This window comes from Zootoca vivipara, chromosome 13 (genome assembly GCF_963506605.1).
Source record: "Zootoca vivipara chromosome 13, rZooViv1.1, whole genome shotgun sequence".
Lineage (NCBI taxonomy): Eukaryota > Metazoa > Chordata > Lepidosauria > Squamata > Lacertidae > Zootoca > Zootoca vivipara.
In genome coordinates, this window is record NC_083288.1 from 29,684,402 (window position 1) to 29,828,010 (window position 143,609).

General features: G+C 41.4%; 18 protein-coding genes and 1 pseudogene across 18 annotated transcripts; 6 read left to right on the top strand and 13 right to left on the bottom strand.

Moving 5' to 3' along the window:
• The first annotated feature begins 3,289 nt into the window (after positions 1-3,289).
• Positions 3,290-4,282, top strand: LOC118078463 (olfactory receptor 14A16-like). The gene has a single exon (XM_035102341.1). It carries the CDS (start codon positions 3,290-3,292, stop codon positions 4,280-4,282), a length of 993 nt encoding a protein of 330 aa, XP_034958232.1.
• Positions 4,283-8,883: 4,601 nt separating this feature from the next.
• LOC118078466 (olfactory receptor 14A16-like) lies at positions 8,884-12,517 on the top strand (annotated as a pseudogene).
• A 5,750-nt stretch (positions 12,518-18,267) lies between these two features.
• Positions 18,268-19,305, top strand: LOC118078467 (olfactory receptor 14A16-like). The gene has a single exon (XM_035102345.2). The coding sequence runs from the start codon at positions 18,268-18,270 to the stop codon at positions 19,303-19,305; it is 1,038 nt and encodes a 345-aa protein (XP_034958236.2).
• Positions 19,306-24,920: 5,615 nt separating this feature from the next.
• LOC118079104 (olfactory receptor 14A16-like) lies at positions 24,921-25,892 on the top strand. Its single transcript, XM_035103138.2, has one exon. It carries the CDS (start codon positions 24,921-24,923, stop codon positions 25,890-25,892), a length of 972 nt encoding a protein of 323 aa, XP_034959029.2.
• Positions 25,893-30,209: 4,317 nt separating this feature from the next.
• Positions 30,210-31,245, top strand: LOC118079105 (olfactory receptor 14A16-like). The gene is made up of 2 exons (XM_035103139.2): positions 30,210-30,645; positions 30,695-31,245. The coding sequence occupies exons 1-2, from the start codon at positions 30,210-30,212 to the stop codon at positions 31,243-31,245; spliced, it is 987 nt and encodes a 328-aa protein (XP_034959030.2).
• Positions 31,246-35,817: 4,572 nt separating this feature from the next.
• LOC118078470 (olfactory receptor 14A16-like) lies at positions 35,818-36,771 on the bottom strand. Its single transcript, XM_035102348.2, has one exon. It carries the CDS (start codon positions 36,769-36,771, stop codon positions 35,818-35,820), a length of 954 nt encoding a protein of 317 aa, XP_034958239.2.
• Positions 36,772-43,420: 6,649 nt separating this feature from the next.
• On the bottom strand, positions 43,421-44,374 carry LOC118078471 (olfactory receptor 14A16-like). Its single transcript, XM_035102349.2, has one exon. The coding sequence runs from the start codon at positions 44,372-44,374 to the stop codon at positions 43,421-43,423; it is 954 nt and encodes a 317-aa protein (XP_034958240.2).
• Positions 44,375-53,938: 9,564 nt separating this feature from the next.
• Positions 53,939-54,592, bottom strand: LOC132592929 (olfactory receptor 14C36-like). Its single transcript, XM_060281173.1, has one exon. It carries the CDS (start codon positions 54,590-54,592, stop codon positions 53,939-53,941), a length of 654 nt encoding a protein of 217 aa, XP_060137156.1.
• Positions 54,593-59,463: 4,871 nt separating this feature from the next.
• On the bottom strand, positions 59,464-60,393 carry LOC118078472 (olfactory receptor 14A16-like). The gene has a single exon (XM_060281174.1). It carries the CDS (start codon positions 60,391-60,393, stop codon positions 59,464-59,466), a length of 930 nt encoding a protein of 309 aa, XP_060137157.1.
• A 3,038-nt stretch (positions 60,394-63,431) lies between these two features.
• LOC118078473 (olfactory receptor 14C36-like) lies at positions 63,432-64,448 on the bottom strand. The gene has a single exon (XM_035102351.2). It carries the CDS (start codon positions 64,446-64,448, stop codon positions 63,432-63,434), a length of 1,017 nt encoding a protein of 338 aa, XP_034958242.2.
• Positions 64,449-68,625: 4,177 nt separating this feature from the next.
• Positions 68,626-69,642, bottom strand: LOC132592930 (olfactory receptor 14I1-like). The gene has a single exon (XM_060281175.1). The coding sequence runs from the start codon at positions 69,640-69,642 to the stop codon at positions 68,626-68,628; it is 1,017 nt and encodes a 338-aa protein (XP_060137158.1).
• A 3,114-nt stretch (positions 69,643-72,756) lies between these two features.
• Positions 72,757-73,674, bottom strand: LOC118077428 (olfactory receptor 14C36-like). The gene has a single exon (XM_035101046.2). It carries the CDS (start codon positions 73,672-73,674, stop codon positions 72,757-72,759), a length of 918 nt encoding a protein of 305 aa, XP_034956937.2.
• An 8,545-nt stretch (positions 73,675-82,219) lies between these two features.
• Positions 82,220-83,137, bottom strand: LOC118078475 (olfactory receptor 14C36-like). The gene has a single exon (XM_035102354.2). It carries the CDS (start codon positions 83,135-83,137, stop codon positions 82,220-82,222), a length of 918 nt encoding a protein of 305 aa, XP_034958245.2.
• Positions 83,138-91,222: 8,085 nt separating this feature from the next.
• LOC118077470 (olfactory receptor 14C36-like) lies at positions 91,223-92,140 on the bottom strand. The gene has a single exon (XM_035101081.2). It carries the CDS (start codon positions 92,138-92,140, stop codon positions 91,223-91,225), a length of 918 nt encoding a protein of 305 aa, XP_034956972.2.
• Positions 92,141-105,713: 13,573 nt separating this feature from the next.
• LOC118078458 (olfactory receptor 14J1-like) lies at positions 105,714-106,631 on the bottom strand. The gene has a single exon (XM_035102335.2). The coding sequence runs from the start codon at positions 106,629-106,631 to the stop codon at positions 105,714-105,716; it is 918 nt and encodes a 305-aa protein (XP_034958226.2).
• A 7,453-nt stretch (positions 106,632-114,084) lies between these two features.
• On the top strand, positions 114,085-115,017 carry LOC118078460 (olfactory receptor 14A16-like). The gene has a single exon (XM_035102337.2). The coding sequence runs from the start codon at positions 114,085-114,087 to the stop codon at positions 115,015-115,017; it is 933 nt and encodes a 310-aa protein (XP_034958228.1).
• Positions 115,018-127,187: 12,170 nt separating this feature from the next.
• Positions 127,188-128,111, bottom strand: LOC132592931 (olfactory receptor 14I1-like). Its single transcript, XM_060281176.1, has one exon. It carries the CDS (start codon positions 128,109-128,111, stop codon positions 127,188-127,190), a length of 924 nt encoding a protein of 307 aa, XP_060137159.1.
• Positions 128,112-133,913: 5,802 nt separating this feature from the next.
• LOC118078461 (olfactory receptor 14A16-like) lies at positions 133,914-134,906 on the bottom strand. The gene has a single exon (XM_035102339.2). It carries the CDS (start codon positions 134,904-134,906, stop codon positions 133,914-133,916), a length of 993 nt encoding a protein of 330 aa, XP_034958230.2.
• A 5,270-nt stretch (positions 134,907-140,176) lies between these two features.
• On the bottom strand, positions 140,177-141,142 carry LOC132592932 (olfactory receptor 14I1-like). The gene has a single exon (XM_060281177.1). The coding sequence runs from the start codon at positions 141,140-141,142 to the stop codon at positions 140,177-140,179; it is 966 nt and encodes a 321-aa protein (XP_060137160.1).
• Positions 141,143-143,609: the final 2,467 nt, after the last annotated feature.

A 143,609-nucleotide genomic window follows, 5' to 3' on the forward strand; every position in this document is an offset into this window, starting at 1 on the left:
ACTTGCTTGCTGTAAGGTTTGAAACTCTGTGAGTAAATATCTTCACATATTTGCCAAGCTAAGTGTCTATGATTTGTTCTAGCTGAAGTATGTTTACAGGGAATCCAGCTAACTTTTAATGTGCTTGGAGAAATAACCATTGTGCTAATCAGGGGTCAGCAAACTTTTTCAGCAGGGGGCCGGTCCACTGTCCTTCAGACCTTGTGGGGGGCCGGACTATATTTTGAAAAAATATATGAACGAATTCCTATGCCCCACAAATAACCAAGAGATGCATTTTAAATAAAAGGACACATTCTAATCATGTAAAAACATGATGATTCCTGTCTGCGGGCCTTATTTAGAAGGTGATTGGGCCGCATCCGGCCCCCGGGCCTTAGTTTGGGGTCACTGTGCTAACTCAATCAAAAGTATCCTGAAATAGTCACACTTGAGGGCTATTTTTTCCCCAGGCATGGGCCGTAAGTTTGCATCACAGGTACTTGAGAAAATTCTTTTCATGTTACTTCTAGTTTCAAAAAGTCCTGCTAGTGGGCTGGCAGAAAGTGAAGTGAAAATTACATGGTATTTGCTGGCGGGACTCAATACAGATCCTTATTTGACATTACAAAGTTACAGGGCCACATCTATGGAGCAGGGATGCTCCCCTGATGAGCTCCTGTTTCATAGTAAACTCAGGACCAGGCTACCATGTGTGTTAACACCTTAACTCTGATTTAACACAAGGTGTCAAGTCCCAGATACATCAGCTACTGAGACAAAAGTGATATTATGGCACAGGGTTATGAACGTAGATTCCTCTGCAGCCAAAGGTGAGGGTTGGATAAATGATGGTGTTTCAGGGACACATAGGATGTTGTTAATGAAGAACTAGTTCTCAGACCATATAAAATACAGACCTCAGATGAACAATGCAATAAACACCATCACCTCCAGATTTCCTAAATGGGAGAACACAGTGGGGAACACTGAGCTAGTTATATCTCACACAACTATCAGAAATGAGTCTGTGAAGGTCCAGTTGAAACAAGAAGGTTCCAGAAAGACTTATATGTCATTAACATCATCACTATTAATCATACTTGCCATGTTCCTGCCAGAAAAATAAGGGATCGGACCGGAAGTAGCAGACTGGAAGAAGCGCTGCCGCCATTTTGGAACTGGGCGGAGCATGCTCAGAAGCGACTTTTGGTGCTGCTCTGCTCAGTTCCAAAATGTCCGCCGCGCTGCAGCCATTTTGGAACTAGGCAGAGCAGCATCAAAAGTCACTCCTGAGCATGCTCCGCCCAGTTCCAAAATGGCCACCGCGCCAGAAAACGTTTATGTGCATGTCCAGAGACTCCAGACATGCGCAGAAGGAGCCTCCCCCGGCCAGTAAGTAAACCGGGAAAAAAACAAAAAAATCATTTTTTTCAGCTTGGAACAGCTGGAAAAAGGGCGGTTTCCTGGGGAATACGGGAGTCTGGGCAGCTATGCTATTAATAGTATTAAATAATATGGGTTTTTTAAAGAAACAGGAATATAAACAAATCTACGTGTCGGTGGTTTATTCTAGCTTAAATATTTTCATGAGCAATGTTTGTTTAAAGGTGGAAGTTTCCATACTTTGGTGGATTTGTGTTGGACTCCTGGGACCAAGGCTTAACAAACCCCACTGCTGCTTTTTGTGGGACTCCTGAGTCCAAGCAACAAAGGAACACAATTGCTGATTTGTTTGAGGCTCTTGAGACCAAACTCCCAGGAACATAACTATAACAATAATAATAAATTTCCACACCATGGTAAAATCTTCATTCTACAAGAGTGTAGAAACATGTTAACTTTCACAGAAGACAATGCAGGTGATTGATTTATCTATATCATCATCATCATCATCATCATCATCATCATCATCATCATCATCATTATATTTTATTTTTACAAAAGGTCCATGAGTGGCTAGAAGAATCCAGAACATCTTAAAGAGAGAAAGAAATTGCATCTGGAAATGTATTTAAAGGGAAAGAGTAAGATGTTTATATTTTGTATAACTTTAGTGATACCTGTGTAGTTTTTGGAGGGTTAAATACAAACAATACTACTATTGTGTATTGTGTAGAATGTGAAATCCTGCTTGTTATGTGGTCTCTCCTGAAACCTACACTGCACATGGAAAACCCAAGGACCTGTTTTCCATGACAAGCTAAGCCAAAGCTTAACTCAGTGAGACGGGACAAATGTTCAACCTCCTGGAAAGAAGATTACAGTAGCCTTGCTCCTCCATGCACCTTTTTACTCTCATCTTAAGCTATACCAGGATTTGACTGAGCACATCATCCAAACCAGGACTAATGGTTAGCCTCTGTCCTCACCAACCAAGAGCCTATGCATTTGTACATTCATAAGACTGTGGTCTATGCACAGTGTACATTAAGGTTGAAAGCATACAGCAAAGATGAAAACCGTTGAAACCTCCGTGATCCCAACTAGGAAGGAGTTGCAAAGCATTGGGCCCAGAATAGTGAATGCATGTCTGCTGGTGAGTATGAGCTATTTGTCTGAGACGTGTGGAACCACTACCAGTGACTCAGTCAAAGACCTCACTGATAAAACAGGGATATGGGGAATCAAGCTGTTAAGGTATCCTGGACCTAAGTTGTGATGGGCACTGCAATATAAATTAACCCCCCCCCCAAATGATCTACTTCACTCCTCTAATTTAATTATATACTTATGAAACGACAGTTTATGACAGTAAATCCTGTTTACAATTTGTTTATAAATATTCAATAAAGCGTTTCCATTATTTAAAATAAAATGTTTGTTACCTTGATTTCTCCCCCCTCCCCCCCCCCCAGTAAATTTCACAACTTCTGCATATTCCATAAGTTTTTGTATCCATTCTTCTTTCGTCGATTCTTCTTCTGCTTTCCATTTCTGGGCAAAGGAATTTCTTGGCACTGTAGTAGCATACATGAATAAATTTCTATACTGTTTGGGTATTTCTACCCCTATAATTCTCAGAAGAAAAAGGACTACTTAGCAGTCAGACCAACACGACTACCTACCTGTACTTAGCAGTAGTTTATCATATGATAATGGTGCATTATGAATCTGGAGTTGAAAGCTAACATCTCCTTTAGATGAATATTTATTATTACACCATTTTGTTTACTACTTTCTTTTAATTCTACATACCACAAACACCACATCCAAGGCAGGATTGGATACCAAATATAAGTTATCAGAAAAGGACATAAACCTATGCTTATCTTCCTGTTTTCCTCTAGAAGCAGCAATCATTTTAATGATGAATGCAAAGACAGGCAATGAATCCTCTGTCTCTGAATTTCTACTCCTGGAATTTTCAGCTGTACGGGAACTGCAGATTCTACACTTCTTTCTGTTTCTGGTATTGTACCTGGCAACTGTATTTGGGAATCTTCTCATCATCTCTGCTGTAGCCTTTGACCATCACCTTCACACTCCTATGTACTTCTTTCTGATGAACCTGGCCATACAGGACATAGGGGCTGTTTCAGTCACCATCCCCAAATCCATGGCCAATTCTCTCATGAATATCAGACACATATCTTATGCTGGATGTGTTGCTCAAGTGCTTTCATTATTTTTCTTTGGATCATCTGATGTCGCCCTTCTTACAGTCATGGCGTACGATCGCTATGTTGCCATTTGCAATCCCTTACAATATGAAATGGTGATGAACAGGGCAGCCTGCAAACAAATGGTTGCTGGTGTGTGGGTTGCTGGAATTTTCAATGCAGTCATGCACACGAGTGCAACTTTTGCAACCCCTTTCTGCTCAAACATTGTCAATCAGTTTTTCTGTGAGATCCCACAGTTACTTACACTTGCCTGCTCAAACTTCTACCTAATGGAAATCGGAGCTATATTGGCGAGTATAACAATTGTATCTGGATGTTTTGTCTTCATTGTTTTCACTTATGTGCACATCTTTACTGCAGTTGTGAAACTCCCTTCTGTTCAGGGAAGGAAAAAGGCCTTCTCCACTTGCATCCCTCACCTTGTTGTCTTCTCCGTATTTTGTTTCACAGCATGCTTTGCTTACCTTAGGCCTCCCTCTAAAACTCCATCTGACCTGGACTTTGCATTAACTGTGATGTATACCATTGTACCACCCATGTTCAATCCAATAATTTACAGCATGAGGAATAAGGAGATTAAAAATGCTTTATCAAAACTCTTGGGTGTGAATCATGCTTCTATGAATATCTTTTCCAGACTTATCCTGAAAAGGTTACATTTCTCTTCGCTGGTCTAAGCATAGGGAACTGTGGAGATATCGCAACCAGTTACAGCTTCTAGATAAATTTTGATATGCAAACTCAAAATCTGCCAGGTGTCACAAAGACATCTTGTGTTCCTCCCCCTTAGATGTACCATTAATAATTTTGCATCTCTGATCACAAATCATACATTTAGAGAGGGACTGTTTGTCATTTAGTGCATGTCTAATCCTTTCTCTCGTGCCACTGCTTTCATCAGGCAATCAGCTTTTTTGTTGATTGTCATTTCTTTTTATTTAAAGCTAAAGAGTGGGTTTTCCTGGGGAAAGGAGCATGGAAAGGAGGGAAAAAACCATTCACATCATTGGTTTCTAGCTATGGGAAAGGCAAAAGTTGTGGATTAGCCTTGTTTAGGAACTTCGGTTGAGAAGGACCTGTTCTGATTTGATTTAGGGATTAGCTTTAGAGGGCAACCCATTTTGCCTTCATAAGGCTAAGGAAAACACCCTAGATGGGGCTGTGAGATTCTTGCTAGGCAGTGACACAAATACCTATTTTAGGCGAAAATAGTCTATCCTAAACTAGTTTTAAACAAGAGTTTTGACTGTGGTTTAAAAGTTCTTTGTAGAGAGTTTTTGCCTGAAACTATTGTGCCCCAAATAAGTAAAGTTTCTAAAATGAAGTGTTGTGTTTTAAGAGAGTGAATATTAATCTGGAATCCTCATTGAATGTAAATATATAAAATTCTATCTTTGTTCCAGAAGTGCCTCCTCATTACTTTGAACCTTTGGTGGGAGATAATTGGACACAAGGCATCCTTCACATAAGTAGAACACCTGGCTTTTCTACTTAACAGATGTTTGCAGTGTTGATACTAGGGAGCGTTGCATCTTTTAAAAACCCCAGGAAACTGGTCATGTTACCCAACTCCCATCATTAGTGAGGGAATGTGACACAGGGGCCACTGACACTATTTCTCAAAATCTTAAAAAGCAAAACAAAATCACATCCTTTCGAAAAATATGACTGGAGTTTCACAGAGGGGAAGTAATTCCACACAGGGATTAAGGGTCAGCTTCATAAAACTGATAAGTGTTCATCCCGTTTGTTACCGCTATATTGTTTGGGAATACAGACCATTCCTTGGAGAAAAAACCTGTCATGCTCTGGAATTCATTAAAAGATGACACACAATATGTCAAACAAAACAACTTCACATTGAACAGATGTACTCTTATGTTTTTTGAGGAATGCGCAAAGTGAACGATGTATATAAAATCTAAATAATAGAGCCAAAAAGACCAGTGACACATGTTCCTTGTTACATTCCTTTGGACCTCAGGAAAAAACTTGAAGTACTCAAATGTATGGAATCTTTATGAATAAATGAAAGGAACTTCATGTTCTGTAGGAAATGTATCCTAACATATTCTAAAGATTTGAACACAATATTCTGATTATGAACTTCATATAGTCTCCAGAGAAGGCATGGGAACTGCTTTGATATAGTTTTTTTTTTAAACAAACAAACAAACACCTGCTAATTTGTTAATTTATTCATTAGATTGTCAGTCACTATATTTTGCCCAGGGCAACCCAAGACAATATTGATGCACGTTAAATCCCACATAGATATGGAAACTCTGGAGACAAGTGGTATGTGCTACAAGGCCTCTCATCAACCCCAAAAGTAACCATACACAAATAGAAAAATAGCTGCTGGTCCTTGTATTTGAATGTCAAAAAAATCCACACATTTATATATGGGAGACCAGTATTAGCAGAAGCAAATCACAAATACCTTGCCTGCATTGCAAATGGTGGCTTCTAGGATGCCCGACCAACTTTTTTTTCAGGTGGAACACTAGGGTATTTCCTTAAAGTTATTATTATTATTTTACTATTTGTTGGATTTAAATACCACCCTTCATCACAAGCTATCATGGCAGTTCACAAGATAAACACTTTGGTGAAATTTAGAGCACTGACCAAAACACAGGAAGGGGGGAAATGGAGCGGGGAACACCTCACACAACTCTCTGCAGTGGCGAAGGTGCACACTCCAAAACCGGGGGTGGAGAGCAGTTGGGGGCATGGCTGGTGCACATTCTGGGGGCGTGGCATGCTGCCCACGGGGGTGTGGCACACGTCCAGTAGGCGTGGCATGCCACCCACGAGGGCGTGGCCATGTCCTGGGGGCCTGGTGCCCTGCGTGACGTGGGGTGCGTGGCATGTATACAGGGGTGCAGCCCCAATGGTCCCCCCTCCCTGATGGTGCGGGGTCAGTGCACTCCCCCCTTTCATCCGCCAGTGACTCTCTGTATCATGAAAATAAATAAAAGCATTATTTATAAAGAATGAATGAGTGAAACAAGTCTGAGAAAGTCAAGTTGAAACCAGAAGGTTCCAGACAGACTTATGTAGCATTATTATTATTATTTTAAGCATTATATAGTGTGCTGTTTAGAAATGGGAAGGTTTTGTTTTGTTTTGTTTTCTACACATCTTAATTATTTGTATTAGACTACTGGGGCCAAGTATTTAGAAACACTACTTTTATCTCCTGAGTCCAAGCTTCCAGAGACACAATGGCTAATTTCAATCAATCAATATACTTTATTCGACCGCTAGTCAGAACAAAAACATTTCTCAATACAAAGATAAACATATAAAACTGAAGGCATCAGGGGGATATATAAAATATAAAAATATAAAAACTGAAGACATCAGTGGGATACATAAAAATATAAAAATATAAAACTGAGGGCATCAGCGGGATACATAAATGGGGTATGACCGCACTACTAAACCTCCTACAGGTAACCCACATCAAGACATTCGATTATACGTTTCCGACACTTGAGCGCCAGGAAAAGAAATTTAGCCACTGAGAAGGTTATTTTCCCAGTGGGCTTGTTTAACAATGGCTAATTTGTGTTGGGCTCTTGAGACCAAACTCTGAGGAGTGCATAGAAACAAACAAACACACACACACACACACACACACACACACACACACACACACACTATAATTTTCCACTCCATGTTAAAAGATTCATTTGGGAAGAGTAGACAGATATGTACTCTGCTACAGAAGAAAAGGAAGGGGTGGTTTCTTAAAATACAGATGAAAATGAAGTGATGAAGAAATTACATCTGGAAATCTACTTTCTATTAATGAAAAGTGTAAGATATTTATATTTTTATAACTTTAGTGATACCTGAGTAGTTTTCAGAGGACTAAACGCAGACAATACTTCTACCGGTATAGTGGATTGTGTAGAATGGGGAAACCTGCTTGTTGCGGTCTCCTGAAACTTATTGAGACTCACATAGAATACCCAATGACCTGGTTTCCATGACATGCTAAAGCAAATTTTATCTTAGGAAGACTGCAGAAATGTTGAACCTCATGGAGAGAAGAATACTGTAGCTTTGATCCTCCATGATCCTTTTTACGGTCAGCTCAAGCTTCACCAAGTTTTTTTTTAGCATGTCATCCAAGCTAAGGCTAGTGGTTAGCCTCTCTCCTCACCAACCATGAACTTCAACCAAGAACAAACCTTCATTGCAGCTCCAAGTGAGTGAGGAGGGAGCTGAAGCACCTTGTCTTGGCTTAGCATAATGTGTCAGCAAAAAGATCTGGGGAAGAGCAAAGCAGCTGTGACCCTCTACATTATACATGAATAACAATGTGGATTGTACACAGTATGCATTAAGGTTAAAAACATATAACAAAGCTAAGAACAGTTGAAACCTGTGTGATCTTAAGTAGGAAGCAGTTCAAAAGCATTAGGCGCACAATACAGAAAACAGAAGACAGGTGAGTATGTGCCAAGTGTGTGAACTATTATCAGTGGCTCTTGCCTAATGAGAGAGAGAGAGAGAGAGAGAGAGAGTCTAGTAGCACCTTGGAAACCAACATGAAGAATTGTGCATGCACACAAAAGCTCATGCCAAGAACAAACTTAGTTGGTCTCTAAAGTGCTACTGGACAATTTATTTATTTATTTAATGCATTTTTACTGCGTCAGACCAACACGGCTACCTACCTGAATCTTGCCGAGGACTCACTGAGTGAATAGGGATATTAGGAATCAAGCTTTTATCATATCCATGACTAAATTGTTATGGACATTGGAATTTAATAGAAACTTGATTTTGAATTTGCATCATAAAGGCAGCAAGTTATCCCGCTATATTAAAGAGTGTCTTCAGTTTTGATACTGAATTACGATATCAAAATATGTTTTGTCAATATGGGGATTCTCTCAAGCTGCATCTGCCCTCTGCAAATTTCCACATACTAAGCAAGTATGGCAATGATGGCAGTGGGACTCCCGTGTTCCTCCTCTAGCAGTGGCAGCATTCGACTTCAAGAGCCTCTGAACAGCACAACCCACTAGTTTTGAAACACTGGTAGCTTATTTTAAAATAGTGATATATAATCTATATCGAGCTGAAAGCTAAGTTCTAATTTACATAAAGATTTGTTTTTTCTCCTTTTTAGTTCACTTATTTCTTTTACCTTCAACATCCAACAAAACCTCTTCCAAAGTAGTAAATATTTGTTATCACAAGAGGACTTAAACCAATATATATCTGTTTTCTTCCAGAGGCAGGAAGAATTTTAGTGATGAATGAGAGAATAAATAATGAATCCTCTGTCTCTGAATTTCTGCTCCTGGAGTTCTCAGCAATACGAGAACTGCAGATTCTACACTTCTCTCTGTTCCTGGCATTGTACCTGGCAACTGTATTTGGGAATCTTCTCATCATCTCTGCCGTAGCTTTTGACCACCACCTTCACACTCCCATGTACTTTTTTCTGATGAATTTGGCCATACAGGACCTAGGGGCTGTTTCAGTCACCATCCCCAAATCCATCATGAATTCTCTCATGAATACCAGACACATTTCTTACACTGGATGTATTGCTCAAGTTCTTTTCTTTGTTTTCTTCTTGGCCTCTGATATTTCCCTTCTTACAGTCATGGCATATGATCGCTATGTTGCCATCTGCAATCCATTACAATATGAAATGGTGATGAACAGGGCAGTCTGCAAACAAATGGTTGCTGGTGTTTGGTTTGCTGGCCTTCTGTATGCAATCATGCACACGAGTGCAACTTTTGCAACCCCTTTCTGCTCAAACATTGTCAATCAGTTTTTCTGTGAGATCCCACAATTACTTACACTAGCTTGCTCAAACTTCTACCTAATGGAAATCGGAGCTATAGTGGTGAGTATAATACTTGTGTCTGGGTGTTTTGTCTTCATTGTTGTCACTTATGTTCATATCTTTACTGCAGTTCTGAAAATCCCTTCTGTTCAAGGAAGGAAAAAGGCCTTCTCCACTTGCATACCTCACCTTGTTGTCTTCTCCGTATTTTGTTTCACAGTATGTTTTGCTTACCTTAGGCCTCCCTCTAAGACTTTGCATTAACTGTGATGTATAGTCTTGTACCACCCATGTTCAATCCAATAATCTACAGCATGAGGAATAAGGAGATTAAAAATGCTTTATCAAGACTGTTGGGTTTGAGGCAATCTCCTCTGGATATATCTTCCAGGCTTGTTCTGAAAAGGTATAATTAAAGGGCACTCCTGGAACAGAGCATAATTTCAAGTTAAATCTTCCTGATAGATTCAGATATTCAAACTCAACATCTGCTCTGTTTCCCATGGCCATCTTGCATTCTTTCAGCTCAGCTGTATTTTTCCCCCTTTCCTTGTCAGATCCCATGGCATGTTGATAATAATTTACGTATGTATGTTGAAGTTTTTACCCCGTTGTTCACTTGCATGGTTGTCAAAGTGGCCTACAGTAGGCTGAACATATCTCAGAAGCTCTTAATCCAGTGGTTTATGGATAGTAAAAAGTTCATGTTTCCCGTCTTCTGTGTCACTCCACATCATGCAAACAGCAATTTTAACAGAGTATTCGGGTTTTCAATGCACTGATAGCACCTAGAGGAATTGATTTATGCGGTGCCTGGATTTCACAGATTTACTGGTATGTCACATGCACACATATCTAAATTAACATCTCAGCAAAAAGTACATGCATCTTGGAGGCAGTCAGAAACACAAACACTGCCCTGTGATAGGGAAGTTTCAGAATGCATGGGAAATACCGTGTTTCTCCAAAAATAAGACACCGTCTTATATTTATTTTTCTCTTTAAAAAACCCCACTATGGCTTATTTTCAGGGGATGTCTTATTTTTTTTCCTCCTCCTCCTGCCGTGGCTGGCATTGCTGCTGCACCTATCACTTTGTCTTATTTTCGGGGTATGGCTTATATTCCTTGAATGCTTAAAAATCCTGCTATGGGCCAATGCTGCCAAAACGTGCAGAGTTCAAATGTGATACAACACAGGCAGAACACGAAGGCACAGAAATATCCAAAGTCTAAATGTATTGACAGGAAATAAGGTGAACGCAAAGTACATGTGATACAGGGTGGGTCAGCAACGACGCGACAGACAGGTTGCTGGCGTTTAGGACCTGTTTCGCCCAGTATTGGGCTTCTTCTTTTTTTAAATGATTTTTATTGAAGATTTTCAACTTAAACATTTTTCATATCATCATAACATAAGCAATTATCCTAATTATTTTTAAAAAGAAAAAAGAGAAAAGGCACAAAAAAGAAAAAAGAAAGAATAGAAAAAAAACCCAGCAAATATTGAATCTTATCTAATATTCCTTAACATAATTTCGTCTTCCCCGTCCCTCCCCTCCCGAGTCCATTTTAAACCCAGCTTCAGCAGTTTGATCTAAATGATCTAAATTATTACAAAATCAATTATATTCACATTCTTTAGAATTCCCTCAAAATAATCAATCAAATATCTAAATTAAATCCCTTAGCCTATGATTTCCCTAAAAAATATTCCCAATTATTTATTTAATAAATTTGCTATTAATTAATAACCATATCTTTTTTTAAAAAAAACCCTCCTTCCCCTGATTGGCAATTCCCTGCAAACTTCAACCAGCTCCTTGTGACAGTCGAATTTTAAACCGTTTAATCCATCCCCTATTTAGAATTCATTTTATTTTTCACCCCACTCCATCTCTTGCCCACTCCATACCCCCTCCCTCTAAACCAAACATATCAGAAATTAATACTTACACATCTTGTGTTCTTTATATTCTCAATTAGAGTAGAATATGGTGGCCTAAGCAAGATTATTCTGTTTGAGTCACACTTATATATACACACACAGCAGAATGTGCACAGCATTTCTAGAATGAGTTAATACTCTGGATCCCCATTTAAAATTTACGTGTCAGCATCATGACAAAGAAATTCCTTTTTTGGACGTAATTGTTTATGTTTCCGACAAAACTCCCTGGCATTTAAACCCTACAAAAAGCCAACAGATCGCTACTCCCTACTCCATTATTCTTCCAGCCATCCATCACATTTGAGAAGGAATCTACCATATGGACAATTAATCAGGCTCAAAAGGAATGCTACTGTCGAGAAAGACTACCAAAATGCAGCTTATAAGCTAGGAGAAGCCCTTACTAATTGGGGCTACCCTGATTACATTATACAAGACGCATACAAATGCGTCAATAGTCGTAATAGGGAATAGTTACTTGCAACACCATCTGACAACACCAACAGAAAATCCCCCCGTTTAGTTATGGGGATGGATTTCACTCCCCTAGCCCATCATATCAGAAACATAATATACAAACACTGGCACATTGTGGAAGACATTCCTGGCTGTAAAGATCCCCCGCTCTTAGGGTTTAGAAAGAAAGGGACCCTACGCAATCAATTGGTAAAAGCAGATTGCCTAGAACCGTCATCCATTATTACCAAAGACCACTATAGGTGCGGCTCCTGCAATTTATGTCCTTACAGTTTGCCAGTTAAGGAGATCAGGAGTGAACACACTCGGTTCACCTTCAAAATTAACTCGATGACAACCTGCAATTCTAAGAACGTTGTGTACTGCATTCGGTGTCCCTGTAATAAACTGTACATAGGAAGCACTACGTGACCCCTCAAGGTTCGCATAGGGGAACATAGATCACACTTCCGTAACCAAGTTATGGAAGCCCCCCTCACACCTCACTTTATACAAAAGAAGCATAGTGATTCCGACTTCATGTTTTTTGGCATCTGGCAGTATAACCCTAAATAATACTTTAGAGATTCTCAGGCAACAAGAAACCAAATTGATTTTCATGCTTAAAACTTTACAACCGCATGGCCTCAATTCAGAGCTTGATCTTTCAGTATTCATTTAATCATACACCAACTCTGTAAGTCTGTTCAGTATTTGAATTCTGCCTCTCCCTCCCTAATTGCTTATCTCCCGGGAAGGAGTTTCCTGTGTGTATATATAAGTGTGACTCAAACAGAATAATCTTGCTTAGGCCACCATATTCTACTCTAATTAAGAATATAAAGGGCACAAGATGTGTAAGTATTAATTTCTGATATGTTTGGTTTAGATATCTCTTCTTAACAATGTGTATAACCGAAATCAGTATAGCGCTTTATATCATCCAATATAAAGTGGATTGTGGTAGGGCTGCTAGGAAATTTAATATAGGGTTTGTGTTCTTGTATAGGCCACAGGTCATGCTGAGTAATGGGGAGTGGGTATGCAAATATGGAAGTTTTAATTGGTTGAAGGGTCCCCCTTTTAAAGATCTTGCCCTCCATTTTGGAATCACTTTGCCTTGGCGTTTGAATCCCCTCCCACCCGCCCTTTTTTCTTGCAGGGTAGCACGACATTTCTATTGCCTTCGGGGCCGCCTGTATTCAGGGGCCAGTAGGAATTTTTCCAATTGGCTGATTGGCTTTGCCTCTTGGTTTTTCGCCTACTGCGTTAGCAAATTGTCACAACTTGTTAGGTTGGCGGTTAGGCTTTTGGTTGGTCAAGCGGTTGGTAGAGGGGTGTGGCATCCAGATGCCTACCCCCTCCACCGTTTGCTCCATATAGAAGTATTCCGTTAAAGGAATCTCGGGGCTTACGCTCTTGTCCTTACCATCCCGCCATTGGCGGGGATGGTGGGCCCAATTATAAGAGTAAGAGCCTTGGGGAACATTCTTGGGCAAAGAGAGGAGGGAATGTCTGGGCTCAGCCACCTCCTCTCCCAGGTATGTTCACTTGACTTCCCTTCAGGAAGTCGGAGCGGGTACTGTCCAAGCGGACAGTGGTGAGTCCTGTCCCATGGTGACAGCTGAAGTGAGTCCTGCCCCAAGGTGGGCAGATGAGGTGAGTCCTGTCCGAAGGGGGCAGCTGATTGAGTCCTGTCCCAAGTGGACAGATGAGTTGAGTCCTGTCCTCAGTGGACAGATGGTGATAGTCCTTCTTAAGAAAGGACGAGTGGATAACCAAAAGCCTAAGCCAACACTCGGATTAATTGGTGTAATTAAATAAAGTTGTGGCCTAAATTAATTGCCAAAAACCAAACCATAATTCTGGTGTCAGTTGTGAGTTATTTCAGGTAAATTTCTGGTAAGCCTCGACACACAATCTATTTTTGCTGTTACTGAATTTGAAAAATTAACTAGAAAACACTGTAAGTACTAATTTCTGATATGTTTGGTTTAGATATCTGTTCTTAATAATGTGTATAACTGAAATCAGTATTCTATTTTTGTTGTTAGTGAATCTGAAAAATTAACAAGAAAACACTGTGGCCTAAGCCTAAATAAGAAACTGTACTTTCACTGTAAGTATTGCTTGTACAAATTTGTTTGTCCAAACACCATTTTAGATATTTTGTTTAAATACTAAAGAACTTAACTTGAATGTATTAAAATAACATAAAGAAGAAGATACCACTGAAGAAGCCCAATACTGGGCGAAACAGGTCCTAAACGCCGGCAACCTGTCTGTTGCGTCATTGCTGACCCACCCTGTATCGCATGTACTTTGTGTTCACCTTATTTCCTGTCAATACATTTAGACTTTGGATATTTCTGTGCCTTCGTGTTCTGCCTGTGTTGTATCACATTTGAACTCTGCACGTTCTTTCAGAGTCCCCAGTTAATGGAAAAACTCTTCTCCCACACCGTTCAAAGTACCAAAGTGTTTATTGTCTCCAGACACAAGAGATTCCTAAACACTACTATATGTACAGTTCTTCTGGATTTTGAAGTAAAGATACATACGTACAGAGATCTGCTAACACTATCACCATGCTAGCTAACACTGCTTTGTAAAAACCTACAACCTCTTCTCCTTTCTCTCACAGATTCAGACCCTGACACCCAAGCAGGACAGCAACAGGACATGCACAGCAAATCCATAATGAAAGCAAAGCCCTAGAGATTATTATACATTTGTCTATGTGTAGACATGTTTCCTGAACCAATGGCTCAGTAAGTCATACACTGGACCTCGTTGGTGTTGCCGTGGTAACAAAGTGCACCTGGTACCCTTATCTCAGAACATTCAGACATGGGGTATTTATACCTTAAGACAGGAGCCCAAGCACTGTGTAATTTAACCTATTGTTCATATTACACCCACAAGATGGTGTATCACATTTCTAAAGGAATTCATGGCACACACACACACACACACACACACACACACACACACACACACACATATATATATATATATATATATATATATATATATATAATCCTTACAGAACGTCATGAATGACTACAGCAGGTTTTTGAAAAAGATCAGGTCACAAATAGAAACAGAGACTAGGCTAGTCCCCTAAATGTTCCCCTGGTGCCTCCTTTCCAAAGCCCAGGAAGCTTCTGCCCAGCTTAGGGATTGAGGCGCGGTGCTCACATGCCCGACATCAGGACGTCACAACATCACACACATGACATCGACCCCCCCATGCCCTTTGGAAGTTAGCGCCTCTGGCCCTAGCTGTTCCCCTATGGGAAATTTCACCGCATGCCACTGGAATAGTGGGCTCGATGAAAGCAAAATAAAAATTATAAAGGATTTGCTGAAAAAAGCCTTTGACTTGAAACAGATCTTTATTTGGCATTACAAAATGACTGGACCATGTAACTAGAAAAAGGAAGATCCCCTGCTGAGCTCTTGTTTAATAGAAAACATAGGACCAGACTACAATGTGCCGAACACCTGCACTCCGACTTTACACAAGGTGTTCAGTCTCAGATACAAAAGAGACTGAGACAAAAATGTGTGATGGCACAGGGTTATGAGCACAAATCCCACCACAACCAAAGGTGATGGTCAAAAGGCATGATGGTATCATATGGACACGTAGGGCTCTTAACAAAAAGTAACTTCCAGATCATATCAAATACAGACCTCAGATTGTCAAGTATTCAAATGCAAGAGAAAGCATCTACCATATTTTTCACTCCATAAGACAAACTTTTCCCGCCTAAAAAGGAGCGTAGGGTAGGCCCGCTCGCAAGAGCAGGCTTGGTAGCCGCCGCCACTTGCAAGTGCGGGGGTTAGCCGTGGTTGCCCTTGCGAGACCCGGCGGTAGGATCAGAGCCTCGATAGGGCTCCTTTCGGAGCGCTGATCCTGCCACCGCAACTCGCAAGTTGCCCCTGTGAGAGCCGGCGGCGGGATCAGCTCCTTTGGGGCACTGATCCCACCGCCACTTCTCGCAAGAGCAGGCTTGGTAGGTAGCCTTCCCCCCCCCTCTCTCACCCCTTCCTTCCTTCCTTCCTTCCTTCCTTCCTTCCTTCCTTCCTGTGACTGTCCTCAAGGTCTGCTTGCTTTACAGCGAGGCGAGAGGAGGGACAGACGGGAGCCCCTCTGCCCCTCCTCCCAGCTCACTGTAAAGCAAGCAAATGGAGAGCCGCTTACACACTCTGCAGGGCTCTCGCTAGAAAAGAATTTTTTTTCTTGTTTTCCTCCTCTAAAAATCAGGTGCGTCTTATGGTCAGGTGCATCTTATGGAGCGAAAAATATGGCATTTCAGATATCATAAAAGGGAGGGCATAATAGCAGAAGTAGGAGGAACACAGAAGGAGAGAGAGATACTGAGCTGGTCATATCTCACACAAGTATTTTGAATATTATATAATGAGCTGTTTTGAAACAGGAAGATATGTAAATACATATCTTCAATATTTGTGTTATACCCATGGGGCATTTTTTTTTAAAAAAAGAAAATGCTATGGTTGTTTTGTATGGGACTCCTGAGTCGAAGAATCCAGGAAAGCAATTGTTAATTTGTTTGGGGCTCTTGAGACCAAACTCCCAAGAACATAAATATAATAATAGTACTAATTTTTCACCCCATAGTAAAATCATCATTCTGCAAGTATATAAAAACATTTTCACTGTCTCAGAAGAAAAAGAGGGAGAGATTTTTCTTTAAAAAGAAAAAAAGATCCATGAGTGGCTAGAAGAATACAGAACATCTTAAAGTGATGAAGAAATCGCATTTGGAAATCTATTTTTTATTAAGAAAATAGTAAGATATTTATATTTTTATAACATTGGTTATACCTGGATAGCTTTCAGAGAGCAAAATGCAAACAATGTTACCATAGGATATTGTGCAGAATGGGAAATCATGCTTGTTTTAAGTTTTTCCTGAAACGTGACATAGACTGCACATAGAAAAACCAGTGACATGGTTTGCATGACAAGCTAAGCCAAATTTCTTGCTGCTATAGTCACATACATGAATAAATTTCTATACAATTAGGGTAGTTCTGCCCCTATAATTACCAGAAGAAAAAGGACTACTTAGCAGTAGTTTATTTTAGGATAATGGTGCATTATCAACATGGAGCTGAAAGCTAAGTTCTCCTTCAGATGAAGATTTATTATTACACTATTTTGTTATCTTCTTTCTTATTTATAATTTTTATTGATTTTATAACAAAATACAGAAAAGAAAACATAAAAAGAAAAAAAAATCAATCTCCATTATCCAATTCTAATTCTTAACATTATGGACTTCCCCACATCCCACTTCTTGAGTTCATCTTGATAACTAAATTTGCAGTATTCATATATCTTAATTTTACATCACAATTTATCACTTAATCCTAATCTTAAACATTTATCCTTACTAATCATAAGCATTTGTCATCTTTTAATTCCCATTCCTATATTACATCATTCTCTTCACTTTTATACAATTCAAAGCCATTATTCGCTACCCAAAAATATCCATAAATCCTTTTCTATATCTTCTTCTATAATCCCATTTTTAGCCTAATTCAACCCCCCTTCCCTTGGAATTGGGTCTCCAGAGATTTCAGCTAGCTCCTTAAAACTTTCCAGGTTCAGACCGTCTTTATCCACTCCATGATCATTTAAACAATATTCTACCTTCACCCCACTCCCACTCTGTCCCACTCCAATCCTTGCTCTGTCCTCACCCCCTGCCGCTTTCCCATCTCCTTATCTTCTTTCTCCCTTTCCTTCTGTCCCCCACGTACATCCTTTCCCCCCTCTCTCACTGGGGTGACAACCTTTCTAATTTTCCCTTTTTCGGGGACTTTTGAATCGAAAACAACTCCTGTTCCCCCCCTCCCACCAGTGGAACAGTGGTCTCTCTCTCTCTCTCTCTCTCTCTTGTTCTTCTTCTTCTTCCTTTTCTTCCTGATCACCATATTTTCCAAGGTTCAAAATTACAGATTCCCTGTTCGTTTCTGATGGTTCAGCAGTCTTCTCCTCTAAAATTGATATTTTCCTGTTAGGGGTGGGCATCCCATCCTTCAAGCACATCTCCTCTTACATTTCCGAGATTTTTCCCAAGATTAAGTCCCAAAGAATATTTAACTCTTCGGAATCCAGAAACTTCTCCACGATTTTGCTATTGTGCTCCTTTTCCGTAGCTACGACAGAGCCGGAAACAGTATTGTTGCTGTCTTAATTTTTTTATTTTCCAAGCTTAAAGGATAAAGATCCATCCAAACTGGTTTCAACATCTATTTCTTTAATCATCCTCTTAATTATTATCTTCTTTCTTTGGAATCTATATCCCACAAAAACCACATCCAAAGCAGTATTGGATAACAAAAAATGTTTATCAGTAGAGAACTTAAACCTATGCTTTTCTTCTAGTGATGAATGCAACGATTGGCAATGAATCCTCTGTCTCTGAATTTCTACTCCTGGAGTTTTCAGCTGTACGGGAACTGCAGATTCTACACTTCTTTCTGTTCCTGGTATTGTACCTGGCAATTGTATTTGGGAATCTTCTCATCATCTCTGCTGTAGCCTTTGACCACCACCTTCACACTCCCATGTACTTCTTTCTGATGAACCTGGCCATACAGGACATAGGGGCTGTTTCAGTCACCATCCCCAAATCTATGGCCAATTCTTTCATGAATACCAGACACATATCTTATGCTGGATGCGTTGCTCAAGTTTTTTTCTTTTTCTTTTTCTTATCATGTGATATTGCCCTTCTTACGGTTATGGCATATGATCGCTATGCTGCCATCTGCAATCCCTTACAATATGAAATGGTGATGAACACGGCAGCCTGCAAACAAATGGTTGCTGGTGTGTGGGTTGCTGGAATTTTAAATGCAGTCATGCACACGAGTGCAATTTTTGCAACCCCTTTCTGCTCAAACATTGTCAATCAGTTTTTCTGTGAGATCCCACAGTTACTTAAACTTTCCTGCTCTAATTTATACCTTACAGAAATTGGAGTCTTGCTGGTGAGCATAACATTTGTGTTTGGTTGTTTTGTCTTCATCATTGTCACTTATGTACACATCTTTACTGTGGTTCTGAAAGTTCCTTCTCTTCAGGGAAGGAAAAAGGCTTTCTCTACTTGCATACCTCACCTTGTTGTCTTCTCCCTATTTTGTGTTACAGAATGTTTTGCTTACCTTAGGCCTCCCTCAAAAACTCCATCTAATGGGGACTTTGCAATAACTGTGATGTATACCATTGTACCACCCATGTTCAACCCAATAATTTACAGCATAAGAAATAAAGAGATTAAAAATGCTGTATCAAAGCTCTTGGGTGTGAAGCACCCTTCTATGAATATCTTTTTCAGGTTTTTTTCTGAAAAGGTTACATTTCCCTTGGTAGGTCTAAGCATAGGGAACTGTGGAGATATCACAACCAGTTCCAGCTTCTAGATAAATTTTGATATGCAGACTCAAAATCTGCCAGGTGTCACAATGACATCTTGGGTTCCTCCACCTTAAATGTACTATTAATAATTTTGCATCTTTGATCACACGGCCTATAAATCATACATTTAGTTTTTCATTTAGTGCATGCCTACCCTTTCTCTTGTCCCACTGCTTTCATCAGGCAATCAGCTTTTCTGTGGATTGTAATTTCTTTCTATTTGAAGCCAAAGAGTGGGTTTTCCTGGGGAAAGGAGCAGAGAAAGAAGAAAAAAACCACTCACATCCTTGGTTTCTAGCCATGGGAGTAGTAAAATTCTGGATGAACCCTTCTTTAGGAATCCCTTAGGCAAAGGTAAAAACCCTAGAACTTCATCACTCTGATACCTAAACCACAAAAGTTCATACAATCATTATACAGCAGAGCTCATGGAAAGTAATGAAGTTGTATTAAAGGAGACACTCTTGCAGGACCCAAAACAATGAAGGCACAAATGCTTATAAAATACAGAGCATACTGGGACAGGGAAATTCAAGAAAGGAGCCAGAGAAATTTATGATGGCCTCAAGTGAATGAGGGTATAGATAAAAAGGTTAGAGGCTACCATATAAATCAGATATATCATGCAGGATGACATTAAGAATCTATGGATATTGAACAAGCAACAGTATGATTTGGGTCCAAGCTGGGAATACATTTGTTTACATGCTGGGGATGTGACTACTTGCTAGTCAGAGATTCTTACTCAAATTTGCTATGAAATACATTTACTGATTCACACTTCTGTGAATGAAATGGTTAATCTGAGCCCTGAAGTCAAGTTAGCAGGCTCCCAGCTGCTATTGCCCCTTCCCTCTTCTTTCTCTATGTGCTGTTTCCTGGAACAGGCTCAAGCTGCAGCACAGCTCCCAGCTGTAAAAGAAACCAAGAGACCTAAAGCTATTCAAAAAAGGATTTTACAGTACAATGGTACCTTGGTTTAAGAACAATTTGGTTTAGAAACTCCGCAAAACAGGAAACAAGTGTCCTGGTTTGAGAACTTTACCTTGGTCTAAGAATGGAATCTTAACGGTGGAAGGGCACCGGCGGTGGGAGGCCTCATTAGGGAAAGGACGTCTCAGTTTAAGAATGGTTTCTGTTTAAGAACAAACGTCCGGAACGGATTAAGTTCGTAAACCAAGGTACTACTGTATACATCTTTGCTAACCAAAATATTGCATGTTCCTTTTTGCAAGGAAATGAAGCTCTTTTATTTTCAAGTCATTTAGAACACTTTTACTTCTTTAATTTTTGTACTGCCGATGGATAAAGACTTGCTTGTTGTAAGGTTTGAAACTTTGTGAGTAAATATCTTCACATATTTGCCAAGCTAAGTGTCTATGATTTCTTCTAGCTGAAGGATTTTCACAGGGAATCCAGGCATGTTTTAATGTGCTTGGAGAAATTGTAGAGAGTGATTTGCAAATTGTATTATTGAGCTAGATCGGATCCTATAGTTTGCATTGCCTGCATTGTATGAATTCTGACTGTATAGGCTGTAGCCCTGGGATGTCTTGTGTAAAATGCATTTTCCTTTGCCTCTCTCTGTGTGCCAAAGGGTAATGTAAACAAAACAGGATGCCCAGCTAAGCTATCAAGACCAAATGATTGTCTTGTCTGATGCTAGCAGTCTGATGCAAAGAGCAGCAAGATAGTCAAGGCTGTTGAGCCAGCATGTGTTTAGAGTCTACACCCAGAGATATGAATTCAACAGTAATTGACAATATGCATAGACGATGTGAAGGGGGGGGGGAGAGATGCGCAAATCACCATTGTTCCCTATAGTCCTGTTTATGTTACCATTGCCTAAGCCAGCATATGTTTACGCACAGAACATGTACTAGTGACCCCCTTGCGTGCGTGAACCCCTTGCGTGCGCACAGTTACAGGGAGGGGGAAAGAGCCCAAAAGAAGGGTATAAGAGAGCTTTGCAATTTGTGTTGCTTTACTCATGTCGTGGAACTAGCCACCTTGAGTCTCTTATTAATAAGAAATAAAATTCTTTCTCTGGAAGAACTCAACCCCGGTGTCATTTTGACTATCTTTTGTCCTTGCCTGGGTGCAACTAAGGACCCTTATCAGCAAATAAGGCTACAAAATAAGCATTGTGCTAACTCAACCAAAAGTATCCTGAAATAGTTACACTTGAGGAAAACAATTGAGAGCTATCTTTTCACATGTACTTAAGAAGTATAGTATGATTTTTTTTCCCATGTTACTTCTTGTCTCCGAAGGTTCCAGTCTAGTGGCCTGGCAGAAAGTGCAATGAAAATTATAAATTATTTGCTGGAAAAAAGGGCCTTGGACTCAAAACGGATCCTTATTTGGCATTACAAAATTACAGGGCCACATAGTTAGAACACAGGGAAGCTCCCCTGATAAGCTCTTGTTTCATAGAAAACTCAGGACTAGGATACCATGTGTGTTATCAAAAATTAGTCCGAGGAGGTCCGGTTGAAACAAGAAGGTTCCAGAAAGTCTTACCGTATATGGCATTGCATGGACAGGCGGAGTCCCCCAATCCCCCCCCCCCCGGTGACCCGCTGAGTGGGATAAAGACGCATAACAACGTGCTATGGGATTAAAATTGGCCACAACTTTATTAAGATTCAGATGTAGGGAGACCTTGGCTCAGGCATTGGGCGTTATCCCTCCCAGTCCCCCGCCAGGGTTCTGGAAGGCTTCGGGGTTATCTACATGTATAGGGGTTGGGGCTGGGGCTGGAGAACATATGTTCAAGCAGCGAGAGCCTGCCACCTGTTCGCCGCCGCTGGAAGGGGGAAGTGATGATGCCTTTTGCCATGGTCAAGGCTTCACCCAATACCCCGCTCTTGTTGCCGCAAAGGGGGTGAGGTCTCCGCGTCATACCCCTCCCTCTAGGAAAATCGCCAAAGAATTCCGCCCAAGGCCTGACACCGCCAAAGTTGTGACGTATTGCTACGGGAAAGGCGAAACCTGCCAATGCAGGAAAATTCCTTTCCGACCCTTCAACAGCGACCCTGACGTAGCAGCGCCTGTGAAGCTGTAGAGAAAAGGTTAACCTGCAAAAGAACATGAATGAAGGGTGTGGAGGGTGGGCTAAGCTCTGGAACCAACTGGTGCTTGGAGGTAAGATTCAAATTCTCTTGTGTGAGCCGGAGAGTCCCTCCCCTTACCTGGCCATCCCCTGGCAACACCTCCCCAGGCAGGATTGGACGCTGGGCTTGGGTAGGCGGAGACCCCTGGCATCCTACCTGGGAAGGTGATGCCACCCCAAACTACCAGGGAGTCACCCTCTGGGAGCAGGGGGCTGCGTGCGTCCATGCAAAAGTCGCCCCCCATTCATTTGTGGAGTGGTCATTAACATTACCATTTTTAAGAATATCACATCGTATGTTCTTTAGAAACAGCAATGTAAGCAAAGATTAATATCGGTGGTTTATTCTAGTTTGAGTATTTTCATGAGCAATGTTTGTTTAAAGGTGGAAGTTTACATACTTTGATGGATTTGTGTTAGACTCCTGGGACCAAGGCTTAACAAACACTACTGATGCTTTTTGTGGGACTCCTGAGTCCAAGCAACAAAGGAACACAATTGGTGATTTGTTTGAGGCTCTTGAGACCAAACTCCCAGGAACATAACTATATCAATAGTAATAAATTTCCACCCCAAGGTAAAATCTCCATTCTGCAAGGGTATAGAAAGATTTTAACTTTCACAGAAGAAAATGAGCAGGTGATTTATTTATTTATTTGAAAAAAAAGGTCCATGAGTGGCTAGAAGACTACAGAACATGTCAAAGTGATGAAGAAATTGCACCTGGAAATCTATTTTCTATAAAGGGAAAGAGTAAGATGCTTATTTTTTTATATAACTTTAGTGAAACCTGGGTAGTTTTCGGAGAATTAAATGCAGACAATACTGCTATCGTATATTGTGTAGAATGAGAAATCCTGCTTGTTATGTGGTCTCTCCTGAAACCTATATAGACTGCACATAGAATACCCATTGACCTGGTTTCCATGACAAGCTAAATCAAATCTTAACTTAATGAGACTGCACAAATGTGCCACCTCCTAGATTACAGTAGCTTTCCTCCTCCGTAGTCTTTTTTACTGTCACCTTAAGCTATACCAGGATTTGACTGAGCACATCATCCAAACCATGACTAGTGGTTAGTCTCTCTCCTCACTAGCAATGGTCTATCAACCAAGAACAAACCTTCACTGCAGCTCCTAGTGAGTGAGGAGAGAGCTTTAGCACTTTGCTAGGTTTAGCATTCTGTGATAGCAAAAAGATCTGGGAAGAAGTGAAGCAGCTGTAAGCTTCTCTCCAAGAGCCTATACATTTGTACATTCATAAGACTGAGGTCTGTGCACAGTCCACATTAAGGTTAAAAACATACAACAAAGATTAAAACAATTTAAACCTATGTGATCTCAACTAGGAAGGAGTTACAAAGCATTGGGCTCAGAATACTGAATACATGCCTCCTGGGAAGTATGAGCTATATTTCTGAGTCATGTGGAACCACTACTCAGTCAAAGACCTCGCTGATCAAACAGGGATATTAGGAATCAAGCTGTTACGGTATCCTGAACACAAGTTGTGATACAAAAAAATAATAATCCTTCCAGTAGCACCTTAGAGACCAACTAGGTTTGTCATTGGTATGAGCTTTCGTGTGCATGCACACTTCTTCAGATACACTAAAACAGAAGTCACCAGACCCTTATGTGTAGTCAGAGGGTGGGGTGGGGGTGATGGGAATGGGTGATGGGCTGATAGGTGTGGTAAACCTGAAACAAGTTGTGATAGGCATTGCACTAGAAATTAACACAAAAATTGAATTTGAGTCTGCATTATATGGGCATAATATGGGCAACTGATCATCCTCCTATATTTAAGTGTATACTTATACCCCAGCCAGATGGGCAGGGTATAAATAATAAATTATAATTATTATATTATTATAATTAAGTATCAAAATTGAAGAAACTATCAAATTACGTTTTGTAAATATGTAGATGATAGTGAGACGCATCTGCCCTCTGCATACAGGGCTGCCATATGCCTGGACATTACCAGAATTTCAAAGGCGGAATTGATGTCCGAGGGGAATTTCCGAAAGGCGGTGCGAAGGCAATTGAAAAATCGTGGGTCTTTGGCTGAACAATTTTGGAGGTGTCCAGGTTTTTACTTTCTGAAATATGGCAACCTTAAGAAAGTATGGCAAGGATTGTGGTAGGACTCTGGTGTTACACCTCCAGGAGTGGCATCATTCATTTTCAAGAGATTGAGGGCAGCACCATCTTCCAGTTTTGAAACAACAGTATTTAATTTTGAAATATTGTTGTATTATTTTTAAAGAATTAAAAACTAAATCCTCCTTTGATGAGGATTTATTCTTACATTCTTTTGTTCAAGTCCTTCTCTTGCCTTCTATATCTCACAAAAGCTTTTCCAAAGTATTAAATATTTCTTATCAGAAGAGGATTTAAACCAATGTTTAAATGTTTATGCCAATAAAGGTCAATAACAACAACCAATGTTGATCTTCCTGTTGTGTTTTTCCCCCCAAAGGCAGCAAGCATCATAGTAATGAATGCAAGAATAGGTAATGAATCCTCTGTCTCTGAATTTATACTCCAGGAGTTCTCAGCAATACGAGAAATGCAGATTCTACACTTCTTCCTCTTCCTGGTATTGTATCTGGCAACTGTATTTGGGAATCTTCTCATCATCTCTGCAGTAGCCTTTGACCATCACCTTCACACTCCCATGTACTTCTTTCTGATGAACCTGGCCATACAGGACCTAGTTGCTGTTTCAGTCACTATCCCCAAATCCATAGCCAATTCTCTCATGAATACAAGACACATTTCTTATGCTGGATGTGTTGCTCAGGTCCTCTTATTTGTTTTCTTTCTATCATCTGATACCGCCCTGCTTACAGTCATGGCATATGATCGCTATGTTGCCATTTGCAATCCATTCCAATATGAAATGGTGATAAATAGGGCAGCCTGTATAAAAATGGTTGCTGGTGTGTGGGTCACTGGATTTCTTAATGCAGTCATGCACACTAGTGCAACTTTTGCAACCCCTTTCTGTTCAAACATTGTCAATCAGTTCTTTTGTGAGATCCCACATTTACTTACACTTGCCTGCTCAAGCTTATACCTGACAGAAATTGGAGTGTTGGTGGTGAGTGTAATCATGGTGACTGGCTGCTTTGTCTTCATTGTTGTCACTTATGTACACATCTTCACTGTCGTCCTGAAAATTCCTTCTGTTCAGGGAAGGAAAAAGGCCTTCTCCACTTGCATACCCCACCTTGTTGTCTTCTCCATATTTTGTTTCACAGGATGTTTTGCTTACCTTAGGCCTCCATCTAAAACTCCATCTGACCTGGACTTTGCGTTAACTTTGATGTATACTTTTGTTCCACCCATGTTCAATCCAATAATCTACAGTATGAGAAACACAGAGATTAAAAATGCTTTATCAAAGTTGCTGGGTTTCAGGCAATCTTCTGTTAATATCTCTTTCTGGCTTATTCTGAAAAGGTGAAATCTATTGTTCTAGATCTGTGGTACTAAATGCTTAGGTTCAATAAATAATAGGATTTACAACCTGAAAATAGCCAGTCCAAATGTGTATTAGGACTAGGAAGAAGTGTATTGGACTCAATGGTAAGCCTCCGTATTAAACACATGTAAAGCCGGTTAAGGGGGCACACTTCCTGGGTCATGTAGTAGAGTAATTTTTGTGTGAGGTGTCCACCTGGAGGGCATTATTCCTTAGCAGTTCAAAGCATCAAAGGGCAAAGTGTGAATAAGCGTGAAATGCTAAACTCTTTGAGGTAATAAACTTTAGGATGTCAAAGGAGAGCCCTTCTCCTGGGTTACAAAATGAGACCAGAACTTAGGTGAACTGTAAGGAAGAAGTGGGAAAGGACAACATCTTGAATATGCCTGACAAGGTAGGCTGCAGAAGACAAGGATAGCTTGTCAGGCACATAGATTAAGCTTGCATGTTATGGGTTGCTGCTGCTGTATGCTACTCCATTGAAGGCTAAAGGTTGTATATATGTATAAAATAAACCAAATATCATAAAGACATTAGAGACTCCATTGTGCCTCATTTTCTGCAAAGGAACACAGACCCTGGGTGACCATCGTGAACCCTTTGGAGTATTGTTACCACTCATCCAGAGATTGGGGGTGGCAGACAACCTTTGTAACAGTACAGTGGTGCTTCGACTTACGAATTTAATCTGTTCCAAAGGCATCTTCGTAGGTCGAAAAATTCGTAAGTCGAAAAACGCCATTGGAAACGTGATTTCCCATAGGAATGCATTGGAAATGGAAAAATTCGTAAGTCGAAGCAACCCTATCTAAAAATTCGTAAGTTGAAAAATCCCTATCTAAAACCGCCGCAGTTTCCTTTCGGATGTCGAGACATTCATAAGTTTTATGAATGACTAGAAGAATATAAAAGACCCTGAAGTGGTGAAGAAATTGCATCTGGAAATTTACTTTCTGTTAAGAAAAAGAGTAAGTTATTTACATATTTTTAATTTTAGTAATCATTTGGGTAGTTCTTTTAAAAGCTGAATGAAGAAAATACTACTAGTGTATTGTGTAGAATAGGACATTCTGCTTGGTAGAGGGTGCTTCATAAAGCTTATATAGACCACTTAGCTTACAAAATGGCCTGTGGTTTGTATGACACACTAAGCCAAACCTTAGCTTAGTGATGTTGTTAGGAAAATACCCACCCAGTGTTTCCTGAGTCCCATTATTCAACACCACTGAGGAATGAGGCCACACAAACACCAGAATTGATCAATCAAACAGACAGACTGTTGTTACAGGGAAATTGGGCGGGAGAGGCTGACACACACCCACACACACACACACACACACCCACACACACACACCTTGCCTCTCACCATGAGGCAAGGACAGAGCGTCTTCGCTGCACATTACCAAAACGTCATTCATTTGGGTTCACAGCTCCATTCACAAAGTGCCTGTCTGCTCAGAGGCTCCAGGTCCATGACAGCAGCCCTTAATGTCAAGAAAATGAATAACAGCAACATATCTGCAAAGGCATTGCATCTGCCAGAGAAGCTCAGCTCAGTTTGCAGAAGGAGCCCATGACTCCATGTTGAGCCCCACACCTCCAGCAAAGGGAAACAGGGAAAGTCTCAATACCAAATGTAGCAATTCACTGATAAAAGTATCTATGTACTGGCTCAATGGGGAAACTTTACAAATTCATAAGAAATCACTCGTTGTATCAATCTTCTCAGTTCCAATGGCATTTAGGACCCAGGGAAGTGAGGTATAAGGGGAAGGGTTAGTGAGCCCACCATAATCCCCAATATGTGCAGTCATGTCTGCAGGGCCTTCCCAAGGAGACATGACCGGTGATATCCTGCCCCAAGAGTGTCAGACAAATAACCATCTCAATCACAATGCCTACCCACCCTATAGTGCAGGCATGTCAAACCTGCGGCCCTCCAGATGTTTTGGCCTACAACTCCCATGATCCCTAGCTAGCAGGACCAGTGGTTGGGGAAGATGGGAATTGTAGTCCAAAACATCTGGAGGGCCGCAGGTTTGACATGCCTGCTATAGTGGGATGAAGCCCGGACAAGAAAAAGGGGTGTATTTGTCTTTATTCTGAGACAAAGGAACTGGAAATAGTTCCGTTTGTACTGTGATGAACTAAGTGTGAAAGACTATATTTGATTAACAGGGACATGCCTGGATCTCAGGTTGTACCTGAAACCACACCTTTTCTGTGACATATCTATAATGTCTTGATGATGCTTCTGGAAATGTACTATGGGAAACTTTGGAAACTTAAAAAAACTGATGTAACCAGTGTTCGGGGCTTCTGGCTTTGTCTTTGTGGCAGGGGAAGTTTTGCTGCAACAATAAAGATCAGGTCTGCTGGCTACTGTTTTGCTTCTATCTCTTGTCTGAAGTCTCTTGCTTGTGACCTCCGACTTGAAGCTATGGGAGTCAAGGTTAGGTGATTGTGGGGTACTCCAAGGACTCCCTGTTACACCATTCAACAGAATGAAAGGGTTATTAGTCCTGCAAACAAGAATGCAAATGTGGGGAATTTCTCATCAATCCACAACTCTCTTCTTCAAGGTCAGAGAGATAGATAAAAGACAACTCATCTAACTACAAGCCCTTTACTCCCCTTTCTAAGTATTGGAGCTTATCTATTTCCTGCTGGTTTGGCAGGCAGAGTACAAACCAATTACTTTTTTATTGTGTCTTCAGCATGGGTTCCCTGCACGATCACCTCAAAACTGAGTCTCTGCTTTTTGCTTATAACAGTGAGAATGCGCAAATGTGCAGCAATATTACTATTGTGTATTGTGTAGAATGTGAAATCCTGCTTGCTTTGTGGTCTCTCTTGAAACCTATATAGACTGCATGTAGAATACCCAATGAATGATGTGGTTTCCATGACATGCTAAATCTTATCTTAGTGAGACTTCACAAATGTGCAACCTCCTGGAAAGAAGATTATAGTTGCTTTGCTTCTGTGTGGTTCCTTTTACTGCCACCTTAAAATACAGCCAGTTTTGTCATAGCACATCATTCAAACCAGGACTAGTGGTTAAGCTTTGTCCTCACTAACCATGAGCTGTAACCAGGAGCTAACCTTGATTTCAGCTCCCAGTGAGTGAGGAGAAAGCTTAAGCACTTTGTCTTAGCTTAGTACAGTGTGGCAGCAAAATGATCTGGGCAGGAGTAAAGGAGCTGTGAGCTTCTCTCCATGCCACATTTGTACATTCATGTCACCATGCAGCAGCATTGCATGAGCAAATGGGCACCCTAGCCCTTGTTGCTGACACTGCCAGTGCAATCCACCCCACACTGGAGTCAACCAAAGGCACACGGTGCTGCCTGCCTGCATGGAGGGGGGGGGGTGCGGCGGCAAGAACAATAAAACAATGAACAGGGTGGTGATACAATGACTACCGCAATCGATACTATCACAATATGCAGAGCGCAGGTGCCCCTCACTAATATCTCCATATTTACAAAGCATATTTTGATCCTGTAATTCAGTATCAAAACTGAAGTAACTAACTCGTAAACATAGGGGGATGACCAGCCACTGGAATGATACAGGGTCGAATTCAATGTTCGTGTTTTAACTTCCAGTAATGACCACAACTTGGGCTGAGGATAGCCTGATTCCGAATATTCTGGTTTTATCAGTGAGGTCTTTGAAGGAATAGCTCTTAGGGGTTCTACATGTCTCAAACACATGGCTTATATTCAGCAAGAGGCATGTATTCAGTATTCTGGACCCAATTATTGCAGCAGGTTTTAACTGTTTTTATCTTTATTGTATATTTTAAAACTCAATGTACACTGCGCACAGACAATGGTGTCAGGGGCATAGTGGGGGTGTTGCCAGAGGGGCCATGGCCCCAGGCATGTTTTTTTTGGGGGGGGGGTTGAAACAAGAATATCTGTGTCCCTCTCTAAGCATTGGTGGAGGGGCACGTGGTTTTCACCCGCCAAGTGCCTTTTTGGCTGGCCGGGCTCCCCTGGAGGAGAGAGCTTAACCACTAGTCCTGGTTTGAATGATGTGCTATGACAAAACTGGTTGTAACGAGCAGCACCATCTACTACAATAGTAGTTTATTTTAAGAGAATGGTGCATTATCTATAGAGAGTTGAGAGTTAAGTTCTTCTTTAGAAGAGTCACATTTTCACATTTTGTTCACTTCCTCCTTTTCTCCCCTCCTTCCTGCAAGAACCGCTTCCAAAATAGTCAATATTTGTTTTCAAAATTTAATCTAATGTTTATCTCTTTTTTTCAGATTCAGCAAGCATGTTAGTCATGAATGCCAAAAAAGACAACAAATCTTTTGTCTCTGACTTTCTACTCCTTGAGTTCTCATCAATAGGGGAACTGCAGATTCTACACTTCCTGCTGTTCCTGGTATTGTACCTGGCAATTGCATTAGGGAATCTTCTCATCATCTCTGCAGTCACCTTTGACCAGAAACTTCACACTCCCATGTATTTCTTTCTGATGAACTTGGCCATCCAGGACCTAGGTACTGTTTCAGTCACTATTCCTAATTCCATGGCCAATTCTCTCATGAATAACAGACACATTTCTTCTGCAGGATGTGTTGTTCAAGTCCTCTCACTTCTATTCTTTCTATCATCTGATATTGCTCTTCTTACAGTCATGGCATATGATCGATATGTCGCCATTTGCAATCCATTACAATACGAAATGGTGATGAATAGGACATTCTGCACCCAAATTATTGCTGGTGTGTCAAATAAACTATCTTGTTTTATTTAAAAAAAAATTTATTGCTGGTGTGTGGGTCGCTGGCCTTCTCTATGCAGTCATGCACACTAGTGCAACGTTTGCAACTCCATTCTGCTCAAATATTGTCAACCAGTTTTTCTGTGAGGTCCCACAGTTACTTAAAATTGCATGTTCTAATTTATACCTAATTGAAATTGGAGTTTTGGTGGCAAGTACAATTCTGGTGGCTGGCTGCTTTGTCTTCATTGTCGTCACTTATGTACACATCTTCACGGCAGTTCTGAAAATTCCTTCTGTTCAGGGAAGGAAAAAGGCCTTCTCCACTTGCATTCCCCACCTTGTGGTCTTCTTCATATTTTGTTTCACAGGATGTTTTGCTTACTTCAGGCCTCCCCCTAAAACCCAATCTTTTCTGGACATTGCCTTAACTTTGATGTATACCATTGTACCACCCATGTTCAATCCAATAATATACAGCATGAGAAATAAGGAGATTAAAAATGCTTTATCAAAGCTCTTGGGTTTTACACCCTCTTCTATGAATCCCTTCTTCAGGCCTATTCTGAAAACAGGAAATATCTCACTGTGAGTAGAATCATAGAAAGCTCCTAAAATGTATCATCCTTGTTAGTGGCAACCTGCAGATAAATTTAGACATGTAGATTCGAAATTCCCCCTGTGTTGTAATGTCTTATTGAGTTTCCCTAGCTCAGTTAAACCATTCACATTTGCTTCTCTGAACACGTAGCCTGTTGAATTGATCTTACATTAATATATTAACTGTGCCATTTATTCAACTGAACTGTGGGAAATAATTTCCTAGGCTGGACACTCACTCAAGCCAGCAGTCCTTAATCCCCTGCCAGATGGGTGGGAATAGGACATATCTCCCTCATCTTCTGTTGACCCAAAACATGGAAATGGCCATTTGAACTGAGTATTCTTTCTGACAGGTAGCATAGAAGCAAGCTTCTTGAAGCTACTGTTTCTCTGGCTAGCGAATGGGGTGAGGCTTGTCTTCCTCTTGCTGTGAGGTCCTTTCACTGAGTTGGGACAGAAAGAGGAGAACAACTATTGTTTTGACATATTGAGGGCTTGGACTGTGGAATCAAATGGAGTCATATTATGTCTCTGCTACCAGTCAGAGCACTAAGGCCCATTGGAAGTCTAAACCCCCTCCATCTAAGGATGTGCAGCACGGCAAGGGTTAGTTCAAACTGCTTCTGTACATCAACCTCTGATGCTTTCATTCCTCTTCTTTCCATAATCACTTTTGTATCTTGTATGATTTTTAAATTTGTTTTGTTTTCATTGCCTTAAATAACTTATTTGGAATTAGTTATTTTGTTTTCATTTGCCCAATTCATATCCTATCCCCCAACCCTTTTGCGCTCCGAGCCCCCCCCCCCCCCGTGTAAATAACTTCACACTGACATGTACTTTTTGTTTAAGTGTTTGGGCAAAATTTAGGCCACAATTTTATTGATTACAGCAGTGAGTGGTATTGGCTTAGGCACTGGCAATAACTACAGTATATCTGACTCCTGCCAGCCTTGCAGGAAGTCTAAAAGGGTAAACCACCAAAAGAGGGAGCTCCGTCGATGGCGACCAACTGAAGGGTTCTCGCTGGGTCCTGGCATGGCCCTAGCCCCCAACTGGACGAAATCCAGACCCGTGGATTCCTTTACCGGAATACCCTTGTACCTGGAGGGGCAGGTGATGGCCGTCCCTCCCCTCCCCTGCATCTCACTAAGCCAATACCTAACCGCCAAACCTTACAAAGTTGTGACAATTGCTAAGGGAGTAGGTGGCCAGTGCCAATCCACCAAATGGAAAAAATTCCTACCCGGCCCCTGTTCCAAAACAGGTGACCAACCAATATCTGAAGCAAGGCCAAAGCAGCAACACCAACAAATAGGGACGGGAGAGCGGGTGTTCGGCAGTGTGAAGCAAGTGCCTCAGCCACATCGCGCTGCCACCTTTAAAGCCCCCCCCCCCAATTATGCCACCTGCATTGGATTGGCTCAAACCGCCTGGCGTGATTGTGGGGCCCTACTGACAAGGCCTGGGGCATGCCCCCCCACCTACAACCCAGGTGTGTGTGTGTGTGTGTCTCAGGGGCCTGTGTGCAACCAAGACCCTCATTTAGGAGGATCCCATTCACATTGCCAGTCTGCTGTCTGTAACTTCAGTGTTTTGTATTCTAATGGCATGACTTTTTCAGGCATTCTTTAGAAAGGAACACACCCACCAAATTTCTGATTAGAGGGCAAAAGTTTCGCAACTTATATAGGTGACTTTAAAAGGTGGAGACCTTTTAGCGCATGCCATATAGCAACTGTCCTGAGACCCTTACAGACTGTTCCAGAGTGCTTTATTTTTCATTTAAAGTTAAATAATTAAAATAGTTTAAATAATTACAAAGTAAATAAGATAAGAAAAATATCTAGTTATTTTCACCAGAAACAATGAGATAGCCTGCTCAACAAAAAATAACTTTAAGAATGGAAATAATGTTCACTAGCCAAAATAATGCGAATCATAAGCCCTAATTAATCAGGCTGGGTGGGGAGATATGTATAACAGAACTGTATGTAATTTTGTTGCTTCAGCTCTTAAGTTTGACTAATGCAAATAGACAGAAAAAATGCAAGTAAATAATTTGAAAAGACTGATTTATTTTTTATTCAAACAGAAACAGGTGCGAAACAAAAATCAATTTGGTTTCATTTCAAACTCATTTTATTCATTTTCATTCTTATTTGTTTTTATAGCTGAAACAAATAAGACTAATTCACCTATTTTGATTTGTTCTCAAAAACAAAAGCAAACAAAACAAATGGGCACCACTAGTAACGTTCTGATGTTTTTAACATAGTGATGAGCATTACTTAGGCACACTTAAGGGAAATCCTCTGGCAAGTTTTGTTGGCATGAGTAGCTTAGGATGCAGCAGATCTCTAGATCACTAAATGGCTTCCCTGCTCAGCTGTGCTCAGCCCTTGCTATGTCTTTAATCCCAGCTGAGCCAAATACACACATGTATTTTGCTTATTCTGGGTCATCTGGGGATCAGTTGGCTGAGATGAAGCTGCCTGAGCTAAGACTCATGTAAGTCTCAAAATGGGGTGTGATGGCAGGTCAGGACCAGAGATGGGAGAGACGCTGGATCCTAAGTCTGTTCAGCTCAGTCCTATGACCTGGAAACCAGACGTATGACTGTTTTAAAGACTTGTTTTCCTTCTGTAGGACTTACCCCCACTTCCACTTGTCCTGTGCCTAAAAGTTTAGGTCTGAGAGGTTGGCAATCTGACTTGGTCAAGGTGCTTGTTTGCGCTTTCTGCAGGGAACTGTCTCATGCACCCAAACACATCTAGACTTGGGGAATGTACTGGAAAGCAAAGACTCTTACAAAAGGGTATAGTCAATCAATCAGCTTCAAGTGAACAAGTCTATGAGGAATATGGTAGTTAGCATTTGAGGGTGCTTTTTTGTTTTTAGTGCAGGCAAAGAACGTCTCAAAATGGAAATGATACTAGTTTACTTATAACATTCTGATTGCTATCGATAGATGAGTTCAAAATAAAATGTTTCTGTCGCAAAAGTAGAACTTGGCTGCATTGAATGAGTTTCATTTGACAGCTACTCTATACAAGCATAATTAACATGAAGTAAAATTGAATTAATAACCACTCAATATGGCACTACTACTAATATCATGATCTAATCTGTTCTTCTGATTAAGTAGTCATTTCAGCTTACGAGCAAATCTTTGCTTAAGAACAAAGCATTTTTTTTTATTTAACATGTTTATAACTTGTAATTCCTCTAAAGATCTGCAAGAGGGGATATTGTTGTAAATGTTATATATATATATATATATATATATATATATATATATATATATATATATTCATAAACATGTACATGAATGTACAGGCACATGTCTGAAACAGCACAGGAAGACAGGCCTGACTGACACCATCAAAATGCTTATCAAAATTCTCTAGTTGGCCTCTGTTATATTCTCCGACCGTTGGAGAACCCAATAAGAGCTCTTGTGTACCCCATAAGGGAATAAGAGCAGATTTTTGCTTATTACAGTACAACAAATGCTTTAAAATCACAATGCACAAAATATGAAAACAAACAAAAGAAGCACATCAAAACAAAAGAAGAACTGTTTGAGAGAGGAATAGTCTCCCTTAGGAGGTTGCAGGCTCTCATTCCAGGGACGTTTTAAAGCATAGGTTGGATGGCCATCTGTCATAGATGCTTTAGCTGAGTTTCCTGCATTGCAGGGGGTTGGACTAGATGACTCTAAGGGTCCCTTCCTATGCTACAATTCTGTGATTCTATCATAGAGCATCAAATAGCAGCATGACAGCCCTTAGAAACAATCACAACGCATCTCACCCCTGCTCAAAGGCCTGAATGCTGAAGTGTGTTTTTATATGGTTTATGTGTGTGGTACGGAAGTTGTACTTCTCAGGATAGAGCAGGGCTGTGCAGAATTATTAAAACAGCAGAGAGGATTATTGGCTGCTTGCTCTCCACCTTAGAACAAATCTATACCACAAGGTGCCATAGAAAAGCATAGATCCAACACACCCTGGTCACCGTTTCTTCGAGCTCCTGCCATCGGGATGGAGATATAGAATAATGCAGGCAAGAACGAGCCGTCTCAAGAACAGTTTCTTCTCTAGAGCGATTTTGGCCTTAAATGGAAAGTCTGGACTTTGAAGTCATCTTATTTTACTTGTTATATTGTATCACATTGCATTGTTTTAATTAGTGTTTTGTAGTAATTTTGGATTATGTGGACTATCTGAGCTTTATCTGAGTGGATGTGGTAACCAAGTAATTTCGTTGTTCCCACAAGGGGACAATGACAAGAAAGATTATGTTATCTTAAAAATATTATCTTTATAAGCTTATTTTATCTTATCTGCCTTTGAAAACACTACAATTTCAGAGCATGACATGCCTCAGAGGGAAGTAATCCAGAAATACAAAGCTAAACATGCAATGTAAGGCTACAATGCAATGCACACTTTCCTGGGACTAACTCCCATCCAATGTAGTAATATCCACTTCTGAGTAAACAAACACAGGACTGGACAAAACTTATGCAAGCCATCTACGCAACTGAAACTGTTCCCTAAAAGGAAGAATGTTTTTTTCCTAAGAATTGGGGGAAAATATTGATAAGCAGCTTCCAGAATGCCATTTTGAGCTCCCTGTTTCTTATGCTGTAGATGATCGGGTTCATTACTGGTGGCACCATGCAGTAGAACATAGAAACTAAGAGGTCAAATGCTGATGGGGACCTGGAGGTTGGTTTTAAATAAACAAAGGTGCCACTTACCAAGAACAGGGAGATAACAATAAAATGAGGCAAGCAAGTTGAGAAGACTTTTTGCTTCCCCTGACTGGATGGGATCCTCAGAACAGCTCTAAAGATCTGAACATAAGAAAAAGCTATTAGAGCAAAGTAGATGAAGGCTAAACAAGATCCAAAAGTCAGAACCCAAACTTCTTTCATATATGAGTCAAAGCAAGAGATCTTTAGCAGTTGTGGGATTTCACAGAAGAATTGATTGATAACATTAGAACAGAACTCCACAGAGAATGTAGTTCCAGTGTGCATTGCTGAATAGAAAAGTCCACCGATCCAGACACTGGTTGCCATCTGAATGCAAGCTTTCTTGTTCATGACAGTCTCATAATGCAGTGGATTGCAGATGGCAACATAGCGATCATATGCCATGACACCAAGGAGGAGGTAGTGGGAGATCAGGAAGAAAACTAGGAAGAAAACTTGACAGACACATCCAGAGTAAGAGATAGCTTGGGTCTTCATCAAGGAATTTGCAATGGACTTGGGAACTGTAACCGATATGGAACCAAAATCTTGGAATGACAGGTTGGCCAGAAAGAAGTACATGGGTGTATGAAGCTGGTGGCTATAGATGATGACTGTGATGATGAGAAGGTTTTCTATCAAGGCCACCAAATACATTGTGACAAAAATTACGTTGTGGAATATCTGCAGCTCCTGAATTTCAGAGAATCCGAGCAGAATGAATCCATTCACTCTTGACTGGTTCAACATTTTGTTGTTCAGACTTCCATTTGGCAACTGAAAAGAAAGATCCCATGCTACTTCTTTCCCTGCTCTTTGAAATGGAGTGGCACTCTTTAGACACCATTCTCTCTGTTCTGACAGTGGTGATGGAGAAACAAACTGTAGTAATGAGCTTTATTGATATCTCATTTTTAATTACACCCAGAAGATTAAGGTCTCGGGAGTCAAGTGCAGCCCTGTAGCCCCAAGCCAGACACATCTTTTGAGTTCTATGGTGGAGATACGTTTATAATGAGTGTTATTGGACTTGGAAGCATTGCTCTGAGTCTGACTTTGTTAATGTAATGGAACGTTGACACCCTCACCCTCACCCTCATGTGGGAGTTGATGAGGAGCAGAGGTCTTCAGTAGGGTTGTTTGTTTGTGGCCCTTGGAAGATTGATTTGAATGTTGCTATTTCAATCCCCCCCTTCACAAAAATCAATGCAACATGATTTACTATGTAACAGTAAATATTTCTTTTATAGAAACGTACCCACATTTTGTGCACAGTTCCTTGTTTCACTCCTCTCTTTGTCTAACAAGGTCACAAAACAAATGTTGATTTTTATTTTTATTTTTTTAAAAACTCCCCAAATAGAAATACTCCTTTTTGCTTCTTTGGTTACCTGCTAAGAATTGCGAGGGGGATGAACCTTCAAGGAAACAGCTCTGCTTGTGCTCAGTATGCAATCTGGCATTTAGAAGGTTTACCAGGCTACTAGGTCTATCCTGTGGCAGAATTACTAATGTTGTGCTATGGATGTACTAAGGAGTGGTAGACTTTAGGCTCTCAGTTGTGCCCTGTGGAACTCTAAAATTTGGTGCCTCTCCCACCTCTTGTGCTCCATTCTACAACATTGCTGTGGCACTCCCTGTGGTGTGGCACCCAGTGCAAGTGAAGCAGTCACACTAAAACCACCTCTGGGCTATGGTTGCATGCTAATTCCTCTTTACTAATCGACAGAAATGTCTCTAAGTTCAGATAGGAGGGTAATGAATGTATAGAAAACAGGAAAAAAATTGTGTGTGGCTTTGGAGACCCCCCCCTTTTTTTTGCTTGTTATTCTTCTTGGTCGGACAATGACCTGTTTCCCATTACAGACCAGCCGCCATTGGGTTTTGCCCCAAACAAATTTTCTTAAAATAATAATAAAAAGGAAACACCAATAACATGAGATGCATCTTTGACTGATTTATTTATTTATAAAATTTAGAAACCATTTACTACAAAAAAATTGTCCAAGTGGTGCCCAAGTACAATTATATATAAAACACGCAGATCAAATACAAATATGCATAAGACCATATGTAATCAATATATATTAAAAGAACAAAAGAAACCCCCAATGCATTTGATACAGTGCTTACAATGAACATAATGTCCATGTTTACTTTGCCATCCTCATTTACCTGTCTACAGTGAGCTTAGAGATGACTAGCGTTACTAGCAGAAGTACAAAACATGAAGTTAACATTTTTTTTCTTTGTGTATAAAATGGTGAAGCAATGACATATGAAAATGTATTATCTCTTGAAAAAGTACCATTTTTTTAATATTCTTATAGTGATGACCTGGGTAGAATGATAGGATCATAGACTAGTTGGAAAGGACCACAGCAGTCATCCTGCCCAAGTCCCTGCAATGCAGGAATCTTTCACCCAACATGGGGCTTGAACCCACGATCCTGTGATTAAGTGTCTCAAGTTCTACTGACTGAGCTATGTGGCTCTCTGTCACAGCCTCTTCCTGCTCACTAAACCCTGTTGCCTCTTCAGCTTCTGACACATCCTCCTCCCAGTCTGCGCCTTCTTCTTCCTCTGACCATGCATCATCATCCCACCACCAATCCCCTGGCTCTGAGCCTTCTTCCCCTGGGGGTTCCTTTGTTGGTTCTCCAGCTGGTGCCTCCCATCACTGCTCTGCATCTAGCCAGTCCATGGCAGCATACTTCACATAATTAGAAAACCTGTCTGTCTGCACTGTGTTTTATTTTTCTGTTGGAAACCACCCAGAGTGGCTGGGGAAACCCAGCCAGATGGGCGGGGTATAAATAAATTATTGTTGTTGTTATTATTATTATCATTATTATTATTATTATTAGTATTTTATTATTATTCAGGGCCAAGATCCCAGTGGTCTTTCGTACTCTGGCTGACACCAGAGGCCATATTGGACTTGCTTTCAGCAGCATCAGTGTTATGTACTGAGCTGAATCCTAGAACAATAGGATCCTGAATGCAGCAGTCTGATTGGTCCGCAGGAGCCACCCAATCCAGCTCCAGCTCTCGACTCCGAGTATATTTCAATCAGCATTTTTGGTTCATCGGGTCCTCCCTAACAAGAGGGCAGGTGTTGTGGTGTGATCTGGCAACCAGACCCTGTGTTGTGGGTGGGAACGTTTGGATGCCACAACACCCTACTGGAGGTCCCTTGATCCTGGGTGCAATCAGACCAATGGGATGCCAGCAAATTTGTATTGAGGGACCTCTATTTAAGGCCATGCACGTGTTCCTTAGCTTCCTCTTTTTGGCCAGTGCATTGGAACACCCGTCCACCTCTCCCTATATTTAGGGCTTGCACTTGACCTTGCTATGCCGTCATGTGTCGCCTGCCATTGGGACAGGGGCACGGCAGGAATTTTCCCCACTTGGCTGATTGGCTGGTGCCATTTGGGTTTCGCCTGCTACGTAGCAAATCGTCACAACTTGTAAGGATCTGGATAGGCTCTGGTTCAGGTGATAGGGGTGGCAGAGTGGTCTGGCCACCCCTAAGTGATGGGTATTCCATTAAAGGAATCATGGGAATCATGGGATTCTTGGTTGGTCTTTCCTGAGAGGCCCGGAGCCAGAGTCTAGGGGGACATCTGGCTGGTGGACTGGTTGGACATCGCCTTCCACTATGCCGGGTGTTTACCCAAGGCTGACCTATGGTGTGCCCAGGGTCAGCGCTGCCTGCAAGGGTGCAGGGAGCTAGTCGATCCAGAGCCTATGCAACCACTCACTTGATTGTAATCAATAAAGTTGTGGCCTAAATTCTGCCAAAAACCAAACCTAAAATTTGAGTCTTGTCTGAATTTATTTGGGGAAGGTTAAAGGGTCTACACGCGCAAAGCCCATTACCCTCCATAGAGGATAATGGGGGTTGCAGAAGAGCTTAAAGAAATCTGGATGGGGGTGGGCTGCAGGTTAGGCTGAGTTATGTGGCGTGTAGCAGTATTTGATTGACAGGCTGACCCCTATTTAAGCCCAGCTACTTTCGATTCCAGCTCACTCTTGGCAAGCCTTCGAATCTCCCGCCCGCCTGCCACTTTTTATATAGGCTTTAGCCTGACATTGCTTTGCCTTTTCAGGGGTCGCCTGTATTCAGGGGCCCAGTAGGAATTTTGCCACTTGGCTGATTGGCTGTTGCCATTTGGTTTTTGCCTACTGCTTAGAAAATCGTCACAACTTGTTAGGTTGGCCGTTAGGCTTTGGTTAATAAATTGGTTGTAGGAGGGGTATGGCATTAAATTGCCTACCCCCCTATTTTGCTCCTCATAGAAGTATTCCATTAAAGGAATCCTGGGGCTCAGGGACGATGGGCCATTACAGAGCCGAGCCTTGGGGAACATTCCTGGGTTGAGGGGAGAGTGCCTGTGAACAGTACCTCCACTCCCTTGGGGTGTTTACTTGACTTACCTACGCATAGGTCCTGATGTAGAAGCATGGAAAGGTGTGAAAACAGAATCTTTGAAATTTTAACTTTGGTGAACTAAAACACAAGCCATAAGAAATGATTTGTTTGTGTGTGTTTCTTTTAAATCAGAGGCTGATTAAGATAATCTGCTTTAAAGTAGTTTCCAAATGTCCCACTTTTAAACATTCTATTGCTTCCAAATGTGCAATATTAAAGCCACAATAATGCTTAGGTCTAAAGCAGGGGTGGAGTTTTCAGCCAAGCACCATATTACATCACTGGAAACCTTCAGGGGCCATGTACCATGTCTAGAGGGGAAAACAGCAAAATTGGGAGTAGCAATGACTGTGAATTTTACCTCTGCATAATAGTCTAGTTCAGGAGTCAGCGAACTTTTTCAGCAGGGGGCCGGTCCACTGTCCCTCAGACCTTGTGGGGGGCCGGACTATATTTTGAAAAATATATATGAATGAATTCATATGCCCTACAAATAACCCAGAGATGCATTTTAAATAAAAGGACACATTCTACTCATGTAAAAAAACAATGCAGGCCCCACAAATAACCCAGAGATGCATTTTAAATAAAAGAACACATTCTACTCATGTAAAAACATGCTGATTCCCAAACCGTCCGCGGGCCGGATTTAGAAGGTGATTGGGCCACATCCGGCCCCCAGGCCTTAGTTTGGTAGCCCCTCGTCAAGTTTCTACACTCTCACACAACCCTCTGTAAGCTCCAGCTACAAAAAAGGGGCATTATCAGATCTCAAGGACTCATTCCAGCCAGTGAAAGCATTCAAAGAATGTGTGAGTCAGGGTTGGGGAGGGAGTTTGGTTGGTGAGGATGTGCAGAGAGTTTCAAGAGCCAAGTAAAGAGGCATTGGCCTCCACAACTGAGTATCTAAAGGATATCCGTATAAAATCCTCTCATCTTCATTTGGGGTATTAATGTGTGTTGTACTGTTATATCTCTCAGTTTAGAATAATAGAATCATAGAGTTGGAAGAGACCACAAGGGCCATCCAGTCCAACCCCCTGCCAAGCAGGAAATGCCATCAAAGCATTCCTGACAGATGGCTGTCAAGCCTCCGCTTAAAAACCTCCAAAGAAGGAGACTCCACCACACTCCTTGGCAGCAAATTCCACTGTCGAACAGCTCTTACTGTCAGGAAGTTCTTCCTAATGTTTAGGTGGAATCTTCTTTCTTGTAGCTTGAATCCATTGCTCCGTGTCCGCTTCTCTGGAGCAGCAGAAAACAACCCTTCACCCTCTTCTATATGACATCCTTTTATATATTTGAGCATGGCTATCATATCACCCCTTAACCCTCTCTTCTCCAGGCTAAACATACCCAGCTCCTTAAGCCGTTCCTCAGAAGGCATCGTTTCCAGGCCTTTGGCCATTTTGGTTGCCCTCCTCTGGACACGTTCCAGCTTGTCAATATCCGTCTTGAACTGTGGTGCCCAGAACTGGACACAGTATTCCAGGTGAGGTCTGACCAGAGCAGAATACAGTGGTCCTATTACTTCCCTTGATCTATTGATGCAGCCCAGAATTGCATTGGCTTTTTTAGCTGCTGCATCACACTGTTGACTCATGTCAAGTTTGTGGTCTACCAGGACTCCTAGATCCTTTTCACATGTACTACTGTCAAGCCAGGTGTCACCCATCCTGTATTTGTGCCTTTCATTTTTTTTTGCCCAAGTGTAGTACTTTACATTTCTCCTTGTTAAAATTCATCTTGTTTGCTTTGGCCCAGTTGTCAATCTGTTAAGGTCATTTTGAAGTGTGATTCTGTCCTCTGGGGTATTAGCCACCCCTCCCAATTTGGTGTCATCTGCAAACTTGCTCAGGATGCCCTCAAGCCCATCATCCAAGTCATTGATAAAGATGTTGAATAAGACTGGGCCCAAGAGAGAACCCCGTGGCACCCCACTAGTCTCTCCAGGATGAGAAGGAACCATTGATGAGCACCATTTTGATCTGGTCAGCCAGCCAGTTACAAATCCACTGAATGGTAGCATTGTCTAGCCCACATTTTACCAGCTTCTGTTTAGTTAGACTGTGGTAAGCTTATTCTAGTCATGCTCCCCTATAAAACATTTAATCCCACTTTTCCAAGGATGAAGGCACAATAGAAACCATGTTTGATTATTGTGCACCTGTTCTTCCCCAATGACCATTTGCTTATCCAGTCTCCACCTATGGCTTTACTGCCAATTCTGCTAAATATAAACTGCACGGGAAGACCAGTGGTGGGATGTGGGGTCATTGGAAAGCAGGAGTAATGGCTACATAAGGACCATTCTGCATCCTGCTTTCTATATGTATATGGTTTTGTGAGGAGGGGAAAATAGCATCTATATAAAGGTACTCACAAATTGTGAATTAAAAACAAGTGAATAAGCCAAAATTCACAGCACCTACAGTAAAGGTGTACAAGCGTACAGGTAACCTGAAATAGATTACATTTTAACTATCAATTTGCATTTCCAAGGGATTATAATTAATTCAAATAATAATGAAAGAGAAAAATGAAAATATGTTATTATTTGTCATTCAATACTAGCATTTGTGTTAAATCAGTTTTAGGTTGTCTTGATTTCAAATGGAAATTGCAGTCCTATCCACAATAATCTGCCACTGTGCCTAGGTTTAAGAACAGCCCTGTTTACAAACGATTCTGTTTACGAACTCCGCAAAACCAGAAATAGTATCCCGGTGTAGCTATAGAGGCAGCGGTGGTACTTCAACAACATCTGCAGAGCTACAGATTAGTCACTGCTGGTATAATGCCTGATATACATAAATGAATTCAGCATGCAATATAAGGCTACAATCCAATGTACACTTTCCTGGGATTAATTCCATTCAATCCAATGATACCTGTTTCTGAGAAAACAAATATACGGCAAACAAATCTTATGCAAACCATTTAGGCAACTGAAACTGTTTCCTAAAATGAAGAGTGGATTTTCCCTAAGAACTGGGGGGAAATATTGACAAGCAGCTTCCAGAATGCCATTTTGAGCTCCCTGTTTCTTATACTATAGATGACCGGGTTCATTACTGGTGGCACCATGCAGTAGAACATAGAAACCAAGAGGTCAAATGCTGATGGGGATCCAGATGTTGGTTTTAGGTAGACAAACATGCCACTTACCATAAACAGGGAGATAACAAAAAAATGAGGCAAGCAAGTTGAAAAGACTTTTTGCTTCCCTTGACTGGATGGGATTCTCAGAACAGTTCTAAAGATCTGAACATAAGAAAAAACAATTAGAAAAAAGTAAACAAAGCCAAAACAAGACCCCAGAATCAGAACCCGGACTTCGTTGATATATGAGTCAAAGCAAGAAATCTTTAGTAGTTGTGGGATTTCACAGAAGAATTGATTGATGACATTAGAACAGAACTCCACAGTGAATGTAGTTCCAGTGTGCATTGCTGAATAGAAAAGTCCACCGATCCAGACACTGGTTGCCATCTGAATGCAGGCTTTCTTGTTCATGACAGTCTCATAATGCAGTGGATTGCAGATGGCAACATAGCGATCATATGCCATAACACCAAGGAGGAGGTAGTGGGAGATCAGGAAGAAAACTAGGAAGAAAACTTGACAGACACATCCAGAGTAAGAGATAGCTTGGGTCTTCATCAAGGAATTTGCAATGGACTTGGGAACTGTAACCGATATGGAACCAAAATCTTGCAATGACAGGTTGGCCAGAAAGAAGTACATGGGTGTATGAAGCTGGTGGCTATAGATGATGACTGTGATGATGAGAAGGTTTTCTATCAAGGCCACCAAATACATTGTGACAAAAAAAATAATGTGGAATATCTGCAGCTCCTGAATTTCAGAGAATCCGAGCAGAAGGAATCCATTCACTCTTGACTGGTTCAACATTGTATTGTTCAGAGTTCTATTTGGTACCTGTGAAAAGAAAGATGCCAGGCGACTTCCTTTTTCATTTGATTGTATCTATTTGTGAAATTGAGTGGTGCTCTTTGGACAAAATATCTCTCCCTTTCTGGCAGTGGTGATGGAGATAAAAACTGTACTAATGAACTTTATTGATATCTCATTTTAATTGCACCCAGAAGGTTCAGTTCTCAGGAGTTAAGTGCAGCTCAGCAGCACTAAGTCAGACACCTTTTGGGAGTCATATGCTTATAATGACTGATTCAATGGCTATTATTGAACTTGGAAGCATTGTTTTGAAGATGACTCTGTTTATATGATTGAATGTTGACACCCCCACCCTTTGGAGGGAGCTGAGGAGTAGGAAAGGTCTTTGGTAGGGTTTGTGGTTTGTGGGTGGTATTCCTAGTTGGGGGGGGGGGGGAGACAAGGTCAAGGACCAGTCTGTATTTTGGGCATGGTGACGGACCTGGATTCGCCTAGCCTGTGGCACTGTGGTCCTAGTGTGACTTAAGAATCAACCCTCCTGGTCAACTGACTAAACTGGGCCCATTCATTCATGTATATTGTTGAGCCTTAGGATGGTATTTATTGCTTACTTGACCCAGCAGGCTTTATATCTGACAGGCCTCTGAATGTATTTGTGTGTCAAGGCTTACCAGAAATCACCCTTAAATAACTCACAACAGACACAATAATTTAGGTTTGGTTTTTGGCATTAATTTTGGCCACAACTTTATTTAAATACATTTTTTAATCCGAGTGTTGGCTTAGGCTTTTGGTTAACCATTCGTCCCTCCTTAAGAAGGACCAATCCCATCTGTCCACTTTGGACAGGACTCAACTCATCTGCCCTCTTGGGGCAGGACTCACATCATCTGCCCCCTTGGGGCAGGACTCACTTCATCTGTCCACTTGGGACAGGACTCACCACTGTCCACTTGGACAGTACCAGCTCCGACTTCCCCAAGGGTAAAGGGAAGTCAAGTGAACACCCCTGGGAGAGGAGGTAGCTGAGGCCAGACATTCTCTCCTCTCTTTTTCCAAGAATGTTCCCCAAGGCTCGTACTCTTATAATTGGCCCCTCCAGCCCCGCCTATGGTGGGGATGTAAGGATGAGAGCGTAAGCCCCGGGATTCCTTTAACGGAATACTTCTATGTGGAGCAACAAAAGGTGTGTGTGGGGGTAGGCATCTGGATGCCACACCCCTCTTCCAACCAATTCAGTAATCAAAAGCCTAACCGCCAACCTAACAAGTTGTAACAATTTGCTAAGCAGTGGGCGAAAACCAAGAGGCAAAGCCAATCAGCCTGAAATGTACTCGACACACCCGGGCGATGTGTCCCAATTTTCTGCACTGCCTGCACTCTGCGTTGCGGAAACGACAGGTCCTCCTCTCGTGGTTCTCCCCGCAGCTTGCACAGTTCCCTCCTTCTCGTCGAGGCTGCTGTGGTGTGTGTGCTGCTTGAGTGCGCCGCTGTACTCGGTGTACTTCCTCCCTGTCAGATTCGGATTCGTCGGTCAGGTCTTCGTGGTAGACCCTCGGTTGGGATGGCGGGGCCGGTCGTGCCTCTTGCGTTGACCTCTCGGCGGCTTCGGTTGCCAGGGCTTCCTCCAGAGCAATCTGGAACGTGAGGTCTTTTTTGGCGTAGAGGCGTCGTTGCAACATCTCGTCCCTCAGGCCACCGACGAGGCGGTCACGAAGCATGTTCTCCAACTCTGAGAAGTTGCATAACCGGGCGGCTTGGCGGAGGGAGGTCACAAACCCAGTTATGGTTTCCCCCGGGGCTTGCCGCTTTGCGTAGAAGGCATTTCGGCAAGCTACCACCGAGGGCTGTGGTGAGAAGTGCTCCTTCAGCCGTTCCATTATTGTTTTGTAAGAGACGGTAGCGACATCTCTAGGTGCAAGGAGAGCCCGGGCGATTTCAAACGTCTCCTCTCCACAGACGCTGAAGGATGTCGCCCTCTTCATGGCATCGTTGGTGACTTCTTTCGCTTGCAGGAGGAAGTTGAAACGGGCGGCGTACCCTTCCCAGTCTCCTGATGCTGGTTTGAATGGCGAGAAGCTGCTGTCGGTTGCCATTCTGGGTTCCTTGGGTCCTGGAGCTGAAGCCTGGATGCACGGTGTGATGCAGCGGTGCAGCAGGTGGCGGTGCTGCGGTGCAGTGCGTGGTGGCGGTCAGCTCAGCAGGATCCCACCTTCGTCGCCAGTGAAATGTACTCGGAGTCGAGAGTGAATTTCATGCTCTTTATTCAGCTCATAGTCATCAAGGAGAAGAGGAGAAGAAGAATGGCTCTTTTCCCCAAACCATCTGCTTATATACATTATTTACACAATGGGCCTTGCGTGATTGGCTACTTCAGGGCTACACCTGTGGGCCAATTATATTGTGGATTGACTTCTGCCTGCAGCCTGATTGGCTGCTCCTACAGGCCAATCAGGTAGCAGATTCACTTCTGCCAGCCGCCTGATTGGCTGCTCCAGCAGGCCAATCAGGTTGCGGATTCACTTCCACCTGGAGTTGGATTGGGTAGCTCCCGCTGATTCTGAATCCTATTGTTCTAGGATTCAGCTCAGTACATAACACAGCCAATTGGGAAAATTCCTACTGGGCCCCTGAATACAGGCGACCCCTTGAAAGGCAAAGCAATGTCAGGCTAAAACCTGTAAAAGAAAGCGGCAGGTGGGAGGGAGATTCAAACGCCAAGGCAAGAGTGATAAGAAAATGGAGGAACTGAGTTTAAATGGGGGCCCCCTCCACCAATCCCATTACATGCATTTAAATAACCACACCCCTATTACTCAGCAAGAGCTGTGGCCTAGGCCCCAGCCAAACCCTTATTAGATTTCTTACCGGCCCTACCACAACTTGCTTTATATTTAATGATATAAAGCGCTTTTTGAGCTGGATAAGGCCCTCAAATGAACCAGGCCTACTAGAGGCCATCTAATTCCAGATAGGCTCCAGGTCTCGTTGGGGTCTCGTCCATTCACTATGTGGTAAGGACCAGTCAGCATCGGGATTCATCCACCTATTAAGGGAGGTCTACCTCCTTTGAGGTTTTTTGGTGAGATCAAGAGTGGGCTCCTGGATTTTCTGGGATTGGCCTGACTTTCATTAGCAAGGGATCTTTCATTTGGAAAGATTCCCAATGTTGCACCTTTTCAGTGTGGCTATGTGAACTCTCTCTCTCTCTCTCTCTCTCTCTCTCTCTCTCTCTGTGTGTGTGTGTGTGTGTGTTTGCAAGTCCTGTTCATGAGTTCCCAGAAACTATAAGCAGCTAAATAGAACTCCTCCTCTCCCATAGACCTCCTCCTCTCTAGCAGAGCACACAGCTGCATCATAGCTGCCAAGTTTTCCCTTTTCTCACGAGGAAGCCTATTCAGCATGAGGGAAAATCCCTTAAAAAAAGGGATAACTTGGCAGCTATGAGCTGCATTCATAATCTAACTCTCCAAATCAAGCCTCCAAACAGCCCAGAAAAGTGCCCACTCTGTTATTTTGAATGAATAGCAATATATAAATATGCAAATAAATAAACAGCTGAAATGCTTATTCTTATTCTCCCCTTGCTATCAAAAGTTCAGCATGTGGGGCATGCCACTTGTTATATTCGAGTCTTATACAGACAGAACACTCAAGCATTCTGTGCTGTGGTGATTGCCCTACATTCTGTTCTTGCACATTTGGAGCAGTGGGGGAACTATGCCAGACTGCTTTTTTGTAGACTTCAGCTCAGCATTTAATACCATTCTACTGCGACGCCTGATGTCTAAACTGGGAGATCTGGGGCTCCCACCATCACTTTGTGGGTGGATATTGGACTTTCTGTCAGATTGCCCCCAGAGGGTTCGGTTGGGCCCTTACACCTCTAATATGCTTGGGACTAACACAGGAACACCACAGGGATGTGTAGTCTGCTCCTTTATACTCTCTACATGTATGATTGTGTGGCTGCTTACCCTAGTAACAGAGTTGTCAAATTTTCAGATGACACAACCATGATCGGGCTCATCTCTGATAAGGAGGGTGAAACGGACTATAGAGATGAGGTGGAGCGGCTGACAGAGTGGTGCAGAGTTAATAACTTGCTCATAAATACAAAGAAAACAAAGGAGCTTGTGGTGGACTTCAGGAGACAGAAGAACAATGTCCAGCCACTTTTGATTGACGGAATCTGCATGGAGAGGGTAACAACGTTCAGATTCCTGGGCATCGAGTTACAGGAGGATCTGTCTTGGGGTGTCAACACAAGGGGGATTGTGAAGAAGGTGCAGCAGAGACTGCACTTCTTGAGAATTCTAAGGAAAAACCATCTTCCGCAAAAGCTGCTGCTTGCCTTCTATCACTGTGCCATTGAGAGTGCGCTCACTTATGGGTTATGCATGTGGTACGGGAGCTGTACTTCCCAGGATAGGATAGGGTTGTGCAGAATTATTCAAACAGCGCAGAGCATTATTGGCTGCTCACTCTCCACCTTAGAACAAATCTATATTACCAGGTGCCACAAGAAATCACTAGACATATCAAGAGATCCATCGCATCCTGGTCACCGCTTCTTTGAGCTCTAGACATATCAAGAGACCCATCGCATCCTGGTCACCGCTTCTTTGAGCTCTAGACATATCAAGAGATCCATCGCATCCTGGTCACCGCTTCTTTGAGCTCCTTCCATCGGAACAGAGATACAGAATAATGAAGGCGAGAACAAGCCGTCTCAAGAACAATTTCTTCCCTAGGGCAATTTCGCCTTTAATGGAAAGTCTAGACTTTGAAGTCATCTTATTTTTACTTGCCATTTCATATTGTATTGTTTAATTAATGTATTGTAGTTATTTTAAATTTATGTGGAGTGCCTTATATGAGTGGATGGAGCAACCGAGCAATTTCGTTGCTCCCACAGGGGGGCAATGACAATAAAGATTATCTTATCTTAAATATGGATATGGGGTCCCACCTAGGCCAGCCCCAAACATTGCACATAGGAACTAACTCCCCCCCTCTTATATCCACTTGTAAACATTGGCTGAGAGGGAGCTGTAGATATGAAGGTGAAGATTTTCAGTGTAACTCTACTTCCCAACTATGTGCTGATAGACTGGGAGCAATATGGCAAATGAAGGGGAGAAAAGGAACATGTCACATCCAGTACCGTACATGAGGATGCTTAGGTCTAAAGCAGGGTTGGGAAAACATTTTTCAGCCAAGCACCACATTACATCATTGGCAACCTTCAGGGACCACATGCCACTGCTGGACATAGCTGCCAAGTTTTCCCTTTTCTCGCGAGGAAGCCTATTCAGCATAAAGTAATTTCCCTTTAAAAAAGGGATAACTTGGCAGCTATGCTGCTGGATGGGGCCAGACAACACTGGGGATAGCAGTGAATGCAAATTTTACCTCTGTAAAGTAGCCTAGTTTCTACACACACTCTCACACCTCTGCATCCCCATCCAGACAAAAAAAGGAGACAGAGCTCAAGGGCATGCTCCAGCCAGGGAAAACACTCAAAGAATGTGTGAAAGAGGGCTGGAGATGGGATTTGCTTGGTAAGGATGTGTGGCCCAGGTAGAGAGGCCTGAAGGGTTGCATTTGACCCCCAGAATTGAGGATCTAAAGGATTCCAGTAAAAAATCATCCCATCTACATTGGGGGTAATAATGCAGGATACTTAGACTGTGGCTGGTTTATTCCAGTCACAAGCTCCCATTCCTTTATAAAGTATATAGAAAAAACATTTAATCCCACTTTTCCTAGGATGGAGGCACAATAGAAAGCACTTATTCTTCCACAATGACCCCTTTCTCTCCAATGTACACATTCTTCCAACTATGTGGCTCCACTCCCACTTCTGCTAAATATAGAATTATATGCATATCTGTCATATATGCAGGTTTATAGCATCTAGACACAAATGAATGATAAAAAATAAGTGAAAATCTATGGTACCTGCAAGAAATAGGTATATAGGTAAGGTCAGTTGAATAAAACTATGTTTTTATAAGCTTATGTCTCCAAGAAGTAAAAATTAATTCAAATATTAATAAATAGATGCTTTTGTGGAGATTAAGGTATTAGGTTTTCATATGTTCGTACTAGGGAATTCAGTTCAATCATCAGTGTTCATAGGTTTTAGGTCCTCTAGGTTTCAATAGGAAATTGCAGTGCTATACACAACAATCCCCATGATTCTTCAACACCACAATTACTATCAGCTCCAGCATGTACGGCTAGGTCATAGGGAGAATGGATGTTGTGGGAAGCCACAGATATTCACACCTGGACTAAAGATCTATATAGATGAAGTAAACATGCAATGTAAACCTACAATCAAAGGTACACATTTCTGAAACTAATTCCCATTCAATGCAGTGATATCCACTTCTGAGTAAGAACAACAACAACCTAGGACTAGACATAACTTAGGCAAGCTATCTAGGCAACTGAAACTGATACCTCAATTGGAGATTGGTTTTTGCCTAAGAATAGAGGAAAATATTGGCCAGAAACTTCCAGAATGCCATTTTGAGTTCCTTGTTTCTTATGCTATAGATGATCGGGTTCATTACTGGTGGTACCATGCAGTAGAATGAAGAAACCGCAAGGTCAAATGCTGACGGGGAGCTGGAGGTTGGTCTGAAATAGACAAAGTTACCACTTACGAAAAACAGGGAAATAACAATAAGATGAGGCAAACAGGTTGAGAAGACTTTTTGCTTCCCATGACTGGATGGGATTTTCAGGACTGCTCTGAAGATCTGAACATATCAGATCTGAAGATCTGAACAAGATCTGGAACTCTCTGCACTGGACAACTCTATCAGGAATCACCCAGCCTGGCAGGAGTTCCACAAGGAAAAACAAACCATTTACCACTCTCAACTGGAGTTACTGAAGAACCGGAAAAATAAAAAACTCTGCAACCTTTCCAACCTACAAGCCACTAATCAAAACAAAGATCAACAACATTGATCAAGATCAAAACAAGATCAACAACATTGTCAATCTCTCACAGCAAACACTCAGCCCAGCTGAGGAATCCGTCCTCTCACGGGGTCTATCATTCTGCCCTGCTAAATCCCCACACATGATTCAGTTCTGCGGGGACCTGGAAGCATTTTTCCGCCGTTTACGCCTGAAGGAGTATTTTCATCACAAACAAGAACAAGACAAAGTAGAACAAACTACATCCCCACAACACAACACCTCTCAACTTACTGGGGAACAACCATCACCCTCCAAACGCATTAATGAACAGAACATCGACCACCAACCACCACCGAAAAGATGTTACACAAAAAGGGACTCCACGTGGACCCCTCCTGATGGACGCAATACCACACTAGATCTGTACATCGACTGCTTCCGCCACAGAATCCAAACGGATGTGACCAGAAAACACCATCACTTACAACAAAATCTAAACCATGCTGAAAGGAGAGCCATAGAAAATCTCAGGAACAACCCAGACATTATAATTAAAGAGGCAGACAAGGGTGGAGCTGTCGTCATCATGAACAAAACTGATTACATCCAAGAGGCCCACAGACAACTTTCCAATACTGCCTTTTACATGAAATTGGACTCAGACCCCACACAAGCATACAAAAAAGAACTGAACAAGATTGTCAAGGAGCTACCCCTACACATCCAAGAACAGATCCTCACAAACACACCAGCGGAACCTCGACCAGGAACTTTCTACCTTCTACCTAAAATACACAAACCAGGAAATCCAGGACGCCCCATCATCTCAGGTATTGGCACCATTACAGTGGGTGTTTCCGGCTATATGGACTCTGTTCTGAAACCATATGCTATCAGTGCTCCCAGCTACGTACGTGACACCACAGATTTTCTGAGGAAAATACAATCTTTGAACAATCTTCCTAACAATACTATACTAGCCACTATGGATGTGGAATCTCTATACACCAACATCCCACACAATGATGGTTTACAAGCCATAAGGAACACCATTTCAGATAAAACCACAGCGGACTTTGCTACCAAACTCTGCCACTTTGTCCTTACCCACAACCACTTCAAATTTGGTGATGACCTGTTCCTCCAGATCAGCGGCACAGCCATGGGCACCCGCATGGCCCCACAGTATGCCAACATCTTCATGGCAGACTTAGAACATCGTTTCCTAGACTCCTACCCACTCAAACCTCTCTTGTACCTACGATACATTGACGATATCTTTATTATTTGGACACATGGACAACAGACCCTGGAAACCTTCCACCAGACATTCAATGACTTTCACCCCACCATCAACCTAACAATGAACCAATCTATGCAAGAAATACATTTTTTGGACATTACTATAAAAATACAGGATGGACGTATAGACACCACCTTATACAGAAAACCAACTGACCGACAAACATATCTACATGCTTCTAGCTACCATCCCAAACATACCAAACAATCCATCGTATACAGCCAGGCCCTACGTTACAACCGTATCTGTTCCAACTCTACAGACAGAGAATCTCACCTAAGAGATCTACAGCAAACCTTTTTAGAACTAAAATATCCACCTGATGAAGTTAAACAACAGATCAACAGAGCCAGACTGATACCTAGGGAGAACCTGCTGCAAGACAGACCCAAAAAAGAAAATAACAGAACACCACTAGTCATCACATACAGCTCCCAAGTTAAAACAGTACAACGCATCATCAGAGATCTACAGCCTCTCCTGGACAATGACAGCTCCCTTTCTCAAGCTCTGGGAGGAAGACCTTTCATTGCCTACAGACAGCCACCCAATCTTAAACAACTCCTCACCCACAATAATACAACCACCAGACTTAACATGGACACTGGTACCAGAGCCTGCAATAAACCCAGATGCCAACTTTGCTGCCACATACACCCGGACAACATCATTACTGGCCCCAACAACATCCAACATACCATCTCAGGACTATTTAATTGCTCATCTTCTAACATTGTGTATGCCATCAAATGCCAACGGTGCCCTTCAGCTCTCTACATTGGACAAACAGGCCAAACCCTACGCCAAAGGATAAATGGACATAAATCTGACATCAGGAACCATAAGACTGAAAAACCAGTAGGAGAACACTTCAATCTCCCAGGACATTCTATACAAGATCTCAAAGCAGCTGTTTTATTACAGAGAAATTTCAGGAACAGACTGGAAAGGGAAGTTGCTGAATTGGAAATCATTACCAAGCTTAAAACCATGGAAGCACCTGGGATGAATAGAGATATCGGATTCTTATCTCATTATGCATGATCAAGCTTTCTTTAGCACCTCAGCCCAGGACTAATTGCAGCCATCAGCAGCCATTAACACCCATCTACAGGTTTACCACTCCCATCAGCCCATCTCCCATTCCCACCCACCACCCTCTGTATATATATAGGGTCTGACACTTCTGTTTCTAGTGTATCTGAAGAAGTGTGCATGCACACGAAAGCTCATACCAAAATATAAACTTAGTTGGTCTTTAAGGTGCTACTGAAGGAATTTTCTTATTTTGCTTCGACTCAGACCAACACGGCTACCTACCTGTAATAAGAAAAGGCAATTAGAGCAAAGTAGATGAAGCCTAAACAAGCTCCAAAAGTTAGAACCCAAATCACAGTAATATCTGAGTCAGGGCAAGAGTTCTTCAGCAGTTGTGGGATTTCACAGAAAAACTGATTGATAACATTAGAACAGAACTCAATTTTGAATGTTGTTCCAGTGTACATTGTTGCATAGAAAAGTCCCCCAATCCATGCACTGGTTGCCATCTGAATGCAGGCTTTCTTGTTCATGACAGTCTCATAATGCAGTGGATTGCAGATGGCAACATAGCGATCATATGCCATAACACCAAGGAGGATATAATGAGACAATATGAAGAAAACAAGGAAGAATACTTGACAGGCACATCCAGAGTAAGAGATGGTTTGGGTCTTCATCAAGGAATTTGCAATGGACTTGGGAACTGTAACCGATATGGAGCCAATGTCTTGCAATGACAGGTTGGCCAGAAAGAAGTACATGGGTGTATGAAGCTGATGGCTGTAGAAGATGACTGTGATGATCATGATATTTTCTGTGAGGGCCACCAAATATATTATGATAAAAAGGTTGATGTGAAATACCTGCACCTCCCGAATATCAGGAAAGCCATGTAGTAGGAATCCACTTACTCTTGACTGGTTCATCATTGTGTCTCAGACTTTGATGCCTAGGAAAAGAAAGCTACCCACCCCTTTCTTCTCTTTCAGTTGTATCGGGAAATCCTTCTCTCTGTACTGAATGTGGTGAAGGGTGGGAATGTATAGCAATCGGCTTTATCGATGTCTCACTTCTAATTATACCCAGAAGGTTTAATTCTCATGAGTCTTCTACATACAGCTCAGCAGATGTGGAGCAGATGTGTACATATTTGAGGGTTGAAATGCAGCTATAATGACTATGATACAAAGTTCTGCTTTGGCTTATGAAAGGGGCTTGCACGAGAGTGGGTTGTTTATGTTCCTAAATCAGTTTTCTATATGGCATAACCCTGTGGGTTGTTGGCTGCTGCTATTTACATTAACACATCTAGGACTGCAGTCCTATACAAAAATACATGGGATGAAGTCCTTTGGAACTCAATGTGACTCAATTCTAAGAAGACATGTATAGGGTTATGCTGTAAAATCCCCTTCTTCTACTCATGAAATTCGGTTTCTTTGTTGCCTAACCCCTGCCATGAAGTTCTAAATCAAAGTAAGTATTAACAGATCAATATTAGCAGCTGAATCCCACAACACTTCCATGTTGTATATGATTGAAGGCTAGCATCCAAGGAACAATGTAGATTGATGTTTTATGCTCCATTGTGAGGGTTGTAGACCTACTTGCTGCATTAAAGCTGTGTCCATCTTTTTAATATAGCACAGAATGACGTCTAAGAGAGGATTCCAATTTCTACTTGTTCAATTTGCAGTTTTTGTAACCATTTTTTGGAATTATGAAAAACATTAATAAAAATCTCATTACACAGAAGTAATCAATCAAATTTTCCTTGGATTACTACTGATTCAGCAGATCCCACAGCTGCATTCACAATCTAACCCTCCAAATCAGGCCTCCAAACAGCCCATAAAAGCAACCAGCCTCAATTCAAAAGTCTTCTTCCATTTAGCTCTGTAATTATTGTTGGTTTAGTTATTCTCTTTATGTATATCTTTCCATGAAAAGGCATAAAGAAAGGCATGCAAAGACTGTAGGATGTGCTTTTAATTAAAGTAGAGAGCAAGCTTTGTATCAGCATGTCGAGGGCTGGGATGTTGGAACCAAATGAAAGCATATTATGGCTTCTTCTACCAGCCAGAATAGCAAGGCGCATTGGGAATCTAAACCCTCTGCCTCTGAGAATGTGTATACTTTGTCTCTTCTTTTCTACACTTTCTACATCACAGTTCATCAACTCTTTTTAAGAATCAGTCCTGTGATAATCTTTTCTCAGAGACCAAGACTTGCTTAGTCATTTATCACCTCGTGTTTCTTCAGTGTCCTCATTTGGTTGCATGGTAGTGGGACCCACAGTTTTATGCTCACCCCAGACAGCAAAATGTCTTGGGCCAGCCCTGGGAACTACCTGAAACCAATCATTGATAGTAGGGACGCGGGTGGCACTGTGGTCTAAACCACCGAGTCTTTTGGGCTTGCCGATTGTCAGGTTGGCAGCTTGAATCCATGGGACGGGGTGACCTCCCAGTGCTTTGTCACAGCTTGTGTCAACCTAGCAGTTTGAAAGCATACCAGCACAAATAGATAAAAAGATACAACTGTGGCAGGAAGGTAAAATACATTTTTGTGCACTCTGGCACTCATTATGGTGTTCTGTGTTTAATCGTGGTTTAATCGTGGTGGCCACATGAAAAGCTGCCCCAGAAAAGCTGTCTACAGACAAATGCCAGCTCCCTTGACCTGAAAGTGGAGATGAGCACCATGAGCCTTATAGTAGAATTTGACTGGACTTAACTGTATAATGGTCTTTTATCATTACCTACCTTTACTATTGGTAGTTACAACTTCCAGATAAATTTAGATAGGCAGATTCAAATTCACCCTGTGTCACAAAGTTTTCTTGCATTCCACCAGCTCAGCTGCGCCATTCACACTTTTGCATGTCAGATCACACAACCTGTTGATCACATTAATTTACTTCGAAGTTCTGTCAGTTGAATGATTCCCAATGTAGTGTCAGGTGTCAGAGGATCCAACCCCCCACAGTAGGTTGCCAGGAATGGATAAAACGAGGAAAGTTCTTATCAATGTTTTTTATTCAATATTCACAGAGAGAGGCTTAGAAATGCAGTCTCTTGGAGTAATGGTCTTGGAGTAATGGAGTGAAACCCCACCCCCTTTGTCTCTCCCACTTCCTCATGAGGCATCGCTACGGGTGCTGGAAAGGGCATTTTACCTTTGAGCTCATTGTTCTCCTACTTTCAAGGCCTGCTGTGTTCTGGGAGGGGGGAGTCTGGAATGCTTTCTAAAGACACTGAGTCCATCAGTTGTCTCTCCCATGGTGCTTCTTCTTCTCCCTCCTCTTCCTCTCCCATTATTTCCCAACTTTCCCCCTCATCCGCCTCTGAGCTGTAATTGCCCTCAAACCCCTGTTGTAATTCCGATCTATCTCCTTCTTCTTTGGAAGTGTCAGGCTGGGGATGCAGTCTCCACCATTCCTCCTCTGCCCAGTCGCTGACATCTGGCCTGGACCCACTCACCAGACCTTTCTTTCGTTCTGATCAGAGGAAGTTAAATTTGTTCAGTTCAGCTGCATTTACATCACAGTGGGAGCAGAAAAAGAACGTATTTTCAAAGGATAGGTAGGTACTAGGGTGGGTGTGCACAGTGAAATGACCCTGAATTTAAAAGGCAAGACTTCTTTCTTACAACTTTTTGTTTTTGAACAGTTACAAATACAATGACCACTAAACATAGCATAGTAAACATTATCGTAAACATTTCAAAAGAAAACATTATTAAAAAGAGTCAAATATAAACTGCACGTTTCAAACAGCATGATCAGCAAGAAAACAAAATATTGTTATAACCTTTCTTCACAAGATTACTGGAGTGCTCCTTTCAACAAGAAACTGAGTTTTTAATGGAAGACACTGCCAATAAAGATACAGCTGACACATTGTGTTTCAACTTTTAAATTTCTGCTGGAAACTGTTCTACTCCATAAGGTTAATGCTGGCAATGAAGGATATATCATTCCATAATAGCTGATTTCAGATTTTAACATCTCTCTGTGGTTTTTATTGTATGATTTTATGCATATTTTTGTGAACAACTCTGTTATTTTGAATTAATAGCAATATATAAATATGCAAATAAACAAACAGCTGAGATGCTTATTCTTATTCTCCCCTTGCTATCGAAGGTTCAGCATGTAGGGGCATGCCACTTGTTATACCTGAGTCTTATACAGACAGAACACCCAAGCATTCTGTAAATATGGGTGTGGGGTCCCTAGACCAGCCCCAAACACTGCACATATCAACTAACTTTCCTCTCTTATATCCGCTTGTAAACATTGGCTGAGAGGGAGCTCTAGATATGAAGGTTTCCTCCCTACAACCTTCATATTTACATGTGGTTGACAGGAGGGGCAATCCGGCACATATGATGTAAGTGGTGAAGATATTCAGTGCAACTCCACTTCCCAACTATGTGCTGATAGACTGGGAGCAATATGGAAAATGAGAAGAAGAAGAAAAAGGAATTTGTCACATCCAGTACATGAGGATGCTTAGGTCTAAAGCAGGGATGGGGAAAACATTTTTCAGCCAAGCACCACATTACATCATTGGCAACCTCCAGGGGCCACATGCCACTGCTGGATGGGGCCAGACAAAATCGGGTATAGCAGTGAATGCAAATTTTACCTCTGTAAAGTAGCCTAGTTTCTATCACACTCTCACACCCCTGTGTATCCCCCATCCAGAAAAAAAGGAGACATTATTAGAGCTCAAGGGCACATTCCAGCCAGGGAAAACATTTAAAAAATGTGTGAAAGAGGACTGGAGAGGGGATTTGGCTGGTGAGGATGTGTGGCCCATGGACAGTCTCAAGAGCCAGGTAGAGAGGCCTGAAGGGCTGCATTTGACCCCCACAATTGAGGATCTAAAGGATTCCAGTAAAAAATCCTCCCATCTACATTAGGGGTATTAATGCAGGATACTTAGACTGTGGCAGGTTTATTCCAGTCACAAGCTCCCATTCCTTTATAAAGTATATAGAATAAAACATTTAATCCCACTTTTCCTAGGATGGAGGCACAATAGAAAGCACTTGTTCTTCCACAATGACCCTTTTATCTCCAGTGCACACATTACTTCAACAATGTGGCTAAATATAGAATTAATGCCACATGCAGTGGAATCATAACAAAGGGGGAGTTGTGGCTGCATCAAAGCCATCTGCCACCTTACCTGTCATATATGCAGCTTTATAGCATCTAGACACAAATGCTTGATTAAAAACAAGTGAAAAACTATGGGACGTGCAAGAAATGGGTATATACGTAAGGTCAGTTGAATAAAACTATGGATTTATAATCTTATATCGCCAAGAAGTAAAAATTAATTCAAATATTAATAAATAGAAGCTTTTGTGGAGATTAAGGTAGAATGTTTTAACATGTTCATACTAGGGAATTCAGTTCAATCATCAGTGCTACATAGGTTAGAGATCCTCCAGGTTTCAATAGGAAATTGCAGTGCTATGCACAACAATCTCCACGATTCCTCAACACCCCAGTTACTATCAGCTCCAGCAAGTACGGCTAGGACATAGGGAGAATGGATGTTGTGAGAAGCCACAGATAGTCACCCCTGGACTAAAAATCTATATAGATGAAGTAAACATGCAATGTAAACCTACAATCCAAAGTATACATTTCTGAAACTAATTCCCATTCAATGTAGTGATATCCACTTCTGAGTAAAAACAACAACAACATAGGACTAGACATAACTTATGCAAGCCATCTAGGCAACTGATACTGATACCTAAATTGGAGATTGGTTTTTGCCTAAGAATTGAGGGAAATATTGGCCAGAAACTTCCAGAATGCCATTTTGAGTTCCTTGTTTCTTATGCTATAAATGATTGGATTCATTACTGGTGGTACCATGCAGTAGAATGAAGACACCAAGAGGTCAAATGCTGATGGGGAGCTAGAGGTTGGTCTGAAATAGACAAAGTCACCACTTACCAAAAACAGGGAGATAACAATAAGATGAGGCAAACAAGTAGAGAAGACTTTTTGCTTCCCATGACTGGATGGGATTTTCAGGACTGCTCTGAAGATCTGAACATAAGAAAAAGCAATAAGAGCAAAGTAGGTGAAAGCTAAACAAGCTCCAAAAATCAGAGCCCAAATCACAGTGATATCTGAGTCAGGGCAAGAGTTCTTCAGCAGTTGTGGGATTTCACAGAAAAACTGATTGATGACATTAGAACAGAACTCAGCTTTGAATGTTGTTCCTGTGTACATTGTTGCATAGAAAAGTCCCCCAATCCATGCACTGGTTGCCATCTGAATGCAAGCTTTCTTGTTCATGACAGTCTCATAATGCAGTGGATTGCAGATGGCAACATAGCGATCATATGCCATAACACCAAGGAGGATATAATGAGACAGCATGAAGAAAACAAGGAAGAATACTTGACAGGCACATCCAGAATAAGAGATGGTTTGGGTCTTCATCAAGGAATTTGCAATGGACTTGGGAACTGTAACCGATATGGAGCCAATGTCTTGCAATGACAGGTTGGCCAGAAAGAAGTACATGGGTGTATGAAGCTGATGGCTGTAGATGATGACTGTGATGATCATGATATTTTCTGTGAGGGCCACCAAATATATTATGATAAAAAGGTTGATGTGAAATACCTGCACCTCCCGAATATCAGGGAATCCATGTAGAAGGAATCCACTTACTCTTGACTGGTTCATCATTGTGTCTCAGACTTTGGTGCCCAGGAAAAGAAAGCTACCCACCCCTTTCTTCTCTTTCGGTTGTATCGGGAAATCCTTCTCTCTGTACTGAATGTGGTGAAGGGTGGAAGGTATAGCAATGAGCTTTATCGATGTCTCACTTCTAATTATACCCAGAAGGTTTAATTCTCACGAGTCTTCTACATACAGCTCAGCAGATGTGGATCAGATGTGTACATATTTGAGGGTTAAGATGCAGCTATAATGATTATGATACAAAGTTCTGCTTTGGCTTATGAAAGGGGCTTGCACCAGAGTGGGTTGTTTATGTTCCTAAATCAGTTTTCTATATGGCATAACCCTGTGGGTTGTTGGCTGCTGCTATTTAAATTAACACATCCAGGACTGCAAATACATGGGATGAAGTCCTTTGGAACTCAGTGTGACTATGATTTAAGACTAGCATCCAAGGAACAATGTAGATTGATGTTTTATACTCCATTTGGAGGGCTGTAGACCTACTTGCTATCATGGCCACTGGTCCCATCCCCTCCTGGCAAATAGAAGGGGAAGAAATGGAGGCAGTGAGAGATTTTACTTTCTTGGGCTCCTTGATCACTGCATTTCAGTTCACATGGTCTGTTTATCGAATATATCTATTTATTTACTTTGAATTTCTGTCAGTTAAATGATTTCCAAGATGGCATACAACAGGGTGAACACGTGTATAGCCCAGTCAGCAAGCTTTTCTTTTGTTCTGATATCAACAATGGAAGCTAAATTGTGTTCAGTTAGGTTACATTTACCTTGCGGGGGGGGGGGAGAACCTATATTCCAAGGATAGCTGCTGGAGTGGGGGCACACACAAAAAAAACCCTGGATTTAAAATGCATTCTTTGTGCGTGCTTATTTCCTCCTGAGACCAAGCCTGCACACAGAAACTGAGCAGAATTTAACCCTTGCTAGCCACATAGGCTAAAAGACGAAATTAAAAGACGCCTGCTTCTTGGGAGAAAAGCAATGACAAACCTAGACAGCATCTTAAAAAGCAGAGACATCACCTTGCCTACAAAGGTCCGTATAGTTAAAGCTATGGTTTTCCCAGTAGTGATGTATGGAAGTGAGAGCTGGACCATAAAGAAGGCTGATCGACGAAGAATTGATGCTTTTGAATTATGGTGCTGGAGGAGACTCTTGAGAGTCCCATGGACTGCAAGAAGATCAAACCTATCCATTCTGAAGGAAATCAGCCCTGAGTGCTCACTGGAAGGACAGGTCCTGAAGCTGAGGCTCCAATACTTTGGCCACCTCATGAGAAGAGAAGAATCCTTGGAAAAGACCTTGATGTTGGGAAAGATGGAGGGCACTAGGAGAAGGGGACGACAGAGGACGAGATGGTTGGACAGTGTTCTCGAAGCTACGAACATGAGTTTGACCAAACTGCGGGAGGCAGTGGAAGTGCCTGGCGTGCTATGGTCCATGGGGTCACGAAGAGTCGGACATGACTAAACGACTAAACAACAACAACAAGCCACATAGGGAAAAGTTTGTCCATTCAAAGAAAGCCTTTTAAAATCTCACAATACCGCTTGTGATATTAATTTTAAAAGATGAGCAGAACAAACCACCTCTAATCATGTGGTGTCATAACGACATTGATAATTGAAAGATGGGCATCTCAGCCTTTCCTAAAGGCCTGAACAATGAAGTGGGTTTTTTAAATATATATTTGTATTGAGTTTCAGAACAGACACAAAAATATACAGAACAAAATGATAGTGCATTCAAAACGTTTATTAAAAAGCATCAATCACAACCCTCCCAGCATCTACTGACCCTCACCAGCCCTTCCCCAGAGAGAGAAATTTCATCAGCATATAGAAACATATTGATATGTTTCTATCAATATGTTTCTATCGATATGTTCTTGGTTATAGCAGGAACTGACAGATTAAAGAAAAGGAATTAAATGCATACATCAGAAGCAAAGAGAGTTGTATTGGCTTGGAACAGATCTATTACCACCTTGCGTATCACTGAAAAGTTTTTACCTAACTTAGAAAAGACAGCAATGTTGAAGCTAAGAGAGTCATTACAGAAATGTGAAGCCACTGCAGAGAAGGCTCTGCCCATGTACACCCTCAATAGGGGCTGGAACCATCAGCTTCAAAGCTCATTAGATGTCTTAATCCGTTCCAGGGTGGTTCGCACCCCGAAAGGCCTGTAACTAGAGTGCCACTTCTGCACACGGACATGGCATGATAGAACGCTTCTGCACGTGTGAAGCGCACAGAACGCTTCTGCGCATGCATGAAGTATGCAGAAGTACACTTCTGGGTTTGCCATGTTCACAAGCCGAAAAAATGCAACATGAACCTATTGCAACATCAGGTAGGAGACCTCCTGCTACGAGCAGTGCTGGGATGGGAAATCATAACAAAGGTGAAATAGTGGCCACATCAAAGCCATCTTCCACCCTACCTGTCATATATGTATGCAGGTTTATAGCATCTGGGCACAAATTATTGATTAAAAACAAGTGAAAATAGGACAGGTATATTGGTAAGGTCAGTGAATACAATTTTGTTTTTATCAGCCTGTATCTCCACAGCAAGAAGTAAAAATTAATTCAAATATTAATGAATATAATTTTTTATAAATTTAATGTTAAGGATTCTCACATGTTCATATTGAGCATTCAGTACTAATATCAGTGTTAAATAAGTTTTTGGTCCTCCATTTCAATGGGAAATGGCATTTCTATACACAATAATCTCCAATAATCTCCTGTAACCCAATTACCATCAGCTCTAGCATGTATGGCTAGTAGATAGGGAGAATGGATGTTGTAGTCCAACAGCACTTCGAAAGCGACAGATACTCACCCCTGGCCTAAAGACATGTACAGATGAAGTAAATGTGTGATATTAGGCTACAATCCATTGTACACTTTCCTGAGACTAGAATTTCTGTTCAATGTAGTGATATCCACTTCTAAGTAAACAAACATAGGATTGAACAAATTTTATGCACACCATGCAGGCAACTGAAACTGTTTCCTAAAATGGAGAATGGTTTTTGTCTAAGAATTGGGGGAAAATATTTACCAGCAACTTCCAGAATGCCATTTTAAGCTCCTTGTTTCTTATGCTATAGATGATTGGATTCATTACTGGTGGCACCATGCAGTAGAACATAGAAACCAAGAGGTCAAATGCTGATGGGGACCTGGAAGTTGGTCTTAAGTAGACAAAGGTGCCACTTACCAAAAACAGGGTGATAACAATAAGATGAGGCAAACAAGTAGAGAAGACTTTTTGCTTCCCGTGTCTGGATGGGATTTTCAGGACTGCTCTGAAGATCTGAACATAAGAAAAAGCAATAAGAGCAAAGTAGATGAAGGCTAAACAAACTCCAAAAGTCACAACCCAAATCACAGTAATATCCGAGTCAGAGCAAGAGTTCTTCAGCAATTGTGGGATTTCACAGAAAAACTGATTGATGACATTAGAACAGAACTCAACTCTGAATGTTGTTCCAGTGTACATTGTTGCATAGAAAAGTCCACCAATCCATGCACTGGTTGCCATCTGAATGCAGACTTTCTTGTTCATGACAGTCTCATAATGCAGCGGATTGCAGATGGCAACATAGCGATCATATGCCATGACACCATGGAAGGCGTAATGGGACATCATGAAGAAAACAAGGAAGAATATTTGGCAGACACATTCAGAGTAAGAGATGGTTTGGGTCTTCATCAAGGAATTTGCAATGGACTTGGGAACTGTAACCGATATGGAGCTAATGTCTTGCAATGACAGGTTGGCCAGAAAGAAGTACATGGGTGTATGAAGCTGATGGCTGTAGAAGATGACTGTGATGATGATAAGGTTTTCTATGAGGGCCACCAAATATATTATGACAAAAAAGTTGATGTGAAATATCTGCACCTCCCAAATATCAGAGAATCTGTGCAGAAGAAATCCATTTGCTCTTGATTGGTTCATCATTGTGTCTTTCAGACCTTTGTTTGGTGCCCGGGAATGAAAGCTGCCATACTCCTTCTTTCTCATTCTTTCTCATTCAGTTGAACCAGGAAATCTTTCTTGGCAAACATGCTTTGATTATTTGTTATGACTTGCCCGAAAAAGCTGGTGCCTCCTCCGTTGCTACATCATCCACCTTGCCAAGAAACCTACCCTGGTGATGTGTTCTCTCTGCACTCCTATCTTTTGGAAAGAGAAGCCAAAATGAAAGAATCCTTTGGTGGTGGCTCTCTGACTGCCCTCCTTGTCTTCAAGACTCATTCCAACCAATGTAATCTCTATCACTGAAGGGCAGATATTGGAAACTAAGCTATTCTACAAAGGGGTGAAATGGAAAAGCAGTGAGCTTTATCGATGTCTCATTACTAATTATACCCAGAAGGCTTAATTCTCACAAGCCTTCTACAGCTCAGCAGCTGTGAATCAGATGTGTATTTTGAGTGTTGAGATGTGGCTATGTTTATAATTTCTATGATCCAAAGTTCTGCTTAGAGGCTTGCACCAGAGTAGGGTTTTTTTAAGTTCCTAAATCACTTTTCTCTGAGTGTGTGGTGAGTTGCCAACAGCGGCTGCTTAAATCAACACATCTAAGACTGAAATCTTTTACACCAGTGGTTTTCATCCAGTGTGCCGTGGCACCCTTAGATGCCTTGAATGATGGTCAGGGGTGCTGAGGGCAACTATGGCCTCCATCCCCCTTTTCTCCCCCCCTCTTGCCTACTCATGTTTCTGCCTCCCTTAGGCTTGCATGGCTGTTTGTTGCAGTGGCTCTGGCTACAAGCTCCCCAGGCAAATGGTGCCTCAGGGGTTGGCCAAGGAGTGCTGGTTGCCAGAAACTGATGTGGTCTTGGAGTCAGCATGGAATTGGTTGAGGTAGCCCAGCCAGCCAGTCTGCCACCCCTTGCTCTTGGGAATGGATGGACAAGTGAGTGGCCGGGCAGGCAGCAATTACACTGGTCTTTCTTTTGCTTGTTGTGTGTAATACCTGCCTGGGAGTTCAGTGTCCTTCACCAAAAGTGAGGCTTTCCGCCATGCAGGCCTGGTGGCACCCACAGCTGCCTCCCAATGTGAGGAAGATGTTAGCCTCACATTCACCTTTGGCCAATCCCTGTTGCGTTGTGAAGGCTGGGGGCTCTATCTTTCCAGGACCATATGGGGCAGTGTGAGAAGGCACCTTTATTTTGGGTGGGAGGGCAGCTCAGAGACCAGGGGCAGGGGCAGCAGGTGCCCAGATTGAGGCTGTTCAAAATGGGGTGAGGGGCTGTGACATAACTGGGCTTCTGAGGCTTGGAGCACGTTTCCTCAATATGCGAGAAGGAGGATGCTTTTTTGATAAATCGGGTCCTCCCTAACAAGGGGACACGTGTTGCAGTGTGGCCTGGCAACTAAACCCTGTGTTGTGGGTGGGAATGTTTGGATGGCCACAACACCCTATTGGAGGTCCCTCAATGCTGGGTGCAATTTGACCAATGTGATTCCAGCTAAATGCTATTGAGAGACCTCTATTTAAGCCCATGCACATGTCCCCAAGCTTCCTCTTTTGGGCCAGTGCATCAGAACACCAGCATTGTGTCCTCTGCGAGCCAAAAGAGAGAGCGATCTACCTATGATGTTACAGTGATCTGTTTCATTTTCTTTCTCTTTCCTGATTTATCCTTTTATTCCTTTAGTTTTCATTAAATTTTCCCTCCTTTCTTTTCCCTCCTTTCACCCAAGGCTGACCTATGGTGTGCCCTGGGTTATCGCTGCCTGAAAGGGTGCAGGGAGCTAGTCAAACCAGAGCCTATGCAACCACTCACTTGATTGTAATCAAGAAAGTTGTGGCCCAAATTCTGCCAAAAACCAACTAAAATTTGAGTCTTGTCTGAATTTGTTTGGGGGTGGTTAAAAGGTCTACACACGCAAATATCTATTTTTTATTGAGTTTCATAATAGACACAAAAAAGATAGAGAACACAATGATAGTGCATTCAAAACTTTAAAAAAAGCATCAATCCAAACCCTCCCAGCATCTACTGACTCTCACCGGCCCTTCCCCAGAGAGAGAAATTTCATCAGCACATAGAAACATATCCATAGTTCTTGGTTATAGCAGGAACTGACAGAATAAAGAAAAGGAATTAAATGCATACATCAGAACCAAACAAATTTGTATTGGGTTGTAACAGATCTATTACCACCTTGCATATCACTGAAAAGTCTTTACCTAATTTTGAAAAGACAGCAATGTTGAAGCATGACACAGCTAAGAGAGTCATTACAGAAATGTGGAGCCACTGCAGAGAAGGCTCTGCCCATGTACACCCTCAATAGGGGCTGGAACCATCAGCTTCAAAGCTCATTAGAAGCGGGAACCGTAATCCATCCAATCATAAAATGCCTTATGACCTAAAACCTTCTGGATCCAGGAGCTGTTTCCTCCTCCTCCTCCTCCTCCTCCTCCTCCTCCTCCTCCTCCTCCTCCATCATCATCTCCATTTAATTTCTATACTGCTTAAGACAAAAACCCTCAAACCTGTTTACAACACATTAAAACATCAAATAAACCAATCCAGAATAGAAAATTACAGAAGAAAGACAAATATAAAATATACATTCAAAGTAACATAATTAACAGGAAAGTAATATATGATCTTAAAAATTCCCAAATAAAATATTGGAAAGGTTGTCAACTAGAGATGCACATTTAACACATTAAGGTTCACAAAAGATCTTTTTTTATTTATGAAATTTCTATACTGCCCTTGATCTGAGGATCACAGAACAGTTTACAATACAAAAACACAAAAATCCATAGCATAGTAAACATTACCTTAATTTTTTTTTAAAAAAAGCATTACTAAAAGAAGTCAAATACAAAATGCTCAGATCAAGGCACAGTAGAGAGCATCTGTTCTTCCCCGATGGCCCCTTTCTCTCCAGTCTCCACCTTCCTCTAGCTATGACTCAACTCACAGTTCTTCTAAACACAGTGGTACCTCTAGTTACGGACTCAATCCATTCTGGGGTGCTGTTCGCACCCCAAAACGTCTGTAACTAGAGTGCGCTTCTGCGACTGCAAGTGGCGCGATAGAGCACTTCTGCATATGTGTGAAGTGCACAGAATGCGCATGCAGTGCGCAGTATGCTATTGTGCACGCATGCATGGCAAAACCCAGAAGTATACACTTATGTATACACTTTCACAGGCTGAAAAGACGCAGCATGAACCTAACACAACACAAGGTAGGATACTTCCTGCTATGAGCAGTGCTGGGATGTGAAATCATAACAAAGGGGAAATAGTGGCCACATCAAAACCATCTTCCACACTACCTGTCATATATGTATGCAGGTTTATAGCATCTGGACACAAATGACTGATTAAAAACAAGTGAAAATATGTGGCACCTGCAAGGACAGGTATATCAGTAAAGTCAGTTGAATACAATTTTGTTCTTATCAGCCTGTATCTCCACAGCAAGAAGTAAAAATTAATTCAAATATTAATCAATATAATGTTAATGTTAATATTAATGAGTTTAATGTTAAGGATTCTCACATGTTCATATTGGGCATTCAGTACTAATATCAGTGTTAAATAAGTTTTTTGTCCTCTGGGTTTCAATGGGAAATGGCAGTTCTATACACAATAATCTCCAGTACAGTGGAACCTCGGTTTATGAACACAATTGGTTCTCGAAGTCTGTTCATAAACTGAAGTGTTCGTAAACTGAAGCAAATTTTCCCATTGAAAGTAATGGAAAGTGGATTAATCCGTTCCAGATGGGTCTGTGGAATACTCAACCTGAAGTGTACTTAACCCAAAGCATGGGTGTAATTGGTTCCGGAAGTCTGTTCATAAACTGAAGCGTTCATAAACTGAAGCAAACTTTCCCATTGAAAGTAATGGAAAGGGAATTAATCCGTTCCAGATGGGTTGGTGGCATTCGTAAACTGAAAATTCGTAAACTGAGGTGTTCATAAACCGAGGTTCCACTGTAATCCAATTACCATCAGCATGTATGGCTAGTAGATAGGGAGAATGGATGTTGTAGTCCAACAGCACTCGGAAAGCCACAAATACTCATCCCTGGCCTAAGGACATATACAGATGAAGTAAATCCAATGTACACTTTCCTCAGACTACAATTCCACTTCTAAGTAAACAAATATAGGATTGAACAAAAATTATGCACACCATCTAGGCAACTGAAACTGTTTCCTAAAATGGAGAATGGTTTTTGTCTAAGAATTGGGGGAAAATATTTACCAGCAACTTCCAGAATGCCATTTTAAGCTCCTTGTTTCTTATGCTATAGATGATTGGATTCATTACTGGTGGAACCATGCAGTAGAACATAGAAACCAAGAGGTCAAATGCTGATGGGGACCTGGAAGTTGGTCTTAAGTAGACAAAGGTGCCACTTACCAAAAACAGGGTGATAACGATAAGATGAGGCAAACAAGTAGAGAAGACTTTTTGCTTCCCGTGTCTGGATGGGATTTTCAGGACTGCTCTGAAGATCTGAACATAAGAAAAAGCAATAAGAGCAAAGTAGATGAAGGCTAAACAAGCTCCAAAAGTCAGAACCCAAATTACAGTAGTATCCGAGTCAGGGCAAGAGTTCTTCAGCAATTGTGGGATTTCACAGAAAAACTGATTGATGACATTAGAACAGAACTCAACTCTGAATGTTGTTCCAGTGTACATTGTTGCATAGAAAAGTCCACCAATCCATGCACTGGTTGCCATCTGAATGCAGGCTTTCTTGTTCATGACAGTCTCATAATGCAGCGGATTGCAGATGGCAACATAGCGATCATATGCCATGACACCAAGGAAGGCGTAATGGGACATCATGAAGAAAACAAGGAAGAATATTTGGCAGACACATTCAGAGTAAGAGATGGTTTGGGTCTTCATCAAGGAATTTGCAATGGACTTGGGAACTGTAACCGATATGGAGCTAATGTCTTGCAATGACAGGTTGGCCAGAAAGAAGTACATGGGTGTATGAAGCTGATGGCTGTAGAAGATGACTGTGATGATGATAAGGTTTTCTATGAGGGCTACCAGATATATTATGACAAAAAAGTTGATGTGAAATATCTGCACCTCCTGAATATCAGGGAATCCATGTAGAAGGAATCCACTTACTCTTGACTGGTTCATCATTGCATATTTCACACCTTTGTTTGGTGCCCAGGAAAGAAAGCTGCCATACTCCTTCTTTCTCATTCTTTCTCATTCAGTTGAACCAGGAAATCTTTCTTGGCAAACATGCTTTGATTATTTGTTATGACTTGCCCGAAAAAGCTGGTGCCTCCTCCGTTGCTACATCATCCACCTTGCCAAGAAACCTACCCTGGTGGTGTGTTCTCTCTGCACTCCTATCTTTTGGAAAGAAAAGCCAAAATGAAAGAATCCTTTGGTGGTGACTCTCTGACTGCCCTCCCTGTCTTCGAGACTAATTCCAACCAATGTAATCTCTATCACTGAAGGGCAGATATTGGAAACTAAGCTATTCTGCAAAGGGGTGAAATGGTTAGCAATGAGCTTTATCAATGTCTCATTACTAATTATACCCAGAAGGTTTAATTCTCACAAGCCTCCTACAGCTCAGCAGCTGTGAATCAGATGTGTATTTTGAGGGTTGAGTTGCAGCTATGTTTATATCATCCAAAGTTCTGCTTAGGGGCTTGCACCAGAGTGGGGTTTTTTAAGTTCCTAAATCACTTTTCTCTAAGTGTGTGTGGTGGGGTGAGTTGCTGGCAGCGGCTGCTTAAATTAACACATCTAAGACTGAAATCTTTTACACCAGTGGTTTTCATCCAGTGTGCCGTGGCACCCTTAGATGCCTTGAATGGTGGTCAGGGGTGATGTGGGCAACCATGGCCTCCATCCCCCTTTTCTTCCCTCCCCCCTCTGTTGCCCACTCATGTTTCTGCCTCCGTTAGGCTTGCATGGCTGTTTGTTGCAGTGGCTCTGGCTATAAGCTCCCCAGGCAAATGGTGCCTCTGGGGTTGGCCAGAAACTGAGGTGGTCTTAGAGAAACAAGGAATTGGTTGAGGTAGACTAGCCAGCAAGTCTGCCACCCCTTGCTCTTGGGAATGGATGGACAAGTGAAATGCCGGGCAGGCAGCAATTACACTGGTCTTTCTTGTGCTTGTTGTGTACTATGCCTGCCTGGGAGTTCAGTATCCACCATGCAAGCCTGGTGGCAACCCCAACTACCTCCCCAAGTGAGCGTGCTCTGGTCCATGGGATCACGAAGAGTCAGACATGACTAAACGACTAAACAACAGCAGCAGCAGCAGCAGCAGCATAACCCATTTGCTTAAAAAAGGCCATAACTAAAATGCCAAAACCATATAAAAACAAAGATGCATGAGACCATTCTTGTTGCTTTTTTAGTATAATATCCATAAACCAATTTCTTAAAAAAGAAATTTTGTTTTTGATACAGTGGTTTAGATAAACACAGTGTCAATCTTTACTTTATCTTCATCATTTAAGCAGAAGTTGGATGGACATCTGTCATGAATGCATTGAAGCGGGTTGGAGTAGATAACCCTTAGGGTCCCTTTCAACTATGTTTCTATGATTTACCTGCACTGGCCAAGGGCAGGCTGTTGGGGTGTTGAGTGCATGTGTTGTGGAAGCTCAGGCAAGCAGTAAAACTCACCACAGAAAACAGCCATTTAGCAGAGTGGTCTTCACTAGGCAAACACCAACATGTAAATACATACAGTATTTACAGGTGCTACAAGTTGTCTTCTCTCTCTGAGCCCAGAGAGGGTTCTTTGTTTCAAAGTCTATGCTGTGTTAAAGTCCACAGCCATGTCCTTAGTTCAGTTGCTCACAAAGTCCAGCAACTGATAAGAGTTCTGAAGTCTGGCAATTTTCCAACTTCATTGTGTCTGGACTTCAGTGTGGGGGAAACTGAAACTTCCTTTAAAATCGGTCTCAACCTTGCCAAAAAAGGTAATACTTGAAAGGGATATCTCATGCCTATACATTTACCCCACACTTTTCTTATTGAGCAAACTGCTGATCACCTTGTGGAATGTTTGCTCAAATCAGCATATGTGGTGGAGATGTGGGAGAGTGGTTCAGTTCTGGAAGGATTTGTTGAAATAAAATCAGTCCCTGGACAAAACACCTCCAGACCTGTCCAGACCTGGCACTGCTTCTTAACCTTTGACAGGAAATAACACTAGCTCAGAGACCCCTCAGAGGTTGTCTAGGAGCCAGGCTCATAATAACAATATACGAGAAAGGGGTTGCTTTTTAGATAAACTGGTGAAATAAATTAGGGCAAGTAGCACTTGAGGGGAAAAAGAGAGCAATAAAATAAAATTGGCACAAAGATTGAAGCATAATGATTCAATTGCAACTGATTGGTATGGTTTTATTAAGTACGTGGCTAAAAACTTAAACAGAGGACTCCCTTCACATTATAAAACCTTTGGGTTAGCATAATCTGTATATTGCCCTACGTGCAAATGTTTTCTGGAACTTATATCATATTTGGATGTTCTGATATATTCCCTAAACTTTATCATCTTGGTTAGGGTGGGATATTGTATGTTTGTGTGATGTTGTAATATGCTGTGAGGATTTAATTAAAAATTCTTGTTTTAAAATGAGAGTGTTCTAAACCAGGTTACACGTCCTAGCTGAGTAGGCTTAGGGTACAGCCTAAGTGCCCCCCGGTCCTGCTTCTGCCATGCGCCCTGACTGCCCTCAATTTGGACTTACCTTTCAAACAGTTTTCTATGTCGGCTGCTAGGCCATGAGACTGAGCGAAATAGGCTTAAAATACAGCGTAGCCCACTTCCCCCAGTCCTACCCCAAGCATGTCTGTGGAACAGCCCTTTTTTGAAATTTATGCCACCCACAGCTCAACCAGCTTCCACTGAGTTGTCTGAGCATTTTATACTGGTGTGTCTTCAACAGAGGTGGGGTCAGGAACTAAACGTTGAAAAACAGTTGACCAAACCATAGATACACTAAATCCCAAGCTGCTTATCTCTGAAGATCTTGCTATAGGGATGCCCCTCTTAAGTTATTTTCTTACTTCTATATTTTATTTGTTTTCATGCACTTTGAGGGACCTTCATGGGTGCTGAAAACATAATAAAAATGGATTTATTAAAAAACAAAAAGAAAAAATTTAACCTCCACGTGAGATTAGGGTGATCAGAGTATGAATCTTGGGGAAGAACATGAGATCCACCTTAGATTTAAAGTCAAGTATAGCTTATTCCCTTTCTCTATAAAATAATATGATTGTAAGTACAAACCAAACTATTGCTTAAAGAAAACAACAAAGAAAGCATTTTTAAAAGATTACCTCAGACCTAAAAGTTTTGCCAGGGCAACCTTGAGGTCCTTATTTCTGATGCTGTAAATTAATGGATTCAGCATGGGAGGAACCATGGAATATAGTATAGTAAATACCAAATCCAGTTGTGGGGCAGTGTTAGAGGTGGGCCTGAGGTAAACAAAGCAAACTGTAAGTAAAAATGTGGAGAAGACAATGAGGTGGGGTAGACAAGTTGAGAAGGCCTTCCTTCTTCCCTGGGCTGAAGGGATTTTCAGAACAGCACTGAAGATGTGTACATAAGTAACAATGATGAAAATGAAACAGCCAACCCCAGTTGCAATACTAAACATAAGAATTCCAATTTCAATTAGGTACAAGTCAGAACACACAAGTTTAAGTAACTGTGGGATTTCACAGAAGAACTGATTGACAACATTGGAACAGAAGGGCATTGAAAATGTTCCACCGGTGTGTAAAGCTGCATTTAGAAAGCCACCAACCCACACACCAGCAACCATTTGGGTGCAAGCTCTTCTGTTCATTACCATTTCATATTGCAGGGGATCACGAATGGCAACGTACCGATCATATGCCATGACTGTAAGGAGGTAAACATCGCATCCAACAAAGAGGAAGAACAAGAGGACCTGAACAACACAACCATAATATGAAATGTGCCTTGTGTTCATGAGGGAATTGACCATGGATTTGGGAATAATGACTGAAACAGAGCCAAGGTCCTGCATTGCCAAATTCACCAGAAAGAAGTACATTGGGGTGTGCAGGCGGTGGTCAAAAGCTACTGCCAAGATTATGAGAAGATTCCCTGTCACAGTTGCCAAGAACATTCCAAGGAAGAGAAAGAAGTGTAGAACCTGCAGTTCCCGAACTTCTGAGAACTCGAAGAGAAGAAACTCAGACACCGATGTTTGATTATCCATTTTTTTAATTACTGATAAGTAGCATGGCAACCCTAGAAGAAAACAACAACTTTGTATTTCAGTTTGAAGCGGTTCAATGAATAAATATCAAATCCTCTATGAAGACACAGTTAGAATCCATCACACGAAATTTATAACACTATCATGCTCAACGCTAAATCTAGCTTTTCTTTGTAGTTATCAATATTTTGAGTGAGCCTTGGCCATTGAGGGATGGGCTTCATGAAGGACAAGTTTATTGGTTAGAGATAGCAGTAGGTTTTTGCAAAGGAATTGGATGTATCCTGAATCACCCAACCCACAGGAAATTATTCCTTCAGGGTTTATGTTGGGTTTTAGGATCACCCTATGAAGTGTATCATTTCTTGAAAATCCCTCCAGAATGCCATCTTAGGGAGTTCTATGGCTGGTTGACACCCATCCGGACATTCGGAAAGAATACATTGCCCCTGAATCTCTTTAAAAGGGTACCCTGAACATTTGACCAATGTATTGGAAGTGGTATTTCAAGCCACAACTCTGCCAGACTAAGTAGCCCACACAATACCTTTTTCTGTCACCTGAGTCGGCCCCACCATGTTCTGCCTTTCAGCAACAATGGGCCTCAGTGCATCACATTGTATTATACTGTTAGTGTAGCTTCCCAACATGCAGTGTAGCACTATGGTTCAGTAAAATGTTCACTTTATTTGGGCTGTTTAGGAGATGCTGTTTTATTATCTAAAGGGTACCGGATATTCTTAGCCCACAATACAGCCTGAAATAAAATCACTGTTTGCTGGTGTATTTTGCTATGTATTCCAAAACAGTTTTTAATGATGATCAGTTCCCCTAGAAGCACTGTAGGTCTCAAGTTGTTCTTGTTTCCCTTTCACACAATGAAGGGAATGTTGGGATCACTTAAAGACTATTGCTATGTCTCTCTTCCCAGTCTTACCTCAGATGTAGAGGAGGATGTAGTCAAAGTGTACCAAAAGGAGAAGCAGCTTCCCTCCCCATTCATGCAAAATGGAATGGAGAATTCTGAGAGCTTCGACTTTGTAATCAGTTAATTTTTTCTTATATAATTCTAATTAATGTTCGACAAAGAGTCCCTCAGTTGGTCACAAACTTTCAGGATAACATAAAATAAACAAATACGTAGTTTCTTAAGGTTGGATTGTAGTAACCAATGACTATAGTAAAGTCTTTTAATTCAATCAAAATTTTATTGCATTAGCCAGTTGGCCATAGCACATAACACATAAAACAATTATAATAATAAGAATAAGAATAAGAATAACGGTTACCGCTATTATACAGAACATATAAAACACTTACAAAACATTGTATATAAAAAGATGCGATATAAAACAGAATTTGGTAAAAACTAGGATGCATCATGCGTGTTTTGTCCACTGGGGAATGTTTAGTGCAATCTGCGTCTAGAGAAAGTTAGCCAGTCAAGAGAGCTCTGAGTTTCAGGGCCTGCAAGATATAAATGGCCACTCCGCGGGTAACCCTGGGGTTAGCGTCCACCAATAGAAATTTCATGTGGTTGTCATCCAAGGCGATAAGCGAAGGGATTAGTATGAGGAGCCTTGGTCTTATTGTGACGTATAAAGCGCAGTGAAAGAAAAAATGGATAAAATCCTCTGTCTTTCCCTTGTTGCACGGGCATAGTCGGAGATCAGGGGGAGTGTTGGAGAATATACCCTGTAAAAATGCTGTGGGAATGGAATGGAAGCGGGCAAGTATGAAGGCCCTTATTTGTGAAGGGTTCGTCAGGTCGCCCAAATAGTGAGCCATAGTTCTTACTACCTTCACACGAGGATACCACGTGGACAGGTTGGCCGCATTAGATAGGGTCAGGTCCAGCGCTTCGTCCCTATCTAGAATCCATTTACGGATTTTATCATTGTCCCAAGCGATCAGAGCGGAGAAAGTTGGGAGGGAATAGCGTTCACAGATGGCCTCCATGCCTTTTGACCAAATGTGGCTGCCAGTAAAGGCTAGAAAGGCTTGTTTGGCAAGAAGCGAGTTGGGGGCTTCTGCAAGAGATTTATAATAAGTGATTATCCTGATGTGAGCTCTTCCCACAAAGTCTTTTAATTAAGGCAGATAAATATGTGTCCACTTGGATGACATATGACTACCCCTCTGGAAATGATCTGAATTCTGCATATTGTAGGAAATAGAATTAATCAGTATAACAGCCAATATCTCATATTTGGTTCTTAAATTAAAGTACTATTTACATTGCCAAAAGAAAGAATCCAATTATCAGTGCCTCTAAGGGCAGCTCACATGCTTTGATTTAAGTGGGACAATCATTTCAAGAGGGAAAATGTAGGGATTTGATGACTACTTAGTTAGTCATCAGAAAGAAAGACATAAATGTCCAGTCATTCAAGGTAAAATGGTATTAATAACTTACTGTTTTCCTGCATGCATTTCCCCCCCCTTCAAATTATGATGTGTCTTCCTCTCTGCTGTCTTTAGATGACGATCTAGCCATACGGGCACTGCTGAAATTTTATTTATGTTCTCTCACCCCACTCCATTGCCTCCCACCCTTCATGGCAGTGAAAAGTCTGTTTTCATTGGCAGTACAATATTGCCACTATATTGTTAAGTTTGTTGTGTTCCCTGGTACATGGTCCCAAGAGTTCAACACAACTGGGCAAAGAACTCCCCCAAGGAATATAGATTTTCTGCTATTTCTGAAAATATAATTAAAAGATAATGAATGTCTTTGAAAGTTATAACTGGGGTTCTCTGAGCAATGAACAATTTAAATGATTTTAAATCACACAATCCAGTAACAGAATATTAAGTCCCTCTCTGATTGTTTTTAAAATGATGAAGATTTAGCAGGTTTTAGTTTTTGAATTTGTGCTTTTAAATTAAGCATTGTCTGTTATTAAATGCTGCAACAGCAAACCAGGATACAGTTCTATACACATTTAGATTCCATTTGCACTATCCATTTAAAACAGTATCATACCAGTAAAAAAATCATCACACAGCTACAATTCCCAGATTTCCCTGGCAATAGGTATTGTTAACCCACTATCAGAGTTTAAATTCTGTGGAGGTAATAATGGTATCCTAATGACCCTTAGGACCCCTGACAAACTACAGCTCCCCAGATTCTTTGGGGGAGTCTATGACTGTTAAAAGTGATGTAAAGGTAAAGGGACCTCTGACTGTTAGGTCCAATCATGGACAACTTGGGGATTGCGGCTCTCATCTCGCTTTACTGGCCGAGGGAGCCGGCATACAGCTTCCAGGTCATGTGGCTAGCATGACTAAGCCGTTTCTGCTGAACCAGAGCAGCGCACAGAAATTCCATTTTCCTTCCTGCTGGAGAGGTACCTATTTGTCTACTTGCACTTTGAAGTGCTTTCGAACTGCTAGGTTGGCAGGAGCAGGGATCGAGCAATGGGAGCTCTCCCTGTTGTGGGGATTCGAATTGCCGACCTTCTGATTGGCAAGCCCTAGGCTCAGTGGTTTAGAACACAGTGCCACCCGTGTCCCAAAAGTGGTATAATACTGCTTTAGTTGCATGCTGCTGATGGGGTCTTGCTTGGAGTAAGACCAATTGAGTTCAACAGGTCTTCTAAGTAGACAGAAAAAGTTTTTAATGCTTTACATTTTCAAAGGCGTTATGATTCTGCAGTAGATTGATTTCATCCCATTTTCTCTCCAGACAGATGGATGCCAATAGCAGCAGCAACAAAAACAGTGCAAAAAAGATGCACATTGAAATTGTATATGTTTTCTAAAGCGCATATGGATATGAGTAGTAAGTATAGTCTCTTTCAAATGGATTTCAGTGTCTCCAAACATCTTCCAAATTTAGCAACTCAATTAATCGAAAGAAGGTTTTTGGCAGCTTTAACTGTTTTTTCCTTGCTGCTTTTTTACCAATTCCGGTGCAACTACCCCGTTTTGATCTCCTAGTAGTATGATTTTTTTATCCGATTATGTCCCCCAAATTTTGTTCCAGACTTTGAAAAAAATTCACTTTTTAAAATATTGGGCGCATACATACCTATTACTATTATCTTTTCTCCATTTACGGTTATTTGAATAACTACAACACGACCTTGTGTATCTTTATATATTAATTTTGGTTTTTGCATAGATTACTACTCCATTTTTTTGCCTGATGACACAAATTCACATCCTAGCCTTTTATTTGATATAATTCGATTATGTTGCTCAACAATATGTGTTTCCTGCAAACAGATTAGATCGAATTTCTGTTTTTAAAGAATATGTTCAACTTTGTTTCTTTTGCTTTTCTCATTCAGTCCATTAACGTTCCAAGTTATTGCCTTTCGATCCATTTAGAACTTTTATTTATTTACAAACTTTAATACAGTTTAATTCCCTCTATTGATTTTATATTTATTTGTTTATTTTAAATCCAAAAAAGGGCAGTAAGTGATTATATGCTGCCCTCTTTCAATTCGGCTTTTTCAGCTTTCAACTCTCTTCCTCCAGTTGTTGGGGTTCCTTCTCTTCTCCCCCCCTCTTCCCCTGTCAGACCTATAGAACCTAGATCCTCCTTAGACTTCCTCCAAAACTTCTCTATATCTTCCACTGTTTTGAACTTTCTTCTTTTCCCCTTTTTAAAAAAGGATATTCCTTTCGGAAATTCCCATCTGTGTCCAATAGATTTTTTTTGTAACGCTTCTACATATGGTTTAAATTTATCCCTCTTTTTCAATATCCTTGGTGCACCTTATGCATGATGATGTTTGACTCCTGAATTCTTAGCTTTTTCTTGCTGCTAGTTTGCAAAATTCTATCTCTCATTTCTATATTTCCAAAAGTGACTAAGCAGTCACCAGGCTAATTATTTAATCTGGCAAAACTAGACTTGACCCTAAATACCCTTTCTATACTCTTTTTCATTTCCTCCTCTTCAATTCCCAACCATTTAGCCAATTCTGTTGTAATTTTCTGGTCAACATGTTCTCCTGTTTCCTCTGGAATAGATCTAAATCTCAACATATTCTCCTTTCTATGCATTTCAATCATGGCAATTGTGTCCAGAACCGCCTCGTGGGTCTCTTTCATATCTGAAATTTCTTTCTTTAATTTTTCTATTTCTACCTTCTTCTCTCTATTCTCCTTCTGCATCCTTTTCCACCCCTCCTCCATATTTACCTAAAAACCTTAAAGTAGGAAACACTCATTTTTGCTTCTTTGGTTACCAGAAGTGCTCAGAGTTCTATGGAGGACTGACCTTCAAGGAAACAATTCTGAGCATGCTCATAATGCAGATGTGTGTTTCAGTTTTCTACGAGGCTACTAGGTCTACCCTGAGGCAGACCTACTATTGCTTTACTATGAATGTATATATATTCCATGGCTGTAAGCTAATATTGATTGATTAGATTGCCCACACCTTCCCTAGGAAATAGAAGTATCACAAGAAGTGCCCTTACATTTATTTAGAAAATGTATAATCCATTTGAGCATGCTCTGGTCCATGGGGTCACGAAGAGTCGGACAGGACTAAATGACTAAACAGCAGCAGCAGCAGCAGCAGCAGCAGCAGCATAATCCATTTGCTTAAAAAAGGCCATAACTAAAATGCCAAAACCATATAAAAACAAAGATGCATAAGACCATTGTTGTTGCTTTTTTAGTATAATATCCACAAACTGATTTCTTTAAAAAGAAATTTTGTATTTGATACAGTGGTTTAGATAAACAAAGTGTCAATCTTTACTTTATCATTATCATTTAAGCAGAAGTTGGATGGACATCTGTCATGAATGCATTGAAGGGGATTGGAATAGATAACCCTTAGGGTCCCTTCCAACTATGTTTCTATGATTTACCTATCTGCACTGGCCAAGGGCAGGCTGTTGGGGTGTGGGGTGCATGTGTTGTGGAAGCTCAGGCAAGCAGTAAAGCTCACCACAAAAAAACAGCCATTTAGCAGAGTGGTCTTCACTAGGCAAACACCAACATGCACTACTATACATACACTATTTACAGATGCTACAAGTTGTCTTCTCTCTCTGAGCCCAGAGAGGGTTCTTTGTTTCAAAGTCTTTGCTGTGTTAAAGTCCACAGCCATGTCCTTAGTTCAGTTGCTCACAAAGTCCTGCAACTGATAAGAGTTCTGAAGTCTGGCAATTTTCCGACTTCATTGTGTCTGGACTTCAGTGTGGGGGAAACTGAAACTTCCTTTAAAATCTGTCTCAACCTTGCCAAAAGAGGTAGTACTTGAAAGGGATATCTCATGCCTATACATTTACCCCACACTTTTCTTATTCAGCAAGCTGCTGATCACCTTGTGGAATGTTTGCTCAAATCAGCAAATGTGATGGAGATGTGGGAGAGTGGTTCAGTTCTGGAAGGATTTGTTGAAATAAAATCAGTCCCTGGAAAAAACACCTCCAGACCTGTCCAGACCTGGCACTGCTTCTTAACCTTTGACAGGAAATAACACTAGCTCAGAGACCCCTCAGAGGTTGTCTAGGAGCCAGGCTCATAATAACAATATACGAGAAAGGGGTTGCTTTTTAGATAAACTGGTGAAATAAATTAGGGCAAGTAGCACTTGAGGGGAAAAAGAGAGCAATAAAATAAAATTGGCACAAAGATTGAAGCATAATAATTCAATTGCAACTGATTGGTATGGTTTTATTAAGTACATGGCTAAAAATTTAAACAGAGGACTTCCTTCACACTATTAAACCTTTTGGTTAGCATAATCTGTATATTGCCCTATGTGCAAATGTTTTCTGGAACGTATATTGTATTTGGATGTTATTTCTGATATCATCTTGATTAGGGTGGGATATTGTATGTTTGTGTGATGTTGTAATATGCTGTGAGGATTTAATTAAAAATTATTGTTTTAAAATGAGAGTGTTCTAAACCAGGTTACACGACCTAGCTGAGTAGGCTTAGGGTACAGCCCCCCCCCCCCCCGGTCCTCCTTCTGCCATGCCCCCTGACTGCCCTCAATTTGGACTTACCTTTCAAACAGTTTTCTATGTCGGCTGCTAGGCCATGAGACTGAGCGAAATAGGCTTAAAATACAGCGTAGCCCACTTCCCCCAGTCCTACCCCAAGCATGCCTGTGGAACAGCCCTTTTTTGAAATTTATGCCACCCACAACTCAACCAGCTTCCACTGAGTTGTCTGAGCATTTCATACTGGTGTGTCTTCAACAGAGGTGGGGTCAGGAACTAAACGTTGAAAAACAGTTGACCAAACCATAGATACACTAAATCCCAAGCTGCTTATTTCTGAAGATCTTGCTATAGAATTGCCCCTGTTAAGTTATTTTCTTACTTCCATATTTTATCTGTTTTCATGCACTTTGATGGACCTTCATGGGTGCTGAAAACATAATAAAAATGGATTTATTAAAAAACAAAAAGAAAAAATTAACCTCCACGTGACATTAGGGTGATCTGAGTATGAGTCTTGGGGAAGAACATGAGGTCCACCTTAGATTTAAAGTCTAAGTCTAAGAATAAGTATAGCTTATTCCCTTTCTCTATAAAATAATATGACAAGTAAGTACAAACCAAACTATTGCTTAAAGAAAACAACAAAGAAAGCATTTTTTTATTTTTATTTTTAAAATATATTTTATTAATTTTCCAATTAAAACCAATTATATCACATTCATTATTTCAAATTATACACATATATATATCAATCAAACCGAATGTTATGCCAAATCATCTAAAGAATTTTTTATTTGGGTTCCCATGCTTCAAGAAATTGGGGATTCCTCGCAACCGTCCACTGCCGTCTTTTTTCTAAAGTTCAAATCGTCCTCCAAGTTCATAATAATCCAGATCTTCCCCTTACAGTCACATAGATGTTTTCCACTTTCAACCGATTGTTTCCTAGCTGCTGAGATAAATATCAAACAAGGTTTCACAAATGTTCTTTCTCCTGTGTGGGTTAATCAGTCCAGCCTCCCCATAAATCTTCTTAGTCTGGAGCTCCCTGTTGCGTCGAAGCAGCGTCATCTTAAAAAGCTCAAATCACTTTCGTTTTCTCTCATAGCCATGAAGATTAACGATCTTTATGAAATTTACAGCCTTTCCAGGCAGAAGACCCAAACATCAAACCATAAACTCTTGGTAAATTAATGGATCTCCTTGCCCTATAGCTGAACTTAGCTTCAGGTCGCTGCTCCAATTCAAAGTGCGTCACAGCTCATAAATCCTCCGAACGCGTCCAGGGCTCCTTCCGTCCGACTAGGGGGGGGCTTTTCTCATCGGCAACTCCACATCTTTAAAAAATATGCTCAGTAACAACAGTTTATAAAGTTCAACTCACACAGTCTTTTGCTTCTCTTTCACTCCAAACAAGCCAGGACATCGCGTCTGGGAAGGTACGAAGTCACTCATATGAATAAAAAAAAAAAAAACTCAATTCCCTTATCGCTCCGTCCCCATCAATCCTTCTTCCAGATGATATACAGCCTTTAACTCCTCTCCCTCAGCAGCATAGATTTCTCAGCAGTAAACAGCGCTTCTTCCCCTCCTAAAGAAAGCATTTTTTTAAAAGATTACCTCAGACCTAAAAGTTTTGCCAGGGCAACCTTGAGGTCCTTATTTCTGATGCTGTAAATTAATGGATTCAGCATGGGAGGAACCATGGAATATATTATAGTAAACACCAAATCCAGTTGTGGGGCAGTCTTAGAGGTGGGCCTGAGGTAAGCAAAGCAAACTGTAAGTAAAAATGTGGAGAAGACAATGAGGTGGGGTAGACAAGTTGAGAAGGCCTTCCTTCTTCCCTGGGCTGAAGGGATTTTCAGAACAGCACTGAAGATGTGTACATAAGTAACAATGATGAAAATGAAACAGCCAACCCCAATTGTAAAACTAAACATAAGAATTCCAATTTCAATTAGGTACAAGTCAGAACACGCAAGCTTAAGTAACTGTGGGATTTCACAGAAGAACTGACTGACAACATTGGAGCAGAAGGGTATTGAAAAAGTGCCGCTAGTGTTTAAAACTGCATGCAGAAGGCCACCAACCCACACACCAGCAACCATTTGGGTGCAAGCTCTCCTGTTCATTACCATTTCATATTGCAGGGGATCACAAATGGCAATGTACCGATCGTATGCCATGACTGTAAGGAGGAAAACATCGCATCCAACAAAGAAGAGAAACGAAAGGACTTGAACAACACATCCATAATATGAAATGTGCCTTGTGTTCATGAGGGAATTGACCATGGATTTGGGAATAATGACTGAAACAGAGCCAAGGTCCTGCATTGCCAAATTCACCAGAAAGAAGTACATTGGGGTGTGCAGGTGGTGGTCAAAAGCTACTGCCAAGATTATGAGAAGATTCCCTGTCACAGTTGCCAAGAACATTCCAAGGAAGAGAAAGAAGTGTAGAATCTGCAGTTCCCGAACTTCTGAGAATTCGAAGAGAAGAAACTCAGACACTGATGTTTGATTATCCATTTTTACTTAATGATAAGTAGCATGGCAACCCTGGAAGAAAACAACAACTGTATTTAATTCAGTCTGAAATGGTATAATGAATAATATCAAATCCTCTATGAAGAAACAATTAGAATCCATCACACTAAATTTACCATAGAGGATCTTTGCAGAAGCTAACGAAAAGCTTGGCCTGTTGCTCAACATCCAAAAAAACCCAAATTGCTGCACCAACAAGCACAAAACAACCCCTCTGCAACGCCACAAATCCAACTCAATGGTGTAACGCTGGAAAGGGTCAATCACTTCTCCTACCTGGGCAGTTATCTTTCCATAAGGATCGACATTGGTGCTAAAATACAGCATCGCCTGAGCTCAGTGAATGCAGCTTTCTCCTGATTGAAGTGCATGTTTACAAAGCTATTGTACTACTATCCTTACTGTATGCTTGTGAAAGATGGAACACTTGTTTTTTAAAACTAAAAAAAAGGAACACTTATAAACGCCATCTCCAACTCCTTGAAAGATTCCATCAACGGTGTCTCTGAAAATTTAGTGTAGCTTCCCAACATGCACTGTAGCACTATGGTTCAGTAGAATGTTCGTTTCATTTGGGCTGTTTAGGAGAGAGTCCCTCAGTTGGTCACAAAGGTTCGGGATAACATTAAAAAACACACACACATGTAGTTCTCCTTAAGTTTGGATTGTAGTCACCAACAGTTATAGTAAAGTCTTTTAATTAATGCAGATTAATGTGTTTCCACTTGGATGACATATGACTACCCCTCTGGAAATGATCTGAATACTGCATGTTGTAGGAAATAGAATCAATCAGTGTAAGAGCCAATATCTCATATTTGGTTCTTAGATTAAAGTACTATTTACATTGCCAAAAGAAAGTATCAAATCATCAGTGCCTCTAAGAGTAGCTCACATGCTTTGATTTACGGGGGGACAATCATTTCAAGAAGAAAAATGTTGATGACTAGTTAGTTAGTTAGTTAGCTAAAGAAAGACATAAAGGTCCAGTCATTCAAGGTAAAATGCTATTAATAACTTACTATTTTTCTTCCTTCCATTTTTCTCTCTCCAAATGATTAAGTGTCTTCCTCTCTGTTGTCTTTAGATGACCATCTATCCGTTTGGGCAGAGCTGAAATTTTATGTATGTTCTCTCACCCCGCTCCATTGCCTCCCACCCTTCAAGGCAGTGAAAAGTCTGTTTTCATTGGCAGTACAATATTGCCACTATCTTATTAGGTTTGTTGTGCTCACTGGCACATGCTCTCAAGAGTTCAACACTACTGGGCAAAGAACTCCCCCAAGAAAAATAGATTTTCGGCTATTTCTGAAAATATAATTAAAAGATAATGAATGTCTTTGAAAGTACATTTATTTATCAATTACATTTACATTTATTATACACCCATAAGTTATAACTGGGGTTCTCTGAGCAATGAACAATTTAAATGATTTAAAATCACACAATCCAGTAACGGAATATTAAGTCCCTCTCTGATAGTTTTTAAACTATGAAGATTTAGCAGGTTTTAGTTTTTGAATTTCTTCTTTTATATTAAGCATTGCATGTTATTAATTGCTGCAACAGCAAACCAGGATACAGCTCTATACACATTTGGGCCCCATTTGCACTATCCATTTAAAACAGTATCATACCACTAAACAATAATCACACAGCTACAATTCCCAGATTTCCCTGTGAAGAGGTATTGTTAAACCACTATCAGAGTTTAAATTCTGTGGAGGTAATAGTGGTATCCTAATGCAGCGTTTCTCAACCGCTGTTCCGCGGCACGTTAGTGAGCCGCGAGACACTGGCTGGTGTGCCGCGACGTGCGGCGACGAGAAGGGCGATTTGCATTGTCACGTGCCTGGCGGCCGCCAATAAACTACACTGACCCGCCGGAATGGAAGCCGGCCGGGTCACGATGCGGGGCGAGCGCAGCTCTCAACAGCCACCACCACGGGAGGGTGGTTTTAGACAAACTTAAAGAAGCTGGCTGGATGAGCTCAACCTGAAACTTGCTGAGCAAAGGATTGTGCTGGCAGAGAAATCAGTGGCTTGTGAAGCCTTATTACAGGAGATTGCAACCAACACAGCAATTGGCAAGTGTTTCTTACAGTCATAATTATATAGTCAATATAGGGCGGCACAGAGTTAAATTTTTTAATGGTGGTGTCCCTCGTGATTTTTTTCATGGAACAAGTGTGCCTTGGCCCAAAAAAGGTTGAGAAACACTGTCCTAATGACCCTTAGGACCCCTGACAAACTACACCTCCCCAGAATATTTTTGGGAATCTATGACTATTAAAAGTGGTATAAATGTAAAGAGACCTCTGATTGTTAGGTCCAGTCGTGGACAACTCGGGGGTTGTGACCATAATCTCGCTTTACTGGCCGAGGGAGCCGGCGTACAGCTTCCGGATCATGTGGCTAGCATGACTAAGCCACTTCTGGTGAACCAGAGCAACACAGAGAAATGTCATTTTCCTTCCTGCCGGAGAGGTACCTATTTATCTACTTGCACTTTGAAGTGCTTTCAAACTGCTAGGTTGGCAGGAGCAGGGATCGGGCAATGGGAGCTCTCCCTGTCACGGGGATTTGAACCGCCTTCTGATTGGCAAGCCCTAGGCTCAGTGGTTTAGACCACAGTGCCCCCTGTGTCCCAAAAGTGGTATAATACTGCTTTAATTGCATGGTGGAAATCAGGTATTCTAAGTAGACAGAAAAAGTTTTTTATGCTTTAAATTTTCAAAGGCGTTATGATTCTGCAGTTGTTTGATTTTATCCCATTTTCTCTCCAGATAGATGAATGCCAATAGCAGCAGCAGCAACAAAAGTGCAAAAAAACACGCACATTGAAATTGTATATATTTTCTAAAGTGCACTATTCAAATAGACATTTTATATGCAATTTCCTGAAATGATGTATTTTGTTCTCATTTATATGTCTGTATATGCAATTTACACCAAATAATAATTAAAAACCTTTCTTAATTCTGTTGAACAAGGCCTGATTTGGGCTGTCTTTGGCCCATAAATTTTCTTTAGACTTGGGAACCACATTTTCTAGTCTTAAGATTTGTGGGCTAACTGAATATGCCTACTAAGACACGTCCGAAATAAAAGGTGGGAACTTGATAATTTTTTCTTCTATTATGTCCTTTAAGAAAAATAGGGAGAATTGATGACAGTGATTAACTGCCAAGCCCATAAGTGTGCAGACATTTCCAGACTGATCTTGATGAACTTTCATCCACTCCAGCCTTGGTTGCCAACAAAAGGCAGCCATCAAAAGAGTGAAGACTTTGTGAGTTGGGGAAGGTTGGGGTGGGGCTGTGGCACCTCCTTCAGCTGTGTTTTTTTTTATATAATATTTTATTGATTTTGCAAAGTAAAAAGAACATACATAAACAAACATAACATATTTTCCACCTACTTCTGTCCACCCTCCAAGAGCCCTTTCCTCCCACAAGAGGATCCCCCGAAGAACGGGCAGTCGACAGTGGTTCATTTTATGATTGAATTTCTCCCCACTCCTCCCTCCCACCCCAGGAAGCCCCCCCCCCCTGCCACCAAGAGGCTCCAGGTTTGCAGGAGAGACGCAAGTGGGTATCCATCCAACCATCTATCCAATCTTAATACGCACTCAAAAAAGAAAAGCAAGGGAAAAAAAGAAGAAGAAAAAGGAAAAAGAAAAAGAAAGAAAAGAAAAAGAGAAAAAATATATTATTAACTAATCATTTTTCATAAACATTGTTTTTATGTGGGCTTCCCCGATCTCCCCTCTATCTGATTTTCATTTTTGAAACATATTTAACAGTTTTCTTATCATATTCCTCATTCTATTTTAAATTTTTCCAATCTCATATTAATATACTATCCATATTCTTTAATAATTTCTCTTTTATTCCCATTTCTCACCCCCTCCCTCCCCCGTCCCCCAGAACCCCTCCTGCCACGAAGAGTCCCAGAGAATGGAAAGAGGCAGGGAAGTGATTCTTTTTTCAATTGGATACCTCCCACCTCCCCGTCCCCCCCCACCCCAGAAGCACCCCCTGCCACCAGGGGCTCCCAGCCCGGGGACGACCGACAAGGGGGGGGAAAGCACCCAACCGTCCCAAATCATCTTGCCAAAACCATCTTTCTAATACTTCCAATTACTATTACATCCTGATTCTAACAAACATACAATTTTGTTCCCTCCCTTGCCACAATTTTCTTCCAAGGACATCCTTATATTTTAAATCCTTTTTACCTTCCCAATCTTTAATTTATCAATTATTCTCAATTTTCCCTCCCCCTCCCTTGATCACGGCTATTCCCTTCCATTCCAGCAAGTTCCAAAGTCAGCAATCCAGTTTTCAATCCCTTTTTATCCATCCTAGTAAACAATATATATTCCATCCTCCTTCATCCCTCCCCTTTCTTAACATGTTTTACAACCCAAATGTCTCTGTCCTCCCCCCCAATGTTCCCATCTTGCTTGCACATTGTTTTTCTTGTGAGTTTCCTGCCCCTCAAACAACTCTTGTTCCTTCCCCTCAAAAGGGGGGATATTCCAGTTTTCCTTGTGTGTTTTCTTCCCCTCAAACAGCTCTTGTTCCACCCCCTCAAAAGGGGGGGTATTCCAAATCCGAATTTGATCTTTCTCCTCTTGCATATCCAAACCATCCTCGTCTTCTTTGATTAAATTGCGGTTCGATTCATATGTCCTATTGTCTTCTTTCACTGTTGATTCACTTATGTCCTGTTTGTGTACATCCTGATTTATTATTTCCATTTGCTGTTGAGTCTTATCCATGCTGATTTTTATTTCCCACAAGAGTCTCATGACTTTTCTCTGGAAACCAGGTGCATAGTCCATTGTTGACTGTGAGGGATAAGAGGTACCGGCAGCCCCCTCCCATACTGAATACCAGCTCCTCCCCCAGTGGGGAGGGGGAGACTTCGAGTGGTGATTCAGGAAGTGGAAACAGGAGCTCGAGTACCTTAGCGGAGCACAGGAACCGCCGGGGAAAGGAACAGGGAAGCATGGAGATTGGGGGAATGAGGCCGATCCCAGCTACTCCGGAATTGCGTAAAAAGCGCAGGGGGCGGAGATTCAGTATGCCGAGATTACTTTGCTGGAGGAAAACGTGCGAACTGCCATTCGGAGGTTCTGCGGAAGACTAACAACATGTACCACTATCTGTAAATAGCACTGCTTTCAGCACTGTAAATACACAGCACCAATAAAAGGATAAAATGCAGAGCTGTGTGGAGTCGTTACTCTGAAGTAGCCCACCCAGGCCACTGTGACATTGACATTTTCCCAGCTCTTCAAGGACAGAGCAGAACTTGAATAACAGGAAGTGGTCACCAATTGCAACTATTCCGCTTTCTGCCAACTGGATGAAATATGTCCATTCCAACTATTATTACCTTGATTTTTATTTCAATCTGGCTGCAACAAATCCAATTTAAACAGTCCAATCTCTACTTTCCCTCAGTTCAGGCTTTTATTCACTTAAAAGTCTCTAAAAGTCCATTCCACTATTTCTTTTATATCCTCCCCATCCGTTTGCTGTTCTGTCCGGATTGCCGCTTTCGGGAGAGGGGGAGGGGCTTCTCTCTTTAATTTCCTCTGTTTGCAGGGATTTTCCAACCTTAATACAGTTATCCCCCTTTGCCCTGCCTCTGGGGGAGAATTTTATTTTTTTCAATCCTTGGAATTGTTTAAGCTGCAAATTTTCTTTCCCTGGCATCGGGTAATTCTCCTTTTACTGCTTCCTCTTTCATCAGTGGGGGGAGATCGGCTTCTGTTTTTAAGTCTCACCCCCGTTCCAAATTCAAAGTCAATTAAAAAATTTTAAGTCCTTTTTCTCACGGTTCCCAATCTTTTCAGTCCTTCTTTAGAGAATATCCAGCGCTCTCCGCCTCCGGTTCGGAGCTTCTCTCCGCGAGGGCAACGACCGTGCTCAAAATGGCCCCCATGACTTCAACCCTTCCTGCACTGGCGCTCTTATTAGAGCCTACCGGAGAGCTGGGGAGTCGGAATTGGGGCTCCGCTGAGCATTTGCCCCAGTGACGCTCGACACTGGGTTCTATGGGGTGCAGCATCGCTCCTGCTGCTCCCCCCCTCGCAAAGACAGGCTGCCTCAGAGTTCGAAGCAAACCCCACCAGACGGCACTGGCGCTAGACCGGAAGCCTCCTTCAGCTGTGTTTTAATGGGCAGAGACAACAGGATTTAAAGGGTGTAGAATTTCAGTTTAAATGACAAGGCTCGGAGATGTATAATTTTTCTCTGAGTTAGTGGCAACAAGGTGGAAGCGAGGGACCTGAAGAGCATCATGTGGGTTGACTGTGAAAGGCTGTAACAAAAAGAAAGAGAACATGGCTGATTTCGCAGACGCAAGCCTGCTGTGCCTATGGGAGAAACAAGTAGCCCTCTTGGATTGTAATGCATTGAACGTCTTCATCTAGGCTCAGTTGTAGATATGTGTAAATAAACCATATATCCTAAAGACACCTGAGTCTCCACCTTGCCTCATTGTCCAAAAAGAAACACAGACCCTGGGTAAGCACCCAGAACTCCTGCCACCCACAATGTTTGGGGATTTTGGGGTGGTGTGTACCAGTGACGTGAAAAATAAGGAGGTGGGTCGGAATGTGTCCAGACTATTTGCATCATACATAACCATTTCACAATCTTTTTTAATACATACATATGGTGGCTTAGAGATTGGGCACCATGGTTTCAAACAGAATAGGACACAAAAGTAGTTGCTATAAATGATGTGAAACCATTTGCTGAAATCTCCAGACCATAGCTGCCAAGTCTCCCGTTTTTCGCAGGAAACCCCCATATTTTAAACAGTTTCCCTCTGGCAGCCCAGACTGAAAAAAAATCCCGTAAATCCCCCGGATTTCTCACCTGCCAGGGAGGCTCCATTTTGGGTCCTGGTTCCGCTCGATTTCCCGTGCCCATACATGACTTACGGCGCCACTCCACCCATGCCTGGGCACCAAAAATCGGGTAGGGCGGCACTAGAAATTTCTTTTGCGCATATCCGGACATGCGTAGAAGCGATGTCCGGTGCCGCGCCACTGCTGATCCTGCATTTTTTGGCGGGATACTTGGCAGCTATGCTCCAGACTGATGGGGAAATGTTTGGCTGTAATGAGAGAATGAGAGAGAGAGAGAGAGAGAGAGAGAGAGAGAGAGAGAGAGAGAGGGGTGCATTATTGTACTTAATGAAAATATGGAGAGGAAAGAGCTGAACCAAAATTATGCATTTTATTAACATCAGCAAATGATATAGGTTGAATAGGTGATATTTATAATTATTGAATTTGATACCCAAAGAGGACCATTCATGAGGAAATGGGCTAGAGAATTACAAGAGGATCTTAGTGTGGAGGAATGGAAATGAATTTTGGTAAATCGCTGCTACAGATTACATCATTAGAGTTGTAAAAAATAATAATCCTATCTTGAGCACTGAATTGGAACAAACAGCAATCAGGTTTTCCATGGATTTCTGTTCACTCCAATTTAGCACAGAAGAGCAGGAGGAAAGAGGCAGAGTAAAGGCAAAACTGCTTGGACCCAGAAAGCTGCTCAGACCTGGGATTTTAAGCAGGGGACAAGTAGAAGGGTGGGGAAGTCCTTAAATTGGGTATTACTCTTTTTAAAGTTTGCTCCAACTGCTAAATTCTCTCTGTGAAAGAATGTACAAATATAGCAATCCTATACACATGAAATTCATTTGAAAGCAGCTGGTGTATGTTAAACCAGTGTAATTTTACACTAGAGCCAAACACCATTCAGCAGCAAGGCTGGGCTGCTACTCTGCCTAAGCCTGACAGAAGGAAAGCAAACCTTTCAAATAGTCTTCTATGCAGTGTGCTAGACCATGTAAATGAGCCAAATGAGCTTAGGATTCAATCTAGCCCCACTCATCCACTATTACCCCAAAAGGTCCATTGTAGATTTAATCCCAAGCATCGCTTACTTCATTTCTCTATAAAATAATATGACAAGAAAGTACAAACCAAACCAGTGCTTAAAGAAAACAACAGAGAAAGCGTTTTTTAAAAGATTACCTCAGACCTAAAAGTTTTGCCAGGGCAACCTTGAGGTCCTTATTTCTGATGCTGTAAATTAATGGATTCAGCATTGGTGGAACCATGGAATATAGTATAGTAAACACCAAATCCAGTTGCGGGGCAGTGTTAGAGGTGGGCCTGAGATAAACAAAGCAAACTGTAAGTAAAAATGTGGAGAAGACAATGAGGTGGGGTAGACAAGTTGAGAAGGCCTTTCTTCTTCCCTGGGCTGAAGGGATTTTCAGAACAGCACTGAAGATGTGTACAGAAGTAACAATGATGAAAATGAAACAGCCAACCCCAATTGTAAAACTAAACATAACAATTCCAATTTCAATTAGATACAAGTCAGAACATGCAAGCTTAAGTAACTGTGGGATTTCACAGAAGAACTGATTGACAACATTGGAACAGAAGGGCATTGAAAATGTTCCACCGGTGTGTATAGCTGCATTTAGAAGGCCACCAACCCACACACCAGCAACCATTTGGGTGCAAGCTCTCCTGTTCATTACCATTTCATATTGCAGAGGATCACAAATGGCAAAGTACCGATCGTATGCCATGACTGTAAGGAGGAAAACATCACATCCAACAAAGAAGAGAAATGAAAGGACTTGAACAACACATCCATAATATGTAATGTGTCTTGTGTTCATGAGGGAATTGACCATGGATTTGGGAATAATGACTGAAACAGAGCCCAGGTCCTGCATGGCCAAATTCACCAGAAAGAAGTACATTGGGGTGTGCAGGTGGTGGTCAAAAGCTACTGCCAAGATTATGAGAAGATTCCCTGTCACAGTTGCCAAGAACATTCCAAGGAAGAGAAAGAAGTGTAGAATCTGCAGTTCCCGAACATCTGAGAACTCCAAGAGAAGAAACTCAGACACTGATGTTTCATTATCCATTTTTTACTTAATGATAAGTAGCATTGCAACCCTGGAAGAAAACAACAACTCTGTATTTAATTCAGCCTGAAACCGTTTAATGAATAAATACCAAACCCTCTATGAAGAAACAATTAGAATCCATCACACTAAATTTATAACACTATCATGTTCAACGCTAAATCATCTAGCTTCTCTTTGTAGTTATCAATATTTTGAGGGATCATGTGAAGTGAGCCTTGGCCATTGAGGGATGGGCTTCATGAAAGACAAGTTTATTGGTTAGAGATAGCAGTAGGTTTTCGCAAAGGAATTGGATGTATCCTGAATCACCCAAAACAAAGGAAATTATTCCTTCAGGGTTTATGTTGGGTTTTAGGATAACCCTATGAAGTGTATCATTTCTTGACAATCCCTCCAGAATGCCATTTTAGGGAGTTCTATGGCTGGTTGACACCCATCCGGACATTCAGAAAGAATACATTTCCCTTGAATCTCTTTAACAGGGTACCCTGAAAATTTGACCAATGTATTGGAAGTGGTATTTCCAATCACTACTCAGCCCGCACAATGCCTTTTTCTGCCACCTGAGTCGGCCCCACCATGTTCTGCCTTTCAGCAGCAATGGGCCTCTGTGCATCACATTGTATTATAGTGTTAGTGTAGCTTCCCAACATGCACTACATCACTATGGTTCAGTAAAATGTTCACTTTATTTGGGCTGTTTAGGAGATGCTGTTTCATTATCTAAAGGGTACCAGATATTCCTAGCCCACAATGCAGCCTGTTGGGAATGTTGGGATCACTTAAAGACTATTGCTATGTCTCTCTTCCCAGTCTTACCTCAGATGTAGAGGAGGATGTAGCCAAAGAGTACCAAGAGGAGAAGCAGTTTCCCTCCCCATTCATGCAAAATTTAATGGAGAATTCTGAGAGCTTCGACTTTGTAATCAGTTAATTTTTTCTTATATAATTCTAATTAATGTTCTATAAAGAGTCCCTCACTTGGTCACAAACTTTCAGGATAACATAAAATAAACAAATATGTAGTTTCTTAAGGTTGGATTGTAGTAAAAAATGAGTATAGTAAAGTCTTTTAATTAATGCAGATTAATATGTGTCCACTTGGATGACATATGACTACACCTCTGGAAATGATCTGAATACTGCATATTGTAGGAAATAGGAATAATCAGTATTAGAGCCAATATCTCATATTTGGTTCATAAATTAAAGTACTATTTACATTGCCAAAAGAAAGAATCCAATTATCAGTGCCTCTAAGGGCAGCTCACATGCCTTGATTTAAGTGGGACAATCATTTCAAGAGGGAAAATGTAGGGATTTGATGACTAGTTAGTTAGTTAGTTAAAGAAAGAAAGAAAGACATAAATGTCCAGTCATTCAAGGTAAAATGATATTAATAACTTACTGTTTTCCTGCATGCATTTCCCTCCCTTCAAATTATGGTGTGTCTTCCTCTCTGTTGTCTATAGATGACGATCTAGCCATACGGGCACTGCTGAAATTTTATTTATGTTCTCTCACCCCACTCCATTGCCTCCCACCCTTCATGGCAGTGAAAAGTCTGTTTTCATTGGCAGTACAATATTGCCACTATATTGTTAAGTTTGTTGTGTTCCCTGGTACATGGTCCCAAGAGTTCAACACAACTGGGCAAAGAACTCCCCCAAGGAATATAGATTTTCTGCTATTTCTGATAATATAATTAAAAGATAATGAATGTCTTTGAAAGTACATTTATTTATTTATCAATTACATTTACATTTATTATACACCCATAAGTTATAACTGGGGTTCTCTGAGCAATGAACAGTTTAAATGATTTAAAATCACACAATCCAGTAACAGAATATTAAGTCCCTCTCTGATAGTTTTTAAACTATGAAGATTTAGCAGGTTTTAGTTTTTGAATTTGTGCTTTTAGATTAAGCATTGTATGTTATTAAATGCTGCAACAGCAAACCAGGATACAGTTCTATACACATTTAGGTTCCATTTGCACTATCCATTTAAAACAGTATCATACCACTAAACAATAATCACACAGCTACAATTCCTAGATTTCCCTGCAAAGAGGTATTGTTAAACGACTATCAGAGTTTAAATTCTGTGGAGGTAATAGTGGTATCCTAATGACCCTTAGGACCCCTGACAAACTACAGCTCCCCAGATTCTTTGGGGGAGTCTATGGCTGTTAAAAGTGATATAAAGGTAAAGGGACCTCTGACTGTTAGGTCCAATCGTGGACAACTTGGGGGTGGCGGCGCTCATCTCGCTTTACTGGCCAAGGGAGCCGGCATACAGCTTCCAGGTCATGTGGCTAGCATGACTAAGCTGCTTCTGGTGAACCAGAGTAGCACACAAAAATTCCATTTTCCTTCCTGCCAGAGAGGTACCTATTTATCTACTTGCACTTTGAAGTGCTTTCAAACTGCTAGGTTGGCAGGAGCAGGGATCGGGCACGGGGAGCTCTCCCTGTCGTGGGGATTCGAATTGCCAACCTTCTGATTGGCAAGCTCTAGGCTCAGTGGTTTAGACCACAGTACAACCCGTGTCCCAAAGGTGGTATAATACTGCTTTAATTGCATGCTGCAGGTGGGGTCTTGCTTGGAGTAAGACCAATTGAGTTCAACAGGTCTTCTAAGTAGACAGAAAAAGTTTTTTATGCTTTACTTTTCAAAGGCGTTATGATTCTGCAGTAGTTTGATTTCATGCCATTTTCTCTCCAGACAGATGGATGCCAATAGCAGCAGCAACAACAACAAAAAGACGCACATTCAAACTGTATATAGTTTCTAAAGCGCACTACTCAAATAGACATTTTATATGCACTTTCCTGAAATGGTGTATTTTGTTCTCATTTATATGTTTGTATATGCAATTTACACAAAATAATAATTTAAAAAAACTTACTTAATTCTGTTGTACATAGCCTTATTTGAGGTGTCTTTGGCCCATAAATTTCCTTTACACTTGGGAACCACATTCTGTAGTCTATAGATTTGTGAGCTAACTGATTATGCCTACTCAGACACGGTTGGAAAAAAAGGTGGGAACTTGATAATTTTTTCTTCTGTGAGGGTCTTTAAGAAAATAGGGAGAATTGATGACAGTGATTAACTGTCAAGCCCATTAGTGTGCAGACATGTCCAGACTGATCTTGGTAAACTTTCATCCACTCCAGCCCTGGTTGCCATCAAAAGGCAGCCATCAAAAGGGTGAAGACTTTGTGAGTTGGGGAGAGTTGGATGGAATTCACCAGGCACGGATGGCCTCTCGGGGAAACATTATAAAGTATTTAAAAATGAGCTAACAGAAGTTTATAAAGTATTAGTGAACATGATCTTAGAAAGAGGGGTAATACCCAAGACGTGGCAAGATACATTTATAACCTTAATACCGAAAGATAAAGGGAGGTTAGAAGAAATAGGGAATTATAAACCAATTTCATTATTGATTATCGATTATAAATTATTTGCTGGAATATTGGCCAATAGAAATAAAGCGGTCCTGAATAGAGTGGTAGGTAAAGAACAACAAGGAAAGTGCATATTTTACTGAACCATAGTGCTACACTGCATGTTGGGAAGCTACACTAACAGTATAATACAATGTGATGCACTGAGGCCCATTGTTGCTGAAAGGCAGAACAGGGTGGGGCCAACTCAGGTGACAGAAAAAGGTATTGTGCTGGCTACTTAGACTGGCAGAGTGGTGGCTTGAAATACCACTTCCAATACATTGGTCAAATTTTCAGGGTACCCTGTTAAAGAGATTCAGGGCAAACAGTGATTTTATTTCAGGCTGTATTGTGGGCTAAGAATATCCGGTACCCTTTAGATAATGAAACAGCATCTCCTAAACAGCCCAAATAGATGAAGTTGATGGAATATATGGAACTGATTTTGAATAACCTCTAGGTAAGATAGGTTGACAAAGTCCCCCAAGTTGAGATGGCATAAGCAATTGTTGGGATCACCTTGGCCTTGAACACTTTCAACGCCGATGGGATGTGAAGGGCCCCATCGGTGAAGAAGAATTGCAAGATCACCAAGGACATAGCTTTGGCTCTGTTTGTAACATAAGCTACATGGGCCTTCCATCTAAGGTTATGTTGTAACCAAACTCCCAAGTATTGAAATCTATAGACTTGTTCAATGACCCTCCCATCAATTCTCCAATTATGGAGTTTCCGGCTCTTAGAGAAAATTTGGATCTTAGATTTTACATAGTTAACTGTAAGGGAATTTGCATTACAGTATGATCCCAAAAAAATTAAGGCCCTCCTGAGACCTACTCTAGAAAAGGAAAGGATGGCTGCGTCATCCGTATATAGTAATAAAGGGCAGCGATAAAGTGCTAGGCAGGGTGCATGAATCCTTTCTTGAGCCTCTATTAGGGGAGTCCTCATATCGCTTATGAACAAATTGAACAGGAAAGGAGCCAATATACAACCCTGTCGGACTCCTCTGTTAATGGGAATTGAATTGGTGAGTCTCACTCTGGCCGCTGAGTTCTCATGGAGTTTGATTATTAGCCAGAGGAGCCTTCTGTTGATCCCCCAGCAGACGAGTTTTTCCCAGAGGATGCTCCTGGGGATACTATCGAATGCTGCCTTTAGGTCAATGAATGCCACACAGAGTTGGCCACCCTTTGGGGTGGAATATTTCCAGGCAAGATGTTGTAAAATTAGAATATGATTAATTGTTGACTGTTTTGGACGGAATCCAGCTTGTTCGGGCCCAATTAATTTTTTCTCTTCGGCCCATTGGGTAAGTCTGTTCAACAGGAAGCGGGCATACAGTTTCCCCACTATTGAGAGCAGATTGATATTTCTGTAATTTCCTGGGTCATCTGGTGAGCCCTTTTTGTGGATTGGAATGATAATAGCGTCCTTCCATACTTCTGGGATCATTCCAGAGTTGTTAACGGCATCGAAGATGGTCGCCAAGACTTTGGCCCACCAGTCCGTATGGTATTTTATAGCTTCTGCCAGGATCAGGTCTGGCCCAGGCACTTTCCCTGTTTTAAGTTTAACGATCAAATCTTGGATGTCTTCCGGATCGGTGGGGGGCCAGCGGGGAAGCCGTTCTTGAAATTCATCTCTTGTGTTAGCAATACAGTCAGTTGTGGCAAAGTAATTTTTTAAGTAAGATTCCCAAACCAGGGCGGGAATGATAATTAAAGGGTATCTTTTAGTTCTTTTATTTACCAGAAGCCAAAATTGTCTGGAGTTCCATAATGATGAGGCTTCTATGATTGCCCGCCATTGATTCACTTGCCATTCCTGTCTTGCTCCCTTTTGAATTTGCTTGTAGGCCAATTTTGCTTGGAAATATTCTTTTGGCAGGACCGTTGCCCTGGAGGCTTTATACTCTTTGTAGAGATGGCCAACATACAAAGAACTGATTATGAAAATTAATGATCAGTATGTTCTGAAACCGTACCAGCAGATCAAACAGTATTGTCAAAGCTGGTTGCATTATCTCCAATTACAAAGTATTTTCAAGAAACATAAGATAATAGGATTCTCGGGAAAACGATCTAAATTGCAAGAATTATTAATTGGCAATCATATAAAACCATTGGCTAAAATTTATGAATTTCTATTGGAATGGGAAATGAAAGACTAAGTAGTCAAACACGTAATGATAAAATGGGCACAGGACATCGGGAGAGTAATTTATATCAATCAGTGGGAAAAATTATGGAGGGGGGGCATAAATTTTACAGCTTGTATGGGGATAAGGGAGAACATGTGGAAGCTGGTATATAGGTGGCACCTAACACCAGCAAAATTAGCGAAAATATATAAAAATAATCAAGATAAATGCTGGAAATGTAGGGAGAAATTGGGGGACTACTTCCATTGTTGGTGGAGCTGTAAAAAGATTAGCACATTTTGGTCAGAAATATATGAGAAATTGAAAAAAATGTTAAGATTTACGTTTGAGAAAAAAACGGAAATCTTATTGTTGAGCATGATCTCTGAAAGTGTGCCAATTGATAGAAAGAACATACTTCTATATGCATGTGCGGCGGCTAGAACGTTAATTGCACAAAATTGGAAGGGAGATAAAATCCCATCTATACAGGATTGGCACATGAAATTGGCTGAATATATTACCTTAGCTAAATTAACTGCAATGAGGATCCCTAAACAAAAAATTAAGGAAGAGTGGAAATATGTAGATGATTACTTTTATAAACAAGGTATGAATTCGAAATTGGTGATATGTTTAGAATGAAATGCACAAGCTGGTAAAATAAGTGGAAATTATAAAGAAATCAGGATATGGTTTAGATTTCTGATGATAAGGGAAAGTAGTAGAAATTATTTAAGAGAGGGAACCGATCTTAAATGTTTGGAAGTTCCTATTTTTATTCTAAATTTTATTCTTTTTTCATATTTTCCATATTTTTCCATATTTTTCATATTTCTCATATTCTCTTCTTCTTCTCCTCTTTTTTCTCTCCCCCTTTTCCCTTTCCCCCCTCCCCCATTTTCTTACCTGTGGTGTTTCTTCCAGATTCCTTCTAGATCTTTTTCTTCTTCTTTTCTTCTTTTTCTCTTCTTCTTTTTCTTCTCATTTCCTTTTCTCTTTTTTTCATGTATTGGTTGAAGATTATGTTTTGCTTATGTTTAATTATGTTTAATTATGTTATGTTATGTTATGTTCCACGTTATATTATTTTGTAATGTTATATTATTTTGTAATTTTAATATGAAAATAAAGTTATTTTTAATAAAAAAAGAGTTGGGGAGGGTTGATGTGGGGCTGTGGCCCCTCCTTCAGCTGTGTTTTAATGGGCAGAGACAACAGGATTTAAAGGGTGTAGAATTTCAGTTTAAATGACAAGGCTCGGAGATGTATAATTTTTCTCTGAGTTAGTGGCAACAAGGTGGAAGCAGGGGACCCGAAGAGCATCATGTGGGTTGACTGTGAAAGGCTGTAACAAAAAAGAAAGAGAACATGGCTGATTTTGCAGATGCAAGCATGCTGTGCCTATGGGAGAAACAAGTAGTCCTCTTGTATTGTAATGTATTGAACGTCTTCATCTAGGCTCAGTTGTAGACATGTGTAAATAAACCATATATCCTAAAGACACCCGAGTCTCCACCTTGCCTCATTGTCCAAAAAGAAACACAGACCCTGGGTAAGCACCCAGAACTCCTGGCACCCAATCTGGTTGGGGATATTGGGGTGGTGTTGAAGGGGGTGATGGTGGCCATTTGAATTAATCGCAGCCTACTATTGTTGCATATTGAATACATCCCTGTATTATACCTGTACAAGCTGCACAAGCTCAGAGAGGGAGAACCAAGAGAAAGGGTTGACCTAGGAATCCCAAAGCAGGGCCTGACTCATAGTCCAAATTGTCTCTAGCACCCCTTGCACCCTGTGCCATTGTCCTCCCCGGCTATGCCAGAGGCCCCAATGATGTAAAAACTCTGGCAAGGAGGCATTGCATAGAACTGCCAGGAAGACAGAGCAGCCTTGTAAAAAATGAAAACATTCCTGACGAGGATTCTCTTATCAGAGGGAATGGTGCGTTAGCTGCCGGAGACACGGAACTTACCCAAGGACACTGTAGCCAGCCAGAGATATGAGTTCGACAGTAATTGACGACACACATAGATAATGTGAGGAGAAGGATGTGCAGACCACCAAGGTCCCCTATACTCCTGTTTATGTTACCCTTGCCTTTGCGTCGATGTTTCTGACCGTTGCCTTTGTGTCTATGCTTTAGACCCTTGCGTCTATGTTGTAGGAAAACATAGTCAGAAAAGATATAAGAATTGAGTTTGAAAATCACTTTTCGCTTGTGATTTGTTCACCGAGTGCCTTTGCATATATGCAAATAAAGCCTTTCTCCTTTAGAGAGAAACCTTGGAGTCTTCATTGACTGCTTCCTGTCATTTATTACTGGGCGCAACACAGAACCCGGCAACAGCAATAGGGGATATTGGGGTGGTGTGTACCAGTGACGTGAAAAATAAGGAGGCGGGGCAGAATGTGTCCAGCCTTCTTCATCATACATAACCATTTCACAATCTTTTTTTCATACATACATATGGTTTGCTTAGAGATTGGGCACCATGGTTTCAAACAGAATAGGACACAAAAGTAGTTGCTATAAATGATGTGAAACCATTTGCTGAAATCTCCAGACCATAGGTGCCAAGTCTCCCGTTTTTCGCAGGAAACCCCCATATATTAAACAGTTTCCCTCTGGCAGCCCAGACTGAAAAAAAATCCCGTAAATCCCCCGGATTTCTCACCTGCCAGGGAGGCTCCATTTTGGGTCCTGGTGCCGCCCGATTTCCGGTGCCCATACATGGGTAGTGTGGCACCGGAAGTCGCTTCTACGCATGTCCAGACATGTGTAGAAGAGACTTCCGGTGCCGTTCCGCCCATGCCTGGGCACCGAAAATTGGGTAGAGCCGCACTAGAAGTTGCTTCTGCGCATGTATGGGCCACTGCTTATCCTGCATTTTTGGGTGGGATACTTCACAGCTATGCTCCAGAATAATGGGGAAATGTTTCGCTGTAATGAGAGAGAGAGAGAGAGAGAGAGAGAGAGAGAGAGAGAGAGAGAGAGAGAGAGAAGGGGTGCATTACTGTACTTAATGAAAATATGGAGAGAAAAGAGCTGAACCAAAATTATGAATTTTATTGCTCCAACTGCTAAATTCTCTCTGTGAAAGAATGTACAAAGATAGCAATCCTATACACATGAAAATCATATGTAAGAAGTTGGTGTATATTAAGTCAGTGTAATGTTACACTAGAGCAAAACACCATTCAGCAGCAAGGCTGGGCTGCTACTCTGCCTAAGCCTGACAGAAGGAAAGCAAATCTTTCAAATAGTCTACTATGCAGGGTGCTAGACCATGTAAATGAGCTGAATGAGTTTAGGATTCAATCTAGCCCCACTCCTCCACTATTACACTAACAGGTCCATTGTAGATTTAATCCCAAGCATCGCTTATTTCTTTTTTCTATAAAATAATATGACAAGAAAGTACAAACAAAACCATTCCTTAAAGAAAACAAAAGAGAAAGTGTTTTTTAAAAGATTACCTCAGACCTAAAAGTTTTGCCAGGGCAACCTTGAGGTCCTTATTTCTGATGCTGTAAATTAATGGATTCAGCATGGGTGGAACCATGGAATATAGTATAGTAAACACCAAATCCAGTTGCGGGGCAGTGTTAGAGGTGGGTGTGAGATAAGCAAAGCCTGCTGTAAGGAAAAATGTGGATAAGACAATGAGGTGGGGTAGACAAGTTGAGAAGGCCTTTCTTCTTCCCTGGGCTGAAGGGATTTTCAGAACAGCACTGAAGATAACCAAAAGCCTAAGCCAACACTCGGATTAAAATTGTGTAATTAAATAAAGTTGTGGCCTAAATTAATTGCCAAAAACCAAACCATAATTCTTGTGTCAGTTGTGAGTTATTTTAAGGTAATTTCTGGTAAGCCTCGACACACAAATGCTGCAACAGCAGACCAGGATGCAGTTCTATACACATTTAGGCCCCATTTGCACTATCCATTTAAAACAGTATCATACCACCAAACAATAATCACACAGCTACAATTCTGAGATTTCCCTGCAAAGAGGTATTGTTAAACGACTATCAGAGTTTAAATTCTGTGGAGGTAATAGTGGTATCCTAATGATCCTTAGGACCCTTGACAAACTACAGCTCCCCAGATTATTTTGGGGAGTCTATGACTGTTAAAAGTGGTATAAAGGTAAAGGGACCTCTGACTATTAGGTCCAGCCGTGGACGACTCTGGGGTTGTGGCACTCATCTTGCTTCACTGGCCAAGGGAGCCGCCGTACAGCTTCCGGGTCACGTGGCTACAGGTCCGCCCCTACGACCAGGCTGGGTGGCATAGGGCACTAGGGTGCCGGGCCACATTGGGGGGTGCTGCGCTGCGGCGCCCACCAGCCATGTGGACAAACGGGGCGGGGGGCGCCGGAGGGATCGTCGCACAACAGCGCCCGGGCACCCAATATGCTTAAGACGGCCCTGTGTGGCTAGCATGACTGAGCCACTTCTGGTGAACCAGAGCAGCGCACAGAAATGCCATTAACCTTCCCGCCGGAGCAGTACCTATTTATCTACTTGCACTTTGAAGTGCTTTCGAACTGCTTGGTTGGCAGGAGCAGGGATCGAGCAACGGGAGCTCTCCCTGTCATGGGGATCGAACCGCCGACCACAGTGCCACCCGTGTCACAAAAGTTGTATAATACTGCTTTAATTGCATGCTGCAGATTGGGTCTTGTTGGAGTAAGACCAACTGAGTTCAACAGGTCTTCTAAGTAGACAGAAAAAGTTTTTTATACTTTAAATGTTCAAAGGCATTATGATTCTGCAGTTGTTTGATTTCATCCCATGTTCTCTCCAGATAGATGGATGCCAATAGCAGCAGCAACAACAAAAGTGCAAAAAACACGCACACTGAAATTGTATATATTTTCTAAAGTGCACTATTCAAATAGACATTTTATATGCACTTTCCTGAAATGATGTATTTTGTTCTCATTTATATGTTTGTATATGCAATTTACACAAAATAATAATTAAAAACCTTTCTTAATTCTGTTGAACAAGGCCTAATTTGGGCTGTCTTTGGCCCATAAATTTTCTTTAGACTTGGGAACCACATTCTCTTGTCTTAAGATTTGTGGGCTAATTGAATATGCCTACTCAGACACGTCCGAAATAAAAGGTGGGAACTTGATATTTTTTTCTTCTATTATGTCCTTTAAGAAAAATAGGGAGAATTGATGTCAGTGATTAACTGGCAAGCCCATAAGTGTGCAGACATGTCCAGACTGATCTTGGTAAACTTTCATCCACTCCAGCCCTGGTTGCCAACAAAAGGCAGCCATCAAAAGAGTGAAGACTTTGTGAGTTGGGGAGAGTTGGGGGGAAATCACCAGGCACGGATGGCCTCTAGAGGAAACATTATAAAGTATTTAAAAATGAGCTAACAGAACTTTATAAAGAATTAGTGAACATGATCTTAGAAAGAGGGGTAATACCCAAGACATGGCAAGATACATTTATAACCTTAATACCGAAAGATAAAGGGAGGTCAGAAGAAATAGGAAATTATAAACCAATTTCATTATCGATTATCAATTATAAATTATTTGCTGGAATATTGGCCAATAGAATTAAAGAGGTCCTGAATAGAGTGGTAGGTAAAGAACAACAAGGCTTTTTACCCCAAAGGAAGATGTCTGGTAACATAAGAACTTTATTAAATTTATTTGAATATGCAGAATGGAATCCCAGCAAGAATATTGCATTACTATTTTTGGACGCCGAAAAGGCCTTTGATAACCTGGCTTGGGAATTTATGAAAGGGGCATTAAAATTTTTAGGGGTGATAGGTAGATTTATGGAAGGAATCAATGCAATATATAGCAAACAAATAGCAAGATTGATTATTAATGGGAATATAACAAAGGAATTCGAGATATCAAAGGGAACACGACAGGGATGTCCGCTATCCCCATTGTTGTTCATATGGTCATTAGAATTTCTAATAAAGGATATTAAAAATGATAAAGATTTCAAAGGCATTACAGTGGGGGAAAAGTAATTTTAAATTAAGAGCCTTTGCCGACGATATTATAATAATGATGGAAGACCCAGTGGAGACATTAATTAAATTGAAAGAGAATGTAGTAGTCTATGGAGAGGTAGCAGGATTAAAAGTAAATAATAATAAAAACTGAATTAATAATCAAAAATATAAGAAAGGAGGAATTAGATAATTGGGAGGTATTGAGAAAAGTTAAATATCTAGGAATCATGATAACCAATAATAATGTGGATTTATTCGATAATAATTATGCTAAAACGTGGAAAACTGTAAAAGAGGATTTGGAAAAATGGAAGGGATTAAATTTACCTTTTTCAGGTAGGATACCTGCCATTAAAATGATGGTGTTACCAAAAATGATATTCTTGTTTCAAATGCTACCTATTAGAATAAAAAAAGAAACATTCGAGACATGGAGGAAGGATCTTAGCAACTTTATTTGGCAAGGGAAAAAAGCAAGAGTACAATATAGGATATTAACGGATACAAAAGAAAGGGGAGGTTGGGGAGTTCCCAATCTGAAATTATATTATGCCGCATCTTGCCTATGCTGGATGAAGGAGTGGTTCCTACTGGAAGATCTGGAGCTGCTTAAACTGGAAGGATTTAGGAATGTTGGAGACTGGCATGCTTACCTGCTAAAAGAGAGAAAAGGAGAGTACATATCATTTTCAAATCACGTATTTAAAAAGTCATTATTTGATATATGGGAGGAATTTAAAAATGTATTAGAGCCTAAAGTGTCATGGTGGATCTCGCCTTTGGAAATGTCAGCAATGAGTAATGAGCCTAAGGGAGGGAGATGGCCAACATAGATAGATTGATATTTATTACGGACATTGGCCCATCACACAACAATTCCCATACCAACATATATGTACTTAAACCTCCAAATTACACATCCAGACATATGTAGAAGCAACTTGCGGTGCCGCTCCGCCCATGCCTGGGCACCGAAAATCGGGTAGAGCGGCACTAGAAGTTGCTTCTGCGCATGTCCACTGCTTATCCTGCATTTTTGGGCGGGATACTTGACAGCTATGCTCCAGACTAATGGGGAAATGTTTCACTGTAATGAGAGAGAGAGAGAGAGAGAGAGAGAGAGAGAGAGAGAGAGAGAGAGAGAGAGAGCATTATTGTACTTAATGAAAATATGGAGAGAAAAGAGCTGAACCAAAATTATGAATTTTATTAACATCAGCAAATGGTACAGGTTGATATTCATAATTATTGAATTTGATACTCAAAGAGGACCATTTATGAGGAAATGGGCTAGAGAATTACAAGAGGATCTTAGTATGGAGGAATGGAAATGTATTTTGGAAATTCACTGCTACAGATTACATCATGAGAGTTGAAAAAAAAATCTTCAGCACTGAATTGGAACAAACAGAAGTCAGGTTTTCCAGGGATTTCTGTTCATTCCAATTTAGCGCAGAAGAGGAAGAAGAAAGAGGCAGAGTAAAGGCAAAACTGCTTGGACCCAGAAAGCTGCTCAGACCTGTGAGTTCTAAGCAGGGAACAAGTAGAAGTGTGGTGAAGCCCTTAAATTGGGTATTACTCTTTTTAAACTTTGCTCCAACTGCTAAATTCTCTCTGTGAAAGAATGTGCAAAGATAGCAATCCTATACACATGAAATTCATATTCACCATTCACCATTCACCATTCAGCAGCAAGGCTGGGGTGCTACTCTGCCTAAGCCTGACAGAAGGAAAGCAAATCTTTCAAATAGTCTACTATGCAGGGTGCTAGACCATGTAAATGAGCTGAATGAGTTTAGGATTCAATATAGCCCCACTCCTCCACTATTACACTAACAGGTCCATTGTAGATTTAATCCCAAGCATCACTTATTTCTTTTTTCTATAAAATAATATGACAAGAAAGTACAAACCAAACCATTCCTTAAAGAAAACAAAAGAGAAAGTGTTTTTTAAAAGATTACCTCAGACCTAAAAGTTTTGCCAGGGCAACCTTGAGGTCCTTATTTCTGATGCTGTAAATTAATGGATTCAGCATGGGTGGAACCATGGAATATAGTATAGTAAACACCAAATCCAGTTGTGGGGCAGTGTTAGAGGTGGGCCTGAGATAAGCAAAGCCTGCTGTAAGGAAAAATGTGGATAAGACAATGAGGTGGGGTAGACAAGTTGAGAAGGCCTTTCTTCTTCCCTCGGCTGATGGGATTTTCAGAACAGCAGTGAAGATGTGTACATAAGTAACAATGATGAAGATGAAACAGACAACTCCAACTGTAGTACTAAACATAACAATTCCAATTTCAATTAGGTACAAGTCAGAACATGCAAGCTTAAGTAACTGTGGGATTTCACAGAAAAACTGATTGACAACATTGGAACAGAAGGGCATTGAAAATGTTCCACCGGTGTTTAAAGCTGCATTTAGAAGGCCACCAACCCACACACCAGCAACCATTTGGGTGCAAGCTCTCCTGTTCATTACCATTTCATATTGCAGGGGATCACAAATGGCAACGTACCGATCGTATGCCATGACTGTAAGGAGGTAAACATCGCATCCTACAAAGAGGAAGAACAAGAGGACCTGAACAACACATCCATAATATGAAATGTGCCTTGTGTTCATGAGGGAATTGACCATGGATTTGGGAATAATGACTGAAACAGAGCCAAGGTCCTGCATTGCCAAATTCACCAGAAAGAAGTACATTGGGGTGTGCAGGCGGTGGTCAAAAGCTACTGCCAAGATTATGAGAAGATTCCCTGTCACAGTTGCCAAGAACATTCCAAGGAAGAGAAAGAAGTGTAGAACCTGCAGTTCCCGAACTTCTGAGAATTCGAAGAGAAGAAACTCAGACACTGATGTTTGATTATCCATTTTTTACTTAATGATAAGTAGCATGGCAACCCTGGAAGAAAACAACAACTCTGTATTCAATTCAGTCTGAAACGGTTTAATGAATAAATATCAAATTCTCGAAGGAGACACAATTAGAATCTGTCACACTCAATTTATAACACTATCATATGCTCAACACTAAATCATCTAGCTTTTCTTTGTGGTTATAGATATTTTGAGGGACCATGTGAAGTGAGCCTTGGCCATTGAGGGATGGGCTTCATGAAGTTTGATTAGTGACAGCAGTAGGTTTTCGCAAAGGAATTGGTTGTATATCCTGAATCACCCAACCCACAGGAAACTATTCCTTCAGGGTTGTTGTTGGGTTTTAGGATCACCCTATGAAGTGTATCATTTCTCGAAAATCCCTCCAGAATGCCATCTTAGGGAGTTCTATGGCTGGTTGAAACCTATCCAGGCATTCGGAAAGAATACATTGCCCCTGAATCTCTTTAACAGGGTACCCTGAAAATCTGACCAATTTATTGGACGTGGTATTTCAAGTCACCACTCTGCCAGATTATGGAGTTGGCCCCACCATGTTCTGCCTTTCAGCGAGAATGGGGCCTCTGTGCATCACATTCCATTATACTAGTTACAGGTAGGTAGCCGTGTTGGTCTGAGTCGAAACAAAATAAAAAAATTCATTCAGTAGCACCTTAAAGACCAACTAAGTTTTTATTTTGGTATGAGCTTTCGTGTACCTGAAGAAGTGTGCATGCACACGAAAGCTCATACCAAAATAAAAACTTAGTTGGTTTTTAAGGTGCTACTGAAGGAATTTTTTTATTGCATTATACTGTTAGTGTAGCTTACCAACACTGTAGCACCATGGTTCAATAAAATATTCATTGTGTTTGGGCTGTTTAGGAGATGCTGTTTCATTATCTAAAGGGTACCGGATATTCTTAGCCCAAAATACAGCTTGAAATAACATAAGTGTTTGCTGGTGTATTTTGCTATGTATTCCGAAACAGTTTTTAATGATGATCAGTTCCCCTAGAAGCACTGTAGGTCTCAGGTTGTTCTTTTTTCCCTTTCACACAATAAAGGGAATGTTGGGGTCACTTAAAGACTATTGCTATGTCTCTCTTCCCAGTCTTACCTCAGATGTAGAGGAGGATGTAGCCAAAGAGTACCAAGAGGAGAAGCAGCTTCCCTCCCCATTCATGCAAAATGGAATGGAGAATTCTGAGAGCTTCGACTTTGTACTCAGTTAAATTTTGCTTATATAATTATAATTAATGTTCGATAAAGAGTCCCTCTGTTGGTCACAAACTTTCAGGATAACATAAAATAAACACGTATGTAGTTTCTTAAGGTTGGATTGTTGTCACCAACAGTTATAGTAAAGTCTTTTAATTAATGCAGATTAATGTGTTTCCACTTGGATGACATATGACTACCCCTCTGGAAATATTCTGAATACTGCATGTTGTAGGAAATAGAATTAATCAGTGTAAGAGCCAATATCTCATATTTGGTTTTTAGTACCGTTTACCTTGCCAAATGAAAGTATCCCATTATCAGTTCCTCTATAGGCAAAACACATGCTTTGATTTAAGTGGGAGAATCATTTCAAGAGAAGAAATGTAGGGATTTGATGACCAGTTAGTTAGTTAATTAGTTAGTTAGTTAGTTAGTTAGTTAGTTAAAGAAAGACATAAATGTCCAGTTTTTCGAGGTAAAATGATATTACTGTAATAACTTACTGTTTTTCTTCATGCCAATTTTTTCCCTTCAAATTATGATGTGTCTTCCTCTCTGTTGTCTTTAGATGATCATCTATCCATATGGGCACAGCTGAAATTTTATTTATGTTCTCTCACCCTGCTCCACTGCCTCCCACCCTCCAAGGCAGTCAAAAGTCTGTCTTCATTGGCAGTACAAAATTGCCACGATATTGTTATGTTTGTTGTGTTCCCTGGCACATGCTCCCAAGAGTTCAACACAACTGGGCAAAGAACTCCCCCAAGGAAAATAGATTTTCTGCTCTTTCTGAAAATATAATTAATAGATAATGAATGTGTGCGAGAGTACATGTTATTTATTTATCAGTTCATTACATTTATTACCCACGTCATGAATTATAACTGGGGTTCTCTGAGCAATGAACCATTTAAATTCTTTAAAACCACAACATAAACCATAACAGAATATGGGATGTCAGTTTCTAAATGATGAAGATTTAACATTTCTTCATTTTTGAATTTGTGCTTTTAGATTTTAAGGGTTGCATGTTATTAAATGCTGCAACAGCAGATCAGGATGCAATTCTATACAAATTTAGGCCCCATTTGCACTATACATTTAAAACAGTATCATACCATACCACTAAGCAATCATTACATAGCTACAATTCCCAAATTTCCCTGGAAATACAGCTTGTTTAACCACTTTTAGAGTTCAAACAAACTACAGCTCCAATAATTCTTTGACTGTTTAAAGTGGTATAATAACACAATGTAAATTTTAGCCCTTTCATCCACATATATTCCCACTGTTCCAGCTGAGATTTTCCATGAGGTCCAGAGGCTTGTCACATTAGATATGATGGATGGGGCTCTGGAGCATGTAGAAGCCAACTGTGAATTGTCTGCTTAATACTCAACTTCATAGAGACTTGAATGCCACTGCTGTGGCAGTTCCATTTGAGGTGTCTAATATCTTATGGGTCTGAGGTAGAGACAGGCAAAGTGTAACCTAGCTGCCCTACTAGATCTCTCAACAGCTTTTGATATTATTGAACATGGTGTTCTGCTGAACCAGCTCTGTGGGGTGCTATCATGGGCACTGTCACAGTGGCAACATTTCTACTTGCAAGTTAATGTCCAGAGATGTTATGGTGTCCTGCAGGGGACTTTTCCCCCTCCAGTGTTTTATGAAGGTAGAAATTCCATTAACTTGCATTGCAAAACCAAAATGGCCAATACATTTTTGTTTTTCCACAAGCTGCCAATATTACCTATTACTGAAGTCTCTGGTCCTTTCTGTAACAGTAGTAGCCCCAAATAGTTGCAAAGACAAATGCTCGAGACCTGTAAAGCAATGATACGAATAGTTCACACCGCATTTTTCGCTCCATAGAATGCACCTGACCATAGGACGCACCTAATTTTTAGAGGAGGAAAACAAGAAAAAAATATTTTACTTTCTTTAATTTTCCTAGGCGCGGGCTCTGGCTTTTGTGTTGGCTCTGGCTCTGCACAGGCTCTGGCTCTTGCATTCGCTCCATAGGACACATGGACTTTCCCCCTTCCCTTTTGGGAGGGGAAAAGGTGCGTCTTATGGAGCGAAAATACGGTAATCAGATTTCCTGCTCAATGGTCGACCACATGCTTTTTATTCGGCAGGTCTCAGGTTTCTCAGCATCTAGAAGTTGACTAGAAAAGATCCCCATTTTAAACCCTGTATATTGTCTATGAGTCATTGTATGCAATATTGATTGTTTTGAATGCTTTGGCATTGTCAGAAACTCCTATAGATAAAGTATCTCTTAATAATGTTAGGAGAACATAGATTGTAAAATTAATTTTTCTACACACCTGCAGTCATGGCTTGAAGTGGCTTGCTGAGGCCAAGTCCTCAGGGAAATTAAGATCATATTAATAAACCACCTCCTGATGGTTGTGTTAAACTCTTACTGCCAGTAAAGATATGATTTTCCTTGGCTGTCTCGGCAAGAGCAGGGTAACACTTATAATGCATCTTAGCACACTGAGAAACACTTAGTGCTGGGAGCAGAAAGTGCATGAGAAGCCAAAAGAAATCCATGGAATAAATGTAAGTCATTTATCTACTTAATACTTTAGAAAATGGCAGGTGTATACTGCACTTTTTCAAATTCAATATATAAAAATTGCCATTCTCTCCATTGGGATACATTTTAGGTATTGCAGAAATACAGAGGGTTTGTACAGCAGAAACAGCTTTGATTTAGATTAGATTTATTAAATTTATACATTGTTTCTCAATAATAATACAATCTTTTGACACTACGTACAGGTTACTACTGGACTGGTAGAGCAGCTAGCTTTTTAACATTCTGTCATTACAACCTTAATAATTCTGTTAATCATAAATCAAGACAATTAGTGAATATCCTGTCTGGCAAGGGATACAATGTAAGGGAATTTCAGAATATTCTGGTGAAGAATGGCTGTGTAATATATATATATATATATATATATATATATATATATATATATCTCCAAGTGTAAACATCCTGCTTTTGGTGCCTTGTTTGTGCTCAATCAAAACATACTGTACACTTCAACAATACTGCAGGGTTTGTTACACAAATGATGGGTGTTCATAAACTTTTAAGATCTCAAAGTTCTTGCCTTAATGAAGCATTTAATGAAAGGTACATGTTATCCAGTACATGTGTCAAAGTTATTCAGGGATATCTTCAATCAAAAGAGGTAGGGAATTATGCTGGGATGATCAAAGGAAAAAGTAGGTGCATGGAGGCTAAATTGTAAGGGAGCATAATATGCAAGACTGCAAAACAGAGGTGAGGAACCTGTGAAACTCCAGGTGTTTCTAGATTACGGTGCTCATAATTCCTGACCATGTTGGTTGGCAATGATTGGAGTCCATCCCATCAAGATCTGGAGGCTCACAAATTCTTCGTCCCTGCTGTAGAGCATGCTTACTGCTTACACAGTGCATAGGCTATGTAGGAAGCTTAGCTTGCAGGTTTCTGCTTTGTAAAGGTAAAGGGACCCCTGACCATTAGGTCCAGTCGCAGACAACTCTGGGGTTGCGGTGCTCATCTCGCGTTATTGGCCGAGGGAGCCGGCGTACAGCTTCCGGATCATGTGGCCAGCATGATTCTTGTGAACCAGAGCAGCGCATGGAAATGCTGTTTACCTTCCCGCTGTAGTGGTACCTATTTATCTACTTGCACTTTGATGTGCTTTCGAACTGCTAGGTTGGCAGGAGCAGGGACTGAGCAATGGGAACTCTCCCCGTCGTGGGGATTCGAACCGCCGACCTTCTGATCGGCAAGCCCTAGGCTCAGTGGTTTAACTACAATGTAATGCATTGTAAATTTGTAAGTGGCTTACCTTGTGTTTTAAACCTATAAGCAGCTCTCATTTACATTGCTTATTTTTACTTCACCATTCAGCCAATCTGGCAGTGCAGCTAAGAAGTAGTAATGCCTGAGTGGTTTGAATGGCCCAGCAACAGCCCTGTGAACAAAGCCTTTCCTCGCTGTTCTTACTATTCTTTTCTGTTACAATCAGTGTAGGAAATGCCTGTTTGTGAAGGGGAGAATACGTGTGTGTGTGTGTGTGTGTGTGTGTGTGTGTGTGTGTGTGTGAAGAGTATGCATAGAGTTGTTGAGCTTTTTACCAGACCTTTAGAAGGCATCTCAAGGCAGCCCTGTTTAGGGAAGCTTTTAATGTTTGATGGATTTCTGTATTTTAGTGTTTTGTTGGAAGCCGCCCAGAGTGGCTAGGGGAACCTGGCCAGATGGGCAGGGTATAAATAAATTATTATTATTATTATTATTATTATTATTATTATTATTATTTCATAACTGTTTTGATAATAAACCAGAAAAGTAAAGCTTTGGGTTGACCATTCTATTCCAAGTGCTCTCATGACAATCTCGTGATACTAAGGGTAGTAGACCGGTGGGGTTTAATTTAGCCAAAGCCAATAATTAAATGTCCTATACCAAATCTGTAATTCAACAGAGGGGAGATTAGCCTCTAAGTGCAGTGAAGCATCAGGATGGAACAGGAAAAATTTGCCTTAGGAACTTAGACTGAACAGCTTGTGTAGATCCCAGGTGAGCGCCTGGGCAAATCTGAGCCCCATATAATAACTGTGCTAGGGGTTTAGCGTTAAATACTGATGGTATGTGATTGCGTTAAAGTGCTGATGGTATGTGATTGCCAACTTTTGTATGGAAAAAAGTGTGTCAGAATTTTGGCGCTTTGAGACATTTTATCCTTTGCATATTTCTGATGTGCTCCCCATGACCCTGTTGACTGAAAAATAAGGCCGAGGTATTTTAAAACTTTAACTTGCTTGATCAACTGATTATCCACATATCATCTATGGGCCCCATAGTTTCTTGAAAACACCATGGCATTCGTTTTCTTGCAATTCACAGCCAGCTGTTCTCTTTGGCAGTATCCTGTGAATGCCCTCATCAATCTTTTAGGCCCACTTTTGTTTGAGATAGAAAGACTGCATCATCTGCATATAGTAATATAGAGATGGGTTTTGTGGCCAATTTAGGGGCATGATACTCTGAGGATGTTAAACTCTGGACATTATATATATATATATATATATATATATATATAGTGTGTGTGTGTGTGTGTGTATAAACAGTGTGAGAGCTAGGATACAGCCATGCTTACCTTCCTTTGTGGCTGGTAAGGATACTGTGAACTGCCCATTTATAGAGCAACACACTTTCAGCACAGTGTTTTTTTAAAAAAGGAAACTTCCAAAATTGTTGAGTTTTTTTAAGGAAGTTGTCTAACACAAAACGCCTTTGAAATACAGTGGTACCTCGACTTACAAAGACGATCCGTTCCGCGGTCGCCTTTGTAAGTTGAGATTTCCGCAAGTCGAAGCACCGCTACGGTGCATGCGCAAAGCATGATTTTGTGCTTCTGCACTGGTGAAGAACGCACGCTCCCGGCACACGTGCCGAAAATACTTCCAGAGGCTTCGACTTCGAATTCTTCAAGGTATGACTCTACCAGTAATGGGACATATGGCAGCATGTCTCATGAAATTTGAATGAAATGAGTGTTATGTGGGGCTGTTTTTACAGGTTGGGGGACTGTTAAGGTACCCATATTCAAATGCTGAAAGATGTTTAACCTATAATAACAGCTCAAGGTTCTGAGTGTTTAGAACAGGGGTAGGCAACCTAAGGCCCATGGGCCGGATGCATCCCAATCGCCTTCTCAATACGGCCCGTGGATGGTCCAGAAATCAGAGTGTTTTTATATGAGTAGAATGTGTTCTTTTATTTAAAATGCATCTCTGGGTTATTTGTGGGGCATAGGAATTTGTTCATTATTTTTTTCAAAATATAGTCCAGGCCACCACATGGTCTGAGGGATGGTGGACCGGCCCACGGCTGAAAAAGGTTGCTGACCCCTGGTTTAGAAGATCAAAGTAAACCCTTATTAAATGAGCTGCAGAACACTGATGTTAAGAAAACAGTGGTAAGCCACTATCTCTTATTATAACTCATCATTATTAAAGTTTTCATGTATTGAAAGGTTCACTTCTAAGACTTGTAGCTTATTTCCCTTATCTTTTTTTCTTTCCCCCGACTCTCTTCTGAAATTAATAAATCTTGCTTAGTAAGTTATGCTAACAGTTATCTTTCTATTTTGTTCCAGAGGTTGCAAGGATCTTAGTGATTTGTTTTTTTTTTTTTTTAGAAAAAATGGATAATCAATCCTCCATTTCTGGATTTCTACTTCTTGAATTCTCAGCCATCCGGGAACAGCAGATTCTACTCTTCCTGTTGTTCCTGATATTGTACCTAGCAATTGTCTCAGGGAATCTTCTCATCATTTCTGCAGTAGTCTTCGACCACCACCTGCACACCCCTATGTACTTCTTCCTAATGAACTTGGCCATCCAGGATCTTGGCTCCGTTTCTGCCATCATACCCAAATCAATGGCTAATTCTTTCCACAATACTAGATACATTTCTTACTCTGGATGTGTGGCTCAAGTGTTCTGTTTTGTTTCCTTTGTGGGATCTGATTTCTTTCTCCTCACAGTCATGGCATATGATCGCTATGTTGCCATTTGCAACCCGCTACAATATGAAATGGTGATGAACAAGGCAGCCTGCACACAAATGGTTGCTGGTGTTTGGATCACTGGTCTTTTCTATGGCACATTGCACACTGGAGGGACCTTTGCAGTACAGTTTTGCTCCAATATTGTCAATCAATTCTACTGCGAAATCCCAGAGTTACTGAAGGTCTCCTGCTCTGACTCATATCTAGCTGAAGTTGTCATTCTTGTGATCAGTGCAGTTATAGAGTTAGGCTGTTTTTTCTTCATTGTTGCTACGTACGTGCTAATCTTCACTGCAGTGCTGAGAATCCCCTCCATCCAGGGAAGGCAAAAAGCCTTCTCCACCTGCCTTCCACACCTCATTGTATTTTCTGTATTTATATTCACTGGCTGGTTTGCCTACCTAAGACCACCTTCTGATACACCATCTGGTATGGATTTGGCATTAACTGTGATATATACCTTTGTTCCACCCATGTTGAACCCAGTGATCTATAGCATGAGAAACAAAGATATCCAGGTTGCTCTAGCAAAGCTGTCAGCTTCACTGTCCTCTTTTTGCATGTAACTGTGGGTTTTGTGTTTCCGTAAATACCTTCATTTGTGTGGAAGGCAGTTTTAAAAAATAATTCAGCTGGAAATATTGCTGAAATAGATGTAAAACCTGGCTCTTTTGTTTGAGGAACTGGTGACTCTTTTTGCTTTCTAAATCTTGTTCCAAAATTGTATGCACATAAATCATAAAACAGGATATGACTAACAAAAATGGGTCATGACAGGAATACTAAATCTATTATTTTATGCTACAAAATAATGAATTCATTGTCATAAGCCAGTGAAATGAATTCTTCAACAAAGCAACTTGGAAAACACAGAATAATAGTAGTGCCTGCTTATCGACTCCATATTGCAATATATGTTGTATGTATTTCCCGTCTGTGTGTTGTTTCATGTGTATATTTGGTAAAATCACACAATACAGTATAAAAATTATCTTTCAGCCCTCTTCACCATCTTCACTTTTGGCAACGGATTTTCCATTATGTCTGTTTGTCACACTATATTATAGCAGTGATCAATATTCATTAATTGCAAGGTTTTCCAAGTTCCATTACTGTTGTATCTGCTGTTAATAAATGCCTCTGCTATATCAGTCTCTACAGCCACAGTACACACTGTAACTCTCCAACAGTTTCACTATACCACCAAGGGAACACTCTTCCAAGACAGAGGGATGCCAACAACATCTGCAAGTAAGATTAATCAAGCATGGTAGACACGGCCTTCTTAGTGGTGACCCCATGGTTTTTGAATTCCTTTCCAAGAGAAATTATGACCCTCTTTCCTCAGGGCATTACCACAACAGACTGATATCAGATCCTGACACCCCTATTCTGTCATTCTTTAATGAAGAAATTCTAGCTTCCTTTCAATGTGGGTGCCCAGCACATGCATGTGATGTGAAACAACGGACAGAGGCATAGCTGCCAAGTCTCCCGTTTTCCCCGGGAAACCCCCGTTTTTAAAGCCATTTCCCGCTGTTATCCCGAATGGGGGAATATCCCGTAATTCCTCCGTAATTTTTATTTTTATTTGCAAACTGAGCCAGGAAGTGTGCGCGTGAATATCACTCTTTAATTTTCCTATCTCTATGGACACACTCGCTCGGTCTTCCCGGGGGCAGCACTGGCTCCGCGTTTCCTTTTGCAGCCCGGGACCAGGAAGAGAGTATGGCGATTATTTCGCTTGTCCTCCCGCCAAGCGCCTTTCCTTCCTGGTCCCCAGCAACTGTTCCCTTGTGCCACAGTGCCTCTGGTGAGTGCAGGAGCCACAACGGGCTCAAGGTCCTAATTTTTGGGGGAGGCGCTTCTTCCCCTCTAAACTTTGCTTTGTGCTGGGAAGGGAAATAGCTACAACTTCAGTACAAATGTTGGCAGCAGCAAATTTCTATTTTTAAACTCCTCTTTGCTGTGGCTTCATCAGTTTCTGCATTCCCCCCCCCCAACACTTTTTTATATAAAATTGTTGGCATGAGGGTCCTAACATAATCTTCTTAGGGGTGGAATGAAGGTTGCTGAAGTTCTTAAGGTTTTTGGTTTCTAAGTGGGATTTTTTTAAAAAAAAGAAAGAAAAGAAAAATACATATTGAAATTTTAATTGGAGTCATGGAATAAACAGATGTATTTTATGGCTTACAGATGCACCCACACAAACTCTCCAGCCCAGGTATATATAGCGGAGTTTTAAATGACTAATTTAGAGGTCAGAGAGATAAACAACTACCTGACATTTAGAAAATACTGTATTTTAGACAGGGGGAAGAGGGATTTATCCAGACTGTGCAGTATAACATGAGACCACATATGTTTTGGGGAGCTATGTTAGCTGATATTACAAATCAAAACAAATAAGCAGATTTTAATTTGCCCATTTGGTGCTTGGATGCTCCTTAAAAAAACATCTCTTCTTGTATCTACAGAACTCATTGTAATTTACACGCATTTACATGTGAAAAGGATCTAGGAGTCCTGGTATGCCACAAACTTGACATGAGTCAACCGTGTGATGCAGCAGCTAAAAAAGCCAATACAATTCTGGGCTGCATCAATAGGAGTATAGCGTCTAGATCAAGGGAAGTAATAGTACCACTGTATTCTGCTCTGGTCAGACCTCACCTGGAGTACTGTGTCCAGTTCGGGGCACCACAGTTCAAGAAGGATACTGACAAGCTGGAACGTGTCCCGAGGAGGGCTTGGAAATGGTCAAAGGCTTGGAAACAATGCCTTATTAGGAACAGCTTAGGGAGCTGGGTATGTTTAGCCTGGAGAAGAGAAGGTTAAGGGGTGATATGATAGCCATGTTCAAATATATAAAAGGATGTCATATAGAAGAGGGTGAAAGGTTGTTTTCTGCTGCTCCAGAGAAGTGGACACGGAGCAATGGATTCAAACTACAAGAAAGAAGATTCCACCTAGACATTAGGAAGAACTTCCTGACAGTAAGAGATGTTCGACAGTGGAATTTGCTGCCAAGGAGTGTGGTGGAGTCTCCTTCTTTGGAGGTCTTTAAGCAGAGGCTTGACAGCCATATGTCAATAATGCTTTGATGGTGTTTCCTGCTTGGCAGGGGTTCGGACTGAATGGCCCTTGTGGTCTCTTCCAACTCTATGATTCTATGATTCTATGACCCTTGAAATATTTTTTAAAAAAATCTGCATTGATAAAACAGGTCAAATTTTGCAGAGATTCTTGGTCTTCTGAGTATAAGGTATTTTTGTTATTTTGTGTGTAAATATGTTGCAGTTGATAATGAAGATTATGGGGTTAAGCCAAAGGTCTTGTGGAAAAGGTGGGTTTTGAAGAGAGGTTTGAAGGAATATTTGAGGGGATATTGCATCACAGCTGAAAATGATACTGAGCTTTTAAAATTATAAACCCTCTTCACTTTTAGAGATTGTTTCTGCTGAATTACTACCTCTCTTTCTCTCTCCACACGGATGTAATAATGACATGCGCAGAAGCGATTTTCTGTCGGTGTCCAGACATGGGCAGAGCTGGCACTAGAATTCGCTTCTGTGCATGTCCAGACATGTGCAGAAACGACTTCCGGTGCCGCGCTGCTGGGTGAGTGCTGCTGATCCCTTATTTTTCAAATTGGAAATTGGTAACTATGGACAGAGGCCCAATGGAGCCTGCTGCGGCTGCAACAGGTTCCTTTGTGAGAAGTGGGCTTCTGCCCCCCCCCCAGGCAGAGCAAGGGGAGCAGTGGAGGCGGTTTGCCCCGGTGTCATCCTGAAGGGGGTAACATTGAGTGTGCCACCTGCCCGGCACCCGCAACTCTCAAGCGTACCCCAAGTTCATCCTCTCCCCTCCGTCCCTGCCTGCCTCCTCCAGCTGGGAGCACAGGGCAACGACATGGAGGCAAGCAGGCAGACAGGTGAGAGGATGGGAAGGAGGCAGGCGAGCAAACAATGGAGTGGGGCCCTGCAGTGCCTAGCGAGGTTTTCACCGGGCGGCTGCCGGGACTGGCTTCCTCCCTTGGCCAATGTGTGCTTTCCCTTCCTGATGTGGTGCGCACCCTCCCTGGACGGAGTCGAGGGGTGGGCCAGTGAGGGGTGTCACAAGCGGCGCCTCGCTGGCCCGCCCCTCGACTCCACCCAGGGAGAGCGTGCAGCAGCGGGAAGGGAGAGTGCACGTTGGCCGAGGGAGCAAGCCACATGCCAAAAACCTCGCTAGGCACTGCAGGGCTTGCTCAGCCAACACGCACTTTCCCTGCTGCAGTGCGCGCTCTCCCTGGACGGAGGGGAGGGACGGGCCAGCAAGGGGCGTGACGCCACCTCACGTTCATTTGGGGGCGGGGCGCGCTGCAGCAGGGGTGGAGCACATGTTTTTGGGGCAGGGTGGGCAGCCGTGATGGCTCCCCTGGGATCATGCCACTCGGGGCGGCCCACCCCCGTCGCCCCTATCTTCCTACGCCCCAGGATTTGGACTTTCAGGTTTTTCTTCATCACTTAGCCTTAGGCAAGGGGCAGTTTTATATTTGCACATCAGACTAGATTAAAGTAATAGATCCTGCTAGCAGAAGCCTGTGCAGAACTTCCACTAGTGCAATGAGTCCCCTCCCTCCAGTTTCCTTCCCCTGTCCCTCAAATTGGCTAGGAGGCAGGGGGTAGGAAGTGTGTGGAAGTAGAAGAGAGGGAATTGTTCCTTCTGGAGAGTTGAAATGCTCACACTGACAAAAATACTACCATAGCAAAGGTTAGGTAAAAGGTAATGGGCCCCTGGATGATTAAGTCCAGTCAAAGGCGACGATGAGGTGCAGTCCTTATCTTGCTTCAGGCCAAGGGAACTGCCCTTTACCTTCCTGCCACAGCGGAAACTATCTACTTGCACTTTGACGTGCTTCCGAACTGCTAGGTTGGCAGGAGCAGGGACCGACCAACAGGAGCTTACCCCATCACATCACATGGATTCGAACCGCCAACCTTCCGATCAGCAAGCCCAAGAGGCTCAGTGGTTCAGACCACAGTGCTACCCGTGTCCCTACTACCATAGCACTATGTTGACAGGGGCTCTATGCCTTAATGCAGAGATGTTGGATTCCCAACTCCCATAAATTCTAACCAACATGGCCAATAGTTAGGGATGCTGGGAGTTGTAGTTCAGCAACATCAAGAAGGCTATGACCAGTCATGCAGATATTAAAAGGCGCAGAGAAAAAGTTGGCCATCCTTGAAGCTCAATTTTAATATGTGTGTGTTTGATTAAGACTTACCTCCAAAGGTTTAGAAATGTAGCAGGTATCAGATTTAAATGAAATTCATGCAATAGGAGCACATCAGCTGAGCATGCATCCCAGCACTCAGTAAGCTGCTGTGACCAGATTGCAAAGCTTTTCATGTGTAAAAATCACTCACATCTGTTCCAATTTGGACACCACATTAGCAGTAGTTTCAGAGGTACTTTCCAATTTGTATGAGGATGTGGATCCTTAAAGTATTTAGGGCAATCACCTGCACACTCAGTCCTCGCCTATCAGAGGACAGCTAGCCAAGCACATAAGAAAAGTGTGTGTCAATGGGCTATGGTACCTTCAGTGGGTGAATAGTTCTACCAGAAAACTGCTGAAGAAGATTGTTGTTGAAAGGACCCTGTCTGAACTCACCATAGTGGATAATGTCTGGCAACTCAACAATTTATCTTGTAGGCAAGCATGCAATGGTGTCTCCCAGCCAAAGTTTTGTGGAGGATCAAGATAAATTTCAATATGATTCCTGGCCTTACTTTGGTACTGAAATGGATTTGGTAGTTTCCAACTTTTTTTGCCCTTGAACCACTTGAATATTGCTTGACAGGCTACTTAATGATTTTTCTGCCTGTTGTAGTGATTATAATGTGCTGTGCTAGATGCTGTATGATTTTTAATTTTAATTTTGCTAACACTGCATAGGCCACCTGAATGAAGCTCTCACAGGCCACAGTTTGGTTACTGCTCTAGACAATCTACACTAGGATCTAGACACAGGGAGTCTTGTCTCTGATGGTCTGCTGAGCCTGTCAACAGCTTTCAGTACTATCCACCACAATATGGTTCTCATGGACCTGCCTGGGATAGACCCTGCTTGTTTGCAGCAGTATCATTCCTTCATGGAAACACACAGTTCTGAAAGATGGTACTGAGGACGATTGCTCATCTTGTCTCCCACACTGTTCAACATCTAGATAAAACTTAGCAAGATCTGAAGATTCTGAGTCCACTAGAGGCATAGGAAGGGGTGTGTGATGGGGGCAGATCACCCAAGGTGTCACCACTGAGGGGGGTGACATTCGGTGCACCGCCTGCCCGCGACTCCCAATCCTACCCTGAGCTGTCGGGGGAAGGGGGGAGCTGCGCCGCTTTGCCAGTGGCCTTCCCCCTTCATTTTGACAGCTTGGGGGAGGCTTAGGAGTTGTAGGCGTGTGGCGTGCCATTGTCCTGCACTCCCGGGCTGCTGGAGGAGGCAGGCCAACAGGCAGGGAGAGGACGGGAAGGAGGCAGGCGAGCAAACAAGTGGAATGGGGAGGGAAGGAAAGAAGCAGAAGCTCCCTCAACTCAGGACCCAAACCCTGGAACACACAGGAGGAGAGGTGGGGTGTGAGAACAAAGTTGGGGGGGGGGGAGAGAGTTTTAAGTGCTTATGCTCAGGATCCAGGCCCCGGATTCCTTTTTTCAAAAAAAAATCAATTTTTATTAAGTTTTTCACTTACAAACCAATCATATCATATCAATTATTCCAAATTATACAAATACATATCTATTAAACCAAATATTATACCAAATCATAAAAATTTTGACTTCCCATGCTTCAAAATCTGAGGGTTCTGAGTAACGATACTTGCTGCCATTTATCCAAATTCCAAATTCTTTCCAATCATTATAGTCCAATATAGTCCCAATCTTTCCCAACAGTTCTTTCTTGTTATTCTCTTCCTCTTGTCACAGCTTCTGAGATATTTTCAAGCAAGATTTAACACAAAGTTACTATTCCTGTGTGGATTTTCTGTCCAGCCTCCCCATAAATCCTTGCATTTCTTTTTCAAGCTGGCATGTTTCCCAGGCCGCTCCAACTATCCAAAATGGACAGTCGCTATCTTGAAGATCCCATTAATCATGTCCCGGCTTCTGCTCAATAAATCCACTGATTGCAGAATTGCAGTTTTTTCAGGCGAGGTTCAGCCAAATACAAACATTAACACTCTTCTTATAACAGACGTATGGCTCTCCCCGCCCTTTAACTGCTCCTCCGCTCTCCTCAAACTCCCTTTAAGCGGCCTGAATTAAAAGTGTATCACAAATCGTAAATCCTCTTAGAACTGTCTGCAAAGAATTTTAATCAGCTCCAACAGTTGATATAACCCAGATTCCTTTAATGGAATACACTTGGTCAATGGAGGGGCAGGTGTTGGCCGACCTCCCCTCCCCCCCAATCAATAAGCCAATGCCCAGCCTAACCACCAAACGTTACAAAGGTGTGACGGTTGCTAAGAGGTAAACCAAATGGCCAGTGCCAATCTGCCAAATGGAAAAAAATCCTACCCAGTCCCTGTCCCAAGACAGGTGACCAATCAAAGTCCAAAGCAAGGCCAGAGGACACCTAAATTAAAGGGCAGGTGGGCGGGTGTTCGGCAGCATGAAGCAGGTGCTTGGCACATGACGTCGTGCTGCCGCCTTTATACCCCCTCATGATCACCCCATTCAAAATGATTGGCCAAGAGGCCTGGAGTGATCGTGGTGTCACCTGGTGTGAGGGTATTACTCCGCCCATGCCAGGGAAGGGGGGAACTGGGTTGAGGGCCTGCCCACAACCAGGACCATCTTTTAAGATGATCCTATTTGTCAAAATTGCTCAGAGGGCATGGGAGATTTAGAAGTATGCCACCATCACCCATGCCCCAGTGTCCTCCTTTAAAATGTATTAAGAGCAATAGATACCATTTGGCCACTTTGTATGTAGGTCACAGTGGAGACTTGCTTCCAATTCCTCCTATGTGTGTTCACTATAGACATACATTACCTGGCAACTGCCTTATAGTAAATCAGACCATTGGTCTATCTAGCCCAATATGATCTGTTCTCATTGACAGTAGTCTCCATATGGTGGTCCCCCCCCCCACAGTAATAACTGGAATACTGCTTGAATGGTGGCTTGAGTATGTATTATAAAATCACAAAAGGGACATTAAATAAGTCATTACTTTGTAGAGTTTATTCTTCTGGTTTGTGTGTGAGAGAGATTTATTTTGCTATTTTTTAAAAAAATGAGCAAGCAAAAATAATCAACATTTTGAAAATAATTCTTTTTGAAATACTGATAACTGTCCATAAACTGTTTTAACTCATCTCCAGGGAAATTAGAGGAGGAACACATGAGGGTTTTTTCTGCTTCATTTACTAGTATGTTTTCTGAGATGGAATTATTTCACCATAGTTCAGTGAACATCATTCTTAATTGACCTTCTCATCTGCTGAATATTGTTGTCATGAATTAACCAAAAGCACATTACCTTTAAAAAGAAGCTTTTACCCTTTTTTATTTTTCCAAAAATTAGACAAAGAGAAATATGCCCCATAAATTTGCATTCTCGGGATTATTGTGCTTTCCAATTAATATAATGAAGCCTAATTATCCCAACTTTTTTGAGGTGGTTGTAGACTCAGTTAAAAAAATTAATGATCTCTCTAGAGATAATCTTGTATCTGTACAACTATTTACACTAATTAAGCTAGACTGTGAAATGTAAAATAATGAGGAGAAGCATAATTTGTCTTTAAATTAGTTTAATTCCTACAATAAAGAGGAATAAATATTTCAAACAGTATTCCAGTTGAATTAATATGTTGTATCTCTTACAGCTTTAATTGTGGTCTTTATAAACTGAAGGGAACAAGAAAAAATGTTTGGTAGATGCCACAGTAATTCTAAGTGAAGTGATTTTAGAATTAAATAGTCAACACACTTTGCAAATCAAATTAATTCAGCATGGATGTTGCCATGGACACTTGAATTGTTCCTCCTCATTCCCTGAGATGCTGATTAAAAACAAACAATTATACAAACTAGACAAATAACACACTGGAACATAAGATGGCACTCACACTCCACTATACAGTAAGGAAGAATCGAAACTTGTTTACTGCAAAGTTTGATTTTCCTCTGTGTACACTTTGCCCAATTGGGAAATAATGTATTGAACCTATCTTTACCATGTCTCCTTCCAGTCAGCGTTTTAAAATCAAAAGCCAAACCAAACATATGATATGTGGTCTGTGTAAAAAGTTACAATTATTGGAAATAATAATAATTGAGGAATGGATGATTACATAAATAGAAACCCAGTGTTCTGACCCTATGGTGCACCTTGTTGTAGACGTAAAAGACTGAATCAAAGAGTCCAAGTGCTGGGAGAAGGGAGAAGTGTAGGTTTGACCCAGCTCTACACTCTATGTTAGACTTTGTACAGCTCCTAATAGCTGTCGGCTGTTGGCCATTTCTGACAATATAATCACACTGAAAGACTGAATGGATATATTGAGGCAGGGATCATATCCAATGGTCCCACCCTGACTGAATGTGTTTTCCAGTTCTGCAGCACTTCATCCATATTAGAAGCTCATGGAATAAATAGCCTGCCTAGGTTTGAAAAACCTGAGACTACTTAAATTTATGTTAACTTAGAGTCTTCCTGTAAGTTAACATATCATCAAAGTAGAATTCTGCGGAAAGAGTAGACTGTGTTGACTTCTCTGGCAGTTGAAGAACAGTTCTATAAATACTGAGTCTTGTTTTCAGCCTTTTTGCCCTTCAAGGCCCCCAAGCCCTTCCCTCGTAAATAACTTCCCCCTACACATAAGTTTTAGTTATTGGGAAAAATTTTAAGCCGCAGCTTTATTAATTACAGCAAAATGAGTGGTATTGGCTTAGGCCCTGGCAACAGACTATAACTGACTCCTGCCTCCCTGGCTGGTACTCTGAAATGGTAAACACCAAACGAGGGAGCAACATTGATGAAGATCAACCGAAGCTTACCCCAGGGTTCCTGTGTTCCTGGAATGGCCCTAGACCCTCAAGTGGACTTTGGACAAGATCCAGGACCCCCAGATTCCGTTACCGGAATACCCTATTTCTGGAGGGGCAGGTGACGGCAGCACCTCCCCTCCCACACACTTCAATAAGCCTTACAAAGTTGTGATGATTGCTAAGGGGGTAGGCGAAAACCAAGTGGCCAGTGCCAATTTGCCAAATGGAAAAAATTCCTAACTAGCCCCTGCTCCAAAGCAAGTGACCCAATCCAAAGCAAGGCCAAAGCATGACCTAAAATTAGGGAGGGAGGGTGTTCGCCAGTGAGAAGCAAGTGCCCCCAATCTCATCACGCTGCCGCTTTTATAGGCCCCAGGAATCATGCCGCTTGCCAAAACAGCCTGGCGTGATCCCAGGGCCTAACGGTTAAGCATAGCTGCCAAGTGCCCCGTTTTCCCTGGGAACCCCCCAGGGGTTTCCTTACCGTTTCCTGCAGGTGTCCCGAATAGCAAAATACCCCATATTCCCCCGGATTACGGAGCCCCTGCCAGCAGCCATGTTCTTCTGGTGCTGTGCCAGCACTACAAGTCGCTTCTACGCACTTCCGGACATGCATAGAAGCAATTTCCGGTGCCGCGGCACTGCTGATCCCGGATTTTTCAATCCGGAACTTAGCACCTATGCGGTTAAGGCTTCGGTCACACCTAGCCACAACCCACCCTGTGTGGGTGTCCCGGGGGCCCGAGCGCAACCAGGACCCTTGTTAAGGAGGATCCCATTTATTGCACAATTTCACATTGTGTAATCTTATATACAAGTAAATGTATGTGATGCACACACATTTTAAAAAGCTGGACATGATGGCTTCCATTTTTATTTTTTAAATATATTTTCCATAAGAAAGCTTCCCATAAAAATGAAAATAGTAGGTTTTTAAAAATGAATAATCTGTTCAACATTCTAAAACCCACAATTCCTGCCAGAATTCAAATAATGTGGAAGCCAATGTATACTGAAGCACTAAGGGCTCATCCACAGTTCTGTTTGTGCTGCAATTTCTAGGCACAGGTTCGAGTGTTGTTGTTTTTGTCCTGCCACTTTCCCTGGGAAAACCTGCTGTTTAAATGGGTTCTCCATTCATGGAGAGCACCAGTTGCGGAAGGGTTAACAGGACAACCCCAAGGTTAGCTGGGATGGTTAGGCAAGATGGCCACTGGGTGACTGGGCATATTTTCTGTTGCTGGGGGGAAAGTCATGTTGCAAGTTTGATTGCTAGCCATAGCCTTTATAAACTCTAGCATACTGCGTCTGGGTTTCACTTTTGCCAAGAGTAACGGATCTCCTGCCCGCCCACCCTCTTTAAGGGCTTTGTGCGTTTGACATTGCTGTGCCTGTCATGGGGTTGTCTGCTTTGGAGCAGGGGCCTGGTAGGAATTTTGTCCATTTGGCTGATTGGCTGTTGCCTTTTGGTTTTTGCCTACTGTGTAGCAAATTGTCACAACTGGTAAGGTTGGCGGTTAGGCATTGGTTAAAAATTTGGTTGGTGGAGGGGTATGGAAAGGCTGGGCCTATCCCTCAAAATTGCGGTGTATAGAGGTATTCCATTAAAGGAATCCTGGGGCTCGGAGGGCTGTTGTCAGTACCCCTGCAAGGGGATTTGCCCATACAAGAGGAAAGAGCCTTGGGGAACATTCGGGGAGAGGTATAGGGCCTGTCGCACAGCTCCAGCCTCTCTCAGCCTCGCTAGATGGCTAGCGGAAGTCAGTGTTGATCCGTCCCAGGGTGGGGGACAGATGGATTAACCAATGCCTAAGCAACCACTCACTATTGGTTGTATTTTAAATAAAGTTGTGGCCAAAATAATGCCAAAAACCTTGGACTTAAATTTGGTGTGATGTGTGAATTTCTTGGGGGGTTGTACTGTGACCTCGACACGCAACCACTGAATCAGAACAAGCATCAATCAGGTTTCCCCCTTGATTGACATTTGTTCTGATTCATTGGTAAAAGAAGCAAACTGCAACTCCTAGTTTTCATAATAGAAAATAATACATTTTTAATTCTGTTTATGAAGTTACAGGTAGGTAGTCGTGTTGGTCTGATGTAGTTGAAACAAAAATTAAAAAAAAATTCCTTCCAGTAGCACCTTAGAGACCAACTAAGTTTGTCATTGGTATGAGTTTTCGTGTGCATGGTTTCTGTTTCAGTGTATCTGAAGAAGTGTGCATGCACACAAAAGCTCATACCAATGACAAACTTAGCCTCTAAGGTGCTACTGGAAGGAATTTTTTTTTTGTTCTGTTTATGAAGATAGTCTTGAAATTGCAATGGCCATATCTGGTGAAATCTTGGGGATCCCAGATAATATGTCCAGTGGTAAAGTCTTTAGTGCCATGCAGAACTTCTTGTCCAACCCATGACTAGAAAACCAAGACAAATTAATTCAATAATAAAAGACAAAACCACACACACTTTGCAAAATACACATCATGCCTACAGATCACTGGCCACTTCAAGATGACCTGTTTATTGAACATTCATCCTAAATTGTTTGCACAAAGTCTGCTGGGAGTTTAGGCATGTATTTTGGGGGTGGGGGTGGGGTGGAAGGTTATAGAGTATTGCACCAAGAAAGTTGTATCCCATATTTTACAGAGTATTTGTAAGTGAAACTGCATAATTTATTTTATATTTATAACCCTCCAAAGTGCTGTCTTGATATCTTTATTCCTGATGCTATAAATAATGGGATTCATGAAAGGTGGAATGATTGAATATATCACTGCAAGCATCAGCCCCATGTCTGAGGAGGACCTACCAGTAGATGTTTGTCCCAAGTAAGCAATGCTTCCAGTGAAGAAAAATAAAAAAAGGACAATGAGATGGGGAAGGCAAGTGGAGATGGCTTTTTCCCTTCCTTGTACAGAGGGGATCCTCAACACTGCTTTTAAAATCTGCAGATAGGAAATAATTATGAATCCAAAACATCCCATGCTCAACACTGAACAAAATATGACAGCTCCTCCTTCAAAAATGTATGAGTTGGAGCATGAGAGCTGGAGAAGCTGTGGGATTTCACAGAAAAACTGGTTTATGACATTAGAGCAAAAAATGATTCCAAATGTGCAGCTAGCATGCAAAACAGCATATAAAAGACCAACGAGCCACACACTAACTACCATTTGAATGCAGGATATTTTGTTCATAAGTAGCTCATATTGCAGTGGGTTGCAAATGGCAATGTATCGATCATAGGCCATGACTGTCAGGAGGAAGAACTCGGAAGATGCAAAAAAAACAAAGAAGAAGACCTGAGCCACACATTCAGAATACGTAATGTGCCTGGTGCCCAGTATGGTGTTAGCTATAGCTTTGGGAATGGTGACTGAGATGTAACCAAGGTCGACAGCAGATAAATTCACCAGGAAAAAGTACATTGGAGTATGAAGATATTGGTTGAGTGCCACAACATTGATCACCAGCAGATTTCCAACCACAGCTGTCAGGTAGATAATGAAAAATGTCACAAAGCATACAATCTGCAGTTCTCGAATTTCAGAGAATTCCAAGAGAAGAAAACCTGTCATAGTGCTTTGGTTGAACATTTCCTTATTGTTATTCAGTAATGCACCCCTGTCAGAGAAGGGAAGACATAAATGGGATGGTGGTGTCCTGAAATGTATCTCAATAGAGGTTCCATATGCATGTTTTAAAAATTGAACAATGGTTAAAGGTAAAGGGACCCCTGACCGTTAAGTCCACTTGTGAACGACTCTGTGGTTGTGGTGCTCATCTCACTTTACTGGCCGAGGGAGCCACTGTTTGTCCACAGACAGTGGCCAGCATGACTAAGCCACTTCTGGCGAAACCAGAGCAGCACAAGGAAACACCGTTTACCTTCCCACCGGAGCGGTACCTATTTATCTACTTGCACTTGACATGCTTTCAAACTGCTAGGTTGGCAGGAGCAGGGAACCCACTCCATCATGGGGATTCAAACTGCCGACCTTCTGATCGGCAAGCCCTAGGCTCTGTGATTTAGGCTATAGTGTCGCCCATGTCCTTGAACAATGATTAATTCTGCCTAAATGCAATATTTGAGCATGCTTATGAGGACAGTAAATGAGTCAAATGGGTCATGTTGACTTTCTTAAGATACACATAATATCACCACCACCACCACCACCACCCCAAAAAACCCACGGAATATATATTTAGGAACTGGTGACATGTAAACTCATTTATATTCACTGTTTGGCTTATCAAATAGCAGAACATTAATAAACAAATTATGTGGTTGGCATCCTTCAAGTATTTTGAAAAACAAAGATTAGCAAGGCAAGGGGTAATATCCGACAGAAGACATAATGCTGATTAGATTGTGTTTGTGCAAATACTGCTGCAGTTAGCAACCCAACAGCCAGAATGGACTGTTCTAGAAACAGGGCATGTACTTTTCAATTAATTGCATATAACAATAGAGCCTACACCAGGGGCAGCCAATGTGGTGCTCTCCATCAGATCCTTGGACTCCAGGTCTCGACATTGCTGACCATTGGCTATGCTGGCTGAGTCTGGTGAGACCTAGAGTCCAACAACATAAGGAGGCAACCATACTGGTGATTCCTACTCTATACGGTTATGATCACAGGTAATGTTACAAATGTTCTAAGCAGTATTGCCAACCTGGAGGGCAAGTCTTGCCGTCTTCTCTACAAACAAGGTCTTAGTACTTTTACACACCAAAAAATCCATAAGGCTGCAACCCTATACCCACTTACCTGGGAATAAGTCCTGTATTGAACAGTAACTAAATCCATGGTAAGCTTCTTATGTTTGACCTTATCCATACAAAGCATACTTTAACACAGAACTGAGACTCATCCCACAAAGAACAGCAGCAAACAAGGATATAGATAAAACATTTGAGGAAAAGATGGTGGTGTGGGACGATAAAAGCAGAATATTTAATACCAATTACCCAGTCATTAGATGTCATCCCTAACAGGATATTGACTATAAAGATTCAAGAAGGCATTTAGGCCAGTATAGTTATTATTCCTTTTAAGGAAGGGACTTCCATCCAAAGTCATAGACAGATGTCTGAGTAATTCCACTGGAAGAAATTTAAGTCCAACACCTGACAAAAAAAGAAAAGAAAATCATAGTGGATGAAAGAATGATTTTAAGAAAAAGAACAACACTGTCTATACAATTATTAAATAATCCCCTGTGGTTTTGGCTGTAACTGTTTCTTTATACATTTCTCTACTAGCTAGTTATGTTATTCCAAAACAGGCATTTCCCTGGCCTAATCCCCAAATATCAGTTTTTTTGTGCACACCTTTGTCTCACATTGTCAGATGATTTGTCAGTCATCACCACAGTAAATCTGTTCACCGCTCACTCTTTCTCACAGTGAAGGTCTATCGCTCACATATTGTCCGTTTTCCTGTCTCCTTCTAGTTGTCTGTGGCTGTATAATCTGCAAAATCCTAGTTATTTAGCTAGTCATTCTTCTAGTTTCTCTGAAATGGAAATCTGCAATTGTTTGCCAGAAGTTCATGTATCTGGCTCAAAGGTAAGATGACGTCCGAAGGACGCTTTTGTAGGAAGCTTTATGTGTAGCTTTTCTAAGTTGGCCTCTGGAGATAGGCTGACATGAGTCCAATCAAATACAACAGCAGTGTCTCTGAGGGAATTCTAAATATATTTAAATGGCTAGAGAATTAAAGTAATGTTAGTGATAGAATTATTGATTTCAGATAGATAGAGATAGATAGATAGATAGATAGATAGATAGATGATAGATAGATAGATAGATAGATAGATAGATAGATAGATAGATAGATAGATAGATAGATAGATAGATGGATGATAGTGTAGGGATTAGTAGGCTACAGACCTGGCTCCCATTTTTAGTTTTATGGTTCACTCCTCAAACTAGAACTAGACGGAAGTTGTCCTGAGTGCAAGTAATAGTGCATTCCCCTCACTGAATAGCTAGCAAGAGTCCCCTATTTCCAGAGACTTTAAGCAGGGCTTCTAGATCACAGTGGTATTTCTACACATATTTGAGACCTGACAACAACTACTACTTCCTCCTTACTAGAAATTAAACATTGACAATAACCAGCTCAGATGAGAGAAATTAAAGGCAACTGCTACTAAGTAGACTAGGACAGGGAAGGAAATGGTGGGCAGGTGAGTTATGTTGTCATCAGTTTTTGAATGTAATTTTTCAAAACATTTTTTTAGCCTAGTAATCTTAGCAAGGTGAGAGCATTGGCAATCAATATTATGTGTTAGTTGTTTAAAAATAAGATATATTTTATTTTTAAGGATTAGGTTGCAATTTAGCCTCATAGTAAGCTGTGTAGCACAGCAAATAACACCTACTTGACTTGCAAATACAGGTATAATCTGGTTGTTGTTGTTTAGTCATTTAGTCGTGTCCGACTCTTCGTGACCCCATGGACCAGAGCACGCCAGGCACTCCTGTCTTGCACTGCCTCCCGCAGCTTGGTCAAACTCATCTTAGTAGCTTTGAGAATACTGTTCAACCATCTCGTCCTCTGTCGTCCCCTTCTCCTTGTGCCCTCCATCTTTCCCAGCATCAGGGTCTTTTCCAGGGAGTCTTCTCTTCTCATGAGGTGGCCAAAGTATTGAAGCCTCAGCTTCAGGATCTGTCCTTCCAGTGAGCACTCGTGGCTGATTTCCTTCAGAATGGATAGGTTTGATCTTCTTGCAGTCCATGGGACTATCAAGAGTCTCCTCCAGCACCATAATTCATAATATTATATTAGATAAAATCTGGTAGACTATACCTATTTCAAGAGGTGTAAATTTTCATTAAAACTCAAGCAGGCTCAAACAGGAGTATTATAAAACAAAGAACTTTATGTAAACAAGTTTTGGTTAACTCTCTCACCCTCCTGCTCTTTGTCTAAACTTTCTGTGCTAAGTACTTTCTGGCAGCTGTTCCCATAACCTGTGTCTTCTCTCTTCTCTTTAGAGATTTTCCCTATCATAACCACAACCCAGACCATTGGGGCTTTGTAGGTCAAAACTAGCACTTTGAATTCAGTCTGGGAGTTTTTGCATTTGTTGTTGTTGTTGTTGTTGTTGTTGTTGTTGTTGTTGTTGTTGTTTTGTTAGCAAATAAAGCTGCTTCTGGATAGGTGAAGTAGTGATGAATGGGTTGCTGCTCTTCAAAAGGTAGGGCACCACATTCTGTAGTTGATGAAGTTTCTCAAAGCACCATATAAAAGTGTGCTACCATTCTCCCCTCTTTGGATTTGTCCCAGAAGACCATTAGGATAAGTCCTATCTCACCTCCCCCTTTCTATTTTATTCCAAAGAAGTAGGATTTGACAAGACTGCCCAATGCAACAGGCTGTTGTGGAGAATGGGTTTGTATCACCTCACATACTAGTGACATCTTCCCTCACCATTTTAATACTGATGCTGAGGAAGAGTTATTTGAAATGGGGTTGTACTCCCTTGGAGGAGTCCACCTGGATCCATCTTGGTCATTGGAAGACCAATGACTTCCATGGCTAAGGGTGCCATTACACCAACTTTAAGTGTTAAGTCAGCTATGGTAACTTCTGGACTGGAATAGCTTGACTATTGGTGTCCATGTAGAGATAGCCTTCATATTGGATTACTGTAATGTGCTCTATGTGAGGTTGCCCATGAGGCTGACTCAGAAGCTTCATAAAATTTCTGAACTTGATGGTTCACTTAAGCAGAAATAGACAGCTGCTAAAAGAATTGTGCTTGCTGAAAATTATCTACCAGGCTAAGGTCCTGGTACAGATATGGAGAGACAAAACCTATGCAGCTATGGGACACAATGTCCCATTCCTAATGGGTCACTGTGCTCATTAGAAGAGGGTATCCTGAAGGTACCAGCTCATTAGGATATCCATTTCCTATACAATATAGGCACCTATCTTTTGGAGGCACCTATCTTTTGGAAGTTCTTCCTTTTATATATTAGATGTCACTTCTATTGTCCTTTGGGGCCTGTTCATCCTTCAACAAGCCATTATTATTATTATTATTATTATTATTATTATTATTATTATTATTTCTGAAATTTGTATACCACTCTTCATCCAAAGCTCTCAGGGTGGTTCACAGTATAAAAAGATAGAAACACAAAATACATAATAAAAACAAGAAGGAAAACAAAACATACCAATACCCTCCCATAAATACATATAAAAGGATATTGGATGTTAATCAGCCAAAGACTTGGTTGAAGAGGAATGTGTTCCTGCATTGCATTTCAAATTGTTTTTATATATGTAATCATTTTGTCAATGGAGTGGCTAATTCTGCTGAGCCTGTCTGTTCGCAGGTAGGGAGCTTCTTGAATCAAACGCAACCAAGGAATATACAAAGCAAGGCAAGCCAAAATAGGCTCTGTTCTTTATTTCTGCTGCACATCAGGTACCCAAAGGTACCGTCCCAAAGTACAAAGTCTTTTATACATTTCTATAATTAGCATTTAATTAACAAATTATGCCAAAGCCTGGTACATCCTAACACATGCATATATACTTATAGTATTTGTTATAACTCTTTAGCCATTGTCAACTTTACACAAACACAAGGTTCATAGAAGTATTTCCGTACAGGGCAAGTTGACAGGGCAAGTCAGCAACCATCAGCCAATACAGTAAACAGAGCTGGCAAACGTTGGTACATTTTAAACAAACAAACAAACAAACAAATCAACAGCAAAACTTCCCATCATTCTATTACAAACCTAGGGTCCCAAAAAAATTGCAGTGCAAAGGCATTTCCTTCACAAGTCTGTGATACACTTTATTCCTGCAATTTTATATACGATATGTGTTTTGTTGTATGGTAAAATAGATTTGAAATGCTTCGTAGGAAACAATTTTTCAAATAATAAATAAATAAATGCATAATACTTACATATAAATATGATGCTTTTTTGCTTTGTGATCAGTTTAATTTAAACTTCAATTTTGCAAACATAATTTGATGTCTATGTAAAGATTGATTGGCTCAGCTGAGCTAGTGTAATAGAATGAGCCTGCTTTCATGAAACAAAGCGAATTTTGATTCTGCATCAAGGAATCAGAGCAGGGACTGACTTGAAAGGTTATCTTGCTCAAGGTCTTGCTGTAGCAGGAAACCAGTCTATACATAAAAACGTCTAAGACTCTTGTTCATCACCTTCTGAAAAACATCTGTATGACTACTGAACAGTTGATACTATTGGGAACATTCGTAATGCTTAATAATAAAAAGTGCTCTTCAAATTTGAATATGTTAGTTCAGTTTTGCCTTGTAAAGCAGCCCTTAGCTGAATATATGTAACTTATGCAAACTTTCCTCATCAGACTTACAGTTTCCTATCATTAGAGTTATATACAGAATTTACATTTACATAATCGGCTGGGAAAGGTATTCATAGAGGAGTGTCTTAAACCCAACAGCTTTGACAGAGAATTTTTAATTTCCTTATTTCTCATGCTGTAGATTACTGGATTCATCAAGGGTGGAACCATGGAATACATCACTGTAAATGCCAAATTAAGGTGTGGTGGGCTATTAAATATGGGCTTAAGGTAAGCAAAATATCCAGTGAATACAAATAGGGAGCAAACCATGAGATGTGGAAGGCAAGTTGAGAAGGCCTTTTGCCTCCCTTCACTAGAGGGGATTTTCAACACTGAGCTGAATATGTACACATAAGTTACAACGATGAAAATGAAGCAGCCTAACGCAATGACTAAACTGAATGCAAGAACTCCAATTTCAAGTAGGTACAAATCAGAGCAAGTCAGTTTAAGTAACTCTGGGACTTCACAGAAAAACTGATTGACCAGATTGGAACAAAAAGGGGGTGCAAACGTGCACCCAGTATGTAACACTCCATAGAAAAAGCTGATGATCCATACACTAGTGATCATTTGGGTACAGACCTGCCTATTCATCAACATCTCATATTGTAACGGTTTGCAAATGGCAATGTACCGATCATATGCCATGACTGTAAGGAGGAAGAAATCTGATGCTATGAAGAAGAGAAAAAAGAGGACTTGAGCAACACATCCCGGATTAGAAATGTACCTTGTATTTAAGATGGTATTGGCCATGGATTTCGGCATAATGACTGAAACTGAGCCAAGGTCTTGTAAGGCCAAGTTCATCAGAAAGAAGTACATGGGGGTGTGCAGGTGATGGTCAAAGGCTACTGCAGAGATGATGAGAATATTTCCTGTAAGTGCTGCCAGATAAAAAGCAAGGAACACAACAAAGTATAAAATCTGTAGCTCCCGAAGCTCTGAGAATTCTAGAAGAAGAAATCCTGACAGAGAGGACTGATTAACTATGATTTGCTCCATCACAATCATGTTGCTGTGGAAGAAAGCAGAACAAAGTGGTTAAAGGGTTTTTTATTTTTATTTTTAAAGAATAGGATGTCAAGAAAGAGTCCTGCACTGTCTGCAAAAGAAGATGGTATGGTTCCAGACTTGATTTACAGTGTCCCTTCTAACCTATTGCAGTGATAATTTGTGACAACATAGATAAGAACAGAATTCTGTTACTGCTTGGTATGGTACAGCCTCCAAGACACACACAAAAAGGGCTCCAACAAGCTGTAAGAATTGCAGAAATGGTAATTGGTGCTAGCTTGCCTACAATAGAGACAATCTATGCTACCAGAGTTAAGAAGAGAACAGAGAGAATTGCAGCAGATCCTTCACATCCCGGTCATCATCTGCTAGATTTACTCCCACCTGGACGTCGCTACAGGTCTTCATATACAAAATTGGCCAGGCACAGGAACAGTTTTTCCCCCTGTGCCATTAAATTGTTAAATTTGTAGATGTGTAGCTGAAGGGGAGGTCGATTATGGGTGGGTTTCTTTGCTTATTTGTATTGTGAGTGGAACAATGTGTGTATGTTTACATTGCAATGTAGCCAAAACAAATTCCAAGTATTATAAAATGTACTTGGCCAATAATAAATTATTCTATTCTATTCTATTCTATTCTATTCTAATGTATCATATGATTTCCCTAAAATCAAGATTTTCTCTTATGCACTGCATGAGCAGTGAAGACCTGTGCTGTCTGCAAGTTTTTCATAAATAAGTAAGTAAATAAATAAATAAATGGTGCACCAACCCTGCAAGAAGTGGGTTCAAAAGACTGGAAGAACATTGGAGCAATTCACATTAGAGGAATCCCAACCATGCTAACAGTATTAACAAGCAACAAAAATTAGGCTTCGGTCAGAGTTCTTGATAGGCAAAACTTGGCATTTTGTGGTACAGCTGAAAAATTGTACACTGCTATCAAATGTTGTTGTTTTTTGAAGTTTTTGGAATATCTAGAATAAAAATACAAAATGAGAACATAAAATAGTATGGACAAAGGGAAGCTTGGACTTGTGAACAGCACAAAGAAAAAAAAGTATATTGTGACTGGCATGAATGAAAAGTATAGAAACACAAAAACAGACAAAACACACGTTGATGTACTTTGTGTTGTTCTAGCCATGAAAAGAGAAAGAGAGTTGCACAAAGAGAGAGTTACAAAGTGACTATATGTGGAAGAGAGAATATGGCAGAGAAATAGAGAGGAGGAGAGGGGACATAGAGTTGAAGGGATTTATTATTTTCATTGCAAGTGCAATTGAGAAAATGAGTATAAGCAGCTTACTATTATTCTTCATAGATTTCTCTCCACTTCAGATTCTGTTTCATTGCATTGAAATTAAATGACTGCATATCTATTGAGCCATACGTGCAATTTTATAAAAATCTTCCTATGCTTGGATCTACTATGATGACAATAAACATTTGTCAACATGGGGAGGAGATTTCTTAACAACTCTTCAGTCTTTCTGGAGATTTGCTCCCACAGGAATTGCTGAAAACACACTTATCATCTGCAATTCAGAATACTGCCAAAAACGGTGAGGGATCTAGCAAGCTGGTTCGACTAGCCAACTTTTCAACCAGAGGTTTTACCGCACTGGCCACCTGTAACCACAGAGGAGGCAAAGAAATTAATCGCACAGCTAAATAACAACAAGGCCCTAGGCATAGACTATATTCCCGCATAACTCTTGAAGACCAATATTGGTTGGTGGGCCCCCCTGCTGGCGACAATATTCTCCCAGATTGACTCAATGGGCCTACTTCCCGAAGGGTGGGCCAAGGCGATAATCATCCCAATCTATAAAATGGCCCCACATCGGACCCAGCGAGTTACAGACCTATTAGCCTTTTACCTATACCTAGCAAATTATATGCAAAACACCTCTATATCAAATTAACTAGCTGGATGGACGCCGAGGCTATCTTGGTGGAGGAACAAGCTGGATTTAGGCAAGGCAGATCTACCATAGATCATTGTTTTGTCTTAGCGCATCTTATTGACAAATACGCCAAGAAAACCTGTGGGGTCCTATATGCAGCCTTCATTGATTTGAAGGCTGCCTTTGACTCAATTTCATGAGTAAGACTCTGGGCCAAATTGAATACTTCAAGCATAGACAAGCATCTTTGATTATTGGTCTATATAAAGATACTGTGCTGTATGTAAGATGCAGCACAAATGGTCAACTCATAGGCCCTGTACCAGTCACCAAGGGGATTAAGCAAGGCTGTATTCTAGCCCCAGCTTTATTTAACCTATATATTAATGACATGGTCAAAAGCCTAACATCATCGGAGTTCCATGCTCCTAAATTGGCTGCAAAACCAATCTCAGTGCTCTTATATGCTGATGATGCGGTCCTCCTATCCTGAACAAAAATAGGCCTAAAAAGGCCGATAGGAGAATTCTCAGCATACTGCAGGAGAGAGCAGCTGGTGGTAAACTATCAGAAAACCAAAGTCATGGTTTTCACAAGGAAACATAAATCACAAAACTGGAGTATGGACAATCAACCAATCGAGCAGGTTAAAGCCTTTAAATACCTGGGCATAGTCTTCCAGTCAATGAGATCATGGGATGTACATAAAAAATGTGTCAAAGAAAAAGCAGCCCAAAGTGCTAAGATGCTGTCCCGCTTTTTCCATATGAAGGGTGGCAAATACATCCCAGCAGCCCTAGAAGTTTTTCAAGCCAAATCTTTGGCGCAGATACTTTATGGGGCCCGAATTTGGACGGGTAACTATTTTAGCATTCTTGAAACTGTCCAATCCAAATTTCTAAGGCAGATTTTCTCTGTACCACCTTGTGTCCCAAATGCAGCATTACGACTGGAGGCAAGTCTTCCCTCTGTAGAAGCTCGGTACTGGCCAAGAACTCTTAATTATTGGCTCCGTCTAAATCTAAATCCATCTGGTCTATTGCCCTTAGTGACACAAGACCCCCATAAAAGTGTGTGGATTAAAATAGTGCATCAAAAACTCCTCTCCTGAGGACTTCACCCACATCAGCTCCTCATGATGAGCTTTACTAAAGCAAAAGGCCTAATTGGACAGAACCTGAAGGACTTAGTCTGAGAGCAACAGAACAATCTGGCCATTATAAATAAATTCTTTCCTTGGTATGCCTTTTTTCCTCTTCTCATTTTGATTTCTTGGCACCATATTTGTATAAATTAACTATCCCTAAATATAGACATGCCTTCACATTGGCCAGATTGGATGTGATGCCCTCTGCCGTACTTGAGGGCCGATACCAAAAGATTCCAACTGAGAAACGACTCTGCCCCTGTGGAGATGGCAATACGGAAACAGTAGCTCATGTTCTCCTGTCTTGTCCCCTTTATAAAGATCTGAGGAATGAGATCATTACCCCAATCTTACTTAACATCCCAAGCCACCCATCTGCGGCCACATTGTTCTTTCTTCTATCAGACCAAAATGATCAGACAACAGTAAAGGTTGCTAGGTTTATTGAGGGTGCAATGAGATTAAGGGCCACTATCTGAACGATAATCTTGGTTATTTGATTGTCCTTTTTACCTATTGTTGTTTTTATCTGTATATACTGCTTGTTTTATGTTGCTATGGCCGTTGGCTAACGTGAATAAAGTTTTTTATTATCCCACAGGAAATAAACACATATTAGAAATAAAACTTGTTTGCAAAATGCACATATTGGGCATAATTGTGGGGAAATACAATTTTTAGGATAAATATTCATGTATCAATCGTGTGCCAGCTCCATCTGGTAGGCTAAGACCCTACCTCCCCAAAGACTGTCTTGCCAGAGTGGTGCATGCTATAGTTATCTCCCGCTTGAACTACTGCAATGCGCTCTGCATGGGGCTACCTTTGAAGGTGTCCTGGAAACTACAACTAATCTAGAATGTGGCAGCTAGACTGGTGACTGGGAATGGCTGCTGAAACTATATAACACCAGTCCTGAAAGACCTACATTGGCTACCAGTACACTTCCAAGCAAAATGCAAAGTGTTGGTGCTGACCTTTAAAGCCTAGTATTTAGTATTTAAAGCAGGAAGCCACTAGTTTTGTTGAATTAGAATATAATTGTTGAGTAACAAATGTAACTTTTGATATGGAAAAAAGAACAAAATACTATTACAAAAAAGAGGAAGACTGTTGCCTTCCATTGCAGTGGACAAGAAAGATGTTATATCAAGAGCTATACATAGTTCACCAGGGGCTGATTCTTGTATCATAGGTGCAAGCAGGACAAACACTCTGAAACATTAACTTGAGCCAGGTAAAAGTCAGGTAATACACATACCCTCCAACATTCCTCTGGTGAAAAGAGGGACATTTTCAACTGAGGACTTTGGAGAGTATGCAACCATGGTAAGGTGCAGTGGTGTAAGTGTGGGTTAAAATGTTTCCCCATGCTTTATATTTCTGTGGAAAATTCGTTCATTCAACTTATTATAGTCAATGAACCATAACTGAAGTACAAAACTGTATAATTCAGATTTAGCAAAACAATAACCATAACAATTCTATACCACCCTTCATCCACACATCACAGGGCAGTTTACAATATAAAAACACAAAAATGCATAATAGAGTAACAGACAAAAACAATAACCCCATCCACTTTAAAAGGCCACATTTCATTTAATTAGCATAGCCAGCGCCGTCTTAAGCGCCCCTGTCGCCATGGTGCGCCGGATCTCTCCAGCGCCCTATGGCGCCCCTGTCGCCATGGTGCGCCGGATCTCTCCGGCGCCCTTCCGCCCCGTCCCCCAACACGGTGGGCGGGTGGGCGCGGCGCTGCTGCGCGGCGGGCGGGCAGACACAGCGTGATCTCTCCGGCGCCCTCCCGCCCCATTTCCCAGCGCGGTGGGCAGGTGGGCACCGCGCGCAGCTGCGCAGCGGACCGGCGGACCGGCCGGCCAGCGGGCGGGCGCAGCTCGCGGCGCCCTCCTGGCGGGCCGGCGCCATGGTGCCCTGCGCCACCGGGGGTCTACGATGAGCTGGCCCTGAGCATAGCCCAAAGTCACTTATGATGGTGGCCAGAGACCAAAGCATGTGGAGGGCTGTAGGGCAAAGAAGGAAATTTTAACCACTAAACCAATACTCACAATTTGCAATATAAACAATATACCGGTAACCCTTCTAGATCAATTGAGAAAACTGAGCTAAATCTATTCTAAGCTAAAGTTTCCTCAAAGAATTTCCAGTTTCCTATCATTAGTATTATAGTGCATGCAGAATTTTCCTTCACAAAATAAGACTGGAAAGGTTTTTCATAGAGGAGTGACGCAAACGCAATAGCTTTGACAGAGCATTTTTAATCTCCCTATTTCTCATGCTATAGATTACTGGATTCATCAAGGGTGGAACCATGGAATACATCACTGTAAATGCCAAATCCAGATGTAATGAGCTAGGCTTAAAGAAAGCAAAGTATGAAGTGAATACAAATAGGCAGTAAACAATGAGATGGGGAAGGCAAGTTGAGAAAGCCTTTTGCCTTCCTTCAGTTGAGGGGATTTTCAGCACGGCAGTGAAAATGTACACATAGGATATAATGTTGAAGATAAAGCAGCCAATCCCAAAGACAGCACTTATTACAATAACTCCTACTTCAATTAGATACAAATCAGTGCAGGCCAGCTTAAGTAACTGTGGGATTTCACAAAAAAATTGATTGACTACATTGGAACAAAAGGGGGATGCAAAGGTACCTCCGGTGTGTAACACTCCATAGAAAAAGCTGCTGATCCATACACTGCTAATCATTTGTATGTAGGTTTGTGTATTCATCAGCATCCCATACTGTAATGGTTTGCAAATGGCAACATACCGATCATATGCCATGACTGTGAGAAGAAAGAAATCAGATCCCACAAAAAAGACAAAGAAGAGTAGTTGTGCAACACACCCAGAGTAGGAAATGCGTCTGGTGTTCAAGAGGGAATTTACCATGGACTTGGGAATAATGACTGAAGCTTGCCCCAGGTCCTGCAAGGCTAAATTCATCAGGAAGAAGTACATAGGGGTGTGCAGATGATGGTCAAAGGCTACTGCAGAGATGATGAGAAGATTTCCCGTGACAGTTGCCAAATACAATACCAGGAATATAATGAAATGTAGAATTTGTAGTTCCCGAACGTCTGAGAATTCTAGGAGGAGGAATTCTGAGAAAGATGATTGATTATCCATGCTCTGCTTCTTCACATTCATGTTGCTATGGAAGAAAGCAGAAAGCCAGATGTTAAAAGTGGAGCCCATTTTATTTACAATTGTTATTATTATTATTATTTTTCATCCACTTTACGGTTGCCAACTGCAGACCACTGTGTTAAAAAATTATAACAAATTCATGTAATCCAAGTTACACTTCACTTCCTAGTGTGAAAGTATCTGAAAATATCCAGAAAATAGATGCAACACATCCTGAGGTACTTTGTGTTATGCAAGATTTGTGAACAAAGGTAGATAGTTGCAGGAGAGTGACTATCTGTGTAGAGGAGAATATGAGAGTTAGGGAGACAGAAGGAAAGATGATCAATACATTACTTTCATTCTAAGTGCAAGTGAAAAATATAGAAAGTTATCTTACTATTTTTGTTCTACCTAGGGTTCTCTGCAGTATGCTTCTCCAGTGAAATTAAATGACTGCATATCACTCTACCCATACCTGCAATTTTATAGTAATCCTCCAGCAGTTGGATTTATGATGACAAAAAACATGAATCAACATGGGGAAGAGACTTATTAATAACTCTCCTGTCTTTCTAGAGATTTACTCTCACAGGAATTCAAAACACATCCACATTAGGACTTTAGAGAAACAATACTGCATTTTGGTTAGTTGCAGGTAGGTAGCCGTGTTGGTCTTCCGTAGTCGGAAAAATTTTAAAAAATTCCTTCCACTAGCACCTTAGAGACCAACTAAGTTTGTCATTGGTATGACCAATGATAAACTTAGTTCGCCTCTAAGGTGCTACTGGAAGGATATTTTTTTATTTTGCATTTTGGTTAATTTTGCTAATTTGATTAGGAAAGTCTGTTTGTTTTGGTTATCATGAGAATAACAGAACTGTGAAGGGAACTAATCATTCCACTACAGCGTTATCAGATATACCCAGCTTCATGAATTTCTTCTGGCATGGATAGCTCTAACTATCAATGTTAATAATGAGTGTAATGAGCCTAGGCAGCCAGCTTGATAACATAGTACGCCAGAGTAATTAACTTGAAGATTTATTGCAGACAAAGCAATTAGCCTCAGAGCACTCTTGCCTATCGTCCATTAGTACAGTGTTTCTCAACCAGTGTGCCTCCAGATGTTTTGGGACTACAACTCCCATCATTCCTGACCACTGGTCTTGCTAGCTAGGGATGATGGGAATTGTAGTCCCAAAACATCTGGAGGCACACTGGTTGAGAAACACTGCATTAGTACACTCAAGTTGACCCTTCTGAGGAATGTTTCCAGTGTCTGCAGAATATACTGAACCTATGAGCTTTGCATTTCTTGGTTTGTTTTCTGTCTAAAACCCTTCCCATTCATCAGATTCTTGGGCTCACTGGGTCAACCAACTCCTCTTCTGGTGAAGAAAAGCTCTATCTTGCTTTTGAGCCTGCCTGCCTGAGAGCTTTGGCTTTGTTCCAGCCTGCTTCCAGCTACTGTCTTATCTCTATTCCTTTTCGTGTCAACAAGAGGAGGGGGTGCCGGCTCTCCTCTGCCTGAGAGAAATCCAATCTTCTCTGCTGCTGGCTGGTTTCTAACTGAGGCTGCAAATCCTGGTTTTGGGCAGGCATGATCATGACACCACCCCCTCCCCTCCCCTATCCTCCTCCTCCTCCTCCTCCTCCTCCTCTTCCTGTCCTCCCTCTTTCTGAGGTTCGCTGTCTAGCCCTTCCCACCAGTCATCCTCACTCTCTTCCACATCATCTTCTCCTTGCAGGTTCCCCTCTATTCCCACTCTGCCTCACTCTCTTCATCTTCTTCCTGTTGGGAGATTCATTCCCCGTGTGCAGTCATAGGTTTATTGTGTATCATATGACTGTATGTGTTTTCATTCCACAGAGTGGAAGTGACGTAGACAGGATGTTTGTCTTACGTGTTCCTGGAGTGGAACTATTGTTCCTTTGTTCATTCTCTTTACTGCCTGTGATGCTAGAGAGAGCAGGCCCGGCTCTAGGTGCAGTTCCGGTGGCACGGGGCGGCAGGGCCGGCAGGGGGAGGCACTGAGCGGTGAAGCCACGTGGAAGCCGTGCTGTGCGCTGTGAGGGCGGGGGCGCCGGAGCGATCTCCACACCTCAGCGCCAGGGCGCCTGACCTGCTTGAGACTGCCCTGAGAGAGAGGGAGCCATAATGAAGAGCTCCAAGTCTGTTTATATGTAAATAAACTAGCTTAGCCCAAAAGCTGTGCTACTGAGTCTGTCACGCTACTGCGCAAACCTCTGCGGATCATTAAAGTGCAGTGGTGCTTCACATCACCAGTCACTGTGATGTTCGGGCTGAAGAACGCTCAAGAAGCTCACGAACGATCTCCCAGGAGGGAGGGGACATGCCAGTCGGGTATGTGTGTCTGCCATGGCCTTACTCTCGAGTAGGCACCCTCCTGGACATGCTGACGTTTCCATAACCTCATACTCCCCCCTCCCTCCTCTTGGTTTGGGTTTGTTTGGGTACCTGTGG

Coding starts and splice junctions, on each gene's coding strand:
- LOC118078463 (XM_035102341.1), top strand. CDS start 3,290: ATGAATGCAAAGACAGGCAATGAATCCTCTGTCTCTGAATTTCTACTC.
- LOC118078467 (XM_035102345.2), top strand. CDS start 18,268: ATGAATGCAACGATTGGCAATGAATCCTCTGTCTCTGAATTTCTACTC.
- LOC118079104 (XM_035103138.2), top strand. CDS start 24,921: ATGAATGCAAGAATAGGTAATGAATCCTCTGTCTCTGAATTTATACTC.
- LOC118079105 (XM_035103139.2), top strand. CDS start 30,210: ATGAATGCCAAAAAAGACAACAAATCTTTTGTCTCTGACTTTCTACTC. Junction 30,646..30,694: donor TAGGACATTCTGCACCCAAA/TTATTGCTGGTG, acceptor TTAAAAAAAAAT/TTATTGCTGGTGTGTGGGTC.
- LOC118078470 (XM_035102348.2), bottom strand. CDS start 36,771: ATGTTGAACCAGTCAAGAGTGAATGGATTCATTCTGCTCGGATTCTCT.
- LOC118078471 (XM_035102349.2), bottom strand. CDS start 44,374: ATGTTGAACCAGTCAAGAGTGAATGGATTCCTTCTGCTCGGATTCTCT.
- LOC132592929 (XM_060281173.1), bottom strand. CDS start 54,592: ATGATGAACCAGTCAAGAGTAAGTGGATTCCTACTACATGGCTTTCCT.
- LOC118078472 (XM_060281174.1), bottom strand. CDS start 60,393: ATGATGAACCAGTCAAGAGTAAGTGGATTCCTTCTACATGGATTCCCT.
- LOC118078473 (XM_035102351.2), bottom strand. CDS start 64,448: ATGAGAAAGAAGGAGTATGGCAGCTTTCATTCCCGGGCACCAAACAAA.
- LOC132592930 (XM_060281175.1), bottom strand. CDS start 69,642: ATGAGAAAGAAGGAGTATGGCAGCTTTCTTTCCTGGGCACCAAACAAA.
- LOC118077428 (XM_035101046.2), bottom strand. CDS start 73,674: ATGGATAATCAAACATCGGTGTCTGAGTTTCTTCTCTTCGAGTTCTCA.
- LOC118078475 (XM_035102354.2), bottom strand. CDS start 83,137: ATGGATAATCAAACATCAGTGTCTGAGTTTCTTCTCTTCGAATTCTCA.
- LOC118077470 (XM_035101081.2), bottom strand. CDS start 92,140: ATGGATAATGAAACATCAGTGTCTGAGTTTCTTCTCTTGGAGTTCTCA.
- LOC118078458 (XM_035102335.2), bottom strand. CDS start 106,631: ATGGATAATCAAACATCAGTGTCTGAGTTTCTTCTCTTCGAATTCTCA.
- LOC118078460 (XM_035102337.2), top strand. CDS start 114,085: ATGGATAATCAATCCTCCATTTCTGGATTTCTACTTCTTGAATTCTCA.
- LOC132592931 (XM_060281176.1), bottom strand. CDS start 128,111: ATGTTCAACCAAAGCACTATGACAGGTTTTCTTCTCTTGGAATTCTCT.
- LOC118078461 (XM_035102339.2), bottom strand. CDS start 134,906: ATGATTGTGATGGAGCAAATCATAGTTAATCAGTCCTCTCTGTCAGGA.
- LOC132592932 (XM_060281177.1), bottom strand. CDS start 141,142: ATGAATGTGAAGAAGCAGAGCATGGATAATCAATCATCTTTCTCAGAA.